The sequence below is a fragment of the Heloderma suspectum genome, chromosome 1, assembly GCF_057233095.1.
Source record: "Heloderma suspectum isolate Gila_16-S chromosome 1, 16-S_ref, whole genome shotgun sequence".
Taxonomy (NCBI): Eukaryota; Metazoa; Chordata; class Lepidosauria; order Squamata; family Helodermatidae; genus Heloderma; species Heloderma suspectum.
Window position 1 is genome coordinate 388,080,653 of NC_139458.1, and position 144,179 is coordinate 388,224,831.

The window sequence follows — 144,179 nt, forward strand, 5'->3', positions numbered from 1 at the left end:
TAAAATACTGGCTGAGGGATATTGGCTGGGAGATTATGCTGGCCTGGAGATGATGGGAGTTGTAGTGCCACATATCTGGAAGGTACCAGGTTGGGAAGGCTGTCATAAGGAAACATAGCAGCTACTGGATAAATTTCTGGAAGGACATTTGTCTCCAAAGATCACAGACTCCTCCTCCAGATGCCAATCTTTTGGTAGCAGCGAACAAGTTCATTCTCATGACTGATATCTTAACACCCATACCTTTCATCATTCCCAGGGAATAATATTTCATACTGGAGACAACACCTTAATAACAATAGCAGGCACATCCTCAAAAAAAGAAAAAGAAAATACAGCTACAGATAGGATTCTAAATAATGTCCCACAAAGCCCAGAATAAACTCAAGATAGTCAGTGTGGATTATGCTTCACAATACCTGTTATTATTTAGAGCCCTGCCATTGTGTTGGCTGCAAAGACGAAAATGATAGTGAGGGTTACAGTGCTTCTTATTGGGCCTACTTTGAATAACAAAGAATTCTTAAGAAGAGCACTCTCCCGATTTTTGGAGTGGGGCTGCCACCAGTACAGCTCCACTAAGGATAGCAACGATAAACATATTACGATAAAAGCACTATCCTGCGTGAAATGAATTTAATTTATCACTTTGCCATGCATTGCTTTTCTGAGGCACAGTACGGTTGATGAGGCTGAAAAATGTAAAAGCAGGTATGACCCTAGGGTGAATATATCACATTCCTCAGTTCAGCAGGCTGTGAAACCATCCTGCCATTGTACCTCTTCCATTCTTTCATGGAGATCCTCGTCCTCTTCCTTGCCATGTGAAATTTTACTGCGTCGTCTCTCCCAATGAGTGAAGGACGTTAACAAGCTACACCTTTATTGTCCAAGAGTGAGGAATGTTCCATTTTCATTTCAACAAAGGGGCTGCTTGTTATCCATGCAGTGTGGCTTATTTTCCCTGAACAGGTGACTTTCAGAACCCATGGTTTGTTGTTGGGTTGTTCAGGGTGGTTAACAAGCCACACTGCATGGTTAACAAGCCACCCCGTGGAAAATGTCCTGGGTTTGGACAAGACACTAACCCACAGTTCAACAAACAACCCACGGTTCAACAACAAGCCACACTCGACCACTGAGTGTGGGTTAGCATTTTGTATGAAAAGCCCCAATCCCTTTTTAAAGAGATGTTGTTGTGATGCTCAATAGACACAAAAGTTTTTGCTGAATTAGATGCAGCCTAAGATCCATAGCTGCAACAGGTAGACACCAAAGCGGCAATCCACTGATTAGGCATTTTGTGGTGGTGCCCACAGCAGTTTCTCAACTTCCCAAATGTGCCTATAGGTCCCAAAAGTTTGGGGATCCCTGAAGTAGACAACTCTTCCCCAGTCTGGTGCCTTCCAGACATGTTGGACTTCAGTTTCTATCAGCCCCAGCCAACATAACCAATTGTCAGAAATCCTAGGAGTTGTAGTCAAAATCATTAGGATGGGGAAGGCTGGAGAAGACAATCCTGGACTAGATGGACAGAAAGTCTGACCTGCTATATGGCAGCTTCTCACATTCTACTAGTCCATGTCAGGGTTCCCCTTATGACCTGGACCCCCTGAGCAACTCCTCAAGGATCTCTTGCCTTCTTAAGAGTTCCATCTTCCTTCTTTTAAACTTCCCTTTCCCAATAACATGGGGTTTAGGCTGTAGACGTAGGGTGATTAGCACTTTATACACTTGGGCTTTAACTGTAACAGTTTACTGGTGAATTTAAAGCAAGCAAATTACAACTAAAGGTATTTACAGAATAGAGCCGAGTGACACAAAAGGCATTAAGAGAAAATAAATGTTACAAAAACGCAAGTTCCTCTACCCTAGCTGCACATAGACCTCTCCAGGCTGCTGCTTCTTGCTCTCTCTTCAGCTCTGGTCTTCTGACTCTGCTCTTACTGGCTCTCTCACTGTTTTATCCCCTCCTTCCCCAAAACCCAAACTGCTGTTTCAAACCTAAAGAAATGAAACCTAACTCAGGAAAATGAAACTTAACTGAGGAAATGAAATTACCCCTCCCAACAAAAAAAACCCAAGTTTCTAGGCCTGACTTTTTTACCTTGCCTCTGTAGGCCTCAAGCCTTCACAGTCCATCTCGTCCCATATTGTTTACTTCACAATCCTAAACTCACCCACAATCACTACAAGCATTTAGAGTAATTTGCATACTCAAAGTTTTATATGAATTATTTTGAATGGGTCCTGCTGTTTAAAGGTATCTCCTGTTTTGAACTCGGGGTTTGGTTGAGTGTGGCCAAATCCTGATGGCTCTGCTGAAGGCAGTGTGATCTCTGGCCACTCAGCCCCTTTGGAAGTGTCGTGACCTGGATGGCACCCTGTCTGAATCACATGGAAACATGTTATTGCTCTGCCTCTCTGTGAGCATCTCTACATCAGCCTCAAATCCCACATTTAAAACAGGGTTTTCTGCTTCTGTTTAAATGCAGGATCACCACAAACTCCCTTTACACATGCTTCTCCCCACCCCTTTCTCCCTTATCTGAATCTTTGCTATGTTTCAATATATAGCCGCTAGACGGCACTGTGGTCTAGCTCCTCTTATTGTGGGTTTTCCTCTTTTCACAGGGAACTCAAGTGGAACTCAAGCACTGTAATTTGATAGATTATTATCTCTTGATCTTTTAAAAAATGGAATAAAGGTCATAAAGGAGGCAACCTGGAGGTTGACAATGTCATCTAAAGGACCCACAAACTTTCCTGAGTAACCAATCTCAATAGCTGGATAAAAGCTCCGTGTGAAGAAGCCCAATAACTCAGCACAGGAGCCAAGAAGGCAGGTGCAGATTTTATGGTAAGCAGCCTTGCAAGTTTGAGGAGACTTGAGTCAGGGAGGGGTGAGGTGGGGGGATGAGCCAGAAATCCCCCCTGAGTCCTGTTTGCTGTACAAATAGATGCTGCTTGCTGTGAAGCACCATCAGGCATGCCATGTTTATTTGAAGAATGGGAGAAAGAAAGAGAAGTCTTTGCCAGGAGCAAATGAAGTGGGCAGGCCTCTTAAAATAATTACCCCAGGTCTGATTACCTTTCCAAGTAATTAAGCCTTATGAAAGGTTATTAACGTGCTGATAATGGACAGCTTTGAAAATTGCCAGCACAGCGTGAGGGAACAGACAACTGCATGGCAGAGAACAGGTTTCCGTAGCCTTTCAAATGCCTCTGCTTGCCCATTGTCAAGCTGCTGCTACAGAGGGGGGGAATGGGTGGGGGACAGAGCAAATAAAGACCCGTTACTGTGAAACCAGAAGAGCCCATACAAGGCAAGTGAAGGGTGGGGGAGAGAAATGAGCATAAAAGCGGCATGGTGCTTTAAAATTGCATGGAGAAGGCAGGGAAGAGGAGGGAGGGATGTGTTCCATAAAACCAGAAAGCCTCACCCACAGAGCAATCTAAATTATGCCTCTCCAAAGCAACCTGGCTGATTGTGCTCGGGGCAGGCGAGCTCCAGCACAGGGCTAGCCAAGCAGGTGTTTAGCAGCGTTTTTAATTCCAGAGTAGGTGTGTTGGCTGGAGGCTGCCTCTGGGATCCACCGAGTCAGCACATTCACTGCCCCAGCCGTGCCAGTTCCTTGACATCGCCGTGCTCTTAAGGGCTGGCTCCGCTTCCCGCAAGCTTCCAGGCAGGGTAGCGGTGGCTCATTTCGTTCCACAACTTCTAGAATGAACTAAAATGTGATTTCCAGAAATAATATTTCCCTTGAAACTGGCCTCTGTTTTTCCGGCCAGCCACAAAGGGAATGAACCCGGACTTTCTTTGTAAAAAGTGCCTTCTGATGGCCACCTCCTCTGTCAGTAGGCCATGTAGGGTGGCCACTTAAGCACTGCAAAAAAAGAGAAATCACATTACCCAAAAAGGGGACAAAAGAGGACACCAATTTGTATAACATCTCTACACACAAATTTATACGTATAGGTGCAAACTTAGAAATAATAACTGTAATTTCAGTAGAAATACAAGACATCTCATCATAGTCAAGAAGACTGACGAAGAGATCTATGTGCCTACTGCTCGGTCCGCTACCCACATGCTGCTAATTTTTGATGAGCAACTCGAAGGCCCCTGCTGCTCTCCCTCCTCATGGTTCTTTGACTTCAAAACAGACTTGGACTGGAGAGCCCATCAAATGGAGGACACCTTCAAGTAGAGGACTGTCCTCTGACAGCTCCTCAAATAGATGACTGTTCTCTGTAAATTAGGATATCCTAAGGCCCTGGTTGACTTACCTGATGGTGGCTGGTAGCAGGCGCACTCTGAGCAGTGAGGATATCTAGCTAAGAATTTAATTTCCCATGATGCATCACAGCATAGCTACAAGGCATTGTGGGAAATTTAAAACGGTAGCTAGACCCAGCTGCTTAGTGGTGCTTAGAGCACTAGGCCTGATACTTTTTTAAAAGGGGGGGGGAATCCAAGGTAGGCATCAACAATGGGTCCTACCAGAGTGTTGCAGCCCAAGGATACCAGATTCTGACACCAGCCCTGGCAAAGGTAGACAGGATCCATGTACTTTTAACAGTTGTATAGAACAGGGAATTTGGCAACTTGTCATACAGAAGTGGGAAACGTTGCACCTGTGAAAAATTCCTTTTCTGCGCAACCATGAAAGGGTCAGGACTCGCAGGAGCCCTGATCTGCTTTGCACCTGGCCAACTTCGCTCTTGCTCTCTGTTCTTTTTCTTTTTTTAGAAAAAAAACACCAAACAATGAAAAAGAAAATGGAGACAGTTCCACTGGTTCAGCTCACTTTAGTTCAAGGGAAAAGCTACATGTGGCGCTGTGTTCAGAGGCTAGAGACTACCAGAGAGAGATAAGAATCTGAGTTCATACCAAGCATAGAAGACGTAGACTTTATTTTATTGTTCCTTCCTTGCTTGCATACAGCCCCAGGCAGGTTAGCACTTGTCTTGCCAGTCCTGTATAAATCCTGGGGGGAATGATCTGTACTTAGTCCAGGGCATTCTGAAATCCTGGCCTGGGCCAAAAAATGGATCTGCCACTAAGGGTAAAATCCAACTAAAATCCTACTTAGATTTTATGGGACTTATGGATGGGACATAAGTTAGTCATGACTAGCAAGTCCCATTCATGGGTCTATTCTAAGTAGGACTTTAGTCAGATTCTGCCCAAACATTCCAGGTGGATCCTGATCCACCACTGGAAGACCCCCTTTTGCTTGTGGGTGCCATGGTTTAACTGAGGACTGAATTGACTTTTCCAGATTCTTTCTCTGCGAAGGGAGGTAGAGGCAAAAAATCTTTCTGCTGCCACAGATACAAGAGCTTTTGGGGGTTTCCATTTCGAAACATTTAATGCAGATCCTTTGCTGCGATGGTTTCATACTTATAGACTCTTAATATATCGAGTGGTTGGATATATCTGGATGGTTGAAGTTTGCATCTTGCCTTTCCAGTTTACATGATATTTGAACAATGAATGACAGGCTTCTAGGCAAATCCATAACCTGTGAGTCTGACTGGTGCTTCACCAGCAACAACATAAATCTAAAACTCTTCAACTGCAGCCAGAATGGGTGAGAGCATAGATGTAATTTGAGAACAAATTGCAGAGCCATGAGAACAAGTGTCTCACACATCCAAGAAACTGTGCAGGTGTAGAAGCAGTGGGACTGAAGTAACCCGGAGTACATGAGGTTTAGCCTTTTGGGCCAAAGCAGGATCATCCACACAGGGCCAGATTGAGGGCAGGCAACTGAGGTGGCCACCTGGGATTCAGGGCATGCCTGTTACAGGCTATCTACTCAACAGCTGAAATAATCGTATCAACGGTTCATCTTCACTTGTAAAGCTAGCGCCATTGCTTGAATGTTTTCTTTAAATTAGCGGTGAAATTTTACAATATTATTGTCTGTTCAATAATATTGAACAGTAATAGTTCAATAATATTGAACAAGTGGTGTGTGTGAGTGATGATGCATGACTGTAACCACAGCCATGCCTGCAAATGTGTATCTTATACGACAAGGATAAACCATGCATGAAAATCATGCATCGAAGTTGTGAAATGGGCTACAAAGGCCACACAAAAACAAAGTATTCAAAAATGAACAAATGGAGGGAGCACCATTCAGCCTCACCCAGTCCTTCTCCAACACATCAGCCTCCCACAGTTTACCCTAGGTCATGGCGTGCAGGAGCAAATGTAACATGCAGCAGTTTTCAAATTGTGCTTTCTGAGGAACTCTGGGCTTCTTGGAAGCTCATGAGAAGCTTCTTAATGGGAAAATTAGTAATAATTGATGAGCTACCCTGAATGATGGGTTGCCCACTATTCCCAATTTGCAGACAGAAGGGACTGTTGTACATGTTCTAGGCTGTGCATTCTCAATTCCTGCAGGGCAACAATTTTAAGGCAAAATACACAAGAAAATCTTTCCTGCCTCAAAAGATTCATCAAATCCAAACCACAAAAGAGACTGCTATTGCTTTCTCAACAGGCTGAGTTGGTGAAAAGCACTCAGGAGTAGGGATGGGGGGGGGGGATGGCTTGGTTCAGATTTTAATGTGAACACACCTGATTCACACTTCTGAAACCAATACGCAAACTGAAATGCAGTTCTATTTTGATATGCACATTTTTACAAATTTTGCAATGCAGTTCTCCAATTAAAAAATGCACAAGATGCATATATCGGTGAATATAATGTTCATGAATGCATTATATTGGGGGAAATTGCTTGCAAAAATGCATATATGGCAACCTGTGTACAAAAATGCATATGCTGCGAAATTGTACAAAATGCATATATCAGGAGAAATGCACACAAAACTGTGGACAGGTTTTTGTGTGGACATTAAGAAAAAATTCACAAACTGATGTGGAAATGGGGCAAAACAAATGTAAGGTTGGAAAAATGAGACACTGGCCCAGTTCGTACAATCGCAGCTGGGGAAATAAGCTACAATGGCTTATTTCCCCTGCTGCACGTATTGTTACCATGGTGGGGGGGGATTACTGTAATTACCCTCGGCAGTGCGGCTTGTCATGTTGTGTGAACCTGGCCAGGGCAGCTTGTTCCCGTGGGTAATAAGCCACCCAGAACGCATAAGGGTAATTATTCTAATCCCATTAAGATGTGACCAGCATGCGCAGGGTGGTTAACCAAGCCACTGTGGCACATTAACCACCCTGCAATCATCCAAACTAGGTCTGGGTGTGAAACTGAAATTGACAGATTTGCCCATCCTTATTCAGGACTATAACCCTGTAACTCCAAGATTCACCTTCAGTAGGTTCACCTCATCCAATCCCTGAGTGCAGCCAAATGCTGATGCCCAAACCATAGGATACATGCAAATGTTGGAGACTGTTGCCCAAGCAGCTTCTTCCCTTCTAGGGTTTTTAATGTGGGGCATGCATTTCTAACCCTGGGGGAAGGTGAGTTGTTGGCGGGGGAGGGGGGAAGATGATTCGGAATGGGAATGCAGGTGATGGGGGAAATGCCTGCTCTTCCTTCCCCCATCCCCAGTCCTGATCATCCCCGTTGGAAATGTCCTTTCCTGCTCTAAACAGGTTGTTGGGCATTTCATGCAATGCACAATTTGTGCCTGAGTAAACTAGGCTGTATCCAGGTGATTGAGGTTTATTTGCAGACATTGTTGTCCACAAGATGGGAAAAACATGTTCTACTAAATAATAAAATTATGTATTTAATTCAGGTCTTGTTGTTGTTAAAACCCTGCTTTTCCCCTCCAAGAAAGGAGTCACTCAAAGCACTAATTCTGTTTCAGTGCTGTGGAAGCAGGACAAGCAGAGCACTTTATTGAAAAAGTGTGACAGCTGTTAGGCTCTAGTATGTCACCTTGCACGTGCTGATTCAGTGAAGTCAGATGGTTAGCAAAGGTGTTGCACTGATAATTGCAGAGACAGCTGGATAGAGCTACGCTATTTCAGCTGGATATGCCCTATTGTTCTCTGGATGATGAGGCCTCTTTCTGTATTCTGAACTCAAATCCTTCATGCAAATGAGACTGTTGTTACCCTTCAGTTCTAAACTTGCTCATACATACTTCTGGTTATCGTCTGCACATCCAAGTCAGACAGGTAATTGCCTGTTAATTCTTTGGCTTCTCTAGTAAATGAGCATCAGCCTATTCCACAGAGAAAGCTGAGTAATACATTATTAGTCTTCTCTATGAGAACTTCTGTAGAATACCTTACTCAACCACCTCATCAGAAGAACCAAACAAATGGTTGAGCCACAGGGATTGCTTTAAATGAGGGTGCTTTCCCCCTACTCATGCTTCGAGGAGATAATTCATACCCACCACACAGGCAACCAGTATTAATAATAACAATAAAAATAATTGTCATTAATAATTATAAAGGTTGGCCAATAACACCATTTTTTAAATGTAACAATAAAAAATATCAGTACCAGTTGCTGGGAAACTTGAGTGTGAGGGTGCTATTTTGTTCATGTCGTAGACTTTCTGGGAACAGAATGTGGGACTAGAAAGGCCTTTGGTCTGATCCAACAGGGCTCTTTCTATTTTCTTATGTTCTTACTATATCTTCCTTATTTACCCCTCTCTCCCAATCCAGCATAACCTATAAGAATTACAGTTCCTCCATTCCTGAAAACATCGGTAAGGAGGTGGGAAATAAATGGGAGAAAACATTCACAACAAAGCTATTTATCGAATCAGAATGGACAGATATGTCACAGAAAATTTGCATACCAATGTCTGGAGCATAGCAAGGATGTCCCATGTGCAAGACCTACATTTATATTTTATAAGATTGTTTTGTGTTATATTTTATCACATTTGTTGTTGGCTGCCTTGAGCGCCATTCTGTGAAAAGGTTGGATGAATAATAAAAATGATAATGAAATAATCTGACCATGCAGACAATGACCTAACCTAAATCCCAATACAAATAGCAGTGGATGTGGTAAATCTGTTCCTGGATGATACCACTTCAGACTGCAGATTGGGGATGACACTGCTGAAAAGTACTTATAAATACAAAAAGTGTATCACTCAGGCACAAGGCTAGGTAAGAACTTTTCACCCCTACATCGATTGATTTATTATTAAATTTATAGCCTGCCTTTCTGCCAAAAATGGCACTCAAGGCAGTTCACAATAATAATTTAATTCCTATGTGCTGGGATATATTGTTGTTGTTGTTAATATGGAGGTGCATTTAGCCACACAATCCCCTACCTGCAATCCAAGGTGGTGCCCTCCAGGAGCAGTTTCACCATCTCAGCTGCTGTGTGAAGTAAGCCATGTGAAAAGATGGCTTAAAAAAAGCTCACTTTTTTTTAACCTGTATATTTTTAGGTCAAATTCTATGGGAAGAATATTTTCCATTCCCACATAGGCACCTTCAAACATTTCCCCTTAAAATGATCTAGTGAATCTGTCTTACACATTTTACTTGTTCCTCTTTCGAGAATGATCCCAAGGGCTCTTACTCCAATAGTGTTTCGATCAGGCATCCTTTCACACCATTTTGGCTCTCAACTGGGTCTTGGCTATCTTTTAGCTACATTTTGGCAGAAGAATTCTGGAATGGCAAAGAGGAAAATATTGAGCTAGTATACCCGGAAACACAATACCTCTGTCGAAAACACAACTGAAAATATTATTCTTTTAAACTATTCTGCTTTTAAGAATCATTTTCAGATTGTTGCTGCCAAGGGCTCTGTTATACTAAAATCCCTCAGCTTTCTCTCCAGCTGTCTTTGTAAATGGACTTCTCAACTATTAATCAATATCACTTGCCAGAAGGGATAAGTTCTGTTTACCAGAGACACAGTCCCCTGGGTCTACATGTCAAATTCTCTTGTGTCAGAGAATCAGAACATGATAAAAAAAAAAAAAATAACAGTCCCTGCAAGAGGGATGTGCATGGACATGGACTCACCTTCCTTATTTCTGCTGTGAAATAAAATATAAAAATAAAAAAGATTCCTGTAGCCAAAAATTTGAAAAAATGACATTTCTTTTTATTGTAGCATGAGCTTTTGCATGCAAGAGCTTGCTGGAACAGATGCAAGAAGCAGTCAACAAAGGTCTGATATGTTATATTCACAGGGTGCTTCCAGGCGGAAGCACAGGGTGCTTCCAGGTTCCTGGTGCTCCCTATTAGAAAGTTTTGTGCAGCGATTCCATCCCATCCCCCCCCCCCGTTATTTGTATGTTACAAATAACTGAATAGAAAAGGCTGCAACCAAGCAAGACTATAATCTGTAAACAAGCTCAACAGGGACCATGTTGCCACTGTGTGCTGTACAGTACCTAGTTCACCACTGGTGCTAAATAAAATTAATATTAAGTAATAGGAGCAGGTCAGCCGAAAGCAATGCAGTTGGAATAACACTGCCTGTGGTTGACCTCGTACACAGGGCCATTTAGCTGGAAACTTTCTACTCCATTACTCAGTGTCCTTGGCAAACATTGCATTTACATTACCCACTTCTTGGAAGACCTTGCCAGTTGTGACCAGGGCCTTCCAGACCTAAGTAGAATGGGTGGAGTGTGAAAGCATCCCAAAGGAACACAGGAAGCTGCCTTATACTGGACTGGATAGGCCTTTGGTCTGATCCAGCACTGCTCTTCTTTTGTTAATGTATCATTTCAGCTTGCAGCTAAGGGACTGTTTGTTAGAATATTCCCTCCATCTAATCGAAGACATTGCTTGACAAGGCTGGCCCAAGACTTCTTGAAGCCTGAGGTGGAACAGCAAATAGCACCCTCATCCCTTGCACCCCACCCTCAAGGTGCAAGGGTACAATTCCCAAGGCTGGTCAAGGTATTTTGAGGCAGAAAATCCCACAAGCGCCTCTCCCTGGGAGCAAAGATACAACCATAATAAATTAAATAATCATTTATGGCCATTTCATGTCACCTAAAACCAGCTTCCCGAGGACACCACCACACTCTGCCTAATGGTAGGGCCAGCCCTGGGGGATGTCAGGGAGAGGCGTCTAACTTTGCCTTCTCCCCGACATGCTATTTTTCTATGACCAGAGAGAGGTGTGTTTAAACCAAAAATTGGAGGAGCATTCAACATGCAATCCCACCCCACTTGAAACTGCACAGTCCAGGAAAAACCTTACTATTTTGTTCTGCTGAATGTATGGGCTGACCCTTAATGTATAAATTAGCCAGAGATGTGTGACTGGATCATTACCCTGATTCTTCAACTGGGGGGCATAAAATGACAAAAAATAAAAATGAGGTATCCTCACATGCACCCATATTGCAAATGCCCCTTCATTCCATTAGGTGAAAACAGATTACCACTGGCCAAGAGATATGATAGCATACCTTCTCTAACCTGGCACCCTTCCAGTTGTGCTGGACTGTAACACCCATCATCCCCAGCCAACATGCCCAATGGCCTTGTTGGCTAGGGAATTATGGGGGTTGTAGTCTAACACATCTGGAAGACGCCAGGTTGGGGAAGCCAGTCATCTGCAGCGCAGACACATAGCCTCAAATTATATGGATTGGAGAGACAAGACTCCTAAAGGTACAGTGGTAGGCGCCATGTGAAACACCAAGGACCTAAATACAAGTAGTCAAAACTCACTACAGTTATTAGCGCTATTAAATAAATTTAATAACATTAATTTAATTTGAATAACATTGAAAAATAAATACCAGGTGTGAGTCATCCCAGTGCCTTGGCACCCGTTGGCCAGAATTCTGGAAGCCAGGGGCAGGTTCACTTCTTATTCAGCGATATATGTATGTATGTATGTATGTATGGTCTGCTTGTTTTTCTTTATATCTCTGTAATTAAGGCTGCAATCCTGCCCACACTTACTTGGAAGCATGTCCCATTAAACTCAATGGAACTCACTTCTGAGTCGATATGTATAGGATTGCACTGTAAAAGGCCTATAGAAAGTCCAACTGTAGGTGTGTGTTTTTAAAAAACTGAAATTCAGAGAAGGTCTTTGGTCTATTCCTGAAGTGACCACGCTCCCCCCTTAACGATGGTGTCTGTCCATTCCTGTGGTGAGAAGTTCACCACACCTCCTCTGCCAACTGGAAATATGGAGATGCTAGAATACAGTAAAACTCCAGTGACTGGCTCTCCATGTGGTTTTATGTGGACTTGGTAAACTGTCATATGCATTTGTCCAATCTTTCACTTCTGTCTGAGCAAGGCTAACAGTTAACACATAGCTTTTAGAAGAAAAATGCAAGAATAAAAACCAGAAATAGGATACTCAGTAGTCCTATAGAAGGACAATGAAATGCAAATGGAATATTAGTAACTCACTACTGGTATAATCCAAGGAGGTTATCATTCCTGAAAAAGAAAGGTAAGTGTAGACTAACCTACTGAGTATTCTCTACAACCTTGAGCCTTGTGTGGGCTTTCAGTTCTGTGCAAATGAGGTGTAATTAGGGTTGCCTCAGCCAGTTTTAAACCTGCCCAGCCTGCTTTTTTCTTTTGGATTAGCATGCATGTTAAGCTCATCCTTGATGCTCACAGGAAGATACAAATGTGTACAGCCTGCTATTCTCAGCCCAAAATGTAGGTTTCCTTGGTGCAGAATTTGCATGTTGTTTTGGACAGATGGACCGAGGCATAGGTAGAAGGGCTACTGCAAGTGTATAATATGCAAAATGTCACACACTTTCCCCCCTTTTTTGGCCCTGATATGAGAAAAAGGATCAGGCAGCCTACATGTGCAATGGTGAGCCAAGTCTATGTAGTCTATCTATATGATGCACCTGGTGTGTGCCAATACTGTACATGAGCTTGAAAACACATTTCCTACATGTACACATATTTGCTACATGGACACACTGCAACACATGGATGCACATCAAGTGGCTCTTATAGAGCTGTAGAAAATGTGATGTGTGAAGTGAATCAGCCTTAAGGAGGGAGAAAGAGAGAATGAGAACTAATATTGCTAAATAAAGCTGGCTGACTGGATGGCAACAAGGGAGTACGCCCTTTCAGTGTTGGCCCTCTGACCGTGGAAAGTTCTCCCCAGCGAGGCTTACCTAGCACCGACATTGTCATCTTTTTGTCACCACGTCAAGGCTTTCCTGTACTCCCAGGCATTTGAAAGCCTAGAATAGGCTTTCAATGCATGATTTGTTTTCATTAGTGTCCTTACTGATATTTTAGTTGTTTCAAGGCCATTCCTTGGAGGGACGGGGGGATGACCACCTTGGGTGGCGAATTCTGGGGGCAGCAAACAACCCCCTGAAGGTGGTGGCACCACGGCCAGCAGCAGCAGTCCAGGTCCTCCTAGCCAGTGCCGGGAGCAACAGCTGCATGCCTCTGTGCTGCCAGAAGACCATGCATGAAGCAGCGGGCCAGTGCCAATCTCTGAGGGGTTCTCAGAATGAGGCATCAGCCTGACTAGCGCTCCAGAGAGCTACGCCGGGGAGCTCTCTTGCTGGAGAGGGTTTGATCTGGATTCTCTCCCCACCCGCATGCCTGCAGTTTGCGTAGGGGGAGGAAGCCCCATTCACTTCTTTAGAGAGAGAATTTCCCTTTCTCCTCAGCGAAGAACGTTCATTTCTCTCCCGCCTCGCACTACCTTAATGATAGTAGCCAAAATACCCTGGTGAGTGAATGCACGCATGCTAATACCTGCCTGTTCCACAAGGCACAGTAGCAGGGCTCCTTCAGGCAGAAAATGTCCCTCCTGAGCCAGAGTGGTAGTCTAACCTGAGCACTAGACTTGCATGACAGTCTGAAAGGAAAACAGCAAGGGAGGTGGATGGAACTGTGGTTCCAATACATTGACAGGAGGAAGGCGTGTGTGGGGGAGGGGAGAGGAAGGAAAGAAGCAAAATATTTGCAGGATGTTGTTTGGAAATGAAAAACATGTGTTATGTTAGAACAGCCTTCCCCAACTGGTGCCCTCAAGATGTGTTGGACTACAACTCCAATCACCCCTAGCCAGCATGATGAAAGCTGTAGTCTGACACATCTGGAGGGCACTGGGTTGGGGATGCCAGTATTAGAATCTCACTGCTGCCTTCTGATGTTTTCATCACTTAGGGCCTAAACAGACATTACCTTAAATCTGTATGTTAGAGATCTAAATACAGATTTTTTTTTTTTACTCTAGAGTAGGCACAAACGCCCCCAATCCAGATCTTAAAAGCCCCACACCCCATAGGCTTCCAATCCAGATTGGGGGGGCCCTGCATCTACTCTAGAGTTGCTGCTAAATACAGAGTTAAAATCATGTCTGTTTGGGCCCTAAGAGCCAGAGATGTCCCATTCCAAGGTATCACACACTCACTGAGCTACACGTGACATGTGTGGAATGCAGCTTTGTATTTAACCTGCAGGTTTTTAAAAATGCAAATAGCATCAGCTGAAGGGGGACCTGATAACTAGTAGGATCACAGCCACCGATGAGGGGAAAATTAACCTTTTCTTCCCCTGCTGCAGTCCTGAGGAATATCCATCCCCTGAAGGTGGTATTTGGTTTTTGGGGGGGGGGGGAATCCTTCATTGGTGCTAACCACTGCTCTGTTCCCTCAAAACCAACGGCAAGACTAAGCTATACACATTACACAGCAAACATATAATTGGTGTTACACTGGTGTTTCCCACAGCAATATAGACAACATTCCTGCACACACACATATCTTGAGATACTTCAGTACCCAAACTGGGCTAGGATTTCAAGTTGAGTTTACACATTTGTTTAAAAATGTACGTACAGGTTGTCCACGTTTCTGCAGGATACACCGGTGTGCATGCAGCACCAGTGTTTAACACATAAACATAATGTGTGTAACTCACCCTGAAGGTAGGCCTGCTTCTGACAGTTTCTCTCCCCTCTCCCCCCTCCCCCAACTAGATCCTGCCTGAAAGTCAGGAACAGATCATCTGACTGGCTTACCACAAGCAGAATCTCCAAGTTGTGTACCGCCTATGCAATTGCAAGCCATGTTTAGAAGATTTGCAGTGGCGGGCAAAATTTCAGCCGCTTTTCTTGGTGAACCAGTCAGACAAGCTGTTTACCACAAAACAGGCAGGCAAGCAGGTGCCCCAGCTCAAATGGGAGGCATGCCTCATTCCAGACTTTCAAAGAGAAAGTGGGAGGGAGCTCTGGTCTCTTTTGGATGCAGCAGCCAAAATATAGGCTCAGTCTACAATCGCCACTTTCCCCGCTCAGTAGGGCTTCTGTGCTTTTAACAGCTGCAGGTTTTGGTTTGCCATGTTCATTTTTGTCTGCAAGGAAACGCAATAAAACAGTTCCGTTTTTACTGGAAAAACCCAGCTCATCTCTCACTGAACAACACAGAGCTGTTGCCCTGAAGCTCTACACTCACTGAATTAGCTGAGAACTAAAGCACTGTGGTTGCACAACTATACGTATGCCCATCCCGCCATGTGGTAGAACAGGGGTTGACCCTCTTTCAGCCCAGGGGCCAAATTTCATTTCGGAAAAGCGGGGGGGAGGGGGTCTCCATTCCAGTGGGTTGAAGGCAAAATGGGCAGGGCCAGAAATGTCAGCATATTTTAGTTTAAAGCTCTTACTGCTAGTAGCTAGGCCTTAGGAGAGGCATTTCAACCTTTCAGAATTGAGGTGGGGGTGGGGGGCTAATGATTGGTGGTCAGGTGAATGAGGATGGGACCAGGGAAATAGAATGTAGCCATCTAGGGAACTCTGGAGGGCCAGACACAGGCCGCACGTGGGCCAGATTTGGCCCACAAGCTTAAGGTTCTGCACCCCTGTGGTAGAATATATGAGTTTGGGGAAGCAGGTAGCCCTATTGGGCATAATAAGGCAGCATGGCCTCAGACTTCTGTCAGTAACCTGACAATCTTCATGCTTATGTAACACTTTTCCATCAGGGTCTCTAAAGGGACTCACAGCAAAGGCCTTGTAGAGGGACAATTAACAGATATCATTTTAATTTAATTAAAAACAATAATAATGCACATGTAATAATTTTACATGCATAACAATACATTTATCACCAAAAACAAAACAGAGCACAGAAAGCTTGATTTTTCCCAAAGCTTGATTTTTCTGCTGGCCAAGGAAAGAAAACAGCCTGTACTCAGTTCACTCCAGCTCCGCAGCAATCTTCTCAAAAATGGATCAGGATCCAGCAACACAGGAACAATGTAGACAGCCCTTTGTACAGTATGAAAGAACATAAATAAACAAGGCACTCATAGTATTTGAAGAACAAAAAAAGACTCTTAAAAAAAATTCTCAAGGGTTCAGGGCCTTACAGAGAAGAGAAAGCAAGCTTCTTCCAAACTGCATTTTGGTAACTGCCTAAAATGGTGGCCACTCTCCAGCTCACCCCTTTACTGAGCATGTGCAGGAATATTCCCACTCAGAATTCTTAAAGAAAAATATACCACTGGGCTACACTTGGATAACAACAATACTTTCTAGGATAGCCACCCACCACCAGGTTCCCCTGGAGTGAGCACACATTACTAGATCTTTTGAAAATGAACCAACCACATAATGCCTTAAAGTTTTCCCAACCTGAAGATGCATTAATTCTCCACCACTCTCCAGGCCCTAGAGAAAATGGTTCATTGTTGACTCTTCCTTATTCCAATCTTTCAGCTAATATAGTTGAACCAATGAAGTGTAGTGGTTAGAGTGTCAGACTAGGACCAGCGAGACTCAGGTTCAAACCCCGTCTCAGCCATTAAGATCACTTGGTAGCCTACCTCACATGGTTTTTGAGAGAGTACGATGGCCAGGGGGTGGGGTGGGCAGACCTTGTTTGCTGCTATCAGCTCTTTGGAAGGAAAGCAGGACTAAAATGTGATATAATAAAAGTAAACCTGTGCTCTGGCATAAATATTTACATTGACAAAGAGGATGTGTGTTTGTGTGTGAACATTTATGTTTGGGAATTTGGGAGTCCTACCAGCCTACTGGATTAGGCTGCAGGTCTTGAGCTCCAATAGCTCTGGGATCTCAAAATATGATGGCAGTGAGCACTAAAGAAAGTAAATATAACAAAAACAAAAAACCCTTGTTATGTCAAATTTACTCATTTCTAATATGAACCTGTGCCTTTGAGATTGCTTGAGGTTTTCTCATTTGGGCTTAGCCATTATTGGGACACCAATGATCACCCAGCTTGTTTGGAAGTCTCAGCTGAAGACAGATATGCCATCATTCTAACACACCCAGACTTGCTTTGTCTATTTATATCTCCACCTGTTCATACATTTACAAGAGAAATGTTAATTGCTGAACCTTTGGTGTAAATAGAACAACGGATTCCACCCCAAAAGCTGCAACATTTTGTTTGTCACATGAAATTGCACAAATGGCATCGCAGAAGTGTTGCCATATGTCCACCAGCAGTGTGGAGTCCACCAAGTTTGTGCGAATTATGTTGGGAGTCTGTAAATAAGCTGTGCAAATTAGGTATGGCCCTCTGGCTCACAATATGTTTTCAGCAAGTCTCTCTCGGTGTGCTGAACTAATTGGCCATTTCTGGTTTTACCTTTACAGTGGTTCTGTGCAGAGGTGTAGGGCTGTGTGTGTTAACTACAACCCACGTTTAATGTGTCAGTACACGCTTGTGGGTGAAGGCATAAAACTTTGTAGCACAAACTGGCACAAAACTTTGGCATAGATTTGGAGGGGATACCAGATTTTGGAGTTTCCAGTTAACACCATGTCAGAGATGATTCTTCATCACTTAATAAAAACCTAAAAAAAGTCCTAAGATTAAAAACTTTGTAATGTTTCTGAAAAATAAGGCCCATAATAAAAAAGCAAGACTTCTGTACTTCACTCTTACTTGCATCCTTAAATTTTAATTTTAACATTGTCTTTTTTAGCTAGTTGAAAGGGTTTTTATGTCACTGAGTTTTACTGTATTGATATTCAGGTTTTTATGCTGTTTTTATTGCACTGAATATTTGATTGTTTGGGTTTTTTTGTCTACCGCCCTTAAATCCCTTTTCAGGATGAAGGTGGAAGTCTATCAAATTTTACGATAAATAAATAATAAATTTTTAAAAACATGTGCAGAAATGGAACTCTGTGAAGTTCAAACCAGGTCAGGGATTTCCTTCATTGTCTTTGTGCATTGTAAGATTGCATCATTGCACAGTAATCTGGTGCTGACACATTGCCACCCTGGAAGGTATCATTGTCATCGGAGAGCATGGGAGTTTAGCTTCTGTTGGCATGACCAGCTCTGTGACTTTGCTCAAGTTTAAAAAGAGCCTGGCCCATCAATGACCTGAAGACCTCAGTACGTAAGAATGGGGATTCATTAAAGTGATGGTGTTACTTTAGTTATTTGCTCCATTCTGCAAACTACCCTGGAACACGCAGCACCAAAATTTCTCTCATTTGCCTGTCATGTTCCTCCCTTGCCCTGGAACGTAGGTCGGTCTTAACTTGTTTAATGCTCAGGCAAGACTGGACGTAGCAAGCACGCATGTTATCTCTTGCTTTTTGTGTGGTTTTTGTGTGTATGGAAACAGATGGTTTTATTGCTCAATGCAGGCAGCTCTGTCTGGGGCACTGTGAGTTGGGCTTGTTTAGAATGACTTTGGCCAAGTAATTTATTACAAAGAGACTTTATCACCACCAGATCTCAGATGTTACATGCAGCTGATTATTTTCTCATGGGATTACCTGGCTGCTGCGTGTTGTGTGTGTACATGTGAGCAAGGGAGCATCAGTCACTGGGAAAGCCCAGTTCTGCTCTTACTTCAAAAGCAGCTGAACCCAATGGAATTTTTCAAGGGTGGTACCAGTGTAAGTGATCATAGAGTCACTCCCTAAAGCCATACCAGCTGTGTGTGTGTGTGAGGGAGCAGGGGCTGCCAGGTTCAGAAAGGGCCTTCACTTTTGAGTGCTCTTTTGTAGTGGCAAATTTTGAATTGCAGGTGTTCTTCATGACAGTCCCCATAGCTACACCCCCAAGGAGAGTCCAAAAATGCAGGCAGCTGTGTTGATTTATATCACCAAACCAGTTCTAGCAGTTTTCATCTCTACCAGAAGCAGGTCTTTTATAAAGCTATGGGATCTTAACTGCCCATTCAAGACCAGCCCACCCCCAAATGCTTTGGATTATATAACAGGGAAGAATATATTGTTGCTGGAAACATCCTCCCCCCGCTACTATGGGGATTGCAGCTAAGTGCTCCGTGGGAACTAGGGATGTACAAAAGTCACTTACCTTTTGCGGATTATGTTGATGGTGGGGGGGAGGCGTTCCGTCCTTCCCCCTGGAATCTTTGACGGGGGGGAGGCGCTTCGTTCCTCCCCCCCGGAATCCTCCGCCGCCAGCTGTGTTCCGCGGCAGCTCCGCGGAGCAACCGGCTAGGCCCAGCCAGGCCAGAGCTGTCCGCAGCCGGATTTCCGGCCGCGGAGGGCTCTGGGTAAAAAAAACACAAAACCGCATACACAAATGGCAGCGGCTACGGCCGCTGCCATTTGCGTTCCTTATTTTTGCCGTCTTAATCTGCGTAAATATTTACGTAGACTAAGACGGCGAAAATAAGGGGAATGCAAATAGCATAGCGGACGCTATTGCATTCCCCTTATTTTCACCGTCTTAGTCTACGTAAATATTTACGTAGACTAAGACGGCCCAAAATAAGGAACGCAAATGGCGGTGGCCATAGCTGCCGCCATTTGCGTATGCTTTTTTTTTTTACCCAGTTGCAAAAAAAAACGCATACGCAAATGGCGGCGGCCATAGCCACCGCCATTTGCGTATGCCTTTTTTTTTTTAACCCAGACTTTTTAGGCTACGTAAAAACTTACGTAGCCTATCACATGTGGGTAAAAAAAAACCAATTGCAAATGGCAGCGGTGGCAGCCAGTCGGAAGACCAGCCGCCGCCGCCGAAGCTGCCGCCGGAGCTGCCGCTGCCCGGAAGATCCGCCCCAGGTAAGTCTCATCCCGGGGGGGATCCGCAGGGGGGCGGGGGGGTGGCAGGCCGTTCCGCCACAGATTTCGGGGGGCCGAATGCACTGGCATTCAGCCTTACCGAGATCCGTGGCGGAATTCTCTGCCATCCTTAGTGGGAACAGGAAGTTCTGAAAGAGGTGGCAGATGACATGCATGTCCTTGCTAATGAAAAATGCTGACACCACGTCCCTGTGAGCCTTGGTTCCACTACACCATTGCTCTTTTGAAAACCTGGTTAACACATTTCTTGGTAGTCACCAGCATTTCTAGCATCAATTTTTGCTCACGTGCCAACCGGCAAGGTAGTAACAAGAGAGTTCATCCCACTGACACAGCCTAAGGACTGCTCTTTGAATGGTAATTTCTCTACAGATACACATTTTCTATGTAGGGAAGGTAGGGTGGCCACTCGCGCATTGCCAAAGAAGAGGAAAAGCATTGCCAAAAAAAGAGGCTAAAAGTAGAGACAGAATTGCATAAAATATGCATGTGTTAACTAGGGATGTCTGTCACTGGGGAACCTGGCTCTTTTTTGACTCAACAGAGTTCCGCAGCATGTACGACTTGATTTGTGTTTGTGAGCAGAACTGCAGGCTTTTCCTCAAATTCTGGGAACTTTTTTTGCACATTTCTCCACACCACCACCACCGGTTCCACAATTTGTGCAAATTTCTGAGCAACTTGAACAAATTACAGCCGAATTTGTGCAAATTGCTCTAAAATTTGCACAAAATGTGGAACCTGTGGGGAGGAATGCCCAAAATGCCCAAACTGGCCCAACTTGCTGCAGATTGATTTGGGCACTGCAGCAGGAACTGAAATGAAGTCCAGGGGCTGAACCTAGGAAACCCCGTCAAACTCCACCCTACAAATGGATTTCTCCGACATCTCTAGTGCTAAATTATATGTATTTAGGTTTATATGTATAGAAGCACACTTAGAAATAATTACCATAGAGGAGAAGACTTTCAACAGGTGACCTATGTGCCTGCTCAGTCAGCTCTCCAGCTGCTATCTGTTGATGGGCAACTTCAAGGCCCCTGTTCTCCCTTCTTATGATTCTTTATCTTTAAACTGGACTTGGACTGGACTGCCCTTCAAATAGAGGGCACCTTCGAATTGAATCCTCTGACAGCCCTTCAAACAACAGACTCTTTAAAGTAGTCTAAAGTAGAATGCACTACTCTTTAAAGTAGTGCATTCCTAAGGGGAAGGCATGCACTGTCACATATGATGAATGCATACACCTGCTTATATAAATACATGTGTGTTTGCTATACAGGATGGCGTACAATTGTGACTAAGCCACTTGAGATCTTACTAATGATAAACAACAACCATCCAGCAAACATTACATAGGATAAGAATCAGCCTTTTAATACCTTTTACAATGCATTCCACACATGTAATATTCCGCCCTTCAGCTCCAAAGAGTTCCCAGAGTGGCATTACAAAAGTGAAAGCAATTAATAAAAACAACAGAAAGCATAGAACTGACAGCAAAACAGCAGAGCAATAACATTTCAGCAATATTAACAAGCAGAACTAGAAGTGTAAAAGATGAAAAGGCAAAAAACGAGACGCCAGACTTCCCCAGGGAGAGCATTCCAGAGATGGGACGTCATAACTAAAAAGGCCCCATCCCCAGTGTCTACCCACCCCCATTCTGAGAGCAAGGGCACCTGTTGAAGGTCCTCAGCAGAAAGTTGCAAGAGTTGGGCAGGTGCAGATGTCCCAATCCATGTAGGGTGTTAAAGGCTAAAGCCAGCAGGTTCAAATGGTGCTCTGAAATGGGCCGTCAGCCAGTGAAGTCATTTTAAAATTGGCAAGCTATCTTCTGCCCAGCTAATGCCAATCAATAGTTAAGCAGCTACATTTTGTATTAGTTAACATTTTCGAGTCAACTTCAAAGGCAACCCAATTTACAACAAATCACAACAGCCTAAACTGAATGTTACCAAAGCTTGAATAACGGTGGCTAGGATCTCTCTCTCCAAGAGACATTACTGGCACACTGGACTTAGCTGGTAAATGGTGCTTCATTCCACAGATGCCACCTTTTCTTAAGAAAGGCTCTGACTGCTACACGGTCCTGTGCGTCTCCTGAGAATAGCACATGATGGTGTGTGTATATCCCCGGGGGGGGGGGGGAGAGAAATGATAGGAAGCCACAATTTTGCTGCAACAGCAGAACCAAGGGACTATCCCATAACATTAGAAATGCTTTGAGTGGTACATAGCTCTGAACATCCATTTCCCAGTTGAAAGCTGCCATTTGCAGAACAGAAGCACAATGTAGATGGGAGAGCTAGTCTACCTCCATGTCTCTGCAGAGCTGTACCCTATTTGCCTGGCACTGGTTTGTCCATAACTTAGTGGCATTCAATTTGTGACCAGGGGTGCTTCCAAACAGAGGGGTCCTAGTGCAAACAATCAGAAGGCACTCTGGAGCCATTCCATCTTTTCTTACTTAACAGATTTTCCAAGGTAAGAAAAAAGATGGAAGAAGTGATGGAAAATACTGGAAGGTCGCAGACAGCATTGCTTGGACCCCCATAAAGTTCCATCAATGAGGCAGGGCAATAAAAGCAGAGTTAAACTACGTACACAGTTAAACTATGGAATTTGCTACCACAAGATGTCATGATGGCCACCAATATGGATGGCTTTAAAGGGGGATTAGACAAGTTCATGGAGGAGAAGGCTATCAATGACTATTAGTCCTGATGCCTATATGCTACCTCCAGTATCAGAGGCAGTATGCCTATGTACATCAGTTGCTGGGACCATGGGTGGGAAGGTGCTGTTGCACTCATGTCCTCTTTGTGGGCTTCCCAGAGGTAGTTGGTTGGCTACTGTGTGAACAGAGCTGGACTGGATGGACCTTTGGTCTGATCCAGCAGGGCTCTTCTTATGTAAAAGCCTCATCTGGAAGCACCCCAGCCTTCAGCACGGAAACCAAATGATGTGCGCTCTCTCTCTATCAATCTGTTTGTCACACACACACACTGGGCTATCACTGTGCAGCATCATATTCTTCCATTGGGAGGAATTTTATTTTACCTACAATGCCAAAATCACCATGGTAATTGTCAGGAGCGCCCTAGCTGCCTCTTAAAGTCCCCTCCAGTAGCCCAAACAAGACGCAGACAAAAGGGATTCTCTCCAAGGCTTTATTCCTTTACAACTTAATGTAAAGGAATAAAGGTTGGACAGTAAATAATGTAAAGGAATAATGTAATTATTACATAATTTACATTCCTTAATGTAAAGGAATAGAGGCTGGACAGCCATCTGTCAGGGATGCTCTGACTTGGATTCCTGCATTGAGCAGGGGGTTGGACTCGATGGCCTTGTAGGCCCCTTCCAACCCTACTATTCTATGATTCTATGACTCTTTCAGATGCTAATTGGCAGCGACTCAGCAAGGAACTGCAAAGAGTATCCTAACAGGGTAACCTAAGCTCCATCTACGCAGTTGGTCCCTGTTTTGAGGAGAAGAGTGGGAAAGCTCTGAAACTTATGGGCTAGGAGGGGAGGCTCCCCCCTTACCCGTGGGGCATCAGGGCGCAGCCATTGCCATAGCGCCAAGCAGGCTGAGCACCTCTTCTCGGCGCCCTCCACCTCACACCTCTCCCTGTGCCAGTGCCTTGCGTCTAGCAACAACCAATCTCCCGCTCTTTCGCTACCAGGGTCACCATCTCTCTTAGGAATGCAAGCAGGGGGGCCTCTCCCTGCAGCTGCACCTCTGAGAGACGATCGGGCTCCTCTCCCACGGGTTGTAGCTCTTCCTCAGAATCAGAGCTGCTTTGGGGCTCTATGGGCTCAGTTCCAACCCTGACATCAATTTTCTGGTGCTAAGACAGGAGTGGGGAATATGTGACCCTCCAGATGTTGCTGGACTGATGGGACTTGCAAACCAACATCTGGAGGGCCACACATTCCCCACCCCTGCGCTAGAACCCTCCATTAAAAACCCTGTCCAATTCTAAGAGGGATTTTGAAACATTGGGTTATGTCCCATGTTAGTCCTACTTTGAGTAGACCCACTGAAATGAATGGGGCTTAAGTTAGACTAACATTGGTAACAACCCACTGATGCACTAGCCCCAGTCCAAGGGCTTCTTCACACAGAGCTTTTATCCCTCTACTGAGATTGAGGATTCACAGAAGTTTGTGGGCCCTTTAGATGATGCCGTGAACCTCCAGGGCATCTCCCGCACTCAGTGATCTTTATTCCATTTTAAAATAGATTGGAGATAATGAGGTATCAAATTACCCTGCTTCTGTTCTGCTTGAGTTCCCTCCATGAAAAAGGAAAAGCCCCAAGAAGAGGAGCTAGATCAATGAAACATATGGAAGACTCAGATAAGGGGGGTGGGGAAAGGGGGAGAAGGAGAGGGGGGAAAGGAAGCATGTGTAAAAGGAGCCCGTTGTGATCCAGCCCCGTTTTAAATGTAGGATTTTAGGCTGGTGTAGAGATCCTCCAAGAGTAAATTGGCAATCTCCTTCTAACTGTGGCAGCTTTTTATTCAGCTCAAAAATGGAACTGACACCTGAAGACAGGAGATAAAACCAAAGCAAGAATAATTTGCAGAGGAGGTTACTTTTACTTCTTCCAAGCACCCTGTGAGCACTGTGGATCAATTCCTTTTACATACTGGGAAATTCTCTTTCCACTAGGACAGATGATGCACACTCGGCTCTTGTTTCTTTGATCTACAGGCCAAAGGGAAAACGTCACTGTTTCACTGTGCCCATTAGAGCAGTCCTTTCCCCCACTGCCTAAATATAACACAAATGGGTTGCAGCAAATGGTCTATTTTTATCGCCCTAACCACACCTCCCCTAAAGATAGGCACTACATGAAACAGGTCATCTAATTTTGGACTGGGGCTTTTTTTTTTTTTAATTCCTCAATGGCCTGGAAAACAAAGCATTTCCCAAGCAAACAGTATCAGCAGGATTTCTGCTCACGAATGCCTGGCTCATCAGGTGCTAAAAGGTTTCAGCTTGATGTGCTGTTTCTTACCAGCCTTCCAGAAATGAGCTGGGATAATTTCTGAGGTGATCTCCCAAAACAGAAATCAACAAGAAAACGACCTCGCTTTCTTCCACAGCAAACTTAGGGGGAAAATAATACTACAGCTTGAAGAGGACAGCCTAATGGGTTTGATCACTGGAATTTAAACTTTTCTCAATTTGCACAGCAGTTAGACTCTAACTGTTAGAGGAACGTGCTAAGTGCTAACTGGATTCTCTAGGGGAAGACTAAGAAACATACACATCCCATCTTAATAGCCCATTTTAATAATCTCTAAAGTAGCAATACTGCTATATTTCCATTTGTGAATTCCAAATGTATTTGTTCCCCTAGATGACTATCTTTTATTTTCATTTTACCCAAGACATTAGAATTCTTGTTAAGGGGCCTGGGGTCTGGTTTTAACATTTCTCATCTGTATTCTGTACAGAAAAACACAGCTGGACTGTTCATAACTGGTGCTGCTTAACACACGTAGGTTAATGTAGATACAGTGCTACACTTGAATCAGAGTTTCACCTACACACCTATTTTTAAGGGGACCAGGTAAGATATAAAAACATAGGAACATAGGAAGCTGCCTTGTACTGAGTCAGACCTTTGGTCCATCTAGCCCAGTTTTGTCAGCACTGACTGGCAGCAGGTCTCCAGGGTTTCAGGCAGGATTCTTTCCTCACCATACCTGGAGAAGCCGGGGATCGAACCTGGGACCTTCTGCATGCAAAGCACGTGCTCTGTCACACTGAGCTATGGCCCCTCCACATGATACCTCTCGAGCAGCATTCCCTAACCTAGCACCCTCCAGATCTTTGGGACTACAACACCCAGCATTCCTGACAATTGGCCATGCTGGCTAAGGCTGATGAGAATTGAAGTCTAAAACATCTGGAGCTCGCCAGTTTGGGGAAGGCTGATTCTGAGCATTGAGATATTACAATGGACCTTGAGGTAAAATCTGACTTAAGTCCTACTTAGAGTAGACCTAGTGAAATGAGTGGGATTTAAGTTGGTCATTACTAACTTAAGTCCTATTCCCTTCAATGGGTCTACTCTAAGTAGGACTTAGGTTGGATTTTACTCTTAGTGTGCACGTTTCTGCTTGAGGCTCCAATGTCACCGTAACTCCATTTCCCAGTCCCCTTTTAAGGAAGCTGAGGGTGGGGTGGGGGAAATATATGCAAAATACACTGAAATACCATATCTGCAGCGCTCCCTCCCAAATAGTGTGATTTTCTAGTTATTTACAGTCAACTAATATAAACATCTGTGACTGACATTCAACAGAATGAATAGTTCTTCTTGGCTTATATCCTGGAATTTGCAGGGATAGCCGAAGCAGTTAAACATTGTGTTTCAAATGAAATTAAACAGAGTACACACAGCAATTATAAGAGGAAAGGCCATTTTAAACAATTGATTATTGTTATTGTCCACTCAAGTCTTCAGCTCAGGGGAAAACAGACAAAAGAAAAATGATAGGAGACCACAACACACATTAATGTCCCAATAGGAGAGACCCTAATATTGTGTAAAATGGAGGGCAGATTCATGGATACCTGATGGATGATATTTTGGGATAAGGCATAGGGCATGCAGTATACAACCTGGTGCCCTCCAGATGTGTTGGACTACAACTCCCATCATGCAGTGTACTAGCCTTCCCCAACATGGCACTTTCCCAGGTGTGTTAGACTACAACTGGGGATGGTGGATGCTGTAGTCTAACACATCCGGGGAAGTGTCATGTTGGGAAATGCTGATATACTGTATAGTATTCCATATGCTGGGATTCTAGCTCCTTGCTCAGTGAAGACACTGCCTGGGAGAGGGCAGGGAGATACCAAGGTTATCCAGGCAAACCTACTCATGACACCTAGCATGGCTGTATCTAACACCATCATCCACTGGTGATGACAGTGCTTACAGAAGGAAGAGATACTAACTAACGTGGGTCAGTGCTGTCTAGCACTGATTTGGACTGCAACACCCTTTGGGAGTAGCAATGATTAGCATGGGGTTTGGCAAAGTGTCTGCCTATGTGGCTTGTGGATGCAAGGTCTATAGGATGCACTTGCCAGCCCCCGTCTAGCAGCATCCTAATGCTTCTGAGAATTGCTGCTCTATACACTGGAGCACACTTTTTCTAACCAGCCAGTTGCTACAAAGCTGGCACCAGGCAAGGTTGTCTGCAGAACGTTTGTTCAACTAGCTAACAAGACTAGAACCTCATATCCATTATATATATATAGCTGCTCTTACTAGATGCCCATGCATTTACGTCTGTAAAACAGCAAAGCTCCTGAAAAGAAGGACCGAATATCAAAAGGTATCTAACTTTTGTTATTCAGTAATTGCTTTGTTCAAAAAACATTTCTCTAAAATGCCCCTTTCCATTGAATTTGTTTATTTATTACATTTCTATACCGTCCAACAGCCAAAGTTCTCTGGGAGGTTCACAATTAAAACCATAAAATACAACATGACAAAATACAATTTAAAAGTTGAAAACTACAGTATAAAATAAAAATGTTCCCCAAATAGAACTTAGCAGCAGTGCAAAGATTTAAAAAACAGCAAGGGAGCAATCCTATGCATGTTTAGACAGAAAAAAATGTCCTACAGTTCCCAGCATGTCACAGCCAGCATACCTGGCTGGAGGGATGCTGGGAATTGCAGGACTTTTTTCTGTGTAGAATGTATAGGATTGCATCCTAACGGATTTAAAACAGAAGCTGAAAGACTAAAATGCCTGAGAAAATAAGGTCTTCACCTGGTGCCAAAAAGAGCACAATGTAGATGCCAGGTGAACCTCTTTGGAAAGCTCATTCCACAACCAGGGTGCCACAACAGAAAAGGCCCTCTTCTTTGTCGCTACCCACCTCACTGCCTTTGGCAGGGGCTCCAGGAGAAGGACCACAGAAGGCCATCTTAGGATCCGGGCAGGTATATATGGGAGGAGGCGATCCTTCTGAATGTAGATGCTACTGGCAGATTGCTGGAAGAGTGTTGCTTAATTTACAAGCTATAGCCAGGACCTCAGGCCTGTGTGCCAAGTCTGGCCTTCTTGGATTCCCCAGATGGCAGTGCCCCCTTCCCCTGGCCCCACCTTGTCCCTCACACGTTTGGTGGTTTCTGGGCTTCTGTGAGTCCCGCCTCCCTTCTAAAAGATTGAAATGCTTCACCTAAGGTTTAGTCACTAGCAGGAAGGGCCTTAAGCTAAACCATGTTGGTACTTTTGGTACCCTTCACCTTTAGCACCGCCCCATCTTGCCTTTGGCCTATGCCCACCACTGGAATGCAGCCCCGACAGCTTCTCCACAACTGGATTCAGCCCTTGGGCTGAAAGACATTCAATACCCCTGCTATTGATATTCTTTCTTTATTTTTAACACTGCCCCCCTGGGGTGTGGGTGGAATATCAGGACGAAAATGGCGGGGGAACTTAAATCTCCCTTCCTGGAGCACTGTGGTTCCAATTCAAATCGGGGCCAAGCATGCTTACGCTGAAGTCAACGCTGAAGTTAAATCCTCTCCCTGCCCCCGCCGCCCCTGAAGTCTCACACTCACAATACGAATCATTTCTTGAAATATGAATTTAAAGAACTTTTAGTTGGCCCTTAGTCTCTGCCAGCTGTGGCTCCCAGGTACCCATTTCAGCACCAGCATAGACTTGAAGGTTGGGGAAAGAGGGTTGCCATAATCTGTAGGATCTCCCTCTCTAGGCTTCATGTGTGTTTGTGTGCCAGTCTTGAGTATTTGTATCTTCTGTTGGGCACTCAAGACAGATTAAGGATTGTGTTCTGCCCACCCCACTGCACACAGTCTGTGGGATAACTCTGAGGTGTGCAGAAGTATAGAACAAGTCTTTAGGGAAAAAATCTATTGGGGGGGGGGGGGATCACAGTGGAGGCTGGTGGCTCCAGTGTCAGTGGGGCGGTAAATTGGCTCTGGATTTCAGTCAGAACTCTAAAGGAGCTATCCAAGGTGCTTGGATACTTTCTTTAGAGTTCTGACTGGTTCTGAATGAAACCTGGGGCCAATTCACCACCCCACTGACATCAGAGCCACCAGCCTCCGCTGCAAGACCCCTTGAAACGGCCAAATGAAGACTGAGCATGCTCAGTGCTTGTGGAATATTGACTGGGCACTGAGAAGAAGAAAAATCTGAAAACCAGGTGGGAGGGGGAATGGAATGGAGTGGAGTGGCTAGAAAAGGAAGCCAGAGGAAGACACGTTCACATGTTCACTCACTCTTCCGCCAGCCAGCACCCACCCATTCACTCAATCTGGTCAGCTTTGAGAATATGGAGCTTTGAAGGCTCCCCGTCTGATTACATGTGAAATGTTGTTGCAGGGCCCTGCTTATACATTACTAAACTCACTGAGGAACCTCTGAGAAGCTTCCAAGAAATCCCAGGGTTTCCTATGAATAAAATTTGAAAACCATTGTCTTAGGAAAATAACCCATTGTCTTAGGATAACAAGCTAGGACTGCTCTGTGCTAATGTGACTGCATATGGATGGTTCTGTTTTGTTTCCCGTCCCAGTCAAATTTAAAAATTATCCACCAGACAGAACATGTCGGATGGTCCTTTATCACAAGACAATCAATGGCTTTGTTTCCCACCATGGGGGAAATTCAGTAGATAATCGCTTACAGGTCAGTCAGGCCCAGGACAACAATGTGCTGCCGTGCACTCCTTCCCCACTATTTGATTACATTCTGGGGAAATCAAACCATGTTGTTTTGGAAAACTGAAGCACATGAAAGGCAGGAATGTTTCCGAGGTCACATTGATAATGTTCTGGCCAGCCATTCCTGGCCAATTCTTTCTTTCCTTAGGGAAACGGATGGAGAATTGTTCATGGTCTCCTAGTGCAAAAATATTGCAGGAATGTGAAACCTATCACAGCCCTGGGAAGATGACTCATCCCTCCTCCTCCAACAGAAGGCTGCCCTATCATTAGGCAGAGTGAGACAGCCACCTCAAACAGCTGATTTGGGCTGTCATGGAAGGGGAACAAATAGTAATTTCATTCATTATTGTGTTTTTTTTCTGCCTTGTCTGCCTCAGGTGCTAAAATAACAGATCTCTCCAAACTGGGAGAATGGGCATCAAAATGGCAAATGCAGTTCAATGTAAGCAAATACAAAGTGATGCACGTAGGGGGGGAAATCCCATCTTCAAGCATAAGCTGATGGGATCTGAGCTCGCGGTGACTGACCAGGAAAGAGATCTTGGGGTTGTGGTGGACAGCTCAATGAAAATGTCAACCCAGTGTGCAGCTGCTGTGAAAAAAGCAAACCCCATGTTAGGCATAATTAGGAAAGGAATTGAGAATAAAACTGCCAATATCATACTGCCCTCATACAAATCTATGGTGCAGCCACACTTAGAATAATGTGTACAGTTGTGGTCACTGCACCTAAAAAAAAAGATACTGTAGAGTTGGAAAAAATGCAGAAATGGGCAACTAAAATGATCAAGGGGCTGGACCAACTCCCTTATGAGGAAAGGTTACAACAGCTGGGATTGTTTAGCTTGGAAAAAAGGAGGCCAAGGGGAGACATGATAGAGGTCTACAAAATTATGCATGGTATGGAGAATGTGGATAGGGAGACCTTTTTCTCTATTTCTCATAATACTAGAACCTGGGGTAATCCCGTGAAGCTGATTGGTGGGAGATTCAGGACAGATAAAAGGAAGTACTTCTTCACACAGCGGCAGCGCATAGTTAAACTATGGAAGTCCCCATTTAGAACACAGTGGGGCTCACTTCTGAGTAAACATGCATAGCGTTTCACTGTAAAAGAGCTTAGGCCTGGATTGCGTGTTGGTTGCCAAAGGGATATTTATTGACTTATTTATTTCTTCAGGAAACATACTCTGCCCTTCCAGTGCATTTGCATTGCTCAAGGCGGCTTGCAATAATTAAAAACAAAATGATTCCATAAAAGAAATAAAACAAGAGCAGAAAAATAGCAATGCTCCTGGCAGAATAAAAATGTTCTAAAAAGAGAATCTACCATATAAAAACCATCTGCCTGGCAAGACAAATGTTTACTGGAACAGGAAATTTTTTTAACCTATCAGCAAAAAATGTTTAACCAGTCAGATATGGCTGGGGGCAGTTGGTGAAGAGATTTCTATTTCAGCACATTTTTGCCTCTGTATTTTTTTTTTGCCTCTGTTTTCACTGTATTTCTTACCAGCCATATAGTTTTATATTGTATTGTGGCTTTAAATTATTATAAGCATCTGAGTGGTGCGCAGGCACTAGAATTGCGGGATGTATTTAGGAACATATGACACTATCTTATATGGAGTCAGACTATTGGTCCATCTAGCCCAGTATTGTCGACACTGACTGGCAGCAGCTGTCCATGGTTTTAGACAGGATTCTTCCCTAGTCTTACCTGGAGTAGCCAGGGATTGAACCTGGAACCTTCTGCATGCAAAACATGTGCTGTACCACTGAGCCGCAGCCCACCCAATTTCTATACCAACCCGGTTCCTTCTGGATTTGTTGACTACAACTCCCATCATCCCCAGCCAGGGTGATGGGTGAGGTGATGGGAGCTGTATTCCAACATACCTGGAAGACACCATGTTGGGGAAGGCCCAAATACATTAAAGAACTTGCTGCAGGAACACTGATTCCAATAGCAGCCATATTGTATCGGCCATTCCTAATCTAATCAAAGATTAAGGGTGCTTCCAGATGAGGTTTTTATTGTACAATCACCCTTCCTCATTCACGGAATTTTTCAGGGGTCCAAATGTTGGCGTCTTTCACTTATATGAAATAGCTGTCCAATATTTTTTGACTGGTAGCGCTAGGAGCCCTCCATCTGGAAGCAGCACCCTGAGTGCGGTTGAGTATGCTCCCGAATTCACACACAATTGTTAAAAGGTATGCAATATGCATACAAACATTCTCTCTCTCTCTCTCTCCATACCCCATCCCCGGCCCATCTCCATTCCCAGTTTTCATAGATTGTAACATTCTGAAGACTTCAACAGCCAGTTTTTTTATAACCTGTTAGGAAAACATTCCTCCTCAGCAGAAACGCATGTACTCAATGCACACCATGTCACATGCAGGAAGCTGTGGGATTTAGTCACATCTCAAGATAATAGGGTCACAAGTGTTTCTATATTTACTATCCAAACTGCAAAGGGAAATGCTGATTTTTCAGGTTCCTATTCAGACCACATGCTGAAGTGACCTGTATTTGCCAACTCTAACAAATAGCTGGTGTCTATTGAGAGGAACCTTGTAATTGTTGCTGTGAAAGAGAGTTTATTAAAATACTTAAGATGAGAGGCGTGTAATTAACAACACAGCTTTGTGCTCTAATAGGTCCCTTTGCTCAGAGCTCTTTAAAAAATTAATTAAGTGGCACTCCACCTCCATGTGGCGATATAGATACATTAATCTTGCAGAAGGGTAACCCCAGGCATAGAGGACTCTGTGACTTGCCCAAAGAGAGACAACAGCATTGAATTCCCATTCCCAGGTTCCCATCCCCAAATCCTCTCCCTATAAAACAGGAACTAATTTAATCCATCAGATTCTAAGCTTACAGAATCCCATGCAAACAACTTATTAGTTATTTATTTAAGTGAACTTGTGCTGTAGGCCTGGGTGGTTTACAGACTCTTCAAATGATATAGACAATATATCAATAAAACTCTACTTAATCCTGGCTTTTAATAACACCTATCAAGATGAAAAACTGCTTGCATTGCTTCAGAAATGGTTTGGGCTTTGGAGATTTCTGGGCAAGGAGTAGTGCTACCGCAGATATTTATTTATTATTACATTTATATCCCACCTTTTTTTGCTCTTGCGTGGAACCCAGGGTGTGAATTACATGGTCCTCTTCCTCTCCATTTTATCTTCACAACAACCCTGTGAGGTAGGTTAGGTTGAGAGTCAGTGACTGGCCCAAAGTCACCCAGTGAGCTTCATGGATGAGTGGGGACTAGAAGAACCCAGATCTCCCAAGCCCCAGTCCAATGCTTTAACCACTACACCACACTGGCTCTCACTGCAGCAACTGAAAACAATTTTCTATGCCCCTGGTTTTACTGAACGACTACTTTAAGAAGGTATAACGGTGAGCTATGGAGCCAATCACTGTCCTTCCAAAGTGGCTGATCGTGAATCTCATTTCTGCAGCTGCTACTCCTTTTTCATTTCTGGTTTGGCAACTAGGGGCCAGCTGTGGGGTTCCATTTTGGGCCACGGGCACTTAGGTACTTATCACTATTCTATGCACTTTCTCCATTCCTATTTAACACATGACAGCCACTATCAGGAGGTCACCATTCACCATTGTAGGTTGTAATCAGGTGTATGCTTGCATGTGAACAAGTCCCCATGAACTTAGTTGGGGGTTGGACTTGATGGTCTTGTAGGTCCCTTCCAGCCCTACTATTCTACTGTTCCATGAGTGTGCCTGGATGTGCCCAGGCTTTGAAACTCCCTCCCAAAGGAGCTGTGTCTTGCCTTCTCTCTAATGGCCTTCCATAGGATCAGGAAGGTTAAAACCTTTCTTTTTAGGAAAGCTTTTGGGTGATGTAGTTTTAAACTGCCTAGGTAAATTATTAGTACAGCTGTTTTTACTTTTAAAATTCTTTTCTGTTTACAGAGCAATGCTATACATGTTTACTTAGAAGTCATGTTCAATGGGGCTTATTCCCAGGTGTGTGTATTTGTAGCTTTAGTGTATTTGTAGTTTTTGTTTTTATACATTGTTTGAAAATTCTACATCATTTTGCCTCATTTTGAGCTCATTGAGGAAAGGTGTGATTTTTTTTTTAAATTAAAGTATTTCTTGGCTGCCTTCCAGGGCAAAAATGTTTAAATCAATTAAATTACATCTTGGAGGGAGCAATCCTATGGCTGCTAGACAACCATAGGATATGTGGTTTCCGGAGAACCGACCTCCCCCCACTTACGCGCTGACAGCCCTGTGTTCCGCGTTCGCAAGAGGAGCGTGGAGCAGCCAAAAAGGGGCATTCCTGGAGGGCATTCTGGGGTGGGGAGGGCAGGAATGCCTGTATGACACATCCAATGTGTTGTACAGCAGCCTCCTCCCCGACTCTGCCCTCCTGCGGCTAAACAGCTGCAATCGGCTGTCTAGCCGAAAATGCAGGGCAGAAGAAGCACGGAAGGAACGATCCCCTCTGTGCTTCTCCTGCCCTGCTTTGGATAGGCGGTCACGTCCGAGTTCAGAGGCGGCTGCCTATCTGAATAGGATTGCACCATAAATAACTCAGTGGGACTTAATCTAAGTAAACAGGTAGAGAAGTGGGCTTCTAGGCATGGAATGGCTGCTTGCTTGGAACACAGAGCAACTGCTTCAGAGCTAGCATCTGAGTGGCATACTGCTTGCTCCCTTCCTTCCTTCCTTCCTTCCTTCCACCTCAAAATGACAGCAGAAGGGAGAACCCAAGCTATGCATTCAACACAAGACATCTTGGGGTGAGTGCAGGTGAAAGTTCTGTCTTCCACTTGAGGCTAGGAAAAGTAGAGCCATGCTCAGTTCCACAGGCAACCACCTTCTAACTAAATATCTGCAAAGCTAGGCTCGTTAAGAAAAACACACTGGGATGCAATAGAGCAGGAAGTCTGAAACCACACAAGCCATATATAGGAAGATGCCTTATGCCAAGTCTGGCCATTGATCTATCTTGTACAGTATTGTCTCCACCAGGGGTGGGCAGAAGGTAGATCAGGATCTACCAGTAGCTCTCTGGGTGATCTGCAATAGATATCGGCAAAGATTGCTAACTCCCAATTCTTCAGCAACAGCAACATGACTCTCCCACCGCCATATTACACCACTGTAATGAAGAAAGCTTGGGGTAACCAGGGCAGATTTTTGTGTAGAAGGGCTTTGAGTGACAGTACTCAAAATGGGCTCAGAAATTTTAAATTCTAAGTGTATGTCTTTTGCACCGGGCTCTGGTGGATTGTGGAATTCCAGTAAAACAAAATAAATTCCACAGGCCTGAAGTCTGCCTACCCCTGGGCTACACTGACTGGCAGCAGCTCTCCAGGGTTTAGACATGAGACTTTTTCAGCACTACCTGAAGATGCCAAGGATTGAACCTAGAACCTCTTGCATGCAAAGCATGTGTTCTACCACTGAGTTACAGCCTTGTCTGTAACACACAGCCTCCAATCCAACAGTTTTCCCAGACTTCCATGATGGGAAAACTAGAACAATTCAAATTAAACCCTGACAAGCCTAAACTGTACTTCACTCCTAACCTTGTTCTGCCATATGCAAAACCTGCCCAGTGCCCACTCAAGAATTCAACTGGGCAAGCCACAGCCAAGTGGGAGGGGCTGTAGCTCAATGGCAGAGCACATATTTTACATGCCAAAGGTTCCAAGTTCAATCCCGACATCTCCAGGTAGGGCTGGACAGCCGCTGCCAGTCAGTGTCAACAATACTGGGCTAGACAGACCAATGGTTTAACAGTATAAGGCAGCCTCCTATATTCCTAAGCTACTTTCTCCCATCCTGCATTCCTCATATATAAAATGGGAATGAGAACGACCTGCTTTGCAAGGTTGCTGTGATGATTAATGAAAGACCACACTGTAAATCAAAAGTGCTACAAAATTGTTAATAATCATTGTAGGCATGTAGTCCTACCGCTTCCATTATCCCTACACTTTCCATGAGCTTGTTTTGAAGTCTCCATAATTTGGGCCTGCTTCACACAAAGGCTGTGGGGATGTTATCACCGTATAGCAAACTAACCATCACTATGCTTTGTAGTAATGCAGTCAGTGAACCCCACATATTCACTAACTGTAGAACTTTGCCAGAAAGGAGTATCCAGCACATCAGTGACAATGAAATCAAGAGAACAGTAGCGATTATGGGCATGACCCAGCTCACTGATCACGTTTAAAGAACTCCAACAGAAATCAATGGGTCTTAGAAGAGCTCTACTTTGGATGGCTTGTACCCTACATCTTGTGTACTTTACTTTAAAAATGTGCATTAATGCCACTTCACACTTTGTGACAATTAGGTTTTATTTTATTTACAACATGCTCAATGTCTAAACAAATTCCAGAGCAGTGACCAATAAAAGATAAAAATAATAAAATACAATATTAAACATTAAAAAAAAAAACCCACACAAAATACTAATAAAAACCATGGCTGGTCAATCAAGGAAGACTTCTTAAAATAAAGATGTTTTCAGAAGGCACCGAAAACAACACAATGTTGGTGCCTGCCTGACCTCCAGAGGCAGGAAGTTCAACAGAAAGGGAGCCGCCACACTGAAGGCTCTTCTCCATATGGATTCTAATTGGGCCATATGTCCATGTGGAACCACCTGGAGCATCCATCTGATGTCCTCAGTGATGGGGCAGGTTGATAAGGGAGAAGGCACTATCTCTGCAAGCAGCTCTTGTTTAAGCCACAGTGGCTTGTTTTGATTGTGTGTACCAGGTCAGTATAAGAGAGTGTCCTCTGTTCCCCACAAGTCTAGATTCTGAAGTCCAATACCAAAGTCCCTGGCAAAAGCTGGTTTGAAACTCAACATTAAAAAAACGAAGATCATGGCATCTGGCCCCATCACTTCCTGGCATACAGAATGGGATGAAATGGAAGCAGTGACGGATTTTACTTTCTTGGGCTCCAAGATCACCGCAGACGGTGACTGTAGCCATGAAATTAAAAGACGCTTGCTCCTTAGGAGGAAAGCTATGGCAAACCTAGACAGCATAGTAAGAAGCAGAGACATCACCTTGCTGACAAAGGTCCGTATAATCAAAGCTATGGTTTTCCCAGTAGTAATGTATGGCTGTGAGAGCTGGACTATAAGGAAGGCTGAGCGCCAAAGAATTGATGCTTTCGAACTGTGGTGCTGGAGAAGACTCTTACGAGTCCCCTGGACTGCAAAGAGGTCAAGTCAGTCAATCCTAAAGGAAATCAACCCTGAGTGCTCATTGGAAGGACAGATCCTGAAGCTGAAGCTCCAATATTTTGGCCACCTAATGCGAAAAGTCACTGGAAAAGACCCTGATGCTGGGAAAGATTGAAGGCAAAAGGAGAAGGGGACAGCAGAGGATGAGATGGCTAGATAGCATCACCGATGCAATGAATATGAATTTGAGCACACTCCGGGAGAGAGCGCAGGACAGGAAGGCCTGGCGTGCTATGGTCCATGGGGTCACGAAGAGTCGGACATGACTTAACGACTGAACAACAACAACCTTACAGATAAACTGCTTGTGTAGCTAACCTTGTTAGCTAGCAAATTTTGGAGAGCCAGGGTTGTGTCATGGTTACAGTATCAGACTAGGTCATGGGAGACTCAAGTTAGCCATGAAGCCCTGAGCTGCTCACTGTCTCTTAGTCTAGCCTACCTCAAAAGGTTGTTGTGAGGAAAAAATGGGGAGGAGATCATGCACACACCCTGAGCTCCTTGGAAGGCAAGTGGGATAAGAATGTAATAATTGCATCTCTAAAGTCATGCCGTGATTGACCACAGCTCCCTTGTAGATGCCCACCAAGTATATGAAATTGCTTGTCTCCCTTTCGCCCTTTACACATTTACTGCAACAAGCACAACAGTGTGCTGCAGTAGCAAACATAACTGCTGTGTAAAGTAACCCTTACATCTTTTCTTATGTGGCAATGGTGCACTGATGTCATCTCCTAAGCACATTTACTGACTCAGCAAGCATTAGGCTTAGATGCCATAAACACACTGATGTGGAACAATGGGTCCCTTTGAGAAATCCAGCACATGATACCATATATGGAATCAATTATCACTGAAGGGTGGAGTCTGTTACAATCTTCGTCCTGGATATTTCCTGCTCTTTACACTCCGTTTCCAAGTTCATTTTGTTCAATGGCTTGTACCATTGGGCATAGTGAGGAAAACCCGTCAATCCAATCAATGTTATATTCTTCGAAATACACACATGCACCTTGCTGTGACACCTTAAAGCCTCACACTGATTGCAGCACAAGCTTTTGTCGACTAGAGCCCACATGATCAAGGAAAGTTGAATAAATCTGGTCTAAGGTGAAGAGGAAGGGGAAGAAATGGGGAAGAAATGGAAGCAGTGACAGATTTTACTTTCTTGGGCTCCAAGATCACCGCAGACGGTGACTGTAGCCATGAAATTAAAAGACGCTTGCTCCTTGGGAGGAAAGCTATGGCAAACCTAGACAGCATAGTAGGAAGCAGAGACATCACCTTGCCGACAAAGGTCCGTCTAATCAAAGCTATGGTTTTCCCAGTAGTAATGTATGGCTGTGAGAGCTGGACTATAAGGAAGGCTGAGCGCCGAAGAATTGATGCTTTTGAACTGTGGTGCTGGAGAAGACTCTTGCGAGTCCCCTGGACTGCAAGGAGGTCAAATCAGTCCATCCTAAAGGAAATCAACCCTGACTGCACATTGGAAGGACAGATACTGAAGCTGAAGCTCCAATATTTTGGCCACCTAATGCGAAGAGAAAACTCCCTGGAAAAGACCCTGATGCTGGGAAAGACTGAAGGCAAAAGGAGAAGGGGACGGCAGAGGATGAGATGGCTAGATAGCATCACGGATGCAATGAATATGAACTTGAGCACGCTCCAGGAGAGAGCGCAGGACAGGAAGGCCTGGCGTGCTATGGTCCATGGGGTCACGAAGAGTCGGACACGACTGAACAACAACAACAAAGGTGAAGAGATGCTTTTCACGTGTTTGCTTCTAATAGCCTTCACCTCTGACACTTGTCACCATGGAAGTACCTTTAGAGAATAACAGGAGGTCCGTTATTTTAGGAAATACAGGGATTTCAGGATTCATCAGGTTCTTGCACAACTTGTCGGTCAGTGTGCTACTCTCTCTCTCTCTCTCTCTCACGTTTCCTCCTAACTAGCCTGAAGCTCTGTTGAGAAGACCTTTAGTAATGAAAACTCAATTTCCATATATACAACGGCAGCAGTTTTGCACCTAATTTCCTTGAGCGGCTTTTTCAAAAACAAAATCTCCGGGCAGACGTAACGCTCAGTAGGAAATTCCATCTCCCGCCGCCCCCTCCTCCTCCTCCGCCGCCTTTCTTCCTCCTCCTCGCTTCCCCCCTCCCCGTCCAGGCCTTGACTGATCTTTGCCCCCTCGTTGCATTTCCTGCCCGCTCGTCTCCCCGGCGCTGCCCCCGTCACCACACCACCGCTACGCCCTCTGGCTCCGCGGCGGGCGCTGCTAACGCAACGGGTTGCACGGTTGCATCAACGGCCGTCCCAGATTCCACAGGAACTCCTTGATCTCTGGGGGCTAGCCAGCAGCCACGTAACTTTACTGGAAGACACCCGAGCCCAGCAAGGAACGCCGTCCGTGCGTGCAAAGCAGCACAGATCAGCCGCCAGCCGCTCCTCCCACAGGCGAGGCTGGGCATTACTGGAAGGGGCGGGGCGCTTGCCCCGACGGGAGAGGGAACAGCGTGTGTCTTTCTCGCTGGAGCCAATGCTGGCACCGGCCTAGCAGCCGCGCGGGGCAGGAGCGGCCCGGTATACTGTTACGGCGGGCTGGTGTCGGCCGCACCGCGAAAGTAGCCCCCTCGACGCCTTGGCCCCGCTTTTTCTCCTCCTGCAATGGTTTGCGCCGCTTGAGGAGGCTTTGGCAGTGGCTACTGCAAACCAGCTCTGTAGCTCCGTGCTCAGGGCTGGCGAAAGGCGGCTGCAATCAGGCCGGAGGCGAAGGCGGGTCATGTTATTACCGTTCCTCCTACCCCTTCCACACGCCTCTTGCACCTGCCTGTTGTTATTGTCCGGGGCGTTGTTTTCTTGGGCTCTTGCAGCCCGATCCTGTGCTGTTGACTCAGTAGTAAGGCCTACTGGGTTCGATGGGACTTCTTCCCAGGTAAGTAAATAGGGTTGCAGCCTAATCCTACGCCTGCTGCCCAGGAAATGCCGCTTTAGGATTGCAGCTGATACGGTGCAATCCTAAATATGTTTATTCCCCGAAGTAGGGCCCCCTGATTTCCCTGCGACTATGTAAGTCCGCCTAGTAGGATTGCGGTCTAAGCGTCTCTAACGTTAGCAGAATTATTCATTATTATTCAGCGTGCTGGGAATTTAGACTTGTGAACAAACAGACACGGAATTCTTCCGGGTTCCTTTGCAAGGGGGCGATTTCTGTCCCTCCATCTATAGCGTGAAGACCCAGGACAGCCTCGAGAAAAAGGCTACACGAAAAGAACGAATGGCGGGGCTGTCGGGATGCCTGGGGCGAGGGCTTCTTCCCAAGGGTGACAGGAATGCGTGTTCGATACGTGAATGACCCGCGAGCCTGGATGAGAATCTGGCACGCTCTTAAAATAGACGAGGCATCAACTCGGGAAGTTAATTACGAGGTCAGATGATCACACTACAGCAGAAGCATCGGATATGGTTAATTAACGTTTTATGGCTAGCAAGAATAGAAAAGCAGATGGGGGCGGGAATGCAAATCGACGCGGGACGCAGCGTCGGCCAGGCTACGTGTAAACCTCCCTCTTCCTCCCTTCGCCGACACTCCTAGATGCTACCTGTGCGACGGGACCTGCAAAAGCCACCGTCCTTCCATCCCCGCCGAATCAGTCACACAAAGCCAGCCCTGGGAGTGAATACGCTCCCTCGGCCCGACGCTGCGGACGGGGCCGCGGCCTCCCCTAGTCCTCCGGCCTCCCCTTCCTGGATCGCCATGTAAAACCGGCCCTCGCATTCTGCGCATAACACGAGCAGCCTCCGGAAGATCCATGAATAACGACAACAATAAACAGGAGACCGAGTGTCCGCTTTTCGCCGTCGCCCCCTTTTGCGCTCCCCTCGCCCAAGCGAAGTTCGAGCTGTTGCAGCAGGCGAGCAGGGAATCCCTCTCGCGAACGCGTCATTCTAACCAAGGAAACCCGCGCTCGCGTAGTGCAACGCAAATGACCATCTTTGGCAACGGCGACCTGCGACAATGGAACAGACTAAACCTAGAAGCGGGACGGGGGGGGGTGACAGAGGAAGGTCTAGTCGAAGCACTCGGACGCCCTGGCCGGGCTGTACCTTCGCGGCAACGGCGAACGAGCGGGAGAACGGCTTCGGTGCCGTCTGCCTAGGCTTGGCTAGGTCGGATTTAATGGAGAGGGTGATACTGCCCTCCTCTTTCTCCTCCTCCGCCAAGTGGGAGGCTCCGCGGGGCGGGGCGGGGCGGGGCCGGGAGGCAAGCTTGACGTTTGCGAATCCACATGGTATAGAACTTAAGAGGCAGGGAGATGGCATAATAAGACTGGATTTGAACAAATGCCATTGCACTGACTCATCCAGGGAGAGTAAAGGAGCTCAGAGAACAAGGATACTAGAGAGACGCTCGAGAGAGGGGAGAAGAGGGAGGGGGGCCTTGAAACAAGGGGGGAAGAGATCGCCTTCATGGCACAGAAGGGCAGCAGCAACTGCTAAAAGATCAATAATTCAGAGGAGTCTTTTAAACAAATAAATAAAGAGCCTCGGGTCCCGCGCTGACTCGTCCAGTTCGAGCAGGAAGCTGGCACTTTTATGAAAGGCTTAATTACACAGGAGGAAAGATTCTCCTGACTTAAAAACTACAGGCTACTGGCTTTGAAACCAGTAGAAAGGGATCGACAGGAAGTTGGAAGGAAGGGAAACAAGACACATCCAGTTTTCTGTAGAAATAAAAGCCGTATTTGGAAAGAGAACTTTTTTTTATTATTGTATGTTATTGTGATTGTTTTGATGTTTATATGAGACTCAATGACTTGGCTCTAGATTATATATATATATATATATATATATATGTTCAACGCGAGAATTTTTGGATTCTTTTTTATTCCCACATTCCTGTCACAAGGGAAAAAAAGAACACCAGGAAAGGACTTATTTTTCATTGTTTAAAACGGAGAAAAGGAAAGAAAAAAATAGCACCCGGTGCCAAACGCAACAGTCTCCATTGAGTGCATTTGGAAAATACTAAGGCAGCCAATAAAAGATCGGAAGCGAGCAAGACAGGAAGGGACAGAGCAAGGGAGCGTGCGCTGGTTAGCTGTGTGCGTGTTGTTGGCTGTTTTTTTTTTTTTAATTTAATTTCTCTCCTGCTTGCACCACGGACAATGTACCAAGACTTCCCAGGACACTTTGACACGTCCTCCCGGGGCAGCAGCGGTTCTCCGGGCCATCCGGAAACTTACTCCGGCATCACAAGTCAACAGGTAGGTAGGGGCGATCACAAGCACCTTTTCCAGGGAGCTGCTAGGACCGAGGTTTTGGAGCGGTCTTTTCCTTTCATTCTCTTTTCAACGCAGCCCTCCCTATTTGGTCCTTTGAGAGCCGTCTGCGTAGAACTACAGGCAGTGTAAGCAGATCTCATTGTATTCTGTGATTTGGGGGAGAGACGTGATTTTGCTCCGGTCGTTTTGATATTATTATTAGTAATAATAATAATAATCCCCCCTAATGTTTCAGGAGCACTTTCCCTTCTCCTTGCAATAGGGAGCGAGCAGCGCCACCGCTCCCGCCCTCCTCCGCTCCTCGCAGCAACTCCTTCATCAAATAGTAAAGTTCACTAACCACACCCAGTCCACCTCTCGAGAGCGCGGAGTGCGCTCCGACCGACCGCTCCCTCAGTCGGAGATTAGGGGGGGAATAAGAGGCGGCGGCGCGTCTCCTTTGGCCTCGAGTCCAACAGCCGCCTGCTGCCTTTCAACGCTTACACCTTAAAAGGAGGCGGAAACGGCTGCTCCTGCCGCCGCGGCCGCTTTGCGAGAGTTTGGGCGGTCTCTGGGGCGAGCGCAACAACAACACCTTGAAGTCGCAGGAGCCTTGGCACCATAGTCTGGGGACGCGCCGGAGCGGAGCGCCGGGCCGACTGCGCGACGTCGAGCCAGCGACAGGGCGGCACGGCGAAGTAAGCGGGGCTGGGCGGGCGTGTGTTTCTACCCTTTCCCCTCTCCGGAAGGATCTGCTGTTTGCCTGCCTGTCTCCTGCAGCATCCTGCTGTCTGTGCTTGAACTCTTGGGCTCAGAAAACACCCTGGGTGCTCGTGCGACTATGGCTGGCTGGCTTTCCTCGCCTTTGCGACTGGTGCTGGCCTCTGGTGGAGTGAAATGGAGACCGAGCGGTCACATCTCTGTGTGTTAACAAGCGCGGCCGGGGTGGGAGAGTCTCTAATAATTTCCTCCAGATGTTTTAGACTTCAACTCCCATCATCCCCAGCCAGCATGGTCAGTGATCAGGAATGCTGGGAGTTTTAGTCCCAAACATCAAGAGGGCACCAGGTTGGGGAAGGCTGGGCATAAGGTGGCTCTGGGTTTCTCTTTAGTTCTGGACCTACATCTAGGCGTGTCTCTGGACAAGGTCCAGTTCACGTTTGCCCCAGTGGCAGTTCTATGTAATGTCCCGGAATATTTGCTCACTTGTAATTTTGAGCATCTCAGGGGAATTGGAGGTAAAGGGACACCCGGCAATAGTTTGAGGATTCAGAGTGAACTGTGTGTGTGTGTGTGTGTGTGTGTGTGTGCGCGCACGCGCACGCGCACAGGTCTTTCCAAAGAGAAATAATGACTGTCCTTCTCAAATGTAGCATGCTGCATGTTCACTGCTTAGAGACTCTGGGGGTGGGATAGCCACAATGTTTTTCTCAGTATGAAATGTCTATTGGGGGGCAAAACAAGGGAAACCATGAGTAGTACTCCAAAACTGTGGTACAGACATTTAGTTGTTGATGCGGAGGTTTCCGCTGGAGTGTAAACAGTATAAAAGGGGATATGTTGGCCTGGCCCTTCAGTCGTTACTCTGTGAAGGAAAACCAAAACGTCTGGTGGGCATGCTGAGGAGGGCTGGGGGAAATAATGCAGTTTGTTCAAGTGACTTCTAAGGTCAGAAACCTAAAAGTAGCTATACTGCAACCCTCAACGCATTTTTTTCCTTTTTAAGTCAATGGGATGCCAAAAGAAGCAATTGGCTTTTGAATTGTAGCTTAACTGTAGTTCAGAATTAACTGTAGTGTTTGTTTGGGTTTACTTCTTATTCTGTCACAAAAACTGAAGCTGTATAACAGTGCATTTCACTTTATAAATGACATTGCTGAAGGCTGTGGGTTCGGATTCCATGGAGCATTGTGTGGGAACCCACATCTGCGTTTTGTCCTGATTATTGAGTTTGCAATCCATTGGGCTTGGGACACGGCAAGCCACTGACCTGTTGGTTCTTGAATATCACATGGACGTTGGAGTCCCTTATCCATAACATCTAAATGGGCTAGGTGGTGTATGATAGTAGTTCTGGGATCAGAAACTGGAACCCTAGTGCATCATCATAGTCACACTCTCCCTGGCCTTTGGTTATAAAAGCAGGCTGCAGAGGCAAAGAGTGGACGAATTCTGTGGCACCTCGTGGCTTTGTGGGTGAATTTGCTTCCTTACATGGATTTGAAATATTTCATGTTGCCCCAAACATGTTGCTCTTTCCCCTACCTAAATTTCTTATCTCCTTATTTAAGATATGCAGATTTAAGGTATCTCATTATTTAAGATATAGGAAGGGGCAAATGGCATGGTGAAAAGAATATCCAAAATGCTTTGGACACAGTCCTGGATACACATGCAGTTACGTGTGTTCCCAGGAAGAAAATGCGTTGAGCCAGCTCTTTGGACTCCACACTTCCATTAACTCAAATGAATTGGGGTTTGGTTTTTAATGATATTTTGCGGGGATGATGGAAGATCTAGCGTATGAAATTAGGGATGCCTGCAGGAGATTTGACTGCCAAAGAAGCAGGACTATCCACAAAGCCACCAGGCCAGAGTAAAATCCACTTTCTTTCAGTTGAATAGGGTTGTAAATTAAGCTGTAATGTTTATTAAAGGCCTCTACAAACCTAGAGAAATAGAATATAATGTGTGGTTGAGTTTGGTTCCACAAAATCCCAGAAAGCTACAGTGTGTTTTCGTTCTATTTGGCTCTTACGAAGGGACCTGGAAAGTGGTGTGTGGGGAAAATCAGAAATCAAACTCTCTCCAGATGCTGCAGATTACAGATTAGATATGTTTGTATAAGATGACTGAATTTGCTGATTTCGGTTTTCAAAACTAGGGATAGTGTGCTTTGTAGTGGTGGTGTGTTGGGTCTAAGCTGATTTTGTGAATAGAAAGAAAAGGGGGGGTGGGGCACTTGCCGCTGTGACAGATACATATGGAACAAGGACCAGGATACCATGTGAGAGGTCTTCTTAGGTCTATAGCAAAGGTGGAGCACAGAAAAACATTGCATCTCTCCACCCACCTCCCACGTCTCTGGAAATCAGATGTGGTCCTTTGCAAATAATTGTCTTCAACTTTCTGATATAAGTGGAAGTTTTGCATTTCTGAAACATTTTAAAATAGTTACATATTAGTGTTGGCCGGTGTGTGTGGCGGGGGGAGTAGTGAGGAATTTAAAAGACAATTTTAAAAAATGAACCATACAAATCCTTGGAGGTAAGTACATTTGCAGTGAACTCTGCCAGTGTCCTAAGACTGCAGGGCTGCTGAAATCTTTTCTTCTGATCTCCAAAGAATCACAGTCAGATAGATTTCTTTTGGTTTCTGAATCTTTAGTAGTAACTTTCTGTGTTTGCAAATCTCTCCCCCTACCCCACCCACACACAATTATCATTAGAGCTAAAAATGTGTGCATGTAAAAAAACAACAACCCCCAACCCTAATATTTTCAGGATCTGAAGAGGCTGCAAGATTTTAGGCTAGAAATTGCACAAAGTATAATCCTTACTACTTTAGTGTAGGTTTCACTGGAATCAATGGACATATTTACAAGAAATGGGTTTAGGATTAGTGTGTGCGTTAGCTTGATTCGTAATTCACCTTGACTCAAGTTCTCAGACTAGATAACAGTATTTTATACAGAAAGTAGGATGGATTTGGAACTTGGAAACTATATTTAAAGTTTGCTATCAGGCTTTCTAATTTTGTATAGTAATGAAAGCAAACTGGTACATGTTTTTTATAATCCCAGGTATAAATTTGACCCTTATGGCCAAAGTAAGTTTGCCAATTCACTGAAATAGCAATTATTGCAAAGGATTGTAAACAACAATTCCTTAAATTAGAAGTATGTTTAGAACAGTGAAAAAAAATGAGGTTAAAACAAGGGGGAAAAGATCCGCACACATTTATTTATGTATTTATTTCATTTTTATACCGTCTAATAGTCGAAGCTCTCTGGGCAGTTCACAAAAATTAAAACCAACAAGCACACAGTAAAACAATCTAAAATACAAAAACATTAAAACCACAATATAACAATACAACCAGAATAAAACCAGCGTAAAACCTAGCAGCAACGCATAGGTCAGAAGACTATTCTCGACTGAGCACAACTTTACCATTGGCCAATTCTGAGCATGCTGCAGCACAATAATTTTGCAATGGATAAGTCTTGCTGTGTTTTCCTGTGACTGCCATTAGTTCATAGCTGCCATGCAAGCCCGTGACATCTGCCAGGTAAATCTACTTTTTAAAGAAACAACATTTTTTCTTAAATCCTCTCTTTGCTCAGTCCTGCTTGTTACCCACCCTTTCTGTTCTAGCCTGAATCTCTCCCCCCGCCCTTCAAATGAAATGCTCTTTCAAGAACTGTGTCAAACTACCATTAGCTCTCTCTGCTATAATTCTGTTTAAGTGCTGCAACCATCTCCAAATGGACAAAAGCAACAACGAGTCTTCCATACGTACACAATATCCTTTTAAAGTAGCTATTTCCATTCGGGTTTTTTAAACTGGGTCTGTTCGGGAAGGAGCTGGAATGTATTTTTGTATCATCTCCATCTTCAAGCAGGGAGTGATATTGTAGCTTTCCTTGGGTGTTCAGACATTCCGGGGCTGACCAAATGGAGCTTGTTGGTATTTATTGTTGATTGGGTTTTGACCTTCAGAATGCAAGTTCTTACAGGGTCTGAGCAATTTGGCTACATTTTTGGGATAGCTCTCTTGGTTGGCGTCTAGTCTCAAATGATGTTGGAACTCGAAGAATGAGAAATATTTCCTGTTGAAACTGAAAATCTATGAAATCCAGAAGGATAGTTTTCCTCTTCTCCCCCCTCCCCCCAATTTTCTCTCAATCCACATTTTTTCTTGGGCTTTTTCCTTTTTTTTAAAGTGGCTTCATCATAGACAAACCTCATGGCTTTTGTAAAAGGCATTGCACAATCGCATCAGTTACACAAACCTATGATATTTCATAATGTGTTTACACCAGCTGGCTATGCTTTTCTTCCCCCAGGATGGCTTTCTTACCACTTGTGTAATGTGTATAAACCTACCAGCACAGTGAGGCATAGGGCTCCCCCCCGCCCCCGTTTCACATCTAGCTGTAGGTCTTTTGGGTGTTGTTTTTTCTTAACTATCCTATATAAAACTTCCCAAGTGGTGCCAGTCTGTGACATTCCACACATCAAAGACCTTTTTAAAAAAAACCCAGAAATGACTCTTTCACTGTCTCTGAGTCCATGCCAAAAATATCTCTTTGGTGCCCTCTATAGGCTGCTCCACATCGGAAAGTTTCCTGAGATTATACATAATGGAAAGGAGTTATTTGCTCACTTACAGTAAATGTGGAGAATGTTCCTGGGGTATGAATAGAGTGAGTAGCTTGTCTTGCATCATCTGTAACATGTGGCCCAAATGACTTTATTTAAAAAAAAAAAATAGCAAGAGTTTCTATTAAATACGTTTCTTTCTCTGATTCAACGATTTCCCAATATTTATATGCCAAGCTTTCTTTCAAATTTCACCTCTGTAAGCCCTCCCTGCTGCTACCCAGGGGTTAAATCCACCACTACACACTACTGTAAATTCTTCTCTATAGGACTGGATCTGCTCTTAAGTGGCTGCATCTCACCTCCCTGTGAGGAATGGAATACTTACTGGTCAGGCAATTGACCAACTATGTTATTTTTCTCATCTGCCCAACTGTGTTTTAGTAACTGGATTGGATCCAGATTTAGTCATTCTTGGAGTTGATCCACTGAAATCAGTTGGACTTCAGTTAGCCCTGACTAACTTATAAGTCCCGTTGATTTCAAGTATGATCAAATCTGGATGGAACCTACTGTGTTTCCATCCTTATTCTTTCAGCCGTGTTCAGAGATGCTGCAGGGAAGTCATTCTGCTCTAACTCCCCATATATGCCCTCACTTGCACCCTTATTTCCTATCCCCTTTCAGCTGCAGGGTCAGCAACACTACTGACTGCTTAACTGCTAAGATAGAATTCAAATGTGCCTGGACATCATACCCCCAATATGTTCTGGGTGCTTATGCCAGCTCCTTGGTGAGAGAAAGGCACTCTGCACATGCTCCAAGGCATGTTTCTGTTGTGCCATTTATTCCAGGTTGAGCTCATAATGTCATAATGGAGCTGTGCTTGGTTTTATTGGCAATCCCACTGTTCTATAAGAGTCTAGAAGATTTCTTCATTGACTTTTCCCTTGATACCTAGAGATGGTGTAGGTTATGAGCAAGCACAAAACTTATATGCAGCCCAAGAATTCATGTTTCATGAATTCCTTACTGTGCTTATCAGCTGAATCCTGTCAGCAGAGTCTCTTCAGTTCATCTGCCCCCCCGCCCCCGTCTTAATCATTTCTTCTCTCTGCCTTCAAAAAGAGACAACATTTGTCTGTTAGAGTAGAACGTGTCTTTCTGCAGCTCAAACGTAAATGCCTTTTAATTGCTGTAACCCGTAACCCTCCTGCTGCTGCTGCTACTACAGCATTGTCTTTTAGGGGTATAGCAGTTAAAAGGCATTGGTCTGGGGGCTCCAAAAGACAGTTAATAGTAAGTTCTGTGAAAAGTTTTATCACAAACGGGCAGTACAAATAAACACTGGATTTAATCAGGGGGATGTACTTTGTTGTCTCACACTGGGACTGATGAGATTACTTATCTTGAAAACGTCCTGCAAGATTAAGGCTAGAGGAGCACTTGAGTCAGAAGGGGCTGGGCTCTAAGTTCTGTCGAACCCATTTTTTTTCTAGCCACTCTGCAAGTGGTAAAGTTATTTCTGGGATGGATAGTTATTCCTGCTTTGGCTCAGAAAACAATAGGTAAAGTGAGATTTGTTCTATAAATCATTAGCCATTTCTGCTGGGGACAGGGAGAGCTTTTCAGCAAATAAAAAGGGTACCTAAAAGAGAGGTTGTTGTGATGCAGCGTGGAAAGTGTTGGATTTGGATTTTGAAGGCCTTCTTTCATCATGAGGCTGATAGGGTAGCCTTGGACGAGTCACTCTTTTTCTGGCTAACCTCACAGTGTTGTTGTGATAGTAAATAAGATAATGATAAAGCTCTCTGTGTGCTGAAAAGTGCTTAGAAATTAATAACAACATTTGTGTAACGAGTAGGAACCATAAGGCCTTTCTGGTTCCTCTAATAAAGGGCAGTTGCTCCATATTCACACTGATCATAGATGGCCCTTTTCCACACTTCTACAGAACACAATGGATGTTCCTTGCTTTGGGTATAACAGCTGCATGGTAATGTTCACTTTTGCAATCTTGATCTGATGACTCTAGATTCTTTGTATTCTTCTGAGTGAAAAGCTTTTCTTGACTTCAGAGATTAACTGGTTTTGAAGTTTTTCCACAGCTGGGTTTCATAGGGAAGGTGTTACTTAATGAAACATATCTATGCCTTAAGGTTGCTTCACATACAACATTGTACTTACAGAGGTATAGGAGAAAAATGCATGCACCCAGCAACACCAACATAAAGATTGTATTCATGAGTATTTTGCTAAATCTGCACGTGTTGGGAGCCACAGTGCATACATGCCATGAAACAGACACGTTATACGCAGTCGTCATTCGTGAACGATTTCACATGTAGATATAATGCCATGGTGTGTGAAGTAGCCCTTAAGAAAACTAAAGTACGGTAAGCAGTCTTGGAAAAGATCCTGTCTCATAATCTATTTGCATGGTTGTGGGGTCTACTCTTAACTAGTGGAGTCATCTTTGTAAGCAGAAAAGCGGGGTGTGCACATGCGTGTATTTTATTTATTTATTACATTGATATCCCTTCTTTCTTCCAATGAGTTCAAGACCGAATACATAGTTCTCCCCCCTTTTATCCACACAACAACCCTGTGAGGGAGGTTAGGCTCAGAGATAGTGACTGGCAGTAAGCTTCATGGCCGTATACAGATTTGAACCTGGCTTTCCCGAGTTATAAAGAATATTGTAGCCTTTTTGTTGATACCTGGGCTGACCTTCAACTCCCAGTTGTTTGGGAGAAGTTTGTTTCTGACTCCTCATCTAGGTATATAGGAGGTCATTATAATTTATATGACCTGTCAGATATGAACTCCCTGGTTATTAGTCACTAGATGTTAGGATAGACATCACACTGGAAATGTAACTTTGCTCCAGTGTGTACTCTTAACTCCTAGGTCATCGTCTAAAGCCTACATACAAAGGTTATAAAACAGCTTGAATGCATTTCTTTACCTCACCACCACAATAGCGAGGACCTATCCTCCAGTATCTGACAGGATAGGTCTCCTTGTCAAGGACCTTATAGTAAAACACTGAACTGTTTGCCAGCATTTACTTGTTAAATAGGTTCAGTTGGAGGATATGACGAATGCAATTACTATTTTACTGAGGGATTTTTGTTTGTTTTTTACAAGAAAGCTATCTGTTCTGAGAATGTAATAAGTCTTTGACACACTGGTGAAAACAAATTGCTGTTTTCCGTGCGTACGTTGCATTACTTGGGCCAACAAATTTTTGTTCACTGGGCTTTTACCCTCCTTTGATCCAGATACCATAATAATTTAGTGTTTTGTCATCACCAAACATCACTTGCACACACATCGTGCCAGCCAATCACCAGAATATTAGGGTGCTTCCAGATGAGGCTTTTAGTGGGCCCGTTCCCACAATCACTGTCAGCTAAACAAGCCACAGTTTATGCTGGGTGCAATGTGCATAATCACTTGCCTGGGCACGGCTTGTCATGTCTTCTGAACCCCGGAGGCATGGCTTGTTTAGGGGAAAACAACCCTCAAATAACCCAGCAACAGCTAATGGGCTATTTGAGGGTTGTTTCCCCCTCAAACAAGCTATGCCACCTGGGTTCAGACCATATGGCAAGCCACAGCTGGGCAGGTGATAATGCAAATTGTGCCTGGCACACACAGTGGCTTAAACAAGCCACCGTGGCTTGTTTAGTTGACAACGATCATCCGAACCAGGTGCATGTGCAACTGCCCTGCCTCATTCACAGAATTTTACAAGGGGTCCAGACATCGTCATCCACTTGCAAGCCTCGGATGTTTTCCCACTGCTTCGTCCATCTTTTTTCTTACCATGGAAGATCTGTTAAGAAAGAAAAGGGGGAATAGCTGTACAATCCGTTCTGATAGTTAGTGCTAGATATCCTCTGTCTGGAAACACCCTTATACTATTGTCAGGGAATCAAGACTAAAAGATTATTGTGGTTGCAGAGGAGAGGCAAAATTAGGTGCAAATGTTCACATTATGAACATTATATACATACTGAAAAATGACCCAGAAGTTTGATTTGTCTCTGTGGAAATAAAATTTATAATTTTGTGCTCTCATTATCTCATGGAAGATATCTCGCAATAACCATGAACATAGCCTCCATGTTCAGAGGTCATTCACACTTGCTCAATTCAGGGGACCTATCGCAAGCAGATGGCTGGCTCCATTGTGCCTTGCTTGTGAACTTCCCAATACCTGGCTGTCTGCTTTAGGGGACCAAGGAGTTGTAGCCCTGATAGACGTTGGTTTTGATCCAGCCCCGCTTTATGGGGGTTTCCTCTTCCTCCTCCTTTTGCATCATTCATTAGCCAAAGGAGTCTGGATGATTTTCAAGGACTGTAAACCACTTTTAGTTAATAGGTTTTAAAAACGCCAGTGCTGGGACATGATAGGCCTGTAAGACTAATCCAACATTTGTATGTCTCCTGAATGGCTCCCTTGTTAGACAAAAGCATTCTTTCTCATATTTTTCCCTTCAGGGACTGCCTATTGTTTTGTTTTGTTTTTCTTCCATTCCCCTAGCATTTTAGTGCCAGCGTACTATCCAGATGGATTTACCTCATTCTGGAAACAAGGTGTACTCGTATTCTTTATTTTGCAGAAGATTACCCAGTGTCTTTTAAAAGGCTGCTGCTTTGTTTTGTCTAGACAGAGCAAAGAGCTGCAGGGAATTTTTCTGATCTGAATCCCAAATCACATTTTATAGGGTATTATTAAAATATAGGCATGTAAACCTGCTGCAGCTGGAGGCATCTTTATATTCTACTTTTAAAACCATCCTTACGTGTGGCCCCAGAATGGGGATGTTGAACAGCTGTGCTTTTGACTGGTGCCTTAGCTGAAAATCCAGTGTCATGCTGGTGGAACAGGCACCAGTAAAGAGTTCCTCATCTTTCTGTTTAAAATGGATGTATCAGCCATTCAGACCACAGTGAGTAAAGCAGTAGGTAGCAAAACTCAGGTAAAAACCTGGTAAATAGCAGCATCAGATCCTTTTAAAAGCAGTGACTCTTAAGTTATTTCTAAAAGACGTTAAAGAGGTTTGTGTGTTGCTGACTATGGTGCATATTATTACTACCAGTATTGCTATTAAAGGTTCGCGCAGGTTAACAGTGTACTGGGCATACTGAGGTATATGTGTGTTCATGTTTGATATGTAAAAGAGATTGCTTAAGCTGGGTCACCTCTCCTTTTGCCTCCAAATAGCTGTGGCCACATGTTTGGGGATAAGGGTCAGGGATATTCCTTGCCTGCTGCCAGTGTCTTCTCAAAGGCTGGTGTGGCTTTTGCTGCTTCCATGAGTCAGTTCCTCATTTTGAATTTCCACATTGCATTCTGGGAATTTGAATAACTGAGTGGGGTAATGCCAGGCTGACTGCTGGGATATTGAGAGGGAATGAATGGAAGACGTCCAAAGAAGAATCTTAGGCAGCCATCAACCCTGTGTGAGTTATTTCCTGTTACCTCACCTTTTTTCTTTCCTTTTCACTTATTTCTCAGCTGTTTAACACATTATGCGGAAGGAAATGGTAGACTGAGTTGGTAGAATCCTGGACTATACCACTTCAGACTGAAGGGTGGACACTCAATTTTTTTTAATGTTCCTACACATAAAAAACAACACCCTGCATGTTGTAAAGGACTGTATCAGTGTGAGAGATTCAGGTTGCAATCCTATGCACACTTACCTGGAAGATGTGCAGATTTTTCCCCATCCTAAAAGGTTGAAATGCCTCTACTAAGGCTTAATTGCTGGCAGCAAGAATTTTAAGGGCCCAACCCTATGCATGTTTAGACAGAAAAAAAGTCCTACAACTCCCAGCATTCCCCAGCCAGCATGGTTGGACCCTAAACTAAGATATACTGGTTTTTAGGACCAGCCCCTTTTGCCTTCAGCCCCGCCTACAACTAGAATGCAGCCCCCAACAGCTTCTCCAAAATGGAATTTGGCCCTCAGGTTGAAAGAGGTTCAACACCCCTGATGTATAGGTTTGTGCTGTGAGTGGATTATGTCTCCAAGAGGCTTTTACTGCAATATATTTGCTGTGATAGCATGTTCAAGGATGAAATTTGCTTTCCACAAATAGTCAGATGATTTATGTAATTTTGAAATATCTCAAAATGGCTAATACAGTGGAGGAACAGAAGAAAAAATCTCCATTTAAACTGATAGCCTTGGATGCTGGACTTTTGGAAAACCACTGAAAGTTCTCATCTGTAAACGGGCATCAAAAGTTGGCAGGGACTTCGAATTCTATGGTATATCAATTCCCTTGCAGATGAAGATCTCTAGGATTAAATGGACCTGCGTAGCTACCACTCTGCACTATCCAAGAAGGGTGAAATTGCATCTTGACCAATTAAGATGTTGCTCTTGTTTGTCCAAGTATACCTCATGCCTGTCATTGACTCATTCTTGCTATGGAGCATGTAGGATGGAGAAGGGAGAACTGTGCATGATTCATCTTCTTTTCAGGGAATCAGGGAGACCATAACTGAGCTTCAATCTAACATCACAAAGAGATTGCTATAGAGCAGGGGCAAGCAACCAGATACCCTCCAGATGTTTCAAACAACCCCCACAGTCCCCAACCATTGGCACTGCTTGCTGGGGCTGATGGGATTTGTAGTCCCAAACATCTGGAGGAAGTCAGGTTGTCTCTCTCTAGTATAGTTTTTTCCAGTTTTCCTCAGAATGAGATACAGCAGAAGCTAGCATTCTATTGGAGTAGCTTTCGTTGGTGAAATAACATGCAGATATTGACACTTCAGACTTTTTTCAGATAGTTTAATTGCTAATGCAAATATCTTTATCACTTCAGCCAGGGGTGTATGTGTGTGTGTATGCTGAAATTTTTATATCACACACACGCGTGCATAAAAATTACACAAAGGTTCAAATTTGCACCAAAATTCAAGAAATAATCCCCCTCCTCTCTAGCTACTGAGGCTCGAAAGATTATGGGATGCGTGACTATAACTACAGGAGAGCTGAAGATAGAGACATGTCCAGTTTCAGATTATAAGAGCCTTTTCTCCCCATGTGTGTTTCCTCTGGAAACAGTGTCACTGTGATGATGGGAAATGCTACCAGCCATATCTTTGATGACCTGGTTCAGATCTAGGGGTGCACAAAAGTCACTTACCTGGTCTCGCAGCTTTTCGCGGTGGGGGGGAGGTGCTTCGCTGCTCCCCCCGCGAAGTTCAGGCCGGGGGGGGAGGCTTCCCACCTCGCCCGGCCGAAATTCAGGCCGGGGGGGAGGCTTCCCGCCTCGCCCGGCCGAAATTCAGGCCGGGGAGGAGGCGCCTCGCCCGGCCGCGAACTCCAAAGTTTTTTTAAAAAAAACAAACGCCCCCGTGATAGGCTACGTGACGATTAACGTAGCCTATCACGGCTAGATCTGCAAAGTCAGCCGTGATAGGCTACGTAAATCGTCACGTAGCCTATCACGGGTGACTTTAAAAAAAAAAAACGCGTACGCAAATGGCGGCCCCCATAGGGAGCCGCCATTCGCGTTCCTTATTTGGTTGCTGTAGTCTACGTAAATCTTTACGTAGACTACGGCGAAAATAAGGGCAACGCAATTGGCGCTCGGCCCCCCGAAGTTTCAGGGAGAAATTCTCCGCCATCCCTAGATCCCAGTTCAGATAGCATGCTTGCTGGGCAAGAACATGCTCAAGGAATTTGGGGGCTGCTCACTTCCAGAAAGACCATATTGTGTGAACTGGCACTCAGTCTAAAGAGTTTAGAGCTTTAATTTCTTTCAGTGGTGCGCAGCTTCAAATACATTCGGTCCCAGATTCAATCCTGGCATTTCTAGTTCAACTATCTTAACATTGAAAGAGACCTCTAATTCTGTACCTGCCAGTCGGAATAGACAGCGATGAACTAGATGTACAATAAGTCTCACTTGGTAAAAGGCATGCTGGTGTCCTTTGATTACCACCTTGTTTATATTGCAATAACATTGGTGTTCTGGTTCTACTGATCTCTCTCTCTCTCTGTCTCCTAGAAATTCCGGGTAGATATGCCAGGATCGAGCAGCACTTTTATTCCTACTCTGAACGCCATTACCACCAGCCAAGACCTGCAGTGGATGGTTCAGCCCACTGTGATCACCTCCATGCCAAGTGCCTACTCTCGCTCTCATCCGTACAGCCATGCGCTGCCAAATCTGTCATCAGTTACTGGACACACAGCCCTTCAGAGACCTGGTGTTATTAAAACCATTGGGACCACAGTGGGCAGGAGGAGAAGAGATGAGCAGGTAGCTACATTGGTTGAAACGACTGCTCATGATCCCCTACTTGAGTGGACTGGGAACTGAATGCAACATTTCCAAGATGATAACTTCATGCGCCAATCGTTGTTGGAGACCAAATCCTTCTTTGCAGGTTCATGGGTTGCATGAGGCTAACTTGGAGAGTGCTGAGTTGGGCAGGCACTTTTATTTATGGAGGCCCATACAAATCATGGCAAGGAGCCATTAGCACATCAGCAGAGCACATGCTTTGCATATATGAGGCCTTGCTTTGGTCCTTGACATCTCTGATGAAGAAATCTTGGGTAGCAAGTATTGAGGAGCTGTAGAGTTAAGATAGAGATTTGCCACTGGTCAGGACCGATAGCACTGAGCAGATAAACCATTGGCCTGACTTGATATAATGCCTCTTGTTAGGTCTCCATGTTCATTAAGTCTTCAGTGGCATTTCCCCCAGTGTCAGTTCTACTGAATGAGTGGATTCCAGCTGTATTATTAAAGATCCTCTGTCTTTCACATTTCACCTGAATACTTTATTTTTAAAATGTATAAACTGCTGCCTCCTCCCAAAAAGGATTTCAGGATGGATTTCGAGATTTGGATCCTAACCATGACCCATACCTATGGTAAATCAGAGAACAAAAAGCCATTCAGAAGCTCTGAAGGCTCAGGCTGTGGCCCAGTGGGCTTCTATGCAGCCCCAATAACTTCAGAAATGAGGAGCATCTGACAGTCTTGCTGTTTTGTTGTATTAGTAGTTACAAGGGTGCCTGACCAGAACATATACTTGGAAGCAGCTAAATGGCTTCCTGAAGCGATGGGCTTGTGTTTGGCTTACTAGTGAATGTTAATGGAGCAGAGCTGGCTTTTAAACATCTTCCTACTTTGCCAGTCCTGGTGACACATGACTGAGAACTGAAGGACTAGGGAGATGGGAGCTCAACATGACGCTTGCCGGTTAAGGTGGCCGCCCTTTGTTTTTTCTAATATGTGTTTCCATCTGAAGACCATAGGAGGAGCTCTTCTGGATCAGACCAATCCATCCTAATCCATCCAGCACCCTGTTTCCCATAGTGGCCATTCTAATGCCTCTGGGAAGATCCCAAGCAGGTCATGGGGGCAATAGCCCTCTCTTGCTGTTGTTCTCCAGCATTTGGTAATTCAGAGACATGCTGCCTCTGAACCTGGAGGTAGCATATAGCCATCATGACTAAGCTATTGATAGCCTTATCCTTTGTTGAGTTTGTCTAATCCCCTTTTAAAACCATCTAAGCTAGTGGCCTTCACCACACCTAGTGCCAATAAGTTCCATAGAACATCCTAAAACATTGTTGGCTTTAAATAAATTGAATCAAAGAAGAGGAGATAAGACTGCTTCCCTCCACTGAAGTGTCCCAGTCTTCCTTTTATTCTGAGCCATCCTTCTCCACTTTATTGTATGCCCTCTTCAGATTTTTCCAGTTCCGTCCAGTAGGCTAGCCAGAATGCTCCTGTTTCAGTCTGTTTCCTCATAAGCACATGCCTGTAAATAAATAGTAAATAAATAATAGCAAATAGGCTTTTCTGTAGAAAAGATCTTCAGGGCAAGACAAGATTAGCTGCAGCTACCAGTGAGTGTTACAGGTGTCCTTGTTATAACTCCGCCACCATGATGGGTGTCTTTATAGTAATCTCAGGTAAAGATTTTGTCAGCTAAACTCCATTGACTCCTAGCTTTGGCTCCATTTGCATGAAAAAAGACATTTGCATGAACTCAGGAGGCTTCTGTTACTTCAGTGATGGCATGTAAGCAAATGATGCCTTGTTTGGAACTTGGTGGCAGCCTGGTTTTTTTTTTTAATAGAATGGGATCTGTGAGTTATTCACCTGATCTGAGGGGGGATTAATCCATCAGTGTTGCTTGTGGTGTTTTGAATTCATAGAGATTTTCAGGGATACCACCAGAGTTGAAAATTCTCATATTGATAAAGTACAAGTATGGATCAATGCCTGGGTGGATCTCAGTTGGTTTGCCCATGCTTAAATCTTCATTATAGGGCACTGTGTTTGTATACAATAGGGAGGCATATGCTATTGATCATCAAAACACTTAATTCTAGATTAGTGCTACTATGAGCATCTTCTGCCAAGGTTTTTTTTGTGTGTGGCAGGGTGTGTGGGGGGCTCATTGAATCAGAGAGACCATTCTGAAATAACTGGCCATAGACAAAGAAAATGGTGATTAAAATGTGAACATCCCGATCCTATATACGTGCTTTAACCTCTCAAGAGCTCTGTCTTTGGCAGTACAACCCCCACAAAACACATAGATGGACTTCCTTTTCCCAAAACGCTGATGTTTGTGGCCCAAGGGTGGCTGACCGGGATGGTGTGTATGAGAGCCAATTACAGACAAGGGTTTTATTGCCACATCCCCCTGCCTCAGTCACAGAGTTTTACTGGGGTGGGGTGGCGGTGGTGGTGTCCTGACCAATGTTGTCTTCCACTCATAGCCCTCCCATGTTTTCCCACCATGTTTTCCATGTTTTTCTTACCATAGAAAATCTGTTAAGGAGAAAATTATGGAATCGCTGCGCAATGCCTTCTAACGGGTAACGTTGGGGATGCTTCCAGATGGAGCTCCTAGCGTTTCCCTTGCCCACACCAGTACCTGTACGCCAAAAACTGTACAGGGGAAAGGCACTGGTGAAATAACACTGCTACTGGGGATAGGACGGGTCCCATCTCAGGTGCAAAGACACCGGTTGAGTCTTTTACCCTGAAATTGAGCTCCTTACTTCCAGTCATATGTTCACGTCTAAAGAGTAGATTGTAGGATAAAGACACTTGGCTGCAGTAAGAGCACCTTTAGCTGAAATTGGATATTTTCCCCCTTCCCTTTCTCTGCAGAGCAGGAAGCTGTAGCAATGGTGTGATAGCTGCTAGCTGAGCTCTGGCAGTCTTGTTTTCCGTGGCAGGGGGATGTTATTTAGCTTATTTATTATTAACATCTACATACCACCTTATTTGCTAAAAAGCCATCAAAGTGGTGAACAGCAATTTAAAACAATAAAACTTTAACACAATAGAATAAGAAAAACTTTAAAAGCAGTAAAACATTGAAACAAGAGGGCATACAATAATTTAAACGGCTAAAGTTGCTACAAGACACCGATTTTTCTAAAAACAACAGAACAAAATACAGAGCATTAATGGCCTGTGCCCTGCTCCACTATATCCACGATATTCTTTTGGCCTCTGTGTGTGTTCCTGTTTCACACCAGTCAGGTTTCCTTTGGCTCCTTCATTACATTTATCTTCTCTCACTGGAGGGTTGCTGATGATTCAGGAAGTGTAGTGTATTATTATGCAAAATCAGGGGGGTGGGGAGAAGAAAGTAGTTCTTAAAGCTGATGTCAAACAAGGCCGCTCTTTCTGAGGGCTCCTCCCATTTTATACTGCCCATCCCCTCCCCCTCCCCACCTGGGACCTCCGTGCCTGACCTTCAAGTTAACAACTGTTTGCGTATGGGAAGACGCAGATAGTTTGTTTCAAGAAAGAGATGTTTGCGACATCTTCCTATGCTTTTACCTCACAAGCCACCCAAGTTGTGAAACAACGGGGAGGATCTGCCGTGTGTTTGGCCTTGATCTGCAGATTCAGTGTTCTGTTTCCCAATCGTCCTCTTGTTTCTCCACTCCCTTGCTCCTCCACCACCTTACCAGTTCTCTTCCTCTCTGGCCTAGGCTGTAGTGCGAGGGTAGGCAACTTGTGGCCCTCCAGAGGTTTTGGCCTACAGATCCCATCATCCATCACCATCGGCTATGCTGGCTAGGGCTGACAGGAGTTTGAAGCCAAAACATCTGGAGGGCCACAAGTTGCTTACCCCCATTCTAGTGTTATATCAAATCCCTAAAATTCCCTTGAAGTTATTTTGGTGTCATGGTGGGTACCTGACTGAAAAGTCTGCAGGTTCATGGCTGCCAGCCTCATGTTTGGTTACTGGAACCTGGTTCTGTGTTTCAGATGGTGGCAACGGTGGCCACAGACTCAGCTGGCTCATCCTCCTCTATCTCCGAGCTTTGGCTGTCATTCAAAGCTGGGAGCATGACTCTAGTGGTTCTTTCTGGAGAGGCTATTTTGCAGTAGGTGAAACATATTCTGTGGGAATATGCCCTGAGAGTTCAACAGTGCTGTGAGCTCACCAGATGAGCCTCCTTTCTCCCTGCGGTTTATCTATCGTCTGGTTAAGCTGCTTCCCTCTCTTGCCAGCTGGAACTGATATTTTTGTTCCTTTGTTTGGCCACAGTTGTCACCTGAGGAAGAAGAGAAGCGAAGGATTAGGAGAGAGAGAAACAAGCTAGCAGCTGCTAAGTGCCGTAACAGACGTCGAGAGCTGACAGAGAAACTCCAGGCAGTACGTATTCCACACAAGTCTCCTCCTTTCTGGTCTTCCCCACTTCAGGTCATCTGGAGTTGATCTTTGTCAAGTTTGTATACAATATTTTGAAGATGGCCTCTCTTTCGGTGGGGCTTACTTTGTAAGGATTTGGGGGCAGCATGACAGAGGTTGATCTAGTTCAGCAGAATAGAATATGAATGATGAGGCAGATGTGCCCAGCTCTTTCCTGCTTCACTTAGGCAGAATGCTACTGCAGCTGTTGTGGAGCAAGCACTAAAGCTGTACCATATTACCTGGAGCATAGAAAAAGCAAATATTACTACTTCCCCATGCTCTTCTCCTTCATGCTGGTCCAGTCGACCTTTGGTCAGAAAGGAGACTGGAGCATTCTTTATATATATAGAATATATATATATATATATATATATATATATATATATAAAGAATGCTCCAGTCTCCTTTCTGACCAAACATGGAAGACAATGGCTGGGTTCAGATGACACGCTAACCCACCATGGCTCGCTTCCAAATGTGACCCATGGTGGGTTAGTGTGTTGTGCAAGGAGCATTTTTCCCATCCTCTGCAGAGTGGCTACAAAGTGCTGGGGTGGCTTACCCTATCATCTGTTGGGCGCTCCGTAAATGAATCATGGCGACCAGTGAGACAGCCACCTAGAGCGCCCAGAGGTGCTGGTAATGCTCTAGCCTGCTCAGCCGAACTCGATGGTTGCGGCCATGTAGCGACGGCTGGAGCAGCTGGCGTGACCCATTTCTGCTGCAGTGGCCACTGGGATACGTGGTAGCAGCGGCAGGAGGACAGCTACAGAACCACGGAGCGGGGATGGGTAAGGGAACCACGATGCCCTGAGTGGTCCCGCTATCATGTGGGGAGCGTGCTTGTCATGGTTTCCCTACCCCTGCCCGCAGCGTGCTTCTGCTACCCATCCCCCATGATCATGTGAATGTGCCCAATGTCTGGGTTTGCACAACATGCTAACTCATGCTCAGTGGTTGAACGTGGGTTATTGTTGAACCGTGGATTGTTTGTTGAACCGTGGGTTAGTGTGTTGTCTGAACCCAGAATATTTTCTGCAGGCTGGCTTGATAACCATGTAGTGTGGTTTATTTTTCTTAAACAAGACACCTTGAGAACCCATGGTTTGTTGTTGAATTGTTCAAGGTGGTTAACAAGCCACAGTGTATGGTTAACAAGACACCCTGTGGAAAATGTCCTTGGTTCAGACAACACATGGTTCAACAAACAACCCATGGTTCAGCAACAACCCACAGTCAACCATTGAGTGTGGATTAGTGTGTTGTGTAAACAGCCCCGTTAAGGCATTGTTCCTGGAAGATGCCTACGGTAATGAGATAGTGAGGTGCAATCTCCAGAGTTGCTGAGTATTCTGTATTTTGCTGTAAAGAAAACCCAAGATATCCCTGTGAGATTTTAGATACTTGAATAATGGGAGTACCCATTTTTAAAAAGGGGGGTTTGGGCAGCAGAGATTCAATGTTTCATCAAATGTATTTATTATTTATTTCTAAAACATATATCCCACCTTTCAATGGCCAATCAGCATTCCCAGGGCAGCGAACTTAGAATCATGTGAGTGGGAGGGGACCTCAAAAGTTATGTAGTCTAATCACAGAAATACACTGCTACCATCCCCAAGGAGTGATATTATACCCCAAGGATGGGCAACTTGTGGCCATCCAGATGTTTTGGCTTACAGCTCCCATCATCTCTCACTATTGACTATTGTGGCTAGGGCTGATGGGAGTTCTAGGCCAAAACATCTGGAGGGCCACATATTGGCCAAACCTCCTATACCCCCATCTGTTTAGGTGAGCTTATCTTAGTACTTTTTTTCTCAGACTTGTTGCTTCTGCTGCCCCCACTGACGACCTGTTTCTCTTGGAACTGCAGGAAACGGAGGAGCTGGAGGAGGAGAAGTCTGTGTTGCAGAAGGAGATTGCTGATCTGGAGAAAGAGAAGGAGAAGCTGAAGTTCATGCTGATGGCTCACAGCCCCATGTGCAAGATTAGTCCTGAGGAGCGTCGAACCCCACCACCGCACAGCCTCCAGACCATCCGGCCGGGAATAAGTGGTGCCGTGGTGGTGAAGCAGGAGCCCATGGAGGAAGAGATCCCCTCGTCTTCTTCTGACCTCGAAAAAGGGCAGAGATCTGTCATCAAACCTATCAGCATTGTAGGGGGGTTTTATGGGGAAGAGCCACTCAATACTCCCATTGTGGTGACCTCGACACCTGCCATCACCCCTGGAACATCCAACTTGGTCTTCACCTACCCCAGCGTGCTGGACCAAGAGTCGCCACTTTCCCCTTCAGAGTCATGTTCCAAAGCTCACCGGAGGAGCAGCAGCAGCGGTGACCAGTCCTCCGATTCCTTGAACTCACCAACTCTGCTGGCTCTGTAACCCTTTGGCCACCACCCCACCCAGTTATACTGGGGGAACCCCCCCCCCCTTGAGCTCAAAGACCAGCACAATGACATTCAAGCACAAGGGCAGCAAGAGCAAGAAGAGGAAATGACATTGCTCCAGGTACTTCCTGAGGCAGGAAGAACCAGAACAAATGCAAGAACCAGAACAAATGCAAGGAGTAGGGTGGGGGTGCAGAAGTGGCATGATGGGGACCCAAGTGCTTAGACTGCACAGTGGTGGAGAAACCCCTCACGCACAGTTGAGTGCAAGTGGATGTGAGCTTCAGTGATTTGCTAGCCATTCCCCTGTTACGCTGATGAATGGACTGGTCTGACCAGGTTCCCTTCTGTGCTAAGTAGTACATTCCAATTAATTGATCTCATTTTGGGCCTTAACCTTTTGATTTTCTGTTGGATACCATGACATTTTGAAAACTCTAAAGGCTTGTGGCAATTGTCATTAAACCACTGATGATGTTGGGATCTGCCTATGGGGAACTCCTGCTGTGGTAGGGTGATTTTGGACTTGTGGTGGTGGAGCCAAGATGAATCAATAATGAGTCCAAATGGTTCTTTTAAAAATTACACGCCCAGCACCTTCATGGGAAAGTAGCAGTGTGGAAGCAAGCAAGCTGAAAGTGCTGGATATTCTTTTGGGATGGGGGGTGGGGCAGTAAGAAAGGCAAAGTCTCCTTGGAGATGGAGATAGGTGCGTTAATTTCTTGGTGTGTTGCAAAAGCCTCCATTAGTGGGCCAGCAGTAGTGCCAAGGGAGCTGGGGAGATGCCAGCGTGAGTCTCCACTAAGCCTTTGTCTCTGGCATGGTTTCTTCTGTAATTAGTGTTTGTCAAAATCTGTTGCTGGACCCTACATTTCCTCTCCCTTTGGCTGCCAGCCACCTTGGGTGTGATGCACCCTCCTCTGAGGCGCGCCTGACTCAGATGCTGGTGCCGTTTCTTGAACAAAGCCACTGGCTCCTGGATCTATGGACGAGCGTTGCAGCAGTGCTGCCATTCTTCTCTTGTGACTGGTCCGGGAAAGGGATTTGATGAGGGTGAAAAGCGCAGGAAGCTAGCTGGGAGCCCCCTTAGTGAATTCCTCCTTCCTGGTTTTTTGGGGGTTGTGTTTCACTCATCAGTTCAGGGCCAAAGGGGTGCATGCATGTGTGCATGTATGTTGCTGTTTGATGGCTTCGGGCTTAGTTGTTCCTTTGCCCCTTTTCTGGTCCTGGAGATAACCAGAGGAAAACAGTTCTACACCTGATCTTGGTCTTCTGCTGCATTCATTCGGTCCCTGCAACTGCCAGCTGGATATGGCTGCTTAAAAAACGGTGCTCACTACTGAAATGGGCAGCGCGCATTGCTTCGTGCATCTCTTATGGTGCCGGGGCAAAATCCTGTTCGAGACAATTGCACTTAGACAGCGTGCAGCTGCTTGGTTTTGTGGAGAGGCATAGAGATGAATCGGAGAGAGTTTTGTTGAGTTCCCATCTGGTAACTGATGGCTTCATTTCAAAACCATTATATGCAGAACAACTCATTTAGCCCGAGCTAACTAGGGTTCCTATGGCAAGCATATTTATGTTTGCAGTTTTCCATTGTCATTTTGCTCAATTAGATGGCTGGGTGTATTAGGGCTGATTGGCTGAGGGATTCATTTCCTGATCTTGTTGGGCTGTTTCGGGACCAGCTTTATAAACATCATCAAGCCATGTTAGTTCCATGGTGAGCATCTCCATCTCCCTAGAAGCTTTGCCGTAACAGCCGGGGAACTCAATCTTGAGTCTTTGTCAAGCGTTCCCAGTTAATTCAGTGACCAAACTCCCATTGATTTTGATTTTGTTTTTTAATGCATCTGGATTACAGCCATAGTTTCAGGTCAGCTGCTTATATGTTCAAGTGTGAAAAGGATATAATTCTAGGCTATTTGTATGATCAGAGCTTCTTGCTAATAACAAAAAATAGATAAGATTATTTTTCACAACAAGAAAAGCCAAATTCTGTGACTTGAATAAATTGTGCAAATTTTGAGTCTAGTTGCTAAATTTGCATTTATTTTTTGCCTATGCTGGCCATAGGGAGGAGAAAGGAATAAGGGACAGCACTGAAACCCTACCTCTGGCCACTGGCAATTGTGCTCGGTGCACCGTTGGCCTCTAAAACGTCACCAGGCATTTCCTATGCATTTTCAAGCTTCTCTTCACAGCAGTAAATGCACCAAAAAATTATAGAAGAGAGAAAGCGCACGTATAAACTGAGATTTTGCTGGATATTACCCCTGATACCAAACTCTGCTCTTCAATCATGCAGTCTCTTAAACGCAGAATAAACATTTCCGTCTGTAACTCTTGCTTTTTCGTTTTTAAATGCAAAATCTTCCAAGTAAAACATTTTCTTCAAGATACTTTCGGCCTTCTTTTTCTTTTCACATTTCCCATCTTAGACTATGCTGTTGCTAGAGATTCCTTTCTAAGTATCTCTCAATTTATTATCTCTGTATGTTCATAACAGGATAGACAGAGAACCTCCATCTTCCTGTTAAAACAATTTAAAAAATAGCACAAGACCCCTTTGGCTGAAGACACAGATGTGCTTTGTGAAATGCTTCTCTGCCTTGGTGGGCCAAAAATAAATATAAAAATCCACATGTTCTCAGCCCATATAACTTCACACTGGGCCAATTTGGCCCAAGCTGCATGTTGTTCTTAGACATACATTGAAACGTAGACATTGAATGTAACTGAGGCACCTGCTCTGCTAGGCTTGTAAATTTAAAAAAAAAACTAGAAGAGGACAGAAGAGGAAAGTGTTCTCTGAAACCCCTGGTAGTGTCCAAATGTGTCTATGGCAGTGGCTATATGTAGGTAATATGTTGGTAAGTGGCTATATGTAGAATAGCTTTCCCCAACCTGGTGTCCTCCATGGCTGGCTGGGAAATGCTGGGAGTTGTAATCCCCGGGAGGGCACCAGGCTGTAAACCTCTGGAGGGCACCAGGTTGGAGAAGGCTGATCTAAGGCTAACATTTGCTGGCTGCTGTAATGCTGCCACCATTTTGTAGATCACTTGGGTTGAAGGGCACACGCTGGCCACAGACCTGTTCCATAAAACCTGGAGGAGAGGACTGGAGAAAATATATGAATGGGCAACCCTTTGGTTCCAGCTGGTTTCCTCAGTGACAACAAAGGCCAAAAATAGTGAGAGGCAGGATTTAGAACTCATTTGTATTGAGGCAAGTAGGATAGGTAGTGGGCCAACTCTGTGGAAGAGCTCCCTTTAAAGCACAATTTGTAGATTGCCTGGAGAAAAATCTGGGATTGCTACTAGAAGCAATTATAGAATATGTCTCTGGACATCCAGTCTTTTGTAACTGCTTCGAGTCGTAATCTTCAGATATCTCTTCAGGCAATTTTGGCTGAAGTGTTAGTTGTTTTATACCAATTGGCTTTATGTGTTCCATTTGAATGAAGGTTCCCTCCCTGGGCCTAGCAGCAGTAACTTGCCTTTGCTTCTTTTGTTGGTCAGAAATGTGACCTGCTTTTCCTTACTGCTTCAAATGGATTGAAGTGTATCAAGCTTCTCCCCAAGGTAACTTACTGGAGTGCCTTAATGGCAGATATTCTTGTTCATCTAAGTCTTACAATTGGTTCAACACATTCAGATTCGGTGCAATAACTTGTTCTGCCATGTGAATCCGCCATTAGCACCAGAGTCTGCTTTTCTTCCAGTCTTCTTTTCTTAGTACGTAAACTTATACATCTGAAAAGCGTGTATTGTACTCCTTTCCTCATGCTGCATGGATGGAACCCGAGTGGAATCTTTGCATGGCGTGAGCTACAGCTTTGGTCTCCTGGACACCTCTGGTGGTTTAATGCTTCCTCTCGCTCTTGGTTGTGTAGGATGATAGAAGGGATCTGGATTTTAGAGTTGGCACGACTGCCTGCACATGGCATCTGGGAGGAATGAATTTAGCCCCTTAGTTGGGAGCACTACGGAAGAACATCCAGGGGGATGACATCTGAGCTATGACATGGTGATGGCTAACATACCAGCGACAGTTTTCAATGACAAGACATCGTTAGTCCCGATGAAAGCTTTAGTCAGTGGCGCAAAGCCCAAGCTCATTATAAATCTATGGGGTTTATACCAAATGTGCAGTGGTATTGATTTATACCAAGCCTGCAGTGGACCTCTGATCCTGCAGTCATTTGCCCACGTACTTTAAAGTTAAACCCACATGAACGTGTCTTGGTAAATAGGGATGTCTTTACTCATTAATTTGCAATATTTTTGATAAAAACTAACAACTTTTTTAAAAGGGAAAAACCAAAGGGAAAAATTAACAGTAATATTAATTCTCCCTCTCTCTCTCTTTTAAAATATTTGCTTCCCATCATCCATTCCAGCTTCTAATGTTTGTACTTGACTGTTTCTTTCTATTTAGTTTTGAACACAATCCAACTATTGCTTTGTGACCTCTGTTCATTTCAAAATATTTTACTCTAGCCCTGATGACACAAATAGAGGACTGTGCAGCTACAGTGTTTTAATGGATTGTGTTCTTTAAGTCTGCAATGTGGTTGTGATATGACAGGACCAGCGGCCATCATGTTGGTATCAATAGGGTTCCCCCCCCACTTAAACTATTTTTATTTAATTGATTTACTAAGTTCATTTGAACCTAGCAATGTGCTGCTTTTATATTCCACCTGGCCTTAATCCTAAAAACACTCACTGGTTTCTTATTTATTGGCAGGCGAACATTTTGTGTATCTGCTCCAGCAAATCTGTCCACCATTAATTTAACATCCCTCAAACTTGTGTTCCTGTTTCTTAATGCCAAAATGAAATTCTGCAACATTAACAAAAACAAAAAACACTTCCCAAAGTATTTTCATTCATTAGAGTGGGTCAAACATTGTAAGAGAAGGTGCAAATGATCCCATGTTCGTTATGTTATTTATATCTATATCTATATATAATGTTTACATCTTTTTCTCTGTCTCAGATCTGGATTTGAAAAAGACCTTTTTTCCTGCTGATTTTTTTTTAAATGCTGATTTTTCATTTCTTTTATAAAATAATGATGTATCGGTTTGGGTTTATGGATCCCCCCCAACCTTGCTTTGTGTAATTTTCTCGTGGTTTGGCTCTGCCCTGCATTTGCTCCGCCTGTCTTCCAAATTTACGAGGGGAATTTCTATTATTAATTTCATAAAATTGTGCACATGAAATTTACTTGTCCCAGCTTTCTGTTCCTTTCATTCATGGGAATGATTTTTTGTTTAAATAAGCCATAATGCACACCAGTGGTGTGCATTAAAGCACTGTGAAAGTTTGCAGGGGGAGGGCTGTAGACCCGACTGAAAGCCTGGAGAGCTGCGGCCAGTCATTTTGGCATTGGCCAGACTGGCTGAGGATGATGCGAATTGTAGCCCCTCACATCTGGGGAGCACCAGATTGGGCATATCTGGTGTTAACAATACTGAGCTAGATGGACCAGCGGTCTGACTTGATGTAAAGCATGTTCCAATGTTTTTCCCCCCAGCATGCAGTGGTGTGCATGATCACATCAACATTCCATTTAGGCGACAGTTTGCATGTTAGTGCAAATCCTAGTGCATGTCCCCAAAGTGCATTTGCAGGCAGAAGGATCCAAAAACTGTGGATTTTGTTAGTAGGGCAATAGTTAATTTCCACCATGATTACAGAAATCAATCCCTTTCATTACACCCAGGGCATGTTGGTTTCACTAATATGTGAACCAATGAGTCAGGACTCTCCCATTAAATCTAAAGAAAGTTGATGCGATCATGCATATCTGTATGCTGAGAAAAAAGAACCCCACACAATTTTCTGGTGTTTTAATGTTCATCGATGCTTGTGCACATGGCTTACTTAAGAGCAAACCATGCATGTGCATGAGTCTTTACAAGTTCTGGAAATCAAAGGCAGAAGAATGGAAGAAAGCAAATGCATTTGTGCTTCTTTGCAAGCAGGACAAGAGAAATTGGAACCACTAAACCTTGGGGAAAATTCACAGGGAGAAAAATTCAGAAGCATTTTTCCCTGTGTTCGTGGGGGGTTTTCTGTATAAAATGTATAAAGAGAGAACTTGTTTCTAAAGATGCATTATCAGTCGTCTGCAAATAGCGGATGGTGCCAGAAGAACTCTCCCTCTCTCTCTCTCTCTCTCTCTGTATAAGAGATTAATCAAAACTTTTTTCCTGCCCTATGAAATGATTCTCCTTTCTTCCCACTCTATGTACAATTAAAAGGTTGCTCCACTTTCTTCTTTGTGGCTGTTTGATGTGGAAAAAAACATGAAATTATGTGTAGAAAATAGGCATTGGTCAGATCTGTCTTTGCTCAGTGAGCGGATAAAAGTGTTGTGTGTATATATAGAGGTTCTACTGTGTAGTCCCAAGTAACCTTGGTAAGAGATAGTGCATCTTTATTAGCACAATAGTTTAATAGTGTAAAAAGGAAGAATGCTTTAAGATTCCTGAAGATAAAAAGGCCTGACTTTCATTCTGTTTGCGTGACATTGCAGTCACATTAGATGTTTGTAAACCAATGATAACACTGGCAGAGGAAATGGTCTCCGTGATCTGATTTGTGCCACAACATTTTGTGCAAATCCGTAGAGATCATTATGTTTCTACCACACACAAGGTTTTTTAAGTCCTTTGCTTAACCTGGGGTGAAATGACTCCTTTCAAAAGTTATTTTAAAATGACTGAATTGGAACCCGTTTTCTTATTTTTTGTGTAGATCTTCCTATGGCAGAGAAGTTTGGCTGAGTTGTCATCTTCTCGTTCCTTTCCTTGTGATACAGGCCTATGATATTTGCACTAAAAACAATGATGACAAAAACAATTCTGTGGAAGCTGGTTAGAGAATGCTTGCTGCTATGAAAGAAAGAACATAGTAAAATAATGGCCGTGCTTTTACAGTTTTAGTGGAATACTACCATTTTGTAAAATAAAATCAATCTAGATTGAAAAGAATGAAGGTGTGTGTGTGTGTGTGTATATATATATATATATATACACACCATGTATAAAATTATAATTTGTTATTTTCTACTTTCTCTCACCCTTCATTTCCTCATCCCATCTGGTACCATTCCATGCTCTTGTCATTCCTCATTTTGTGATGGTTGAATATGTTCACTCCCCCTCCCCCAAATCCCCAAGTTCGAACACTTGTAAATTGCGCTTTCATGGCACTGCGGACACCTTTTTTTTTTTGTATAGTGAGAGCTACCTGGAATTCTTCTCTCTCTTCAGTTGAAGTCATTAAAAGATTCTCTTTGTTTTGACAAACTAAAATCTTGCATTTTCCTTCTGTGTAAACAAACATCAGTAGCCCTGCCAGGTGCTTCCCTGCATGGCATGCACGGGAGACATCAGAAGCAGGTGTTGCTTAAACATCTTCTGAGAAATGGGAATAAATGGTCCGTCAAGGAGAGATTGAATGAAGGAGCTGCTATAAAGGGCAGGCCTTTCACCAAAACCACTTCCTTACCTTGGGGAAGAATCATGGGGGAGTTGTTATAAGAAAGGAAGGTGGCACAATAATGATTAACTTCTGAACGAAGGAACTCCAAGCCTCTAAGATTATAAAAGTGAGTTCTAAACAAATGTTCTTCGTTCCATAAATAGTGACAATGATGACAATAACATGATGCACTCTAATTATACTCAACTCTGTTTGCATAGTTGAGATTCTTTCCTGCATAGACAGCTTTATGTGCTTAATGGCTCCATGACAGGGAGACAGCAACAGGTTCAGCTTTTCTTGCCACTTGTTGAATTTTTGTCATGCAGCTGTTAAAGGCACTGGAGCTCTTGCCAGGAAAGGACTTTAATTTTTATTTTTTAATTCCAAGGCCTGCAACTTTAGGCTTCCATCCTTTTATTTATTTGTTCAACTAAAAAAAAGGTAGGATCCAACAGTGTTGAAGTGCTGGTGCTAATGATATTGCGTTAGCGTAAATCAACACTAGTGCAACATCATTAGTTCTTGGTAGTGCGAAAGGAAAAAGCAGCAATTTGCTGAAATACAGCAGCAAATTGACAGTTTCCCCGTTTGTGCTAATGACGTTGAGCTAGAGTTGGTTTGTGCTAGTGCAGCATTATTACTGCTAGTGCTGTGACACCATTGGATCCTACCCATAGCCCTAGGTGAGAAATGCTTGAAAGCATGCAAGAAGGGTTTCCTGAAAAGCCTGGGGGGTGTTTCCACCAGTGATTTACTCTGAGCTGGCTGCGTGTTGAGGTTGTTAGGGATACATGACGTCATGGCCATTCAACAGCACCCCAGAGCTTATCAGGGAAAAACCAGATTTCCTGAGACTGCTTAAAGTCCGATTCTTTTCCTTAAGTCGGGTTCTCCTCAGTATAGTTGCTGTGTGCCCCAACACCCACATTTACGTTGGGTATACTAGCCCTGCCCAGCGGTGTGCCTTTCACTGTGACCCTGGTCAAGGGGTGTTTCCTGTGAGTTTCCCATCCCTGCACAAACCAATTATTGTCTCAGAAGTAATTCCCATTGTGCTGAATGAGGCTTGCCCTCTGAATGCCCACATCAGAACTTACAGAGATCCCCCTCAATTGACATGGCACAGTTTAAAGCTCAATTCCCTAAGTGCAGTAAAGCACGATCTCGAGGCTTTGATTCCCCTGTTTGGTTTATTGCCTTAGGAAGTAACTAATTCGACCATTCCTTATAGAGATCCTGCAGGTTAAAATGGGGGCTGGTTTCCTGTCTTTGTGTTCTCCCCCCACTTTCTCAGCACAAGCATATGTGTGTCTACTTGGAAGCAACTCCCATTGTGCTCAATGAGGCTTGCTCCTGAAATGCAGGTACATCTGGACTTTCAGGGGACAGGAGAAAAGGGGGAGGGGGGAAGCCTCTCGTATTGGTTGAGCAGCCCCTGCCCATCCGATGATGTTCACTCCAACCCCCACCAGGAAGTATGTTCTGTGAACTGATTTTTACTGATGCGGAGCACTCCCTCGTGGATCCCTGCATGGACCAAAAAACAACAAAGCTGATCCCTTTTTAAAAAATCCAGTATTCCTCCATTCGCCTCTCCTTCCACTGTCATAGAAGCATGACCCTGGACAGCTAAGAACAGGGATTTGAACTGACCCCCAAAGGACAGCAGAGCCTGTTCTGTGTCTTTGAGCTTTTCTACACGAGGCTGTTAACCTACTGTATCGTCAGTTTTGTCACAGAATTGAGATTTTAGCTCTACATAAAGAGTTTTTCCGCTACATAACCTCAAGGAGGTGCTACGCTATAGTGGAATGGCACAAATACACAAGTAGGAAACTACCTTTTCTTTTGCTTTCAGAAGTAATACACCATTTCCCCTCTCTAAAATAAACCAGGAAAGTGCTCTTAAAAAACAGAAGCGAAACTGAAGGATCGTGACGCTGTCTAAAGAACCCGTAAACAACCATGAGTAAGGGATCACAAGTGCACAAATGTCACATGTAGAAAAGCTCTTGACTTCAGAGCATGATTTGAAGAAATCAGCAGGTGAGGCTTTTTACAATAAAGAGAGAAACTTGATTGTTGCAAAGCATGTTTTTAAAACAGGAGATATGATACAACACAGCATAGTGGGCACTTAATTCTCTACTAAAATACTTTTGAAAAATTAACAGCTGTCTGTGCTGACTGGCAGACAGCTTTCATATCACCTGCAACCTGATATGTTTTTAAACTGAAGATGCCAGAGGTTGAAGCTGGGACCTTCTGCATGCAAAGCATGTGCTCCACCACTGTGCTATGGTTGCTTCCCTCTGGCGGACCTGTTTGGAGATGACACCAAACTGAATAAAAGTTTAAATGCAATTTTGTGTGTGTGTTTTTTAAACACCTCTTCAAGTTCTCTAGGTCTTATACAGTTATCAAAATGGCACTTTCCACTGCTACTATAAATAAATGCTCACCAGTTGTTTCTGGGATTCATTGTACACCATGTGCTGCACTTAGACCCCATTTGTCCACAGTGTGCTTCACAAGTTCAGTCCCAACTACTTTTCTCTAAAGACTGTAAACATTCTTTCTGCAATTCCAGGCTAGATTGTCTTCCGGGCTCAACATGCAGCCCACAGACTGTGGAATCTCTGTGCAGCTACTATAATTTGAACCTGAAGGATGAAATTATATGGCAGTGCAAACCTCATGACTGTTTCAATCCCCTTTCTGTGGGAAGCTAAGTTAAGCTACACTTTTTCTTCCCACAGGAGTTCTGTTCTTTTGCCTCCTTCCTTTCTTCCTGTTTTTAATACTCTGACTTTGTGTGAGAAAAGCATCCTCCATCACCTTTTTGCTCCTTGGAATTGGACCCTTAACTTTGCGTTGCTGGCCAGCACAGTTAGGATGTCTCCATTAAGGATCAAATAATTCTAGGAAGTTCCTGCTTGGAGACTTAGGATATTTCTACATCAGCCTAAAAACCTGCATTTAAAAAGGGGCTTTCTGCTTCCGTTTTAAATGCAGGATCACCACTGACTCCCTTTACATGCGCTTCCTCCCCCTATCTGAGTCTTCCATTATCTTTCATTGATCTCACTCCTCTTCTTGCCGCTTTAACTCTTTTCACGGAGGAAACTGAAGTGGAACACAATGGGGTAATTTGATAGCTCAAAACGGAACAAAGGGCATTTAGTGCAGGAGGGTCACTGCAGCGTCACAGCATCATGCAAAGAGCCTGCAAACTTCTGTGAAGAAGTAATCTCAATTGCAGGATAAAAGCTCCGTGTGATGAAGCCCTTATTCTCCTTTCAATATAGGGAGCCTGTGGTTTCTTGATTTCGGCTTGGGTGAAGAAAAAGCAAATGAACTTATCTTTCAAATGGTGCACATAAAGACGTCAGTTCAACAGGGATTCCTGCCTTTCCCTAGCAGAGTCATGGCTTAGAGAGAGCCTGTTGTGATAAAACCAATAAAAGGTATGTTATTAAGACCAACCTGTGTTTACAGTGCAGCAACCAAGCTTTCGAGAGGCACTGATTTCCCCCCCTCAGGCTAACTATTCAATAAACATTTTTAAAAGTTAAAATTTTTTGAAACAAGGTATGATCTTGGCTTCTCCTTGTATGCAACACTTTTGAGCTGTAACATGAAGGTGGAGGAAACACTTGCAGATTTACAGTGCAATCCTATACAGGTTTACTTGGAAACGAGCCCCACTGTGTTCAGTAGCTTCCAATCATACTGTGTAGTAAGGCCTCAGGTTATGAAGAAGTATGTTGGCCTGAAGAAGCAATGCAGAGTTCCCTTCAACAATATAAAAACTGCTGTGTTCCAGTTTTGGAACTAGATACGTATTAACAACTTCATCCCCACATTATTTTACAGCTCATGGATACCACAAACTCACTAAATGGTTAGCATGGGGCAGTGTTTGGTGGCCACCTGTATTTGACCCCATTGGTTAAAAAAAATCAATGTGTGATTAGAGAAAAATAACATTGCGACATGAGGCAACCCCAGGTTGAGCGTGCCTTGGCGTGGTGCAGCGGCCATCATATGTACAACCAGCTTTTGGGAGTCGGTAGTGTGTCATCCCTCCCTGGCTATACACACATGCAAGAACCATGTTTTGCTACTGCAGCACCAGGCCGGGTGAACTGCAACTGTAGTGAAGATGGCATTCCCTTAGCCCCACAAGCCTTGGCCGGCCCAGCCCTATACCTTGCTCATGGTCAGACAATGTAGTAGATCCAGCTGAAGCAAGGCTTCAGTCCCAAGGGGCAGACCTGGTGGGGTGCTACAGCCCCTGACAGACCTCATGTCTTTACTGGGCCACAGCTAGGAGGGAGGAATAGGCTGGCCGCCAAGTTGCCAGGGTGTGTCAGTACAACAAGCCCTGGCTAATAAGTACTGGCAGCCCAGTAAGGCTGTAGGGACCCTATCTCTGGGATGTCCTCTTCCCACATGGGCTAAGTTTGCAGGGGGAACTGATGTATATGGAGACATACTGTATATGCCTTAACACATTGGATAATATCCAACATAAGTCCTCCTTGGAGTAGGCCCATTGAAATGAATGGGAGTTAACTTAGTTATGCCTAACTTAATTCCAATTCATTTTACTCTAAGTAAGTAGGACGTATGTTGGATTTTACCCATGATATATGTGTGTGTGGGGGTAGAGTGTGTGTGTATGGGGATATACATATGGGGAGTGTATGTGTGTGGGGGGTAGAGTGTGTGATTCTGTAGGTGTGTGCCTGCACATGTGTGCAGGCCGCAGCCTTGCATCCCACACTGGATGTGGCCCTTGGGACAAAAAGGTTGTGCACCTCTAACAGCATTTTTGCCCTTCATTTGTACAATTCAACTTCCAAATAATTCCCCGGGTGAAGTGCCTCCTGTTTGTTTGATGCAGCTTGTCAAAGGAATATGATCGTCTCCTTCTGGGTCGGGGAATGGGGGAGATTGTATGAACCTTGAAGTGCAGCCAACGTCCCTATCAACATTTAGTGCGAAGTGAAGGTACTCCAAACTATCAAGAAATCATCTCGGGCCCTTGAGACAAGTGTATGTACATCACACCAGAGAAAGAACTGGGTTTGTGCACAATATTTTATCTAATTTCTCAATGAAGAAATGAAGACGGTTCTTGAAGGGAAGAGCTCAGAGGAGCATGCTGGACTGTCACACTACACAACCAGGCAAAGATGATTCATGACTGCAAATTTATGGCACTGATGTTTGTGCATACACACCCATAATGTTTGTACATTATGTTTCAACCAATGATTCTCAAATCGTTGAGAATATAAGATCTTGTCCTCGAGGTTTTTTCCCCTCTCCTATGTATTTATACTACAGACATACTTTGTTTTTATACCACTTTAGTTGCCAAAGTCTTCTGAGAGTGGTAGTTTTATGTGGTGCTGAGAATCTACTAAAGCATCTACTAAAAAACTGAGATCTACTAAAGATCAGTGCTTCCCACCACCCCATTCTGGTCAAACTACAACTCCCAGAGTTCTCAGTGAAAAGAAAATAACTGTTAAATTAAACCAGTTTCAATCTACAGTGTACATATGGCCTACCATTTACTTCCTTAAACAGTTGTATGGCTTATTGCACCATTTGATTGCCATAGCTGAACTGAACATTTGAAGGAGTTTTCAAACCTTGTCAGAAAGAGTTATTGCTACAGAATACTAGGTGGAGATTCAAATTCTACAACCTAGAGTCAAAAAGAATGGAGGTGATTGTGCTCTGTTAGCTGCAGGTAGAGAGTATAGGCAGACCAGCCTTCCACCAACTGGGCGCCCTCAAAATGTGTTGGACTACAACTCCCATTATCCCCAGCCAGGCCTGGGATGATGGGAACTGTAGTACATTTCTGGGGGTGGACACCAAGTTGGGGAAGGCTGCAGCAGAGTTTTCTAAACAGGATCACTCTGAACTGTGGTTTTCACCCTTGGAAATAGGCCACCAAAGGCAAGGAAGGGGCTGTGCCCATCTGGCCTAATTTCCTGTTTTCGAAGTTACCCTAGTCTCCTCCCACAAAGTGGAGATACAGAAAGGCTATAATTGCTGCCTTCCCTCCCTCGCAATCCTGTCATAACATGTCAGTCAGAGAAGATTAATGAAACTATGCAATGTAATCCTGACGTCTCCTTGTTCAGCTGTGTGTATTTACTCTCCGCTGACGCTCCACGGAGACTTTGGTCTTTACATTAAAGCTGTACCTCAAATAAGTTACCTGAATAAAGTCACCACCACCCTTGGCTCGAGAGAACAGTGGCTAGTATTTTATCACTCTCCCTGTTAGGAGCTGTGGACTGGCAGAAATGCTCTGGGAAGGACCAAAACACTGTTCAGACAATCGTTTTACTTGTGTGAGTTGCCTTGGCCATCTCTGAATGAGCAGTTGTGGTAGTCTGAAACATACACCTCTAGGATTGCAGAAGCTGACAAGAAGAACTTGCACAAGGGGTAAAACAAAAACATTGTCTAAAAAGCAGCCATTAAAGAATAAACTCGTTGACTGTGCTGGTTTCCTTAGTTATTCAAGGGAGGCAAAGACTTGAGAATGATGGGTGACCGTGTCTATTATTCTTTTCTTATTACTTCTATACCCTGCCTTTACTCCAAAGCACTTAGGGCAGTGTATATAGTTCCTCCTCCTGCCACTATATTGTCACAAATATCCTGTTGGGTAGATTAGGCCAGTGGAAGCTGGTGACTCTGATTTAGGTGGGGCTGTGGATCCATTCTGGGCTTCAGTCAGAGCCAGTCAGAACTCTAATGGAGCTATCCAAGATGCTGGTCCTATTTGGGGGATAGGGTTTAGCATCTCAGATAGCTCCTTTAGAGTTCTGACTGGTTCTGACTGAAACCCAGAATGGAATCACAGCCACATCGAAATTGGAGCTACCAGCTTCCACTGGGTTAGGCTGAGAAAGGGTGACTGGCTGAAGGTTACCCAATGAGCTTCTCAGCTGAATATATATTTGAACTTGCCCAGCTTTAGTCTGATGTGGTAACTACAGCAGAGTGCTGGCTCTCCAGTGAGTGTTGTCCTCACTGTCACATAGACAATGTGTGGCAAGTGATAACATACCCTGATTGTTACACCAGGAAGTCGACAGTTGGGGTTGAAGTAGTAAAAATAAAACCAAAACAGCCAACTTCTGGAGGTATATCTATGGCATTCCTTGGTGGTTCCTCACTGTTGCATTGGAAGGTTCTTATCTCTGGAAGACACCAGGTATTGCACTTCTAACCAGCAATTTCACAGCCCTGAAATAGGTGAGCATCACTCTCTCTCATGACCTTAACTCACAGGCATGGGGAACCTATGGCCATTGGCCAAATACGGCCTATGGGGGTTCTGCACCTGGCCCACCAGACCTCTTCTCCAGGCCCCACCCTTTCTCCTGCCCTTGTAGATTGGAGAACAGCCATTTTCCCTGCCCCAGCACTGAGAGAGGCTCCTCTCTCAGCACTGGGGCAGAGAAAATGCCTCCCCTCAGCTGTTCTGCATGGATCAGCTGAGGAAAGGGGGCTGGGAAGTGTGTGTGCGCTTCACTCTGTATAGGGGGGAGGGGTTGAAAATGTGGGAAGGGTCATTCCAGCAGTGGCTCCACCCACTGCTGACCTGTAGCCCCAAAAGTCCAGGGCCGGGGCCAATTCAACCTCAGTCAAAAATGGTTCCCTACCTCTGACCAATTGCATCACAACCTGAAGATCATGGCTGAATGAGATGGACAGCAGCTAAGACTAAGCTGGAAGTGCTCTCCATGGGAAAGAAGAATATCTTTATTTATTTATTTATTTATTAGATTTGTCTCCTTCCTCTCCTCCTAAGAGCTCAGAGTGGCATGCAAGGTTTTCTCCCCCCCCCTCCGCATTTTACTGTGACAACAAACCTGGGAGGCAGGTTAGGCCAAGCCAGAGTGATTGGCCAAAGGTCACCCAGGCAGCCAGCATCATGGCTGAATGTGGATTTGAACCTGGGTCTCCAGGACAGGAAGGCCTGGCGTGCTATGGTCCATGGGGTCACGAAGAGTCCGACACGACTGAACGACTGAACAACAACAACAACTCCCTAGTCCAGCGCTCTAACTACTACACCATGCTGACTGAGCCTGAAGATGCATTCTCACAGTTCATGTTCCATTCCTCAGCTTTTTACCTCAACAGGGAAAGAAGGTTTCTGCTGACGCCTAATCAGTGATTTTTAGGAGCACAATTCTTTCATGACCGGCCTAAGGTCATTTCCGTGGCATTCACAATTTCCCATTTAATCTGATTCAAATCCTAATCTGATACAATACACTTGGTAATTAGGCCTCGAGGGTCACCTTTATTTTTATGGGTTGAAGGTCTTGGAGAAATGCATGCCTGAAGGACACAGAAGAGGAGTAGTGAGTGATGGACAGCTCCAGTGACATCACCCCCAGCTCCTCACCCAGATCTTCAGGGTGGTTTCCAGACAGCCTCTAAAGAAGGGATGGCTACCACCATCTACTTGTTGCCTCCCTCAGCAGTGGTTGATGCAGTGCTCATCTGTAACTCAGTGCTATGATATTGCAAGAATGTATCGCTGCTGGGATCAGCTCAAGTACAGGTCAGAAGAGGAGGACAGACAGACATAATTATGGGAGTTGCAGTCGAACACATCTGGAGGGCACCAGGTTGGGGAAGGCTCAGTAAGTTAGAGCCTGAAACCTTTTGCCTCCATAGAAGCTGGTGGAATCCACAGCAGCAGAAAACTTTTAAAAGCCCACTGGAATAAAAGTGTTGGGAGTTGCAGTCTTAACATATCTGGAGGGCATCAGGTTGGGGAAGGCTGCTCTAATGACTGCTCAGCCTCCTCCCATATGAACCTGCCTGTAGGCTGAGATAATCTTTGGAGGCCCTGTTATATCTCCCACCACCAAAAGAGGTTTGGTTGGTGGGAACAAGAGACAGGGCCTTTTAGGTGGTAGCACCCTGGTTATGGATTTCCTCCCAAGGGAAGCGAGACTAGCCCCATCTCTCATGGTATTTAGGTGGGCAGCAAGAAGATTCTTATTCTGCTTGGTTTTTAAAGGTTTTAAATATATGATCGAAGGCCTTGTTTAAACTCTGCTCCTTGTGATTTTAAGTTTTAATTTTAATCTTTGGATGGGGGTTGGTTTGCTTTGATTCTGTTATGTGAACCGCACTGGGTGCCCTTGTTAGGGTCAAAAAGCGGTATAAAAATGCTTTCATAAATAAACAAGTAAATAAATTTCTCTGCCTGAACTACATTTTTAATGTACCGTCTCATTCTTATTGTGGTTGCTCTTTTTGCAGTCATTTCTACTGTTGCACCCATTTCTGTCTAGTCTCTCTTGTGTGTGTGTGTGTGTGTGTGTGTGTGTGTGTATATATATATATATATAATCTTTGACAATGGGGTATGCTCTGCAGCGTCCCTACATCATATTCTGGCAGAGAGGAAGGAATTAATTCAGTGGTGATCTCATGGCACTGCCCAGAGGAGGAGGGAGACCTCTTTACAAATCACATTGACATTTCACCTGCTTTGCCTGTCTGGCAGGATCTTTTATGGAGTCACCTCACCCCTTTTCAGGTCAACTTGCAGAGCTCAGGAGGAAAGGAAGGGCCCAGTCAGCCTGAGAACGATGCTGACTAATGTAGATATTTATAGCTCTTCTTCCTAGTTTGTGTTCCTCTTGGAAGTCCCTATGGCATCCTTCACCAACCTGCTGTCCTCCAGATGGCATTTGGCCATGCTGGCTGGAGTGCCCCAGGATGGGGCAGGCTGAACTAGCTGATGGGGGCCAATGAATTACTGATGGCCAATTTGTGACAGCAAAAGTTCCTTGGTCCCAAGCCACTGGCAAGTCCATGGAAATTCACACCCATCCTGAAGGGGTGGGGACTGAAAGCAATTGCCTGATCTAACTGGGAATTGGTAAAGGAATGGCTAAGAAACAAACCAGGAGAGAGGGTGTGAAGGGGGATTTGGATTTTCCCATTCCGAGAGCTGGTTGGGTTTGCATAGACTTGACATGGTGTTCCTTGGGAATTAGCACTGAGTGTTCTTACTGCCTAAACTCTGCCAAACCTGCTGAACATGTACATTTGCAAACAAAGAGATTACACGTTTGGAATCGAAGCTGCATATCTGTCTTAATGTATGGTGTCATTTTAGCCCTGAACCAAGCCTGTATAACTCTGGTAAGTGCTCCAGCATCATGTCCCCCTGTCCACACACAATCTTGCAAGTTCAGAAATAAGTGGCAGATTACAATGTCTCCATAAGTCTTCAGTGTTCTCTTCCCCGAAGGAAATTGGTTCTGTCAAGGCTGTCCAGGAATCCCTGCCACTCGGGAAGAGGAAAATGGTATTATTTGGAAAACAGATAGCCATAGATATAAGTGCTATGATGCCATGCCTGCCTGGAAGTCACACCCTCTGGACAGATACTCTGTATAGTGGGAGAGGGAGACTGTGGCAATTCAGTGGTGAGGGTAATATGCATATGCTCAGAGACACTGTCCCTTTCACTATTCCATATGCTCAAGACATATGAAAATTAATGAGTCTGCAAAGATTCTGGTAGCAACTTAAAGCAACCTTCCCCAATCGGATGCTCTCCAGATGTGTTGGACTACAACTCCCAGCATTATGCTTCTTAATGGCTTCTAGTCTGGTCAGAAAACACACACAGAAGAACTGTGGGAAAACATGGAAGAGTACAAAGGGAAGATGAGGTTGTCTGGACCCACCTTGAGAGGGTTCCAAGTCTTAAAGGCACCTAGAAATAATTTCAGACAGACAGACAGGCCCCCCACAAAATTCCATGAATGAGGCCATGTGATTTCACAATAAAAGCCTCATCTGGAAGCAGCCAAAGATTTGCTGTGGAATAAGCTTTCATGCCGTGCCATATTGCATCTTGGAGGTGCTGCAAAGACTCTTTGTTGTTTTTGTTGCAACAGGCTAAATGACTACGACTATCCTTCTGGAAGTTCTTCCCATGTGTCTTAAGACAGAGTCACACACACCTACATTAAAAAAAAAATTAAAATAGGAAGCAGCTATAATGTGTTGCAGTTGAGACTGGCTCTTTGTGCATGGGGAAAAAACCTTCTCCCTCCACCACGCAAAGTCTCCTACAAGCCTTCCTGTGCAAAAGTTGATGCTGGCAAAATATGTAAGGGAGGGGGGGGCTGTGTTGTCAATCTAAAGGCATGTTAATCATGTGGTTCCTCGCTTTTGATATTAAACAATGAAATACATCCCCCCCAATCTTTCTTAATAGCCTGTTTACTCGAGTTCTTAGAGTTGCCCAAGGGCACACAGTTTCCAGATCCATAAGGAAATCCTTCAGCTTGAAACCCAAACAAAAAACAGCATTCCCATAACTCCTGCCTTTGTGGCTACCTCATGGGGAGCCTCTTGCAGGCCAGTACAATGTGGTTGGCATAACTTTTTTTAAAAAAAGAGGATGTCCCGAATACAGGCAAGTTCTCCCTCCATTAAGACCTGCATTGCACAAACAACAGGGTGTGTTTAAATACACATGGGACAAAGCCGGAGGATGGAAATATAATAAAAGCAGCACTGGAACAGCAGGAAGTGTTGCAATTTGGGACTAAACACAATGAATTGGCTGCTCTGCTTGATGCAGGGAGAAGGCAAGGGTGGTACATCAACTGGTGTTGCAATTTGGGGCTGAGATTTATTGGTTCAGGTATTGCATGCAAATTATGAAGACACACCACTTGACTGCAGCCATCTCTTCTCTCTTTGCAAGCAGCAGGGGCTAAGTTACCTGCACCCACATCCACGCCCACGCGACACAGATATGCCTAGGTTAGAGCTCAGGAGCATAGCTCAGAGGTGCCAACCAGCCTGATTTTGCCCTTTCCAGAATTAGAGGATGCAAAGCCAGAAAGCTTTCCAGCTGAGCCAGTTTTTCTTGTCAGTGTGCATGCACAGCCGTGGGCAGTCACAGCACACATGCATGCACATGAAGGCGTCGCATAGGGGAAAGAGTGGCTGCGTTTTTATTGTATTACACCAGCTTGTTTATAGCCACCTGGAGAGGGTCTGCCATTCGGCCTTCCAGAAATATTCTAGGAAGTCTATTTGAGACCTGAGTAATGTTTCACAAGGCAGCTGTCTGCGCAACTGTTATTTGCCATCTCCAGGGTTCTGGATTAGAACATAAGAAGAGCCCTGCTGTACCCAGCATCCTATTTCCTACAGTGGCCAAAAAGATGCCCCTGAGAAGCCCATGACAAGAACATGAGAGCAATGGCTGTAGTTCCCCAGCAGCAACTGGTAGATTCAGAGCCCCTCAAACATGGAGCCAGCTATGCTGGATGGGGAATGCTGGGAGTTGTGGGGCTTTTTTCTGTCTCAACATGCATAGGATTGCACCATTAATGTAATAAAATCTCTAAGCGGTTAGTTGGTCTAATCCCCTTTTAAACCAATTAAGCTAGTGCATCCTTCCCCACCCTGGTGCCCTCCAGATGTGTTGGACTACAGCTTCCACCAGTCTGGCCTAGCTGGGGAGGATGGGAGTTATAGTCCTGGATGGTGCCAGGTTGGGGAAGGCTGAACTAGTGGCTCTCATCACATCCTGTGGCTAGAAATTCCACAAGTTAACTCTGCACTGTGTGATTAAATCCTTCCTTTTGTCAGCCCCGAATCCCCTTCCAATCAGCTTCAGTAGATGACCCCAGGTGCTAGGGTTACAAGAAATTGAGAAAATGTTTCTCTATCCACTTTCTCCATTCCATGCATAATTTTATAAACCTTGATCACAGGGTCTCTGTGAATTGTTTTCTGTTCTTCCCCCATCCCCTATAAAAAGAATTATTTGCTTTATAGCATTTTTAGCCCACCCTTTAGCCAAAAAAAAGGCTCCCAATATGGTTTACAAAGATATTTCTTAAGAAACTCCTTGCCCACAGGCTTACAATCTAAAAAACACAACAGAAAAGGAAAGGGGAATGGGAGGACAGAGGCAAAAAGCAAATTCAGGCACTGCCTTCTTAATTGCAAAGTTCAGCAGGTCACAGACAAAACAGAGGGCTTCTGTTTTCTCTCCCTCTGATGGCCTCAGCAGCATTTTTTAGACCACCTTAACCAGGGTGGGCAACTTGTGGCCCTCCAGATTTTTGGCCTACGACTCCCATCATCTCTCATCATTGGCTAGGCTAGCTAGAGCTGATTGGAGTTGTAAGACAAAGCATCTGGAGGACTACAAGTTGCTTACCCCTAACCTAGGCTTTCTTCACACCTGGCTTTTATCCTGCAATTGAGATTGCTCCTTCACTGAAGTTTGCAGGCGCTTTAGATGACATTGTGACCCTCCAAGGCGTCTCTTGCACTAAATGCCCTTTGTTCCGTTTTTAATTAGATCACAGATAATAAGCTTTCAAATTATCCTGTTGTGTTCTGCTTGAGTTTCCTCCGTGAAAAGAGGAAAAGCGGCAAGAAGAAGAGTGAGATCAATGAAAGATATGGAAGACTCAGATAAGGGGGAGAAGGAGGGGGAAAGGGAAAGGGGAGGGGGGAAAGGGGGTGGGAGGAAAAGGGAGTTATTGTGATCCTGCATTAAAATGGAAGCAGAAAGCTCCGTTTTAAATACAGGATTTTAGGCTGATGTACAGATGCCCTTAAACTGATGAAGAGTTCTGGAGAACCTGAAAACTTGCACAGTCTTTTGTGGCATTTTGGTTGTTTTGGTATTGCCTAACTAAGGATTTTGGATTTTTTTTCCTCATGAACCAGGCAGCTATCTTTGTTTTCTTATGTCTCAAAAGTATGCATTCTTAATGGCAGCCCTGCTTCTTAACTGAATGCAGCCAGATAGGAGTGATACTATTTTTAAAAAGTGCATCCTCAGATGGAAAAGCACACTGCACATGCTCAGAAGCAACCATTCATAGGTACACCCAGATTGCTTTCTTTGGTGAGGAAGATACTCTAGACATGCTCAATTATATTTTGTCCTTTGGTCAATTTTTAAAAAATTAATAGTACAATCCTATACATGGCTACCCTGAAGGAAGCTCCACTGAGTTCAATGGGACTTAATCTGAGGTAAGTGCCCATAGAATTGAAGGCTAAATGTAAACCATTTTTACTCCATCTTTCAGTGAAGGACTTCCAAGGTGAACATTTAGTTCCCTTTGACAAGGTACTCTGCACATGTTCAGTGGCTCTCACTCAGGTCCCTGGCAGCTCTTTCCTTCTGCTTGATGGATGGTGCATATGGCTGCCTCGCTCACAGGGACCGCTTATTTTCTGAGCCCATGGCAGCCACCTGTTTGTGGTGAGTGGGTTGTCTGACTCATCTGTCATAAGCAGAAGCTAAACTTTGCATCCCACCACAAGATTCCTCAATGTGGGTTGCAAAACATCAGCTTCTTCTCATGGCGAATGGCTTAGCCTGAAAACAACCAGTTTGCTGAAGCTGCCGCATGCATGGCGGGGGGAGCGGGGGGGAGCAGCTGCAACAAGCAGTGTGGCAATCGGCATTAGCTTTCACAAAAGTCTGAGGGAGGTTTGGGATGGTACTACCGTCTAAGTGTATTTATTTATTATTTGATTTATACCCCACCCATCCACCAGTTCCCAGAGTGGCTTACAAAAACGTTAACATTGCACTAAAATAAATTAAAACAAAAGACATTAAAAGAACATCAATGCACCACAACAGAAAAGAGCCGCATAAAAGCAGCCAGTAGAATTAGAAACAAACACCCAGCAGCATAAAAGAAACAGACATAGGATTAAAAAGACTGGGGAAATAAAAAAAGTCTTTGCCTGGCACTGATATGACATCAAGGTAGATGCCAAGCAATAGGGTGGCCATGAACCCCACCTCACAGAGTAAAGGTGTCCTCTGTTTGAAGGGCTATCCAGCCCAAGTCCAATTTAAACATAAAGAACCATGAGGACCAGGGCCTTGAAGTTGCCCATCAAGAGTTAGCACCTGGACCAGGTGCTCAGCTCACCTGGTCACAGTCTTCCCCATTATGCTGAAATGTGTTGCATTTCAACTTCAGTTATAATACTTATTTCTAAATTTGCATCTATACATATAAATGGGCACATGCAAATGTTATGCAAATCTGCACCCTCTTTTGTCCTCCTGTTTTATGAATCGTAAGTGGCCACCCCATCAGCCAAGCCTCCCTGGGCTTTCCATGTCAGGATGCATTCCATGTCCCAGGGCCGCCACTGAGCAGGCCCTTTCCCCTGTGGGCACCTGCCACACCTGAGGTATCTGGGGCATCTGCTTAAGTAAAGTAATATTAACATTTAGCATTATTTAGTCTTTAAAATATCTCACGAACATTGTCTCAATCATCCTTGCAGCAATCATGCAAAGCTGGGCCAGTATTATTAGTAGATAGTAGCTTAAGGCCATTCAGAAGGGGCTGAAATGGAGACATTAAGTGGCAAACCTAGATCTGAGAGTTTGGAATGCAGCTGAATAATATCTAAACCAACCCCAGTTTAGACCCGACCCCAGTTCATTTTCCCCTCAGCTGTGGGGGTGGGGGTGGGGAAATGGCCGTGGGGAGGGAAGCAACTGTGGGAGGGGATTACAGGGAGAATGTGGTGCCAGAAGATCAGTTAAGTACTTTCTCCCCATACACTGCTGTAAGGATAAATGGGGGGAGAACCATGTATGTGGCCTTAAACTCTTTTAGGGCACAACCCTATGCATGTTTAGACAGAAAAAGTCCCACAACTCCCAGCAGGGAATTGTAGCACTTTTTTCTGTCTCAACATTCATAGGATTGTGAACTTAACGTTGTTCAAATATTATGGGCAGAATCCAACAGGGCGGTTACAGCCTCGCCGATTCTCTTATGCCCCCCCCATTCGGTTGTGCAAGCGTCCCCCACTGCTTGTGCAATGGCAATGTAGTGCTTCTGGGGCAACTCGAAATGAGCGGAAATGCTTGTTTCTGGAAGGAGGCAGGTCGGTGGCGCTCGCATAAGGGGGCTCCGCCAACCTGCCTCGTTCCAGAAATGAGTGTTTCCACTTGTTTTGGGGCTTCCCCTAGGAAGTGCTAAATCTCCCTTGTCGCAGCAGTGGGTCCTGCTTGTGCAACAGAATTGGCAGGACCCACTGCTTGCAGAAGGGAATCAGTGGGGCAAAAAGGAATTGGTGGAGGTGTAAGCACACTGTTGGATTCTGTCCTTTATCTATGAGATCTGTATTTGATTTATTTGTATAATATTAGTATTGTAGGTATATTCTCACAATATTGATATTTATCTACTAATATTTTGAGTGTGTTATAGTTTAACTGGAGATGTAGAATGATTTTAATAAGTTATTATAATTCTTTGTAATTTACTATTGGAAAAAAGGGGAGGGGAATAACTCTTTGGAGGAAAGATGGGTTATAACGGTAATAAATGAAATGTTTGAAGGCACAAGTCTGCTGCTGTCACTGCAGTTCCACCCTTAAAGGGACAGACCAGGGCTGGCCCAAAACGTTTTGCTGCCTGAGGCCACAGACAAAATGCCCCCCAACCCATTTCCACATACAGATGCTGACTGGACTAGCAGTTGAATCTTACTTCAACATTGCAACTTGAGGGCAGCATGCTGCATGGCACACACAGCTCTGCCCTCTGACACCTTGCACTGCTTTCTGCCTTCCAGTGACTACCGCCTGAGGCAGCTGCCTCATTCTGCCTCATGGTAGGGCCAGTCCTGGGTCACACATCCTGCCCCTTTTGGAATATCCACCCCTAAGTTTCTTTGAAGGCAAAACAGACAGCCCAGGACAACTTTTGAGAACCCTCTCCGCTTACAAAATATTTAGAAGTTTTGAGATGCTTCCTTGCTCTCCTCTCCTCTTCCGGTAGCACTTTTCTAGCACCCCCTTGCAAAGTATTCAAGGAGATGGGTAGGAAAAGCAGATGCACTACCCAAAGGATTATTAAAAGGCAGGAAAGGTGCAAGGATGTGGCCCTTCAGATGCTTTGGCCTATAACTCCCATCATCCCCCACCATTGGTTTTGCTGGCTAGGGCTGATGGAAGTTGTAGGCTAAAACATCTGGAGGGCCACACATTGCCCATCCCTGCTTTTGCCCATCGCTGCTTTATAGTTCAGTTCTTAGTAAGCAGGTTCACTCAGAAGTAAGTCCTGCTGAGTTAAATGGGGTTTATACCCTAGTAAAAGTGTATAGGGCTGCAATGTTACACTGTTTTCACAACTGACACATGCACCTTTTTAAGGTATTTCCTGTATCTGTAATGTAACTGTTAAATCTACACCGACTAGAATGTACATTCTACTAAAAGCTCAGCCTCTCCCAAGCACCACCCGGGTGGCTATGCAGGTCTCGCAGCTTGCTATCCCATATTAAACTGTGTCCACAAGTGAGCCATTCCAGACTAAAAGGTATTCACATAGCTCAATCCTATGCATGTTTACTCAGACATACATTTCACAGTGTTCTATGCAACTTACACCCAGGTAAATGTGAATATAATTGCAACCTAACAGTGCAATCCTGTACATGTCTGCTCAGAAGTAAGTCCCACTGATTTCAGTGGGGCTTGCTTCCAGTAAGTGGGTATAGAATTGCAGCCTTAAATGTCACTTATAAAAATGCCCTTGGCTTCATGTAGCAGCTTTGGGGAACAGGAGGTTCCAGGAAAATGGCAGGGAGGGAAAGGGTTAACCACTCCCCCAACACTGCAGCCCCAGTCCAGTTCAGGGTGCTGGTGAGACTGCTGTTGGGGCGGGGGCGGGGGCGGGGGTTGTTTTTGTTTTAAAGACAAAAATAACTGCAAGCACTGGATTCAAAGACATGTTTAACATCAAGTCTTGTTTGACTCTTTTGTTTTAAAGCTTTTTTATATAGCTCCCTTGGTACTATTTATGTCACTGGCTGATAAATGCAGAAGAGAAAGCAAATCATCCTATTGTTTATATCAGTGGAGACTGGTGGCTCTGATGTCAGTGGGGCAGTGAATCCGCTCCAGGTTTCAGTCAGAACCAGTCAGAGCTCTAAAGGAGCTGCAGAGCACCTTGGATAGCTCCTTTAGAATTCTGATTGGTTCTGACTGAAACCCAGAGCGGATTGGCTGCCCCACTGACATTGGAGCCACCAGCCTCCACTGGTTGATATGGGGTTGAGGTTGGTCTCTTTGAGGGTTCTCTTATAGCCCCATACCTCTGATGCCAAACAGATGAAGGATTTTAGTGGGAAGCTGCCCCCCTCCCCACCCCCCTAAGGAATCTGATGTGGCCAGATCTGCCTCCAACATGTCTCTGAGGGTTAACTGAATGGAAGAACTCATCCTTTTGTCCTATTAGGCTAAGGAAAGGGTGCTAGTCCTAATCTTTCATTTTAAGCACTTAGTACTGGCAGTGGGTCTCAAAATAAAGGTAAAGTGCTGACTTTGCTCTCTGTAGGAAATCCTATGGTGCTATGGGTTCCTATAGAAATCTGATGGGGAACAGGAATCCATCGGGGTGTTAATGTTGCAAACTCCTTTCTCACACTCACCCTTTATGTGTAAATAAACCTTGTATCACAGAAATGGCATCAGTTTCCAGGGACTTGATTCTAAGGAAACCCACTCTGAGTAAAGAAGAACTGAACCCCTTGGGTTCTCCACCGCTCAGAGAATTGGGGTGCAGAGGAGCATAACAATATATACTAATTGCAAGTTCAGTTCTCCGAGTGCCAGTCAATGGGATGGATCCAGACTTAGTCACACTTAGAGTAGACCAATTGAAATCAATGGAATGAAGTATCATAGAGGAGGGCATAGCTGACTGGGACGGTGAATGGAAGCACGCCACACTGCCACACTTTGTAGCAGGTCCCATGTATACTGTCACTAATGTAAAGACCACTTCACATGTTGGCCATTGATTATGCATATGGAAGGACCTGGGAGTGAACCACCCTCCCATGCCATGCAAATAACTAGTAATGAGAAATGGGCTATACATGTGATTGGGGGGGTGGAGGTAGAGATTAAGATTTGCTCTTGTGTTCCATGTTGTGGATAATGTTGAATGGGGTACGGCTACCCTTGAAAGACCAGGTCCGCAGCCTGGGGGTCATTTTGGACTCCCAGCTGTCCATGGAGGCTCAGGTGTCAGCTGTGAGCCGGACAGCGCTGTATCAACTCCATCTGATACGGCGGCTGCGCCCCTTCCTTCCCGACCATCTGCTCCCATCGGTAGTACATGCCCTGGTCTCCTCTCGTTTAGACTACTGTAATGCGCTCTACGTGGGGTTACCCTTGAAGACGGTTCGGAAGCTGCAGCTGGTACAGAACGCGGCAGCTCGCCTGATTAAAGGCAGCCGCCGGCAAGATCACATCACTCCAGTGCTGAAGGAGTTGCACTGGTTACCAGTTGTTTTCCGGGCCAAATTCAAGGTGTTGGTTTTGACCTTTAAAACCCTATATGGTTCCGGCCCAGCCTATCTTAAGGAGCGCCTCCAGCAACACCAGACAGGCCGCTTCACAAGATCAGCCTCGGATGGCCTTCTCTCTGTCCCATCAGCCAGGACAGCTAGACTGGTGGGGACGAGGGAGAGGGCCTTTTCTGTGGTGGCCCCCACTCTGTGGAACTCCCTCCCTAGGGAACTCCGTCATGCCCCCTCTTTAATGAGCTTCCATCGTGCATTAAAAACGTGGTTGTTCAGGCAGGCATTTGGGGTGGGTTAGGGTATTTTAAAAAAATGTTTATGGTAAAATGTTATTGTTTTAAATTGTTTTATGGTGGGTTGTACATCGCCCAGAGTGGCTGGGTGACCAGTCAGATGGGCGATTAATAAATTTAATAAATAAATAAATAGCTGTGCCTGGGCCATGTGTGAAACTGTCCTAGGTCAGGGGTGGGCAGATCTCTGGCTTGTGGGATCTATTTTGCTTTTACTAGAATGCTGAGGCCCACCAACCAGAGCCAGACACAAAATGGTGGCTCAAGGCTGGTGTTAATTATCTACTGCACCTCCTTGAACTACACACTGGGATGTATACAAATCTGCATGTGAGTTACCAGACATCTAACACAGCACTCTATGACCTGGTTTACACGATTGTTGTTGTTGTTCAGTCATTCAGTCGTGTCCGACTCTTCGTGACCCCATGGACCATAGCACGCCAGGCCTTCCTGTCCTGCGCTCTCTCCGTGCGTGCTCAAGTCCATATTCATTGCATCGGTGATGCTATCTAGCCATCTCATCCTCTGCCGTCCCCTTCTCCTTTTGCCTTCAGACTAGTTACCTCCTAGTCTTTCCCATTCTATTGTTTTCCTCCATTTCTTTGCATTGTTAATTTAAGAAGGCCTTCTTGTCTCTCCTTGCTATTCTCTGGAACTCTGCATTCAGTTGGGTATATCTTCCTCTTTCTCCCTTGCTTTTCGCTTCCCTTCTTTCCTCAGCTACTTGTAAAGCCTCATCAGACAGCCACTTGGCTTTCTTGCATTTTTTTTCTTTGGGATGGATTTAGTTGCTGCCTCCTGAACAATGTTACGGACCTCCGTCCATAGTTCCTCAGGCACTCTGTCTATCAGGTCTAATCCCTGAAATCTATTCCTCACCTCCACTGTATATTCGTAAACAATATTGTTCTTTACAGCATCGGATTTTCTTTTCACCACCAGACACATCCACAGCTGAGTGTCCTTTCGGCTTTGGCCCAGCCGCTTCACTCTTTCTGGCGCTACTTGGAAATACCCCAGTAGTATATTGGACACCATCCGACCTGAGGGGCTCATCTTCCGGTGTCATATGTTTTAGCCTTGTGATACGTTCCATGGGGTTTTCTTGGCAAGAATACTGGACTGGGTTGCCATTTCCTTCTCCAGTGGACCACATTTTGTCAGAACTCTCTGCCATGACCTGTCCGTCTTGGGTGGCCCTGCACGGCATAGCTTATGGCTTCACTGAGTTATGCAAGCCCCTTCGCCACAACAAGGCAATGATCCATGAAGGGGGTTTACACGATACAACAGTCCATTTGTTTTAGGGTTATACGAGGGTTGTTTAACCCTCAAATAACCCCTGCCAGCCAGGTTCACAAGACACGGCAACCCCTGGCAACCCCCAGTCAGGGCTTGCATCTTCATCATGGCAGCCGGCACGTGCCATGGCTCCTTGAGGGTAAATTAACCCACAATCGGCTGTCATGTTGTGTGAACTGGCTCTAAAACTGGCTAGCAAGTAGCAACGCTGAACAAAGGCGTGGTCAAAAGCAACCAGATTGTACTTCTATTTTACAGATGAGGAACACTGAGTCTGAGAAAGAAACCATTAGCACAAAGTAGAGATATTTTTTTTCTTGTAATTTTCCTTGCTTCTGTTACAGTATTGGGAGTTAGAAACCCTTGGAAATCTACTGCAAATTTACCTTCTGCTGGCACCTGCCCTAGGTTTTATCTTCACAACGTAGACCGAATTAAGGAAAAGCCACTGCTTTTCACTTCCTTGGCGTTACAAATAAGCAATGTTTTTGTAACTTTGATGTTTGGCTAGCTGTGACCAAATAATTAAAATCTGCAGCCAAATATGCCATGTCTTGACAAAGAGCTGAGGGAGGGAGTCGAAATGGAGTTACTCTGTTTGCTAGGCTGGAGCTCCTCAACTTAACTTCATTAATCAGCCTGTAATTGTCTGATTGTTCCAAAATTCAAGGAAACACATCTTGTCTCTGTACTCCATGTTCCTGTTTAGCAAGGAGATAAATCAGGGCGGGTGCCCTCATTCTGAAAAGAGTGACACACCTAGGGGAGTAGTTAGGAACTAGCCTGAAGATTGAGTATAATTATTAACAACCTAGACTGCCCCGCATTGCACAATAAACTCAGGCCCCAATGCAATTTTACTTTTTTAAAAAAATATATCCTGTAATACAAACAGAAAGCAACATGTGTTTTTAATGTATATGTTCTAACATTGGTTGTTGACCTTAGCCCTGTTTGGGCATTCTGACCCCCTGGGTGATCAGAACTGGGGGCAAGGGCACTAGCTTCACCCACGCTGACTGTTGCCATCCTCAGTGTGGTTGCCATTGCTCTCTGCACATTGGGGGCAGAACGTCTGAGGTGGAGAGCCTGCTCTACCCATGTGGACTCCTGGTGGGATTTAGAACCCAGGCAAATGAGGGTTCTAAATTGCACAGAGAACCTTCATGAGCAGTGCAGTGTCAGGGTGGACACTGAGCCCATAGAATCCCAGAGTAGTTCTGATTCTGAGGAAGAGAAGTCGCTCCTGGGAGAGGAGCGCGCTCCTCTTTCCCAGGGCCAACAGCTGACGGAGATTCCTCCCACCAGCATTCCTAGCTTAGATAGCAGTCCTGGGAGTGACAGAGCGCGGGAAGCAGACTTGATGGACGTGCGACGCCGACGCAGAGAGCGGCGCCAAATGGGGGGCGTAGAAAGGAGGCGTAGTGCCCGGTTGGCGCGCAAACAACGGCTGCGCCCAGAGGATCCAAGGGAAAAGGGGAGGGACTCTCCCTAGTCCTTAAGTTCAGGGGTCTGCCAGTAATTCCCTTTCAAATGGGGACCAACTGTTCCAACTTAAGGCATAGGTACTCTGCTGCTCATATCTAGTTGCTAACAGTAGAGTTGTTAAGTTGTAAAAGAGGAATAAAGCTTTGAAAAGAATCCATTTGTCTGTGTCTGGACTTCGCTACTGGATTAGACTGAGAGAGGCCTCCAAGGAGCCTTTGACATGCAGGTTCACAGATTCATCAAGTTGGAGGAGACCTTAGAGGTCATCTAGCCAAACCCCCTTAATGCAGGTTGTACAATGCAGGATGCAGCTACAGCTACAGCATCCCTGAGAGATGGATAGAATTCCCTGATGCAGACATTTGCTCTGCAGAACATGGAGCTTGAGGAGTGGAGCTAGAATGCCCAAATAGGGCAAAAGAAAGGCTAGAACCAGGATTTTTACAACCGACCCTAAGAACATAAGAAGAGCCATGCTGGATCAGACCAAGGGTCAATCAAGTCTAGCATTTTGTTCACACAGTGTCCAACCAGCTGCCCACAGGAAACTTACAAGCAGGACATGAGTGCAACAGCATCCTCCCACCCATGTTCCCCAGCAACTGGTGAGTATAAGCCTACTGCCTCTACTACTGGAGGTTACATATAGCCATCAGGAGTAGTAGCTATTGATAGCCTTCTCCTCCAGGAAATTGTCTAACCCCCTTTTAAAGCCATCCAAATTGGTGGCCATCACCACTGCAGCCTTCTCCAAACTGGTATGGTCCAGATGTGTTGGAACCCAATTCCCATCACCCACAAATAGGAGCTGGGTTCCGACACATCTGGACAGCACCAGGTTGAGGAAGGCTGGCAAACAAAAAGACAGCTGAACCAATGTTTATGATTCCCGGCACATTTTAAGGATCTCTCTTTATCATGGGCAATTCTTATGACATTCATAACTTCCAAATAATACTTAGAATTCATTGCTTCTAACTCAATCATGGAAGGTCCATTTTTTAAAAATCCTGTTTGTTGTTGTTGGGGGTGGTTGCCCTAGAGTATGGGGCAATTTGCAAAATTAACTAGCAACAACACATTGTACTACTGTTGTCCCCGGCTCCTCCATTCTACCTGTCTGTAATTTTTATTTTTGTCACATCCACTTGGGCAGTTTATATTTGCATATATTTACATAGGTAATAATATGCAAATGGGCAGGCCACTCCCCCACTACATAATTCTAGCTACTCAGCTGTGGTAAACAAACACTTCAACCGGGCCAGAGCTGGCTGTTTCCTGTTTCCTTTAAGATGACGTGGAATGCGCTTGAGGCAAATTTTCAATGCAAAGAGGCCTTTGGGGGCTATTAAGAAGGCACATTTCACAACTTTTTAAAGGCAGATTGCTATTCCTATGACACAACTAGATGAGGACTTGGAAGGGGTGCCCAAAGCCTATGGAATGTAAAATTATGTAGGAGTGTGTATATGTAGATTATAGATTTAGATATATTTCTATGTTGTTGATGAATGCAAAATATGATTTCATTCACATCCAGCCTCCAACCATTTCAAAGACAAAATTAAACCAAAGCTGTTATGGTTGCATGGTCTGAGGCTGAGGTCCCCAACATGGTACCCGTGGGCAGGGGTGGCCCATTCATACAGACGAACAAGGCAGTCGCCTAGGGCGTCAAGTTAAGTGGGGCGCCAAATTTGAGGGAAAACATACATTACAAAATACAGATAAAATAACGAAGAGGTCATTATTTCAATTCCCGTGAGCATACAGAGGGAATATGACCGAAGCTGTGGAGGTGAGTGAGGGACCAACTGCAGATGCTGGGGCTAAGCCAGGCCACCTGCCTGCCTGCCTTCAGGACCCAGCCCTCCCTCAGGTGACGTGGGATATCCTCCTGCTCTGCTGCTGCTCCCAGTTGGAGGCAGGGAGTGAGAATCCCCCGCCCCCCAGAGCAGCCGCTTCCTTTGCCTCGGAGGGCTGAGCCAGGGGCTGGCCGGCTGTGCCTTGTTGGCCCTGCCGCCTCGAAGTTACAACAAGGATCCTTCTCCCAGGGCTGTGCTTGTCTCCTTCGTTGTTTTTATCAGACTCTCTGTGCTGATACAGTGCTTAGTTTTTTGTTTTGTTTTTTAAAAAGGGGGCGTGTTTTATGATAAATAATAGTATTTCTGCTTCCAAAGATGGGGGGTGGGTGCCTCTTCATTAAATGAAAAATAGGGGCAAAATGTTTCTCAGTTTATCAAAAAACCTCACCCTAGATCTGCTCTTGGGGTTTGGGGGTGGGGGCGCCAATTGCATGGTTCACCTAGGGCATCAGTTTCTGGCAGCTAGTCTAGGGCTGCCTCTGCCTGTGAGACACCCACAGACACCTCCCATGGTGACCTCCAGATTCCCTGCACCTCATGGGGTTGTGTGCGTGCGTGCGTGCGTGATGTTAGCTGGCTTGTTTGCTTGCTTTAGTGTGGTGCATGTTTTGCCTGGTTTTGTGTGTGTGTGTGCATGTTTCTCTGAGCATCACCAATTTGCCTTCTGTTAAATGGGTATTTTGTTGTGCTTTGTGGGGGCAAATATTTAATTTGGAATTTGGGGCTCCGACTCCACCTCTGCCCTGTACTCCGTTTCTAGGCCAAGATTTTTGTCTCTGAGCCTGATCCATTTGCCTTATGTGAAATGGGCACTGGAGCAGGAAATGGTGGGTTCAGAAGAAGGGCTTTGTATTTTGTAGTTCAGAGCACATGTCTGCCTTGTACTTAGATTCATCAGCATGTAATTTTTCTTTTAGCCTCACGAGTTTGTCTCTGAGAAATGGGTGTTTTGTTGTGACGAAGGGGCTTGCGTAACCCAGTGAAGCCATAAGCTATGCCGTGCAGGGCCACCCAAGACGGACAGGTCATGGCAGAGAGTTCTGACAAAATGTGGCCCACTGGAGAAGGAAATGGCAACCCAGTCCAGTATTCTTGCCAAGAAAACCCCATGGAACGTATCACAAGGCTAAAAGAGATGACGCCGGAAGATGAGCCCCTCAGGTCGGAAGGTGTCCAATATGCTACTGGGGAAGAGCAGAGGGTATTTCCAAGTAGCACCAGAAAGAGTGAAGCGGCTGGGCCAAACCCGAAAGGACACTCAGCTGTGGATGTGTCTGGTGGTGAAAAGAAAATCCGATGCTGTAAAGAACAATATTGTTTAGGAACCTGGAATGTCAGATCAATGAATCAAGGCAAGCTGGAGGTGGTCAAACATGAGATGGCACGATTGAACATCGACATCTTGGGAATCAGCGAACTAAAATGGACAGGCATGGGCGAATTTAATTCAGGTGACCATTATATCTACTACTGTGGGCAAGAATCCCTTAGAAGAAATGGAGTAGCACTCATAATCAATAAAAGGGTGGGGAAAGCAGTACTGGGGTACAATCTCAAAAACGATAGAATGATCTCAGTATGAATCCAAGGCAAACCACTCAACATCACAGTAATTCAAGTCTATGCCCCAACTACTGAGGCCGAAGAAGCTGAGGTTGATCGGTTCTATGAAGACCTACAACACCTTCTAGAACTTAACACCAAAAAAATATGTCCTCTTCATCATAGGGGATTGGAATGCTAAAGTAGGAAGTCAAGAAATCACCGGGATAACAGGCAAGCATGGCCTTGGTGTACAAAATGAAGCAGGACAAAGGCTAATAGAGTTTTGCCAAGAGAACACGCTGATCATAGCAAACACTCTTTTCCAACAGCGCAAGAGGTGATTCTACACATGGACATCAACAGATGGTCAATATCGAAATCAGATTGATTATGTCCTTTGCAGCCAAAGATGGAGAAGCTCTATACATTCAGTAAAAACAAGACCTGGAGCTGACTGTGGCTCAGATCATGAGCTTCTTATTGCAAAATTTTGGCTTAAATTGAAGAACGTAGGGAAAACCACTAAACCATTCAGGTATGACCTAAATCATATCCCTTATAAATATACAGTGGAGGTGATGAATAGATTTAAGGGATTAGACCTGATAGACAGAGTGCCTGAGGAACTATGGACAGAGGTCCGTAACATTGTTCAGGAGGCAGCAACGAAATCCGTCCCAAAGAAAAAGAAATGCAAGAAAGCCAAGTGGCTGTCTGATGAGGCTTTACAAGTAGCTGAGGAAAGAAGGGAAGTGAAAAGCAAGGGAGAAAGGGGAAGATATACCCAACTGAATGCAGAGTTCCAGAGAATAGCAAGGAGAGACAAGAAGGCCTTCTTAAATGAACAATGCAAAGAAATGGAGGAAAACAATAGAATGGGAAAGACTAGAGACCTCTTCAAGAAAACCGGAGATCTCAAGGGAACGTTTTGTGCAAAGATGGGCATGATAAAGGACCAAGAAGGCAGGGACCTAACGGAAGCAGATGATATTCAGAAGAGGTAGAAAGAATACACAGAACAACTATACAGGGAAGATCTGAATGTCCCTGATAGCCATGATAGTGCGATCACTGAACCTGAGCCAGACATCCTAGAGAGTGAAGTCAAGTGGGCCTTAGGAAGCATTACTAACAACAAAGCTAGCGGAGATGACAGTATTCCAGCTGAGCTATTTAAGATCCTAAAAGATGATGCTGTTAAAGTGCTGCACTCAATATGCCAACAAATTTGGAACACTCAACAATGGCCACAAGACTGGAAAAGGTCAGTTTACATTCCAATTCCAAAGAAAGGCAGTGCCAAAGAGTGTTCAAACTACCTTACAATTGCGCTCATTTCACATGCCAGCAAGGTTATGCTCAAAATCCTACAAGCTAGGCTTCAGCGGTACGTGAACCAAGAACTACCGGAAGTACAAGCGGGGTTTCGAAGAGGCAGAGAAACTAGAGATCAAATCGCCAACATTCGCTGCATCATGGAGAAAGCAGGAGAATTCCAGAAAAACGTCTATTTCTATTTCATTGACTATGCTAAAGCCTTTGATTGTGTGGATCACAACAAACTGTGGCAAATTCTTAAAGAGATGGGAGTACCAGACCACCTTACCTGTCTCCTGAGAAACCTGTACGAGGGTCAAGAAGCAACAGTAAGAACTGGACATGGAACAACCGATTGGTTCAAAATTGGGAAAGGAGTACGACAAGGCTGCATATTGTTGCCCTGCTTTTTTAATTTATATGCAGAGTACATCATGAGAAACGCCGGGTTGGATGAATCACAGGTCGGAATTAAGATTGCTGGGGGAATTATCAACAACCTCAGATACGCAGAAGATACCACCCTAATGGCAGAAAGCGAAGAGGATCTAAAGAGCCTCTTGTTGAGAGTGAAAGTGGAGAGTGCAAAAGCTGGTTTGAAACTCAACATTAAAAAAACTCAGATCATGGCATCTGGCCCCATCACTTCCTGGCATATGGAAGGGGAAGAAATGGAAGCAGTGACAGATTCTATTTTCTTGGGCTCCAAGATCACTGCAGACGGTGACTGTAGCCATGAAATTAAAAGACGCTTGCTCCTTAGGAGGAAAGCTATGGCAAACCTAGACAGCATAGTAAGAAGCAGAGACATCACCTTGCCGACAAAGGTTCGTATAATCAAAGCTATGGTTTTCCCAGTAGTAATGTATGGCTGTGAGAGCTGGACTATAAGGAAGGCTGAGCGCCAAAGAATCGATGCTTTCGAACTGTGGTGCTGGAGAAGACTCTTACGAGTCCCCTGGACTGCAAGGAGGTCAAATCAGTCCATCCTAAAGGAAATCAACCCTGAGTGCTCATTGGAAGGACAGATCCTGAAGCTGAAGCTCAAATATTTTGGCCACCTAATGCGAAGGGAAAACTCACTGGAAAAGACCCTGATGCTGGGAAAGATTGAAGGCAAAAGGAGAAGGGGATGGCAGAGGATGAGATGGCTAGATAGCATCACTGATGCAATGAATACGGACTCGAGCACACTCCGGGAGAGAGCGGAGGACAGGAAGGCTTGGCGTGCTATGGTCCATGGGGTCACAAAGGGTTGGACACGACTGAACGACTGAAGAACAATGCCTACCATGGTGTCCATTTTGTGAATGGACAGGCGCCTTATAGCAGCCATTTTGTGAGCACACTCACAGTACTCTCTCAACATTCCAAATGTGCTCACTGGCTCAAAAAGATTGGAGAGCCCTAGTCTGAGCTCTGACTTGACAGTGTACAATGCCCTCATCCTTTTCCAGCGATTGCGACTCAGTTTCATTGTTAGTAACTTTGGCAGCCTGGTAAAAGCACCCCGGCTGATCTCCAAAGGCTTATCCATTTGATCAACCAAAGGGTTTCCCGCCCTTGTTTAACTCATTCTGCAATTCCAATGGAACTACACTCCCATTGAAAGCAATCTTTCTGTCGTGATAGTAGCCTGGTTCAGATGATCCCCTTTATAAACCATAGTTTACAATGTGGAATGAGACTGTGGGGCCATCTACACGGCACCGCTTTCAACGTTCCCTCTATCGTAACTGCGCAGCATTGCGAATTAGCTTCTGCTGCGGTACAGGCACAATTTACTGCAGATTTCTCCAACAGAAAAATCCACTGTGCCCTGACACATGGCTGTTAAAGTGAAGTAAACTGCAGCGGTCATGCTGCTCTTTTTTTTTACCGTTATATTTAAAAGCGCAGCTGCGCAGCCACGCGAGGGTGGGGGTGCGACACTTCAGGTTTTAGTGGCTGTTTTGTATTTGGGGGGTTCTTTTGTGTCTGTCCATTCCTCTTTGGTAAGATGTGGGTAGTCTGTTCCTTCGTTACCATGCCAACTGTTTGGCATGGTAACTCTTGTGATGGTTCGCACATGCAAAGGGGCATGCCCACATGAGAGGTACATGCCTACTCATCATTCCAAAATGGATACCTCTCTGTTACCGCACAGATGCAAAGGAACAGGGAGGAATGGGGAGGAGTGAAAAGGCATCACAGAGTGACGCAATCACTAAGTATGCCTACCCCACACCCACCGCAAACTGCTTAGTCAGTTCAAGGAATGGACAGATGGGACAGACAGCTCAGCAACCGCAGTAAACCTGCAGCAAGCTAAAAAAAAGTCGCAGCAAAACGCCTCTGCGGAAATCTGCATTTTCCCTGTGAAAACCACAGCTAGGCTGCGAAGTGGTAACTGCGTCATATGTCCCGAAGGTCCTTGGATTGCACAGCCCTGGAGTAAATGGCTCATGTAGATGGGGCCTGTGTGAGTCGTGGGTTCATGAGCTTCCCCTCCCCTCCTCCTTTGTACATGAGAGGAGGAGAGTGAAAGCTTCTGTTTTCACTTTAGAATAAATTACAGTTCCGTGTTACATCCTAATCCAAGGAAGTGTGGTTTGTTCTAATCAATGTTAGATTAAAAAAAAATCAAGATCTGAAACCATGGTATGATCTGGTTTTTTTAAACTAACTTTGGATAGCACAAACCACGGTTCCTCAAGTTCAGGTGTAAAATGAAAATGTATTTTGTTCTAAAGTGAAAGTGGAAGCTTCTGCTCTCCTCAGGTGTGAAGGAGAAAGAGAGGGGAGAGGGAGTGTGCAAACCAGAGGCTTGCCACAGCTCATTCCCAATACTCTAGACCACACTAGTATGTTAACTTCTCTGCACCTGATATATTATGTCTTTTAAAGAGGCAAGCCAGAAGGACCAGCATGAGCATGCCATAGGAATGAATTGGAAGAAACAATTTCACTTTTGCAGCAGAATCCTATGAGTGGTTGGGCCTGCATAGACTCAGGGCCAGAAAATCCTGAGCCTAGGTAGACCAGTAACCAGAGACAATTCTCATTTAAGTTGTATTTGTTCCCTCCACTCCTCCAAAAACAGTTTTTCTGCCCCGGGTTTTCCCAGTGTGTTGTAATAATAAATGAGTTTTTGTAAGAGGTCTGCTGTTTTCACATATACAATAGCACCAGCATAATCGAAGCGCAATAACACTGCAATGCTACACATGTCTACTCAGAAGTAAGCACCACTGCGTTGAACGGAACTTACTCCCAAGAAAGGGAATAAAGCCTAAGCCTGCAATCCTAGGCACACTTACCATGGACTAGATCCCATTGAATTCAATGGGGTAACTCCTGAGTAAACATGTATAGGATTGCACTGTGAATTATTTCTTCTAGAAGTGCCTTGCTTAGTGATGGTGTCACTAAGGTATGCACTGATATATGCAGTAAGGATACATTAAGGATACACTAATGTATGCAGTAAGGAGAGGGCCTTTTCTGCAGTGGCACCCCAACTCTGGCATGCCCTCCCCAAAGAGGTATGATGGGTGGCAGCATTACAATCATTCCAGCAGCACATTAAGTCTTTTCTATTTCCCCTGGCATTTTAAACGGTGAAGTCATCTCAGTCTATTTGTAGTTTTTACTGTCTTTTGCTGCCTTTTAGTGTGCAAATGTTATGAAATACATTGTTTTACTGTATTTAAATTTTTTAACATAATTTTTATGTCTATTATACACCATCCTGGAATCCAGTACACGAAGGGCAATTTAGAAATATTTTAGATAATAGATATAGACAGACAGACAGTATACCCTTTCTACCACCTCCACCTCTGGCAAATCAATGAGGTGTACTTTTAAATCTTTAAGTTGGTACATACATGGAAGTGTTTTACCAAGATGTTGCGCAGCCCAGGAGTGGGCAAAGATTTCTGACTTTCAATAGTTTAACAATAGCAGCAATTAAAAATCTCTCTCTGTCTGGCTGCTGAAACAAAGGACATTTTGTGGAGCGAGGAGAGCAAGAACTGGATTATTGTGTGAAAAATCTGTGATTGCAATTCTGGGAATGAAAACAAATTACTAGGCTACTTATCATGGGCTCAGAGTACCTTTTACCCTTCTTTAATTCTAAGTGAATGTCTGCCCCACTGAGCCACTATGTAAACACTTGGCCCCAGTTGATGGACATTGGGGATCTAGTAATCTCCGGAAGAGAGCACAGGACAGGAAGGCCTGGCATGCTATGGTCCATGGGGTCACGAAGAGTCGGACATGACTGAATGACTGAACAACAACAACAATCTCCCCCCACCCCCAACAAAATAGAGTCCATGAGCTGTCCACCCCTGAGGTAGCATAGTATTCAGAAAGAAATACAGAATCGGGGCTGAGCCCTTGGAAAATGCACACGGATACCTCATTGCCTTAAATATTGAGGGCACAGAAGCATGTCCAAGCAGTATCTAGTTAGTAAACTGCTTGAGCACATGACCATGCAACTCTGAATAAAATATTGTGAATGCATGAGGAAGCATGGAGAGGGGACTAGCAGAGAGTTGGGCTGGTGTTTAAAACTGCACGATGTGTCCTAAATGGAGTAGTCTCGAGGCTAAACTACATGCTCCATTAAATACATAGTGTGCAGCTGATCCTCACTCTTTTATTTACTTTTAAGTCTGTGGGCCCCTGATCCTGAACGGGACCACCGCATGTGAGTAGAGGAGGTTAAACTTTCCACCCAGCTACTTTTTTTTCTTTAAATTCCCCCTTCCAGACATGGGGACTAAAAAAAGGGGGGAGAATCAATCAATGCCATCGAAGCACATCTAAGTGATGCTGGGATGATGGTGCCATGGTATATAAATGCTCAAGCATCCAAGCTCACAACCTTGTATCAAATATGGACATCTCAGAAAGATGGAAGAGTGAGAGAGCACTCTAACTTCTGAACAAGTTTAAATTAAAAAAAAGTCTTAACATGCAGATTATCTGTCTGAGCAAGTAACAGAATATGGTTAAACCAGGGGGAGTTGTGGCATGATTCTACATCATGAACGGTGTCACAAACCATGCCCCCCAAATACTAGTAATATTTGTGCAACCTTGATCCACACTACCATTACGAAGACTAAAATTTCTCAGAGACACAGGACAGCACTTTAACTGTCTGGAAAATACCATTTTCCCACACTGAGTGTTTTGCCTTGCAAAAGGCACACTCGGGTTGTGCACTCAGAAATACCGCCAAGTATTTTTCTCCTGCCTCCTATTTGAGATCATAGCTTATGGATGCCCACTTCCTAGAGGAAATCACTCATTTTATTGCCTTTATGTTATGATGGTGCAAACACTCTATTGATACAGATAGCTACACAAAGGGAGCATAGGAACATGGGGAATTATGTAATGAATAAAGTTTGGGTGAGAAATTATTTTTGTCACCATCAAAATGGGAAACAAATGTACATTAGCATAATAATAATAATGTAATGATGATGGTGGTGATGGTGATAAAAGACTGTAAAGTCCCGGTTCTTCATTTGAGCAGTTTAATACCATGACACAGTGCTCCGTCCCTGTTCTTCATTTGAGCAGTTTAATACCATGACACAGTGCTCCGTCCAAGCAGCGTAAGGGAAGAAGCTATGGAGTAGGAGGCCCACATGCAATCCCTTATCCGCAGGAAGGAGTCCTGCCTACTAATGTATTGAGGGGATACAATGTAGACTGGCCCACTGGAAGGTAATTTGCCAAGGGCCTCCTCCAGCTTGCAGCAGGCCCTGCCAGGGCTGCCTCAAGACATTTTGCTGCCTGAGCGGAAGGACAGTATGGTGCCCCCTCCCATTCCGTGTAAACTCGACAGGCAGACAAATTTGTCTTTGACACTGGCAGTGGGACAGCATCCTCCACCACACCTGAAGGAGCAGGATAACTTTGGGAGTGCAGGCCAGGCCATGCGGCCCACAGATCTCTCCTCTGCTATGCCTCCTTTGCTATGCCTCCCAGCTTTTGCCACTTGAGGCAGATGCCTCACTCTGCCTAATGGTAGGGCTGCCCCTGGACCCTGGTGCTGCTTGCTGTGAGCTTGGTGGTGCAGCTTCAGTCCTCCCTTGTCCACGTAGCTCCCTCCTCTTTCCTCTGCAAAATACTGGTTTCCTTCACAGAGTTAGCAAAATAAATGCCAAATTATGGACATGGTCTTTATGGAGGCATTGTTTCCACAGCAGGGCTCAAGCTCCTTCCTGAGGAGGCTCTGGGTTCTTCAAACAGGCTTCCTACACACAGAGCTATGGTGTCTTGTGGATTGGGAGGGGCTGTGGTCTCTTTCCAGCTGTCTGCTGCCCATGAGGAGTGGAGGGTGTGGACATACTGGGTTGAATGACATCATGAGGTGGTTCAGCCATCACCGTGTGTTGACTGGAGACTTCCGTGCATGGCTACGTGGCGGGCGGGGGGGGGGGTTGTCAGTGAGTATGCTGTGATTTGTGCATGATGGTGGTGTTTCCGGGGATGCTTTGGGAGTGGCTGACAGTGTTGTTATGTTAGTGCTTGTTTCTACAACAATTACTTAATTTTATTCTTTGTTTCCAGCAGCACATAGGACAGTGACTATGTTTTTCTGGCCTGTGTTGTAGCGGAGCCAGGGCATGCAGGGTCAAAGTGCCAGGACCTTCGATGAGCAAGGATGATGACACAATTTACTGCCCCCTCCTCCTCAAGCTTCCCTGGTCCCTCTGAGCTTAGCTGCAGTCTTCACAATACCTGGGGCAGTAGGGCGGGGAGAGGATGGATTTCCCAACAACAGTATGTTGTTGTGACTTATTCCTCTTGCAATGCAAAGTATTTTGAGGTGGCTTGCTCTTGAATGGGCAATTAAGACCAGGGATGGCACAGCCATGGGCTCTAAGCTCGGTGATTTCTCACCGGCTCAGGCCCCTGGACACCAGTCCATGGATCCCTTCGCCTGCCTGACTTGGTGGGCTCCTAGTTGGGCAAGCGTGCAGGCCACCATTTTTTGTAACAACGGTGGCTTGGCCTTTTTCGTAAATAACCTTTTATGTAAATGATGGCCATAAAGTGGCCATCTACACAACATTGGACCATTTATGCCTGTAATGTTTCATAATTGGCCCCTTTATGGCCATCATTTGTGTAAATATTTATGAAAAATGCTGAGCCAGCATTTTTACGCAAAATGGCAGCTTGGTGAGGGAGCAGGTGGCTGGGCACTAGGCACCCGGCACCCATGGACTGCCCAGGAGCTCACCCCGTGTGGCGAGCAGGGTCTGCAGGGGTCTGCTGAGCAGCACAAGGGGCGAGCTTTGGTGAGTTCACCCATCCCTAATTAAGACCCATTAGTTTACAAAAGACCTGCTCGAGGTGTGTAGGTGAAAACTGCTGCAACTAGTTTTGGGTTTGTTTGTTTTTTTAATGCCCACATTTTTGGACACTCCTTGCCTGGGGGACCAGTGGAGGCTGGTGGCTCCTATGTTAGTGGGGCAATACATTCGCTGGTTTCAGTCAGAACTGGTCAGAACTCTAAAGGGGCTATCCAAAGTACTGAACCCAATCCCCCAAATGGGTTCAGCACCTTGGATAGCCCCGTTAGAGTTCTGACAGAAACCCAGAGGGGATTAGCTGCTCCACTGACATAGGGGCCACGAGCGCCTGCTCCTCAGAATTTACCACTACACCCCTGTGGTCAGCATTAGTTGTGCTGCAGTGGGACTTTAAGATTGCCCTGTTAAGCTTCTTGTGCCTCAGTTTCTCACTTTATCAATAGGAGGAAGTACTATCCCTGATGAGAGATTTTTAGTCATATATCTGCAAAACCCTTCACATCCCTCAACTAATAGCTATTGTACGAGGGCAACGTATTAATCTATACGGCACAGTCAAAATAATGTAATGAATTTCGAAGCAATGGGAGGAATGGAGGCAGGTGGGATGTCTCCCCTGTCTCTTGGCACACTCAAATGTGCATGCCCATCCTTTCTATGAACCCTGATCTGTGGACAAATGAACTCATTCACCCCTCTTTGCAGCAGACTGCAGATGACGTACGAATGGCATGACTCACCCATTCCACATCAGTCGCCTTTCCAGAAGTATGAGCAACAAGGAGATAAAATTCCACCCAAAAAGGGAAGTGTCAAAGGCAAGTTGAGATGTGCAGACCCCTTTATTGCTGCTGCTGATATTGCAATGCAGTGCTTGATGTATGATAACATATAGGGAAGTAGCTTATCTGCCCTTAGAGGTACGTGCCCAGGGGCAGGGAAGAGCTCACAAAGGGTTTTGTGGTGGAAACAAGTTCACAACTGATAGTGTATGGAGCTAGAAGGTAGGGATGTCACACATACGTGTTGATCTGTGAAATTTAACAGCCAGTCTGATCTCTCTCTCTCTCTCTCTCTCTTCCCCTCTCTCTCACACACAGACAGTGACAGTCTATCTCTCGCACCCTCTACAGTAGCCTCTCTCATACTCTCATGCACACTCAGATTTCAACATCCTCTCTCTATCTCTCTCTCACACACACACACACTGCTGGCCTGGGTAGACATACTCAGTGATCACTCTCACTCACAACTTAAGGGGCAGATAAGATGTGACATGTAAGATCGGTAAGGCAAATAGCAACTTTGGGTGAGGATTAGAATCAGAAAAATGGTGGACTTCCATCCAGATTGCAGCTTTCTGCAATTACCTTCGGTAAAAACAAGCCAACGAAACAGCCTTCAGAAAACAGTCATTCGAGCATCACATGTAGTTTGACCCTGAGAATCAGGCCTAAGATAGTGTCATTACTTGATAAGCATTGCCTAGAAGTAGCCTTGCCAAGGGGCTGTGGCTGGCTGCACTAAGTGCAGCTGACTCCAGCCCCCACCAGACCTCAGGTTGTGTGTGTGTGTGTGTGTGTGTGTGTGTAGGAAATTGGTCAACTTCACCATTATTTGTCGGCAAACCTCAGAGGTGCCTACCAATGGCAGGGATTCTATCATGCCCAAACTGACTCAAAAAATAACTTCCTTAACTATCTATACAGATGAATACAGTTGTCAATATGCATTAAGTTTTGCTGAAAGTTTTGATTTAGTGGTAAACATTTTCTCAGCACAACCCTTAAAAATTCACATTCCTATTACGGTCCTGTTATCTGTACTTCTATATATAACTCAGTGGTTAAGGTACATTAATTTTGGACTTTGCACACATGCACACACTTGTGTGTGCATGTACACACACACACAAATATGATTTTATATAATTGGTATTTTTGTAAGTCCAAACTTTGGAGTATCCAAACATTTCCGAAAGCCATTTGAGGAAGTGCATTTGAGCTGAGCATATTTAAATTTAGACACATGCTCACATCCCATTGGTTTTAGCAGGCTTGATTCTGAAACGTGCTGAAGGGCTTTGCTGGGATGTGAGTGCATTCTTAAGCGCTTTGCTGAATGGCCCCCACACACAAATGTCAGGCAAGTTACAAGCTTAACATCCCTAGGGGACAGAGGCCTCCCTGTCTTTATAGATCAATATAAGGGTGTAGCAGATATGCCACCATCCTCATTTTTGAACACTGATCAAAGTTTGAATTTGGACAACATCTCCCCCCACCCCCACCCCCATGATCCTTTGCTGTATTGTGGAAATCATCCTCTGGAATTTAGTTCAAGCAGGAAAATGTGTGTGTATGCATATTCCTGTGTACCATGCGTGATGTTACATCTGGTTGACCATCCATGACCTGACAGCACAGTGTCAAGCTGTCATTGTGTGTCATGTCAGATTAGCAACAGGCTCTCAACAATTATTCAGCCATGTGAGGGATTTCTTCCCCCACCCCTTGCTACATAAATGTGGAAGTTACACTAAGATGAAACCAAATGTCAAGCCAACAACGTTGATGTTAGTATCCCACACCAGCTGTAACTAGTACAAGACCTAGGGCTGTCACCAAGGATGTCTTTCAGAGCAGAAGAAAAGGGCATCTCACTTCACCTGAGTCCCTTTCCCTGCAGTAGTTTCCCTATACACACTTCATTCCCAGTTCCCACTTCCTCCTTCAGTCCAGCTTCTCATATTGTCACATTCTGAAAGATGGATTTAAACATTTCAATTTTTTCTGATTTTTAAATCTTCCTGTGCTTGTGCAAATATAACCAATATATGCAGTAAACACATAATACGAGGGAGGTGTCAACAGGCTTGGGGGAAGGACAAGGTTTGCAGGGGAACAAAAAGCTTAAGAGAAAAAAAAAATCTTTAGAAGCCCCCAAAACCAGAAACAGACCAAGGAGGGCTCAGAGGCCATAGAATACTGATGGAGAGGGGGAAAACCTGACAAAAGGGTGGGAGGGAGAGTGGAATGGAGTGGCTGGAGGACTATGGAGGAAGAGACACATAGATATAAAAAAAAAAGGTACAGAGAAAACCATCTCATTGTCTGGATATGTCATGTGCCGGTTCACACGTACTGCCTGCCAATCACAGAGGTTGATGCTGCACAGCCCTATCCGCTTCTGTGTCTGAAGAGGGCTCCGAGGCCTAAGCATATATGGTACGTCATTAGGCTAAGTCTCACCCTCAGACTCAAAGGTTCCTGGTTGAAATCCAGAATTCTCTGACAGGTGTGAGGAACACTGAAATAACAAGAGCCCAAACTCCCCAGAAACAATATGTTCACAGAAATTTTTGCCAACCACGGTTGGGGAATGGCAGGGCTTTCCTCATGGCTACAAGGTTATGTACTAGGCAGGGAATCAATCAGCCCATGGTGATGATGATTTTTTTCCTTTCCCTTTCTCTCTGTGATACCTATTATTTCTCCCCTGCCATTCTACCAGCAAGCATGATCTCTTACAACAGTCTTCCCCAACCTGGCACCCTCCAGATGGTTTGGACTGCAAGTTCTGTCATTTGTTGTAGTCCAACACATCTGGAAGGTGCCAGATTGGGCAAGGCTGCCTTACAACAAATCAGCTTTCCACAGATTCACTCACATAATTTAGTGCAAGTTGCACCACAAGTGAACAGGAAGTCTGAATAAGGTCTTGCACAACACGGTCTTGCAGTGCAGATATTTCTTGGTGACTTAGCAAGGAAGGCAAGCTAGAAGCTGCAGGGAAGACAAAAATCCTCTGGGATTTTTCATTCATTCACTCCAGTCAGCAGGGAATCAATCATACGGTGGAGTCATTTGGGAAGAAGAAACAGCCAGCCCAGCTCCACTGCAACTGCTGCCATTGGGGTATGACAGAATAGTCAAGGTTCTGCTCTGCCTCACACAACATGCTAACCCACACTCAGTGGTTTAGTGTGAATGTTGAACCGTGGGGCAGGGTGTTGTCTGAACCCTGGACATTTTCCACATGGTGGCTTGATAACCATGCAGTGTGGCTTGTTAACCATCCTGAACATCAAACCATGACTTCTCAAGGTGGCTTGTTTGAGAAAAATAAGCCATACTGAATAGTTAACAAGTCACCCTGCAGAAAATGTCCTGGGTACAGACAACATGCTAACCCACATTTCAACAAACAACCTACGCTCAACCACTGAGTGTGGGCTAGCATGTTGTGCAAACCCAGATGCCCTCCTGCTCCCATGGCCACAAGTACTGACTGAGGAAAAACAAACACAAATTTTGCCCATGCCCATTCACTGAGACCATGACTATGGCAAGATTCAAGTATCGTCCAACTCCAACAAGCTCAACTGCACAGAAAGGGCAAGACAGAAAGGAGGAACTAGTATTGCCATGCTATCCCTCTCTCATCCACTGCAGGACAAAGGCACTTGCACTCCATCTATGGGCTCAGGTGACAACTTAGAGGATCAGTTCCAGGATTGGGGGATGACCATGCAGCTGTTGGTGGGCCTCCCATGTAAGCAGTCCCTGCTACCATGGAGGAGAAGGCTATCAGTGGGTACTAGTCCTGATGGCTATTTGCTACCTCCACTATCAGAGGCAGTATGCCTATGTACACCAGTTGCTGGGGAACATGGGCAGGAGGGTGCTGTTGCACTCATGTCCTGCTTGTGGGTTTCCCCTGGGCAGCTGGTTGGCCACTGTGTGAACAGAATGCTAAACTAGATGGACCCTTGGTCTGATCCAGCAGGGCTCTTCTGATGTTCTTATGACATACTGGGCACAGGGTATGGACAGCCGCAGTGGCAGTGGAGCTGAGAGATGGCTGCACTGAGCAAGCTGCCTTTATATTCCCCCCTGATGTATCATCATAACAGATGATACACTCTGGGCAGCGAGGAGGGGGGGAAATGACTCACCCACTCAGGGCCAGACTTAACATTTGGGGAAGCACACACAGTGAAGCTATGCATGCTAGCTTTTCCTGCTCTCCTGTAAGCATGCACAGCTCCAATTTAGATCAGAACTGCAGCACTCCCAGGGCTTTAAACCTCCCCGCCTCGCTCATGTTTTCATGAATCCCCCCCCCCCCCACAAGGTGTTGAAAAAAAGGGAAAAAGCCTCAATTGACTCTTCTGGAGACTTTTAACAAAAATTACACCCACCCACCGACCCCCAGTGGAGTGGTTGACAGGGAGAGAAGGGGAGAGGGAGACAGAGAGAGAAGGGGATAAAGAGAAAGGAGAGATATGGTGAGAAAAAGAAGGGGGGAAAGAGAAGGGAGGAGAAAGAGATTGGGGCGGGGGAAACAGAGATAGGGAGAAGGGGGGAGGGGGAAGAGAGAGAGGGCTCCTTCACACTGAGCTTTTATCCTGCGATTGAGATTGGGAAGTTTGTGGGCCTTTTACATGACACCTTTACAAGGCGTCTCCTGCACTAAATGCCCTTTGTTCTGTTTTGAAATAGATCGCAGATAATGAGCTATCAAATTACCCCCTGGTGTTCTGCTTCGGTTTCCTCCATGAAAAGAGGAAAAGCGACAAGAAGAGGAGCGAGAGCAATGAAAGATAATGGGAGACTCCGATATGGGGAGAAGAAGGGGGAAGGGGGTGGGGGAGAAGGAAGCACGTGAAAAAGGGAGTCGTCGTGATCCTGCATTTAAAACGGAAGCAGAAAGCCCAGTTTTAAATGCAAGATTTTAGGCTGGTGTAGAGATGCCCAGTGAGAGAGGGGGGAGGGGAAGAGAGAAAGAGAGAAACAGAAGAGGGAGGGGAATGGACAGCAGAAAGAGACAAAGACACAAAAGGAGAGGAAGAGGGGGGAAGAAGGAAGGGGAAGATATATAAAAAGCGAGAAATATAAAGAGAAGGGGGAGAGGGAAAGGTGTGTAAGAGAAGGAGGGAGAACAGTAACACAGAGAGAAATAGGGTAGCAGAAAGAAAATGGGGGAGGCACTGTCTGTCAGCTCTGCATTTGATCTGGTCCGCCCCTGGCATGCAGCCCGCAAGACATTTCTCCCAAGAAAACACAGCCCTCAACATAAAAATGTTTTCCCCCCTTAGACTGCTGACCTCAGGCACCTGATGCCAGGGGCTAGCTGGAAGCTGGAGCCTAAAGTGCAGCAAGTGGACTGTGCACTCTAGTTCTGGATCTGGGGGCTGCTGCTGCTGCTGCCCACAGCCATGGCCTGGCACTGACAATTTCCACATAATCATGCCATCAGGGGTGAGCACAATAAGTCACCATGGGTGAGAATGAGCCCCGATGACAAATGTGGGATGTGAATCAGCCCCTAAGATCCTCTTTGGAGAACACCAGTTTCATCCATTTTGAGAGCTGCTATTTGGCCACAGTAGAAAGCAATGTTTGGAAATAGATTAATAGAATACAGCAATCAGCAATTATCTGGTGACCTCTAGTGGAAACATGCTATATTTGAAAGCTACAATAGGTGTACTAATTCTGTTGACTTTTTAAAGAAAACTTCTGTTAAAATCAAAGTTATTGTGATGCATGAGGATGAAATCCTACCGCCTGGAGTACTGACAGATCATACAGACTATTGGTGACCTCTTGTTGAAAGCAAGCTGAGATGAAGTGAGTGTTCTGCAAGCTTAGAGAATCCTTACATTGGTTTCTCTCCCTCTCCCTTCTCTCATACATGTCCCCAGGGCTCGCCCAAGACATTTTGCTGCCTAAGGCAAAGGACAAGATGACACCCATCCCCTGACATGCAGTTGACATGGATAAGCTGACTGGGCTGGCAGCTGATTTTACTTCGACAGTTGTGATGGGGCAGTGTCCTCCACTGCAGCTGAGAGCAGAAGACTAGCTTAGGTGGCACAGGACAGACTGTGGCACACACAGATTTGTTCCCCAACTGATCACTGCCATTTCCTGTCCCACAGCATTTGCTGCCTGAAGCAGCTGCCTCACTCTGCCTCATAGTAGGGCCGGCACAAAATTAGGATTTACAAATAGAGAGCTACAAAGTGTTTCTTAGACTTAATCTTGGTAACGAAAAGCTACTGAAATCCCAGAAACCAAGTACAAGCCTTAACATAGCTACTTCTCCTTTTCTTGTTCCCTTGCCTTTATTGTCTGCCTATTTCTAATATAAACACATTTGTTATGGCCTGGTCGATAAATGCTCCAGAACTGCTGGTAAAACCCTAAGGTGGACTGTATCATTCAGACTGCAGGTGGGGGATAAATGTAAGGAACTCCTTGAAAATGAAACACAAACACACACACACACACACACACACACACACAATATCAGGGGGAGAAGGTACTGTCCCATCCTGCTCCCTGTTGTGCTAGTTTTCTACTTCAACAGATTTTAAAAACAAAAACAAAGGTGAATGTTTATCCCCTTCCCCACCTGCAGCCTGAAGTGGTACAATCCATTCAACCACCTCAGGACTCTGTCACCTCAGGATTCAGTATGCTACTGTTCCAGGACTACCATCTCTGGACCCCAGGGGGAATGTCCAAACTGTCTTTAAAGGTAGCCCCTTTAAAGCCCCGTGTAGATTCTGCTAACTCATTCTGCTGAACATGTGCAGAACCAGACTTACAATGCCACCAGGAGGTGGTTAAATTAGAACACTTAGGGTGCAGTCCTATGGGAATAGGTGGTTGCCTCCGAACTTGGAGGCCTATCCAATGCACGGCAGGAGAAGCATGGAGGGGATCATTCCCTCCCTGTTTCTGCTGCCCTGCATTTGTGGCTAGACAGCCGATTTAAGCTGTCTAACCGCACGGAGCGGGGGAGGAGGCTGCCAGACATAGGATGTGTCGCCTTCCCCGCCCCGGAACGCCCCCTGGAGTGCCCCGTTTTGGCTGCTCCATGCTCCTTTTCTGAGTGCAGAGCACAGGGCAGTTCAGTGCTGCCTGCGAGGCAGCGTGGAAGGGGGGGGGGAAGATCAGTTCCCGGAAACCCACATATCCTATGGATGTCTAGCAGCTAACTAGCGGCCATTAGATTGCTCCCCCCAAGACGGAGCTAGGCTTTGAGGTCTAGGTCAAATTACATCTATAATGTAATAGGTGTAAGAGTGCAAAAGCTTTTATATTGCAAAGAGTTTCAAATACATTGCTCCTTTGGGGCCCTATCAACCTTAAACTGGTCTAGCAATACTGGCTGCAGCCTAAGCCCCTTCCTTGAGATATTTTGGGCACAGTGTATAGAAAGTGGTTGTGTGAATAGAGCTGGGTGTCATAATGCCCCTATTTTCACCTGTACCATTTGGTTGACTTTTGTTTGATGTTATTTGTAAAATAAATTATTTGGGAGCTATAGGAGAGAATGAGAGAGAGAGAGAGAGAGAGAGAGAGAGAGAGAGAGAATGTCATCAGCAGTACAGTCTCTCTCTGTTTTATCCCAGACTATTGCTATGTGCTTAGTAGCACTGGGAAGCATTTTTATTTTTTGAGGTGCATAGAATTTTCTCTTTGTGTCCAACAGATGGCAGAAGTGTTCTTGGGATGCACACTTCTGGTCTGTTACTGGAGGAAGTTTTTCTTTGCAGATCAAATGAAAATATTCTGTAGAGATCCCTAAAAATACGGTGCCATAAATATGAAGTCTTAGGTTTGGACCTTTCCAAATTAATATATGGAAGGATACATTGGGATGTAGTTTGTATCCAGCAGGCCGTATAAGTAAAGTCAACATTGTATAACAGAGAGCCAATGTGCTGTAGTGTGATGGGCATTACTGGGGAGACCCAGTTCAAATCCCATTACACTCATTGGGTAGTTGAGGCCTAACCTATTTCACAGGGTTGTTGTGAGGATAAAATGAGGGAGCAACCAAGTATGCTGACCTGAGCTTCTTGGGAAAAGGGTGGAATCAAAATGTGCTAAATAAGCAAATACTGATCAGAACTGAATCTGGTGTGCTTAAACCAGGAGAAATGCTTCACATGTAACAGAAATTTCACCCTTCTGTTATGTATAGAAAAAGTGGCTTCCCACCCCAACATACATGTGGTAAAATATTTTTATTTTTATTCTTAATTATAAATCATACAGCTTAAAATCCCAGATCATTTTGGTTGCCCTTTTCCACACCTTTTCCAGCATTACAGTATCGTTTTTAAGATGCAGCAACTTGATCAGTACATGCCATTTCAAATGTGGCAGCCCCATAGATTTGTATACAGCCATTATAATACTGGCAAGAAAATAATCAGGTATGCAGAGGTGCTCAGTGTACTATATTACATACAACTCCTTATAGGGGATAGAAAGTGAATGGTGAGAAAGGGGATCTATGATGTCTAGTGACTGAGATATCCCATACTATTAATTTCAACTCTAGGCATTGCCCTGCTACCAAGAAAGTGCTTATAATGGAATCCAACATGTAGTTTATCTAGACATCAGTCCTATTGAAATCGGTTTCTTCTGAGTAAACATAGTTAGGATGGGGTTCTCATGTCTACATTTAGTTACCACAAAACTGTGTATTTTGCAGTGTGGTCTGACAAAGCTAGCACCCAAATTCTACATTTTTAAAAATTCCAGAACTTATGACAGGGGCGGGCAGAAAGTTTATTTCCAGTTATTTTGGACTTCAACTTTCAGCATTGGCCATGCTGGCAGAGGCTTGGAAGTTGAAGTCCAAAACATCTGGAGAGCTACCTTTTGCCTCCTCCCCGCCCCCCGTGTTATGATATTGTACCAGCCAGGACTGTAAGAACAACCTGCCCATGTTTTTATTGTTTTAAGTTTTGTTTCCACAGGAGCTTGACATGAGTCAGGAGGGAAGTGGTTTCAAAAACAAAACCCAAAAGAACACATGCAATTAAAATACACCATGGCGACCTATGCTTAGCAAATGGGACAGAGCATTCTAGCTCTGTTCTACCTACTTGACATGCAAATTCCTTTTTTTTTTAAAGTGAGAGAACTAAAATGGCACTAATAATCTCAGATTGTACGTTTGCAAGCAGCCTTCACAATATTGGCAGTGTGAGGTTTCAGGCACTTAAATCCCTTCTCATCCCTCTCACTGCCACACTGTTGTACTGTAGTTAAGGTGAAGGCAATTCCTGCCCAATAACTATGCATTACGGACAAACACACACAGAGTTTGACAGAATTCATCAGTAAAAGCTGTCAAGGTGTTTTAAAAATGCCACAAGTCTGAATTAAGTGATCAGAAGCTTCTAACATTTACTCATTTATATATAATCCAGTCTGAGTTTATTATATTTCAGCCCTTAAGTATGTTTAGAGTAACTTGGTGTTCAGTCACTGGAACTCTAATTTTATAGTAGACCTTGTGCTTTGAAATATTACTTTGCCAGTCTGTTTCCTGCCTTATTGTTCTAGTTTCTTGCTCATGATGCTCCCCAGAAGCAAGCAATAGAACAGGAAGTGAAGGAACAGTGGTTGTGACATCACCCTTATGTTACAAGACTCTTGCTACTTCCTCTCTTCTTCTTCATTTGACTTTGCCAATTGCATGATGGAAAGGATACAGATCTCAGGAGGGTGTTAAGGGGAACAAGCTGTTCTTAAGTATTAACTGGTAAGGAAATGTTTTAATTTGGTGGGTAAGTCTGTGGGCTGGCATAGGTGTTGTCCAGAGGCGAAGGGAAGGCCTACCTATGGGAGAATGTGTTACTTTGACATACATACATACACACACACACACACTCATTCTCTCTTACAGTCTCTCTCAGACATACGCTAAGGCTTTCTTCACACCTGGCATTTTATCCCACTACAAACCGGTCCTTTTGATTCCGGATCCTTCCCAGGATCTGGACTGGCCCTGTATACAGGCATCTCCCATAGCGCTTCCCTCCGCTCTATACCTTTGCATGGCTGGGCGGAGCTGCATGGAAAAATCAGGACAGAAGGGGGCTGCTGGCCCCTTGCCCCCTCCCCTCCACTGATCATGATGTTACGGGAACCAATTGATGGCTCTGCCCATCCCTCCACTCCTCTGCAGCAGGAGGGAAGTCGGAAGCCCTTCTAGTGACTGGGATAATGGGCTATGGGAACTGGTCCCCTGTGCCTCTCCTTCCTCCAACTTTGTGGCAAGGGAGAGAGAGTCTTCTCGGTGGCTTACCCCTGCGCTATTGTTGCTCTTCCCTCTTATTCTGGTTTCCCAGTGACCCTATAAGGTGGACTAGAAGAAGAGATAGTGGCTGGCTCCTCCCCGCAACACACTGTTGTTGCTCTTCCCCTTTATTGTGGCTTCCCAACGACCCTGTAAGGTGGACTAGAAGAAGAGATAGTGGCTGGCTGGCTTCCCAATCATACAGATGTTTTCACAGGCAAGAGTGCAAGACCATTCAATGGCTGTATTCATGTACATGCCAACCCTGTGCAGATGTCTGCCCCACCTTCTTCCATGCCGTCCTAGATGGTTTCCACTCAGAAGACCTTGTGGCGGTAATTGTGGTGGTTTGCTGTAGGTGGGAGGGAGCACTATGGAAAACCACCTCAGCATTATTACCTGATCTAAAACAACTCCACACACAAAAAAGAAACCATTAAAATGACCATTCCAAGCTCTGCATGATGAATTTATTCAGGGGAGGAGAAAAGGCACTTTTAATACCCACTGAAATTCTAACTGTCAAGCCTTTCTCCTGCATGGTTGAGAAGGGAGACTCCCCCATCCACCCTGTGAAGAAAAAAGCCCATTAAACTGGTGAGCAAAAGGGAGAAGAAGCAGTCAGTGAAGTCAATGGGAGGGGGAGGTTCCAAGTAAATGCACTGAAGGGGATGGGAGACCTTAAGACTGCTACTCTAAGTAGACTTACAATACACTCCTATGCATGCCTACTCAGAAGGAAGCCACATAGGTTTCAATGGCACCTACTCCCAGGAAAAGAAAGGGTTGGGAGTATTTATGAAGCCACAACCTGAGTTCCAGTTCACAATACAATCTACAAGTCAGTTCAGCAGAACTCCATCTTTTAATGTAGATTTTCTTCCTGTTGCAGTTAGAACTGCCACTGGCCTCTAAACAGTTTGAGGACCGTAGCAGTAAAGGGCAAGGTTTGTGGAGAAAGAGAAGATATCCCTGTGCCCTTGAAATAAACAAGTACAGCCTTACAGCCAATGTGTTTACTCAGAAGTAAACATTGCTGTGTTCAGGGGGATCTGAAGCATTTGGGATGGTTAACCACTTTACAGTTCAAGTCTGAGGATGTCTACTCAAAAATAACCCCTACTGATGTCAATGAGACTTAACCGTCACTGGAACCGTGGTCAGTGACCTACCCCCACCCTCCCACGGATTTGTTGTCATGACAATGTTATTCAACACCGCCCAGCAACACCCCCCTAGCACACGCCCACACAAAGTGGGACAAAGTGCTAAAGCAGAAATATACAGGGAGGAAATGGCGATTTCAATCGGAAGCACAGAAAATGCCGGGTTTTCCCCATTCTCAGATAACATGGGAAGAGGGAGGGGAAGTCATGAGATAGCAGCAGGAGAGCAGTGGCATCATTTAAAGCTCCCGGGAAAACCAGTGATTAAAGAAGAATGATCGTGCTAAAAAACCAAGGTGTGAAGGCGGCCTAAGGCAGCCTCCCCCAAACTGGTTCCCTCCAGATGTTTTGAACTTCAACTCCCATCAGCCCCAGCCAGCATGGCCATTGGCCAGGAATTCTGAGAGTTGTAGTCTAAAACATCTGGAGGGCATGAGGCTGGGGAAGTTTGCACTAAGGCGATCAGATAACAGTTGGTATTCCTTCAGCAGGATCAAGAGCCTGGCTGCCAAGTGGGACTAAGGCTTAGGTTCATGGGAGTTGAGGATGAACCTCAAAGTAAGGAAGGGAGCACCAAAAAAGGATTAGAGTTGGGAGTAAGGAAGACTGGTCAGACAGAAGGAGCGGAGCAGTACTGGCATCCTAGCCATAATTTCCAATAGAATGTTCAGGACTATAGGGCTTGATGTACAGCTTGGGACTGACGTACTGTTTGGGAGTGGGCTGATTCCCTTGTATGAACCTGTTTTCTGATAATTCAGTCCTCTATGAGGGGTGTCCAGGCTGGACTACTGTAACATGCTGTACATGGGGTTACCTTGAAAGACAGTTCAGAAACTTCAGCTGGTGCAAAAAAATGGCCACCATGGGGTTAGGTCATTGGTTCATGTGACACCCATATTGCACCAGCTGCATTGGTTGCCAGTGCATTTCTGAGTCCAATTAAAGTCCTGGTTTTAACCTTTAAGCCTTACGCAGTTTGGGGGCCACATTACTTGAAGGACCACCTTCACCCATACCAGCCTGCCCACACTTTAAGATCAGCACTAAAGGCCTTTCTCACTTGCTCGCTTCTAAGAGCAGTCAGGTTGGTGGGAATAAAGAAGAGATTTTTTTTGTAGTGGCCCCTCGTCTCTGGAATGCATTACCAACTGAAGTCCATCAAGCCCCATCATTACAGGCCTTCAGGAAAACCTTCAAGATAGGGCTGTGCATGGACCCCCCGATCTGACTCAGAAGCCACTTCGGGGCTTCTGAGGTGGGCCCGATTCTGCTCGGGCTGATTTGGGGGGCCCCAATCCGCCTCGGCCTACAAAGCCGAAGCAGGATTCAGACATCCAAATCCCACTTCGGCCCCTCCAACACACTGCCCAGCCCCCAGCTCCCTACCTGGGCCTTTGTTCCACCGGGGGGGGGGGATGCCGCTGCCAGGGGAACTGCGGCTACCACTGCTGCTGGTGCTACTGGGGAAACCACTGGCTGTCGCAGCCTGCCAACCACTGACAGGCATGAGGGCAGGAGTCGCCCTCCAACTGCGCTCTCTCCCTTCCTTGGAAGGAGGAGAGGGCACCTGGTTGGGGGCTGACTCCTGCCAATGAGGATGAGCTGCTGCTGCTGCCAGCTCCTAGGCCCTCTGGATGCATGCCTGCAGCTGTCTTGTTCCAGGGAATGGGGGGAGCAATTTTCCCCTGTTTTTGAGCTGTGGTTGTGCCTGCAAGTCACAGATCCATGGTTTTTCTGGTTCAATCTGTGGAGGCAGATATGCTCTGTGATATGTTGGTGGTTTGGTGGATTTGGTCTGTAAAAATCATATGACATCAAGGGATCTCTTTTTCATTTATGGATCCTCATTTTACCCAGTCCCCATAGCACGCGCTTTTTTCTCATCTTTGTTCTGCCAAAGAAGAGTGGGAAGGGTTAAGGCTTCCTCTGCCACGCCTGGCAGAGACTAGGGCAGTTGCCTCCAGTGGCTACGACTGGAGCAGAGAGAGAAATGCTATGGAGCTTCCCTCTCAGCTACCGTCACATCCTGTTGCTGCCACCACTGCCACCACCATCAGGCTGACTCACAGCAAAGCTCCCTCCCTCCTCCTCTTCCTCCTCCTCCCTCTCCTCTCCCCTTCCCCCGCCTCTCCTGGTGGCTGGATCTCTCTCAAATTGATACATTTGGCGTGTCTGCGACCTCTCGCCCTCTCGCCTTCCCCCCTCCCTCCTCCTCCTCCTCCTGTCCCTCCCTGTGGTCTTTCAGAAGTTGATACATTTTGGAGACAGCCTGTCTAGGCTTCTCAGAAGGCATAAGAAGAGCTCCAAATATATGAGGTGGACAAGGCGCTTTGTGGAGAAGCCACTTTACTTCGGAGTGCCTCGGTGCTTGTCTGATCCGCTTCGTATCATGACAAGGCACCTCCGAATCAGCCTGCTTTGCCTCATTATTCAGGAGTCATACTGAAGCAATGCACAGCCCTATTTCAAGACTCAGTTATTTTCTATGACCTTCTCTTGAGTTGTATTTTTACAGGACTGCTGATGTTTTTGACTGCAATGGTTTTTTGGTTTTAGTATTTTGGGCTGGGGGATCTGCTTTACTCTTGTCACTAGCTTTTATTAATTCTGATGTTTATTCTTATATTGTTTTTATCTTGTGAGTGTCCTTGAGAGAATTGTGCCCTCAAGGGTGGCCTAAAGTATTTAAAGAAAATAAATAATAAGTGAATGATCACCCTCCAAGTCACCTCTAAGTGAAGTCAACCTGTTTTCCCCTTGCCTCCCCAAGTTAAAAAGTGTAGCATAAACGAGCACTTGATGCATAGAGGAGAGATCTTTGCGCTATCCAGCACATACAGGAAACAGTGACCGCAGTGCTATCAGATTTAACATAGATTTAAGTGGAAAATTACCCCGGAAATCCAACACAGTCACACTTGACTTCAAAAGAGGAAACTTCTCTAAAATGAGGGAACTGGTGAAAAGGAAGTTAAAAGGGGGAGTCAAGAGGATTAAATCCTTTCAAAATGCTCGGAGATTACTCAAAACCACAATAATAGAAGCCCAGCTAAAATGTATACCACAGGTTAGGAAAGGTAGCACCAAGTCCAAGAGGTTGCCAGCATGGTTAATGAACAGTGTTAAGGACGCTATTAGAGAAAAGAGAGCTTCCTTCAGAAAATGGAAGTCTTGCTCAAGTGAGGAAAACAAAAGGGAGCACAAGCTTGCACAAAGGCAATGCAAACAGACAATAGGAGATGCAATAAGGCATTTTGAAGAGCATATCGCTAACAACATCAAGGCCAACAATAAAGAATTCTTTAAATATATCAGAAGCAGAAAAACAACTAGGGAGGCAGTTGGACCATTGGATGACAATTGAGTTAAAGGAGTACTGAAGGAGGAAAAGGAGATTGCCGAGAAGCTGAATAAATTCTTTTCATCTGTCTTCACTGCAGAAGATATAGGACAGATACCTGTGCCTGAACTGATGTTTTCAGGAAGGGAGTCTGAGGAACTAAGGCAAATAGTGGTGACAAAAGATGATGTTCTCAACCTTACTGATAAGCTGAAAGCAAATAACTCACCAGGCCCAGATGCTATCCATCCTAGAGTTCTCAAAGAACTCAGATATGACACTGCTGATCTTCTGACCTAAATATGCAACATGTCCCTATGATAAATCTCTATACCAGAGGACTGGAAGATAGCCAATGTACACTAATTTTCAAAAAAGGATCCAGGGGGACCCAGGAAATTACAAGCCAGTTAGCTTAACATATGTTCCTAGTAAATTGGTTGAAGGCATTATTAAAGATAAAATTAGTAAGCATATAGAAGGACAAGCCCTGCTGAAAAAGAATCAACATGGCTTCCACAAAGGTAAGTCTTGTCTCACTAACCTTTTAGAGTTCTTTGAGAGTATCAATAAACATGTAGACAGGGGTGATCCAGCAGACATTGTCAAAAGCCTTTTGGAAGTCCAAGTAAACAAAAAACCTCACCAAAGACTTCTGAGCAAACTTAGCAGTCATGGAATAAGAGGACAGATCCACTTATAGATCAGTAACTGGTTAAAGAACAGGAAGCAGGGAGTAAGAATAAATGGTAAATTCTCCCAATGGAGGGAAGTAAATAGTGGGGTCCCACAGGGATCTGTATTAGGACCAATGCTTTTCAACCTGTTCATAAATGATCTGGAATTAGGAGTGAGCAGTGAAGTGGCCAAGTTTGCGGACGACACCAAATTATTTAGGGTGGTTAAAACAAAAAGAGATTGTGAAGAGCTCCAAAAGGATTTCTCCAAACTAGGAGAATGGGCATCTAAAAGGTAAATGAGGTTCAATGTAAGCAAGTGTAAAGTGATGCACATTGGGGCAAAGAATACCAACTTTAAATATAACCTGATGGGATCTGAGCTACCAGTGACTGACCAAGACAGAGATCTTGGGGTTGTGGTGGACAGCTTGATGAAAATGTCAACCCAGTGTGTGACCACTGTAAAAAAGGCAAACACCATGTTAGGCATAATTAGAAAAGGAATTGAGAGTAAAACTCCCAATATCATACTGCCCCTATACAAATCTATGGTGTGACCACACTTGGAATACTGTGTACAGTTCTGGTCACCACACCCCAAAAAATATATCATAGAGCTGGAAAATGTGCAGAAAAGGGCAACTAAAATGATCAAGGGGCTGGAGCATCTCCCCTATGAGGGAAGGTTACAAGGACAGCTGGGATTCTTTAGCTTGGGAAAAAAGGAGGCTAAGGGGAGACATGACAGAGGTCTACAAGATTATGCATGGTGTGGAGAATATGGATAGGGAGACATTTTTCTGCCTCTCACATAATGAACCTGGGGTCATCCCATGAAGCTGATTGGTGGGAGATTCAGGTCAGATAAAAGGAAGAACTTCTTCACACAGCGCATAGTTAAGCTGGAATTCACTACCACAGAATGTAGTGATGGGCACCAATTTGGATGGCTTTAAAAGGGGATTAAATAAATTCCTGGAGGAAAAGGCTATCAATGGCTACTAGTCTTGATGGCTATGTGCTACCTCCAGAACCAGAGGCTGTGAGCTTATGTACACCAGTTGCTGGGGAACATGGGTGGGAGGGTGCTGTTGCGCTCATGTCCTGCTTGTGGGATCCTGGTTGACAGCTGGGTGGCTGCTGTGTGAACAGAATGCTGGACTAGATGGACCCTTGGTCTTATCCAGCATGGCTCATCTTAGGTTCTTATGCAAACCCCAGATTCCAATTTAGAAGTGTTATTTATATTATGGATAAGGAAAGAAGGAAAAATCAGGTAAGTAGCATAATAAAGGCAATAAAACAAGTTACTCTCTACATCAGCCTTCCCCAATCTGGTGCCCTTGAGATATTTTGGACTAGAACTCCCATCATCCCCAATTATTGGTGACATTGGCTGGAGCTGATGGGAGTTGTAGTACAAAACTATGGAGGGCGCCAGGTTGGGGAAGGCAATTCTAAATAACCTACACCAGGCAGTCTTACAGGAAAACAGTAAACTTACTTGCAGGTGCAAGAGTCGTGATTGTTCATGTTGACAAAAGGCTGACAATAGATGACAGGTGACAAAATACAAAGAAGAACAGCCCTATCTTTGTGCCTGGAGACCCAAGGACGGGGTTTGACAAGGGGAAGAGAATCCACTATTCAAGTGTGGCCATTTTGTTCTGAAGGTTGTCCTCCTCCTGCCCCGCTGCCCCCCAGTACTCTCGGGAACATGGCATTTTAGCACATACAAAGAGGGAGATGGAGATGTTCCTAGGCAGGAACCATTATGGGGAATGTTAGCTTGTGAATCTGGAAGATACTGGAGATGTGACAGCACAGCTTTTCTCTAGTAGAGAGCTGTCATTGGGCCTGAGAGAGGGGAGTTTTGAACAGGCAGTTTTACTGTCAAGCTTTATCTACACTCCCCTTCCTGCCTTTTTGAGTGGGGGCTATTTGAAATCACTGATGCCTGTTAAACCCAGTGGTTGGGCACACCCTTGGTCAACCTCTCTCTGGAGAAACGTACATGTCCTATTCTTGCAAAGAGGGTTCCCCTGCCAGATGGCAAACCGCACACAGGGACTGGCTGCAGCTGCGTGTACAGATGTGAAGCATCGGATGTGGCCCCCAGTCTCACTATATGGTGAGGATTGGGGTGCATATGTCCATCTTGGTTTCAGTGTGGAAGGATATTATGCACTCTTGCCAACCAGTCTTTCATGTGGCAGAGTTTTGGCTATTGGGTGGTATAGAAACAAACAAACAAACAAATATGCACTACCATACCTGGACTTGGGTCAGGGTGTGTCAAGCTACTATTATGGAACTATCCAGCACCAGTGGAGGCGGGTGGCTCCAATTTCAGTAGGGCTGTAAATCCATTCTGGGTTGCAGGCAGAATCAGCCAGAACATTAAAGGAGCTATCCAAGGTGCTTAACCCATTTGGGGATAGAGTTCAGAACCTTGAATAGCTCTTTTAATGTTCTGGCTGGATCTGACTGTAACCCAGAATGGATCTACAGCCCTACTGAAATCGGAGCCACCAGCCTCCACTGTCAAGCACCTAGGGCTGATTTTAGGGCCAAGGGGAGATTTTCATATGGCTTGGAGCATAAGATTCTCAGTACATTTTAAAGGAGTATTCAAGATTAAGGCTGCAGTCCTATACCTCATCTTTCCCCAAACTGGTGCCCGTGGGGATTCTGCGAGTTGTAGTTCAACACATCTGGAGAGCACCAGGTTGGAGCAGGCTGCTACACCTACTTACTTGGGAGTAAGCCCCATTGAACTCAATGGCACTTATCTTTGAGTAGACATGCAGAGGATTGTGCTGGAAATGTAATATGTAAAGTATTTTAAGAAAAATTATTGTGGCTGCTTTAAAAAAAGGAATTATAGCAATGCTATAGTCAAACTTTTTATTACACAGGGCATCTCTACACCAGCCTAAAATCCTGCATTTAAAATGGGGCTTTCTGCTTCTGTTTTAAATGCAGGATCACAACAACTCCCTTTTTCATGTGCTTCCTTTCCCCCCTCCTTTTCCCTGTATCTGAGTCTTTCATTATCTTTCATTAATTTCGCTCCTCTTCTTGCCGCTTTTACTCTTTTCACAGAGGAAACCGAAGCAGAACACAACGGCGTAATTTGATAGCTCATTATCTGCGATCTATTTAAAAACGGAACAAAGGGCATTTAGTGCAGGATACTCCTTGAATGATCACGATGTCATGTAAAGAGCCCGCAAACTTCCGTGAAGGAACAATCTTAACTGCAGGATAAAAGCTCAGTGTGAAGGAGCCCACAAAAGGCTTTGGGGGTTTGGTATGCATTCCCACTACACAGGCTCATGCAATTATTTAGAGCAGGGCTAGGCAACGCGGTGCCCTCGGATGTTTTGAGCTGGAATTCCCATATCCTCTGAACATTGGCCATGCTGGCTGGGGCTGATGGGAGTTGTAGTGAATAACATATGGAGAGAACCAGGTTCCCTACCCTGATTTAGAGCAATAATCACTCAGTGCATAGAACCAGCAAGTGGTTGAGAAATACAGGTGCTTCTGAAGAAAAATCACATGCACCCCAAATATGGGTTGGGTGCAGAACAGATCCCTCCTGCCAGTCTCCCTAAATAGTGCCCCTGACAGGATGTACTTCTCATAGAGTCATAGAATCATAGAATAGTAGGGTTGGAAGGGGCCTACAAGGCCATCGAGTCCAACCCCCTCCTCAGTGCAGGAATCCAAGTCAGAGCATCCCTGACAGATGGCTGTGCAGCCTCGTCTTGAATGCCTCCAGTGTGGGAGAGCCCACCACCTCCCTAGGTAATTGGTTCCATTGTCGTATTGCTCTAAAAGTCAGGAAGTTTTTCCTGATGTTCAGCCGGAATCTGGTTTCCTGTAACTTGAGCCCATTATTCCATGATAGACATCGAAGACCATGTGCTTCATAGTCTGGCTTTCTTCCTACATGTGTCTGAAGACTATTATTGGGCGCTGTCAGAGCTGTTCTCTCCGTTGCAGTGCATGCGCCTATGTCCATTGTTACCCCCAACATTACATCTTCTTTTCCTGTAGGATTCAGTGTAAAGCCCTCCTGATGAAGTTCTTCATGCTGTGGCCAAACACATTCTTCCCATCCTTTGTGAGGTGCAACCCGTCCCTTGCCAACAGCCCATCATCCAGGAAGTATAGCCCATGGTCCCAGAATCCAAATCTCTCTCATCGGCACCACCTTTGTAGCCAGTCATTCACCCGGAGTATTTTTCGTTCCCTTTCTATCCCTCTTCTAACTACTGGAAGGATGGATGAGAAAACTATCTGGGCCCCAAAGTTCTTGAGTTTCCTTCCCAGAGCTTCAAAGTCTGACGTGATTTCTTTGTACCTCCGCTTGGCGGTATCATTTGTTCCCACATGGATGAGAAGAAAGGGATACCTGTCAGTGGGCTTTATGAGTGCAGGCAACCTTTCAGTCATGTCTCTAATCTGTCCTCCTGGGAGACAACATACCTGGCGAGTCCACAGGTCTTCGCGACATACTTGGGTCTCGATCCCACGTAGTAAGGAGTCTCCCACTACTACCACTCTTCTCTTCTTGTTGTTGTAGGCCTGGGTTTCATCGCCTCTGTTTGACTGACCTTCAGCCTCTTGCTCACTCTCATGTAGGTTCCCCTGTGATTCTTCCTCTGCAGGCTGTCCTCCAGTCTCATCCGCAAGTACCTGGAATCGGTTCCACAGTTCCACTGCTTCCACTGGTGCAGATTCTCCTATGCTATCTGCAAGTTGCATTTGTTCTCTAGTATTTGGTGGAAGAACTTCTGTATACATTCCTGTAAGCTGCCCCTCAGTATTGTCTGGCCCGAGACATTTTGCTGCCTGAGGCACAGCATGCCAAATGGTTGCCCCAAAGTCCAAAGCTTATACTACTCAAGGCCAGCCAAGTTATTTTGGCACCTAAGGCATAAAATCCCAATTCATTAACAATCTGCTACCCTTTCATGACACTTGAGGTAGCTGGCTCTCTCTCCCTCAAGGCAGGGCTGGCCCAGTGCTTCAATTACTCTACTTCTTACTCTTAACATTATTCCAAAGCCCTTATTCCTCTGCATAATATTGCTCTTCCTTGACTATTTGTTTTTGTTTGCTCTATAAAGCACTTTAAGACCCAGGTTTGTATGAAAGTGCCAAGAGAAAATGAAAACAGACTGAGAATTATCCTGAGGCACTTGGTTTAAGATGCATAATTTCCCCCACCCACCCCCAATTCAAAGCTTTTATTAAATCTAGAGGAGCACACAGTTATCGTAGAAAAATCCCTTCTTCCCCCCACCCCATCCCCCGAGATGTTATATTTTGTGCCGAAAATTTCTCCCACATTTTTTTTCAACCATTCTCATTCAGTTTGATAGAAGAGAAATTTCTTTCAAAAAGAAATTCAATACTAAAAAATGTCGAGAACTTCTCAAGGGTTGGGTTTGGGTTTCTTGGGCTTACCTTACTTAGGAGGTGGCCGAGGTATGAACACAAGGGTCCTGTCTTTGAACTGCCTTTTCACACTCTGAAAAACTGGAGCTGCTATTGCAGAGGAGACCTTATAAGAGTGCTGTTCCTCTGCATAATTAAAATAAACAATGTAAACTTTGCAAGAGTTTAGCTATAAGTCAATTATAGTAGACTTGGTTTGTGAACTCTAATCTGAATTGATTTATAGTTAAATTCTTGCAATGTTTGCATTGCTCATCTTAGGGCACAATCCTGTGGGGATAGGTGGCCGCCTCCGAACTCAGAGGCAACCGCCTATCCAATGTAGGGCAGGAGAAGCACGGAGGGGATCGTTCCCTCTGCGCTTCAGCCTCCCTGCATTTGCGGCTAGACAGTTGATTTCAGCTGTCTAGCCACAGGAAGGTGGAGCAGGGGAGGAGGCTGCTGGACGACACATAGGATGTGTTGTACCGGCATTTCCGCCTTCCCCGCCCCAGAACACCCCGTTTTCGCCACTCTGTGCTCCTCTTCCGAGCGCAGAGTGCGGGGCCATTCTGAGCTGCCTGCAAGGCAGCATGGGAGTGGGGGATGGTCAGTTCCCAGAAACCCATATATCCTATGGCGGTCTAGCCGCTGACTAGCGGCCATAGGATTGCCCCCTCCACTGCGTAGAGGAACAGAGCTCTTTCAAGGTCTCCTTTGCATAGCAGGTCCAGTCATGCAAAGTGTGTCCTGCTTCTCTTTCTTTGCGTATATAAATACTGCATAGTTTTTCTCTTTCTTTTAACTTCAGATGAGACATTGAATATAAAACAGCTTGGCATTATAAAGCAGAAGTTTGCAAACATAGGTGACCAGAGGAATAGCGTGTTTGTTTAAATTTGATGGCCACAGAAAAGAGATGTTCCATTATACCAATAATGGATACTTGCAAAGCAGGTTCTGTGTCTGTATTTAAAGGGCAAATTATCTTCCTGTTTTTTACCCTTTCCTTGGGGAACTAATGATGTGTAAAGTACATGACACTTGTCTTTTTAAGCAATGGCGCTGAAAGGTTAATATTTTATCATTTCACTTCTAAAGGCTGCTTTTTCAAAGGCGAAAAGGCCAATAAAATTTATGACAGCTGAGTTATCTGCTCACTAAAGTATAAAAAGCAGTCGAAAGAAGAGATGATTTCTTGACCACGCATAGGTCACAGTCAAAGAAAACTAACTACTTTCCAGGAGAGTTCATTCATAAAGGAACAAAGCATGAAGAAGCTGCTGATCTCCCTCTGGCTATCCTTTTTCTTAGGTAAGGCCCTTGTCCCTGTAAACTTTCCAGATATGCCCTGAAGCAGAGCTTTGTGCTTGAGTGATCCAATCTGAAAAGACAGGACAAATAGCAAAGTCTCTGGGAGTAGGAAGATTAATGGTATTAAATAGTGAAGAACTAGAGCTCCAAGAAAGGTGTATGTGTGAGTCTGTGCATTGTGTTGGGTAGAAGAGCAGGAAAATGGTGGTGGCAGTAATACTGGGGGAACAGGTTGCTGATAGTTGCTTTGCCCCATGAGGATTTTTGACAGACAGTTAACCCTGATGGTAAAATGCAGAGATACTCAAACCGTATAGCACTATGCCCACTAAATAATCTCATCTCCATACTTGACAACATTAAAGAGGGGACTAGCTTTCACTTTTTCATAAAACAGTGTGAGCGCTTAATGCTCATTGAGTTCTACTACTGCAACACCCTATGGGTTGGACCCAGATTTACACTGGATCAACTGCGGTGACGGAAGTGGACTTCTCTGCCCCCACCTTCCCATGGCAGTCCCTCCAGCCCCTGCAAATGCTACACAGGGAGTCAGGAGACCCTGCTGGTTGGGGAGAGCTGCGATGGGAGGGGATTCCCAAAAACTGGGCAGAGGGACCTTCCATGAGAGGAGCCCTTCCTCTCGCAAATGGTCCCTTCCTCTTGCAGAAGGCAAATCTTGGATCCAATCCTGCATCTATATTACTAATATGTCACTTTAACTGTCTTGGCTTTGCCTCAGAGAATCCTGGGAATTTTAGTTTGATGAAGTGCTGAGGATTAGAGATTTCTAGTCCCTCCCTCACAGAGCTGTAATTCCTATCATTCCCTGGGGTGAAAGAATGATGGTTAAACCAGTTTAAGTCTATAGCCTGGCTATATCTTAAGGGTCACACTGTTTTTTAAATTAAAAGCTCCAGAACAGATTTGCAAGATAATAGAATTCTAATGTTTTGTTGTAGACAAGTCACTCTCTCTACATTGTTTTTCCAAGTTTGCTGCCCACAAAATTCCAATAAAAGCTCCATTAAAAATTTCGAATACTTGGTTGCAGTTAGTGTGGCCACATTCCACTTTACAGAGAGCAATTCTTTACTTGAAGTCTGGTTTAAAGACAAAGAACCATAAGAAGGGAGAACAGGACCCTTGAAGTTACCCATCAACATTTAGCACTGGACAGCAGACTGAGCAGGCACACAGATCACTTGGTCACAGTCTTTCCCACTATGGTGACATTATTGTATTTCTATGCAAATTATAGTCATTATTTCTAAATATGCTTCTATACATATAAATCAGCATATGTAAATTTTATGCAAATCAGTGCCCTCTTCTGACCTCTTTTGGTGATGCAGTTCCTTTGTTTGTGTGATGCATAAATAGCTACCCTATTTACAATACAATTCTATAAGTGTCTATAGGGTCTTAATCATCTCTCTCCTACTGGAAGCATGGTTAAAAATCCGCAGACTGTTCTTTGGCTGGTGTATTTGTGCAAGCATGCCCTCTTGTTTGTATTCTGCAACTCAAACCACCTCTGACCTTACTATAATGGACATTTAAATCTACAAATATAAAGTAGCCATATGAATCAATAACCATATTTAGTTTTATTTATTAAATTTATTAATTGCCCATCTGGCTGGTCACCATAGATCACAAGGATGAAGGGGAAAAAGCAAGAAAATGAAGGAAAACATTTTTTCCCTTAAAGGCACTGCAGCTCATGCTCTGACAGCCAAGGGCAATATGAAGGACGAAACTGAACGGAAGGTAAGTATCTATTTCTGCCCATTGTAGGAGTGAAAGGGGTGGACTGGCATTTCTCAGACATTTTGAGCTTGGGCCCCTTTTAAAATTGATGTACCATTTGGGGGCCAAAACCCAACCCTCAACTGAATACAACGTGAATACATAGAGATCCTTTACCTGCAGTTCCATGCACACAGCCTAATTCTGTTGTCTGGGGCATGCTGGAGGTTGTAGGACTTTTTTATGTCTAAACATGGATAGGATCGTGCCCTAAACTTCTTCAGAGCTACAGTGCCAAGCCTCCTCTGCTCAAGGGAAGGGGAAACCTCCACAAGATCCTCTTCTCCTTAGAACTTCATGTGCCTCCAGAATCTCATGCTGGCACTGTCTTGCCTCTTCCTTGGGAGCTATGATGGCTTCACAGGGCTAGCCTACGACATTTTGCTGCCTCAGACAAAGGATAAGATGGGGGAGGGAGCCCCCATTCCACATACAGAAGCTGAGCAGACTGGCAGTTGGATCTTATTTCCATGCTGATGGCATGATGGCATCCTCCACCACACCTGAGGGCAGCAGGCTACCTTAGGGGGTGCAGGGCAGGTCACATGGCACACACAGCTCTGTCTTTCAACACCTCACTGCTATTCCCCAGCACACAGTATCTGCTGCATGTAATACTGTCTCACTCTGCCTAATGGTAGGGCCAGCTCTGTAGCTGCCGTGCCAGAGCTTGAGTGCTGGGAAATGTTCCATCTTCAGGATTCTCTGTCCCTGGAATGTCATCCCCAAAGTTTAGGTGTCCCAGAACCCACAGGGAGGTCTAGCCCACAGTTTGGGAACCTGGGGGTTAGAGAGTTCTCCAGGCTTCTGATTTTCTTCTCTCACTTTTGAATGGAGTCTCTGAGACCATATAACTCTTCTAATGGGTGGGTAAATTAGACATAGGCCTTGTGGGAGACAGATCGCTGGCAAGGGCAAACCTTAGATTGAGAGGAAAGAGCGAGGGGGTGCCTTTAATACGTCATGTCTTGGGTGGGGGGAAGTAACAGCAATATTTGAAATATAGGGTGTGGACAGCCATTTTGCTGGCTTTTACTTTGCAAAACAATATTGTATGTTTTGGAGGTGTGTCTATTGGGAAATGTTTTCTAGGAAGAGTGAGTGGACTTGCACTTTCAGCGTTCTCAGACATATCATCCAGATCCATTCTTGTTACTTCTCTGCATCTTGTTACTTCAAGCATCCTAATTTTTTTTCTTTTAAAATTGCTGTTTCTTCTTCTTTCAGCCTCTGAAGGGGTTTCATTATCCCTGCATGTTGCAGCATTCCTCTCTCCAGGCCTCATCTTCAGGTATTTGTATGTATTTGAAATACATATTTAGAGGAAAAGAAGAGAGAAAAGAATACATTCACTGGTGTAAAATTTGGAAGCCAGGCTTACTTATGTACTCCAAGTCTCAGACAAACCATTAGAGAAACAATTATACAATGTACATCTGACAGACCATATGAAACTGATGGGATTTTCTTATTTCTCAGCAATGGGGGGGGGGATTCACTATTATAAAATATCTCAGTTAAAAACCCAGGGCTAAACAACTCAGAGGTAACCCAACAGTTGCCCATGATTTGTTTTTGTGACTGTAGGTTGTTTAGCCCATACACAGCCCAGGGTTTCCAGATTCACATGTCATGAAACAACCCAGGAATGGGATGTTCCTGGGTTGTTAATTGAAGTGAAAACAATGAGTGCATGAGAGTGCATGGCTGGGGATGGCTGCATCCATCGCCAACAATTCCTGGGTTAAGCAACTCAAGAATTGCAGCATGATGTGGAAACTGGGTCACACACACTTTTTGAGAAATGTAAGTGAACAGAAAATGCAATGTTAACCATCTTATAATTTTGTGAAAAAACTTTCAGAACAAACCAGTACAATTGCCAAATAGTAATTATAGCTTCTTCCCCATCACCTTTATTTTGATTAATGCAAATGAACTTTTGAACAACTGCCATCTTTCTAACCTGGAGCCCATTTTTTATCTCTACAGTTCATGCCTTGAGACCCTCAGACATTAAAGCAATTGCTGCTATAGGAAGTTTGGGAAATGTGAGTACAACGATGAGTGCTATTGAAAACGGGATTGTGCAATTAAAGGTTCAATGCTCTTCAACCGACCAGCAAAGCTGCCAGCGCTTTGAATGGTTTAGACTGGAGTATGAGGTTATATTTTAGTTTTAAAATGTGGACAAGAAGAAAAGAGTGTGTCCTATGTTCTGTGGGTGCTTTGCTCCATCTCTATCCCCAACAGTAGGGTTGCCAGCTTTTGAACTGGCTCCTATAGCTGTGCCTATAACAGCTGTTTGGTCTGCAACAATCTTCATCTCTGCATCTCTAATTTTTTATATTTCTTTTTGGATGCTTCAACAGCATCTGAAACTCATTAGGTCTAAGACTAGATAAGCCCTTCTTTCCTTGTACACTCTTCTTATTGACAATATCGTGATTCAACCTGTTGAATGGGCTCAAAGCCTTGGATTTATCTTTGACTCCTTTCTCTCCTTCGTTCCCCATATTCAATCCATCACCAAACTCTTAGCTTCTTCCTCGACATTGCAAAATACGTCCCTTACTCTCTGCCCCGTCATCCCCTTTTAGGCCACTGTCTACTTTATCTCACTTTCTTTCACCCTCCTAGCACTCCTGCCTTTCCTCCTCCACATAGCACACAACCCGTCCTCCTAAATTTAAGCACTGTAGAGTTTCTTCAGAATCAACTCCTGTCTTCCCTATTCTTTTCCTTAAACCTCCTCATTCTCAACCTATCTTTCTCTCAGTTCCTCTTAGTGCACTGCCAATGCTGCATTGTTCCTTCAGCTTCCTTGCCTCTGGACACCCAGTCCCTTAGTTTCACTACATTCCAAGACCTCTTCTGATTTTTCGGCCTCCTGCTGTGTGAGGTTTTAATCACAGCCAAACTGACAGTTTTCTCTTTCCTCACAGAAACTAGACTGCAAACAGCTTAAAATTCCAAGCCACCACACCAACTCAGACAACCAGTGTCAAAAGTTTCACCTCTAGAAGCACAATACAATCTAGATCAATGAACTGTAGATGTGCCCATGTTTGTCTATTTGGTAGTAGGTTTTTGCCACACAATAGACAGTAGCACATCTTGCAGAATTAAAGGCAGTGCAGGAAACTTTATATAACTTCACCTATCCTTGCACTAGATCTTAAAATTCCCGAGGCTTGGCAGTCCTTCCTGTTTAGCCTTGTGATTTCTCAGGTAACACCATGTATTTTCCCGCCTTTCCCTAATCATACAGTTGCACTAAGTTCCCCTCTTGGTGCTGTAGATGAAGAGCAGGAAAGGTTTACAGGGAAAGATGCAAAGTTATGTTTTGGCCATTCACATTTCACTGTGTGTTCCTCAGACACTGACGATACTAGCTGTATTTGTGGTATTACTGACATATTTATGATTCTGTATTTATTTAAAGATTGCTGATTCCAGACTGGACCAGGCAGACCCACTCCAAAGGTATCACTTTTCATCATTCTCATAATACATGTTTTAAATGTGGAAAATGCGCATTTAAATTTATTTATTTATTTATTAAATTTCTCATTCACCCATCTGGCCAGTCACCCAGCCACTCTGGGTGATGTACATCACTACAAACAGTTTTAAAACAATAAAATTTTACATTAAAACATCATATTTTTAAAAATACCCTTGTTGTTGTTTATTCGGTCAGTCGCTTCCGACTCTTTGTGACTTCATGGACCAGCTCACGCCAGAGCTTCCTGTCGGCCGTCGCCACCCCCAGCTCCTCCAAGGTCGAGTCCGTCACCTCCAGAATATCATCCATCCACCTTGCCCTTGGTCGGCCCCTCTTCCTTTTGCCTTCCACTTTCCCTAGCATCAGCATCTTCTCCAGGGGATCCTGTCTTCCCATTATGTGGCCAAAGTACTTCAGTTTTGCCTTTAATATCATTCCCTCAAGTGAGCAGTCTGGCTTGATTTCCTGGAGGATGGACTGGTTTGATCTTCTTGCAGTCCAAGGCACTCAGAATTTTCCTCCAGCACCATAGTTCAAAAGCATCTATCTTCCTTCGCTCAGCCTTCCTTATGGTCCAGCTCTCACAGCCATAGGTTACTACGGGGAATACAGTTGCTTTAACTATGCAGACCTTTGTTGTCAGTGTGATGTCTCTGCTCTTCACTATTTTATCCAGATTTGTCATTTCTCTCCTCCCAAGAAGTAAACATCTTCTGATTTCCTGGCTGCAGTCAGCGTCTGCAGTAATCTTTGCGCCTAGAAATATGAAGTCTGTCACTGCCTCCACGTTTTCTCCCTCTATTTGCCAGTTATCAATCAAGCTGGTTGCCATAATCTTGTTTTTTTTGAGGTTTAACTGCAACCCAGCTTTTGCACTTTCTTCTTTCACCTTTGTCATGAGGTTCCTCAGCTCCTCCTCACTTTCAGCCATCAAAGTGGTATCATCTGGATATCTGAGACTGTTAATGTTTCTTCCAGCGATTTTAACTCCAGCCTTGGCTTCATCAAGCCCAGCACGTCACATGATGTGTTCTGCATACAGGTTGAATAGGTAGGTGAGAGTATACAACCCTGCCGTACTACTTTCCCAATCTTAAACCAGTCCGTTGTTCCGTGGTCTGTTCTTACCGTTGCTACTTGGTCATTATACAGATTCCTCAGGAGGCAGACAAGATGACTTGGTATCCTCATACCACCAAGAACTTGCCACAATTTGTTATGATCCACACAGTCAAAGGCTTTAGAATAGTCAATAAAACAGAAATAGGTGTTTTTCTGAAACTCCCTGGCTTTCTCCATTATCCAGCAGACATTGGCAATTTGGTCTCTAGTTCCTCTGCCTTTTCGAAACCCAGCTTGTACATCTGGCAATTCTCGTTCCATGAATTGCTGGAGTCTACCTTGCAAGATCTTGAGCATTACCTTACTGGCATGTGAAATAAGTGCCACTGTTCGATAGTTTGAACATTCTTTGGTGCTTCCCTTTTTTGGTATAGGGATATAGGTTGATATTTTCCAATCTGTTGGCCATTCTTGTGTTTTCCAGATTTGCTGGCATATGGCATGCATCACCTTGACAGGATCATCTTGCAAGATTTTAAACAGTTCAGCTGGGATACCATCATCTCCCGCTGCCTTGTTATTAGCAATGCTTCTTAAGGCCCATTCAACCTCACTCTTTAGGATGTCTGGCTCTAACTCACTGACCACACCGTCAAATCTATCCCTGATGTTATCCTTCCTATACAGATCTTCTGTATATTCTTGCCACCTTTTCTTGATCTCTTCTGCTTCTGTTAAGTCCTTGCCATCTTTGTTTTTGATCATACCCATTTTTGCCTGGAATTTACCTCCGATGTTTCTAATTTTCTGGAAGAGGTCCCTTGCCCTTCCTATTCTGTTATCTTCTTCCACTTCCGCGCATTGCTTGTTTAAAAATAATTCCTTATCTCTTCTGGCTAACCTCTGGAATTTTACATTTAATTGGGCATATCTCCCCCTATCACCGTTGCCTTTTGCTTTCCTTCTTTCTTGGGCTGCTTCCAGTGTCTCAGCAGACAGCCATCTTGCCTTCTTGGTTTTCTTTTTCTTCTTTGTTTTTGATCCTAATACCCTAACCCACCCCAAAAGCCTGCCTGAACAACCACATTTTTAATGCGTGGCAGAAGCTCATTAAAAAGGGGGCATGGCGGAGTTCCCTAGGGAGGGAGTTCCACAGAGTGGGGGCCACCACAGAGAAGGCCCTCCCCCTTGTCCTCCCCAGCCTAGCTGTCCTGGCTGATGGAACAGAGAGAAGGCCATCCGAGGCTGATCTTGTTAAGCGACCTGTCTGGTGCTGCTTTAAACCCCGTGACGGTGGGGATGGGGAGCCTTATGGGGGCTATTTGGATCTGGGGATTAACAGGTGGGGAAAGGACTACTTCTCCAGTCCCAGTGGCTCCTACTGGAAGTGATTTTTGCTCATCTCAGTGGGTCATTGGGTCGCCAAATGGGGCACTGGGCTATCATTCTACACATTTGCATGTAACCTTTAGTTTGGCTCTCATTCTCACACTGAATCATACAGCAGTGTTAGCAGCCAACAGAAAGAAAAAGTACATTGCTATTAAGACTAAAAAGGAATCCCTTCTATTTTGTAATGAAAGAACTCCATGATCCAAAAAAGCATGTGGGCCAGATCCAGGGTGACTTTCTTTCCCTACCTAGACCAGCAGCTCCTTTGCTGATGCCACATTGCAAGCTTGTGCCGTTCTGAAACGCAGGGCTACTTTCAAAAGTAGCTTGTAGTGTGGCATTAAGTGGGGTGGGGTGAAGAGGGAGCCAAAGAAGAAACAAGGTCTGATACGCACATATCTTTCACTGGGCTCCATGAATATTTTGCATATAAAAAGAATGATTAATTAATATTTCTGCTTATAGCACGGAGCAGGATCCTGTCCAGGCAAGCATGAAAACACTAACAGGTGTGTCTTATAGTATAAACCCTTGAAAAAAGGCTATCATATGGCTCAGTGGCCAGATATTCCAAAAAGTGGTGTTGCTCTCAGTTTTGCTTAGCCCTGTGTAAACAGAATCAGGGAGTTGGAGGAAGTCTTGTAGGCTGTCTAGTCCATCCCACTGCTTTCTGTAGGAGCAACCCTAACAGATGGCTGTCCTCCCACATAGAAGATACCACCTTCTCCTTAGGTAATTGGTTGCATTAACAAACTGCTCTTACCATGAAGAAGTTTATCCTGGGGTAGTATCCAATGTTAGTCCTGCATATACTAGACCCACTGAAATGAATGGGGCTTAAGTTAGTTGTGACTAACTTGTCTCATTCATTTCAGTCAGTCTACTCTACATAGAACTAACATTGGATACTACCCCCGGTCTTCAACTAAAATATACCATCTGGTAGCTAAAGCCCATTAAATCTAGTCCTGCCTCTGGGGCAGCAGAGAACAAGTCTTTCCCCTCTTCTGTGTGACACCCCTTTTGGCATTTGAAGAGTGCTATCATGTCCCCACTCAGTCTTCTCTTCTCCAGGCTAAACCTACCCACTCCCAATTACCCATTGGATTCAATATCATGTTTACACAAGCAAATCCAGAGCCTATGAATTTACTGAATGGAATGTACCTCTTTCAGCTCTTGTTAGCAGATTTAATCCTTCCGTGCAGTATTACTCTTCTCTTGAAAACAACAGGACTGCATCAAGAAGTGGAACTATGTAAGTTCTTTTTAAAATTTGCTTAGCTGTTCCTTGTTCACCTGGAAGTCATCATTTCAGTGATGAAAGACATCGCAGATAAAAATGTCCTAAGGATACACAAACCAGGAATTTAAGGAAAATGTTATAAGATCAGACCAATGACCTAATGATGTCATAGACGAAATGTCTACTCTGCTGCCTTCTGTTCAATACATGCCAATTCCATATTCTGCAGTGGAGAATAGGCCTCTAGCCTGGGCATATTCTGCGTGAAACAACCTTCTGCCAAAGGTACCTAAATTGTACCTAAAGGAAAGCAGAATTCCATTTTGTATATATTGTCCAAATTTGAATGTTTAATGTTTGCTTATTTTGGATAATTTATTTCGTTTTGGCTGGTCGTGAACACCAGCAAAAGGCTCTGCAGAAAACTGAATTCCTGCCCCTGAACACTGGAAGACTTCTGATCTCCTTTCCCCTTCTGAGATTCCAAAATCACATTTCAGCAAACGACTATAGTGAAGCTTGGTCACAATGCAAACAATGAGGGACAGCGGGTTGTTATGGATTTTAATGTAGCTACAGTTGCATGTGTGTGCAGCGGAGGCTGGTGGCTCCTATGTCAGCAGAGCGGTGAATTTATTTTATTTTGTTTATTTATTAAATTTATTAATCGCCCATCTGGCTGGTCACCCAGCCACTCTGGGCGATGTACAGCATACAATAAAACAGTTTTAAACAATAAAATTCTACAGAAAAAACATTTTCTAAAATACCCTAACCCACCCCAAATGCCTGCCTGAACAACCACGTTTTTAATGCACGACGGAAGCTCATTAAAGAGGGGGCATGGTGGAGTTCCCTAGGGAGGGAATTCCACAGAGTGGGGGCCACCACAGAAAAGGCTCTCTCCTGGAATCCGCTCCAGGTTTCAGTGAGAATCAGTCAGAACTTTAAGGGAGCTATTGAAGGTTCTGACTGAAACCCGGACTGGATTTACCACCCCACTGACATCGGAGCCACCAGCCTGCGCTGTGCATGTGTGCCTATGAGGAAAGAAGACTGGCCCACTTGACAATTTTCCTTTCCTGTTTGTTTTGCAGAGATCTTTTTGATCAATCTAAAGAAATTGTGAAGACTATGAAAGAGAACAAGGTATATGTATAAACACTATAGAGCTGTGAGCTGTTATGGCCTGCAAAGGTTTATGTTTGTAATAGCCTCTTGAATATTAAGCTGCTTTCGTGCTGGCTAAAGACATTTTGCTACCTGTAGTGGAGCTCAAATGGTGCTGGCCCCTGCAAAGGCCATCACTTTAAGAAGTGTTGCTGTGCCATTCAGACACCCATTCCTGCTTTTTTCTGTGTCCCCTCTTCCAAATGAGGGACACATTTATATCCCACCTTTCTTCCATTGTGGAGCTCCAGGTGGCTACATGTGATTCCTGGGTTGTCTCCCCTACAAGCACTGACCAAACCCAGACCTGCTTAGCTTCAGCAAGGTGGCTGCCTCCTGTGCCTTCAGACTATGCCGTGGAACCTTCAGGCTATGCCATGGTGCTGCCTGAAGCATCTCACTTCACTTTACTTCATGGAAGGACTGGCCCAGAGTTGTTTGAATTGTGACTTCATGTCACAACTCACTTCATGGGTGACTTCATGTTAAAAAAAAGTTACATAAATTGAGCCTCAGGTAACTACACTGCTTTAGGGCCCACAATTAACCACAAATAATGGTTAGTGCAATCCTGAATACATGTCCCACTGAGTGGGGGATTTGAGGCCTGGAGCAAAACAGAGAATGGTACAATAGGAAGCTTATTTGCTTTAACTCTGACACAAATGATATGGCATCTACATCTCTCACAACAAGGTTGGTCTAGTCAGTATTAACACTGCTGCCACAGTTAATGTAGGCTTGCTAACTTTACCGTCAATTGTCTTTGCAAAAAAATAATCAGATGTCACTAGGCTACTGCCAGGTCAGTAGGATTTCTGGGTTATTAGGAAAAATGGCACAACCCAAAACTGCTTGAGACAAATTTTAATGTCTGGCAAGTCTAAAAGACTAAGGACTGATGAAATGAGTAAGCCTGAATTTTATTCCCTCATTAATTTGCAATGTAACAGCTATTTTTCCTTGTGTTCTTTCCCCCCAGGGGATAGATTACCAAACTGATTGGAAGCTAATCACAGTTTTTCAGCCATGCCCTTTCCAGGCCTCCATCTCTCAGGTAAGAGGCTCGTGTTTGACTTGGCAAATGGACCAAAGAATTGGGTCCCAAAACATGGATTAAGTTGTGGGACCTTAATGTTATCATGGATTATAACATTATCATTTTTTTCTAGGATGTACATTTTTTTCTAGGATGTACAAGACATTAAAAACATCTAGCCTCCTTTCCTTATTTCTTCCCATTAATAGCTTTTAAACAGTGTACCTCGGTTCAGTTCTCATTGTGTCATGTCAGCTAGGATAGGATACAAAAACATATATTGACCAAGTTCAGGCTGATGGCTATTATAGCAGCTTTCCCCAACCTGGCGCCTTCCGGGTGTGTTGGACTACAACTCCCAGCATTCTTCACCTGCCTTTGAACTTGGAGACTTCAGCTGGTGCAGATTTTGATCAGTGCCAAGTGAGGAAATCATGGGACAGGACAGCAACCCTCAAATAACCCAACAGCCCATGGGTTATTTGAGGGTTGCTGCCCCCTCAGTTTGGACGACATGGCAAGCCGCACCAGAGAGGGTAACTGGGGAAATCTGGCTAGCACACGCAGTGGGGGAAATAAGCCATGGTGGCTTATTTCCCTCGCTGTGATCATGCAAACCAGTCCTTTGTCTGTATTCTTCAGGCATTTTAAGATTTTTTTTTCCAATTGGCCTTTGATTTTACTGCAGTTCAGATTATGATGTTTTCTAGTTCTGGATCTCTTGGTTTGTTTTTGTGGGATTTTCTACTCTTGATGTGTTGTTCTTTTGTTATATTTATTGCATGTTAATGATTGATTATTATCAGCATCATCGTATGCTTTTGTTTGCCACTTCAAGCATCTCCACTTGGAGTGGAAAATGGGGTTTATACATTTTAATATAAATAAATAAAAAGATCATAGACCATGTTAAAAGGGTTGTGGGTGAATCCACACTTAGATGGCTGCATTTGTATATTGACCTTCAGGTTTGCTTTTGATGTCCCTGCATGTTTTTCTTTGCCCTGCTGCACTGAGCAATTAAGGGTGCAATCCTATGGGGATAGGCGGCCGCCTCCGAACTTGGAGGCAACTGCCTATCCAATGCAGGGCAGGTGGAGCACAGAGGGGATCGTCCTTCCACGCTTCAGCCACCCTGCATTTGCAGCTAGACAGCCGTTTTCGGCTGTCTAGCCACGGGAAGGCGGAGCGGGGGAGGAGGCTGCCGGACGACACAGAGGATGTGTCGTACCATCCAAGGATCTTGGAATTGTTGTCGATCACAAGCTGAATATGAGCCAACAATGTGATGTGGCTGCAAAAAAGGCCAATGCCATTTTGGGCTGCATTAATAGAAGCATAGCTTCCAAATCCTGGGAAGTACTAGTTCCCCTCTATTCAGCACTGGTTAGGCCTCATCTGGAGTACTGTGTCCAGTTCTGGGCACCACACTTTAAGAAGGATGCAGACCAACTGGAGAGGGTTCAGAGGAGGGCAACAAAGATGATCAGGGGACTGGAAACAAAGCCCTATGAAGAGAGACTGAAAGAACTGGGCATGTTTAGCCTTGAGAAGAGAAGACTGAGGGGAGATAGGATAGCGCTCTTCAAGTCCTTGAAAGGTTGTCACAGAGAGGAAGGCCAGGATCTCTTCTCGATCATTCCAGAGTACAGGACACGGAATAATGGGCTCAAGTTATAGGAAGCAGATTCCTGACTGTTAGAGCAATACGACAATGGAACCAATTACCTAGGGAGGTGGTGGGCTCTCTCACACTGAAGGCATTCATGACGAGGCTGGACAGCCATCTGTCGGGGATGCTATGACTGGATTTCTGCATTGAGCAGGGGGTTGGACTTGATGGCCTTGTAGGCCCCTTCTAACCCTACTATTCTATGATTCTACCAGCATTTCCACCTTCCCCACCCTGGAACACCCCCTGGAATGCCCCGTTTTGGCTGCTCCGCGCTCCTCTTCCAAGCACAGAGTGCAAGGCCATTTTGCACTGCCTCCAAGGCAGTGCGGAAGGGGGGAAGGTTGGTTCTCTGGGAACCTACCTCGGAGCACGGGCTCCGAGGTCGGTTCCCGGAAACCCACATATTGTATGGCCGTCTAGCCGCTGACTAGCAGCCATAGGATTGCTCCCTAAAGCATTTGGAGGAAATTTGTTTGCATTGCACTCAATGTTTTAAACATTTCTGCTTTTTCCTCACTGTTAATCAACCTCAAACATGCATAGTTTGAACATAATTCAAACCAACTGAAGGTATGCAGTTTCTCTTGCCTCTGGTCTAATTCTTTTCTCTGTCAATTTAATACCTGGCCCATAAAAAGCCTTCCAAAGAACAGTGTTTTTTAAAATTATTATTATTACTTTGCCTTTGGTGTGCATATTGCACCAAATTGTCCTTTTTTCTTTTTCTTTTTATGAAATGTCCCTAAATGGTAAGCTCTGCAACATCCTCTCCTCAAGTCTTTAATCAACTCTCTGCAAATTACTTTGTTTGAAGTCTGCAGAGGTGATAACAGTATTGTTGTTTATTTGGTCAGTCGCTTCCGACTCTTCGTGACTTCATGGACCAGCCCACGCCAGAGCTTCCTGTCGGCTGTCGCCACCCCCAGCTCCCCCAAGGTCGAGTCCGTCACCTCCAGACGGATAACAGTATATGAATACTTTAAAGGCAATAGTTACCTCCCTGCCCCGCCCCCCTCTAAAATACCCAAGAATGCAATCCTCAGATGACTTGCTATGGAAAAGTCCTTTTTGGCTTCTGGAGTAAGCCAAACAAAAAGATATATTTTTTTGTAGTTACAATGAAATGATCCAGTAAAAGAGGACCAAAGAAGTAGATACACCAAAGGTCCTTTCCTGCCTTTACTTTTCCAGATTTACATTTCTAGTCTAGCCCAACTTAATCAAGGGCAAGCGGCGTCCCTCTAGGGGTCAGTAATGACCCGGTGCTTGCACAGGAGGAACCTTTCCTTTTCCAGGATTGGTAAAGATACTTGCAGCACAATTCTATCCATCTCTGTCCCTTTGAGTTCAGTTGGACTTACTCCCAGGTAGGTGTGCATAGGATAGCAGTCCACAAAGACATATATAAAATCTGCATTACAATTAGAACATTGCATAAAGCTATGAAAACTAAACAGAAACTGGGCTGAGAGCAATCCTACAGGCGATTTGGGTGGTATCAGATCCAACTCTGCAGCAAGAGCCTTGATTACTCAGAACAGCAAGGAAGCCTGACCTGGAAGCCTTTATAAAGGACAGTGAGTATCAGCTGATGTGGTCTGGCCAATTGGCTGGTGTGGCTAGTGTAGCTAATTTCCCTGCAGTTGTTGGATGGTGACATGGAAGATCTGTGGCTTAGTGTGATAGAGCACATGCTTTCCATGCAGGAGGTCCCTGGTTCAATCCCCACATCTCCAGTTAGGGCTGGAAAAATTCCAGCCTAAAACCCTGGAGAGCTGCTGCCACTTTAGTGTTGACGATACTGAGCTAGATGGTTCAATGGTCTGACTCAGTATAAGGCAGCTCTCTATGTTCCTGTAACATATAGGCTAAATCGCTGGCTACTGTCTCTCAGGTCATCATTTCAAAATCTGCTGTAGTTTTGATTCCTGCCACATAGGTACTTGGCAAACAAAATACAGTGATCTGGTGATTAATTTGGTTTGGGGAAAAACCTAAATGAAATGTAATGGTCTGATCACCACTTGATTGCTACCTCTCAAAGTGTTGGAAGAATACGGACCACGATGTTGCCTCTAGGCTCTCTCATTTGGACAAGTCTAGGGATCATTTAATGATGTATAAAAGTATCAGATTCTCACATCAGAGTGGAGTGATATCTTTCAGTTCTATGTAAGACCAACCTCTGTTCTCTCATCCTTAAATGGCCTAATCCTGTCTCCCACGCTAGCTGTTTAGTCTGGAGCTGCCATCCTTAATTTATTCACTTTTTACAGAGAATCCAGACCTCATTATTGCCAACCAGTTGGGTTCCAGTGTTTTCTGTTTTATCTTCCATCTTTTTCTAGAACGTAGTTTGTGGCAATCTTTATCACCTACAGCACCAGCATGTCCAGTATAGACAGGCAAAGCACCTAAAAGAGTCCATGGGTTCTGGGTGGCTTGTCAACACCCCAGCACATCACCCTCACCGGGTTCACATGTAATGAGATGCCACAGTGGCAGAGGATTGGATTGCCAACTTGGCTCCTGTGAGCACCACAACAACCCACTGTGGCAAATAAGCCCTGGGGGGCTGCATTGATAATGCAAATCCAGTGTCCATGTTGCATTTTCAGGGGGTTGAGGGACTGCCATGGGAAGGAGCAGGTGAGGAAGTCCACTTCCACCAGCGCAGTTAATCTAGTATAAATCTGTATCCAATCCCCTGTTAGTTTTGTGTGAGAACAAATAAAGTGGTGGGGCTTGGGGGAGGATTATTTTGAACCACTTTATCTGGAATAAAAAGGAATAATCACATCCTCATCCATTATCTCACATACATTCTTTCACTTTCAACAGGAGACTTCCCACCTTGACAGCATCAAAAAACTGGAAGGAGTCTTGGATTTTTTACGCGAAGAAGTAAGAACTATTTGTGTCAGATTTTAAAACATCTGTAATACTTGGTTCAAACATATTAGCTGGGTTGTTTGTTTGTTTAAGACATTTAGATACCTTCAAGGGGTTTGACAAAAGTGGGGCACTAACCATTCAGGAAGTACAGCCAGTGGCATACACACACACCCATTGCTGGTGGCTCATAAGTAATGGAACGAATGGCTGACAAGCAGCTACATGGCCAGGCATGTCCTGTTTCCTGGGTGTTACATTTGCATTTGGTAGCTGTTCACTGGAACTCCCAGCATGAGGTCCAAAGAGGTGTCCATGTGAATGAAAGAGGCCATCACTGGGCTGAGGAAACAAAATAAACCCATCAGAGAGGTAGCAAAAACATTGGGAGTGGCCAACACAACAGTTTGGAACATCCTGAAAAAGAAGGAATTAACTGGCAAGCTCAGCAACAGCAAAAGGCCTAGCAGACTATGAAAGACAACTAAAGTGGATGACCACAGAATTCTGCTCATAGTGAAGAGGAACCCTTTCACAACATCTAGCCAGGTCAAGAA

General features: G+C 44.8%; 2 protein-coding genes and 2 long non-coding RNA genes across 14 annotated transcripts in view; 2 read left to right on the forward strand and 2 right to left on the reverse strand.

Moving 5' to 3' along the window:
* Positions 1-1,743: 1,743 nt before the first annotated feature.
* On the reverse strand, positions 1,744-14,884 carry LOC146359980 (uncharacterized). Its single transcript, XR_014787443.1, has 3 exons — positions 14,837-14,884; positions 9,464-9,601; positions 1,744-3,887 (listed from the first exon to the last, which is right to left on the reverse strand). It is a non-coding gene; the product is annotated as an uncharacterized LOC146359980 (long non-coding RNA).
* Positions 14,885-15,928: 1,044 nt separating this feature from the next.
* LOC146359981 (uncharacterized) lies at positions 15,929-41,204 on the reverse strand. The gene is made up of 3 exons (XR_014786903.1): positions 41,082-41,204; positions 32,846-32,922; positions 15,929-16,181 (listed from the first exon to the last, which is right to left on the reverse strand). It is a non-coding gene; the product is annotated as an uncharacterized LOC146359981 (long non-coding RNA).
* An 811-nt stretch (positions 41,205-42,015) lies between these two features.
* Positions 42,016-67,900, forward strand: FOSL2 (FOS like 2, AP-1 transcription factor subunit). 5 transcript variants are annotated; one of them, XM_084828583.1, is made up of 4 exons: positions 42,016-42,241; positions 55,606-55,860; positions 60,143-60,250; positions 62,166-67,900. In XM_084828583.1, the coding sequence occupies exons 1-4, from the start codon at positions 42,143-42,145 to the stop codon at positions 62,673-62,675; spliced, it is 972 nt and encodes a 323-aa protein (XP_084684709.1). In that variant the 5' UTR covers positions 42,016-42,142; the 3' UTR covers positions 62,676-67,900. The 5 variants fall into 5 exon arrangements, with proteins under 5 accessions (XP_084684709.1, XP_084684708.1, XP_084684706.1 ...); XM_084828582.1 differs by lacking the exon at positions 42,016-42,241 and adding an exon at positions 42,619-42,936; XM_084828580.1 differs by lacking the exon at positions 42,016-42,241 and adding an exon at positions 43,792-43,906.
* A 47,340-nt stretch (positions 67,901-115,240) lies between these two features.
* Positions 115,241-144,179, forward strand: part of PLB1 (phospholipase B1) — a 171,572-nt gene continuing 142,633 nt past the window's right edge. For 2 of the 7 annotated variants that reach the window (XM_084828585.1, XM_084828591.1), the window contains exons 1-10: positions 127,700-127,826; positions 129,541-129,599; positions 130,866-130,929; positions 131,631-131,689; positions 133,084-133,124; positions 136,066-136,109; positions 136,777-136,858; positions 137,944-137,995; positions 138,999-139,073; positions 143,572-143,634. In XM_084828585.1, the coding sequence (XP_084684711.1) occupies positions 127,784-127,826; positions 129,541-129,599; positions 130,866-130,929; positions 131,631-131,689; positions 133,084-133,124; positions 136,066-136,109; positions 136,777-136,858; positions 137,944-137,995; positions 138,999-139,073; positions 143,572-143,634 (582 nt within the window). In that variant the 5' untranslated portion in view covers positions 127,700-127,783. Of the gene's footprint in view, positions 115,336-127,699; positions 127,827-129,481; positions 129,600-130,865; positions 130,930-131,630; positions 131,690-133,083; positions 133,125-136,065; positions 136,110-136,776; positions 136,859-137,943; positions 137,996-138,998; positions 139,074-143,571; positions 143,635-144,179 lie in introns of those variants that run through there. The other 5 variants (XM_084828588.1, XM_084828586.1, XM_084828587.1 and 2 more) reach the window with 5 other exon arrangements.

What these genes read in the sequence shown, in the direction of transcription:
- FOSL2 (XM_084828583.1), top strand. Translation starts at nt 42,143, where the DNA reads ATGTACCAAGACTTCCCAGGACACTTTGACACGTCCTCCCGGGGCAGC. An exon ending in CCGGCATCACAAGTCAACAG is followed by an intron (nt 42,242 to 55,605) that starts GTAGGTAGGGGC and finishes TCTGTCTCCTAG; the next exon opens with AAATTCCGGGTAGATATGCC. An exon ending in TGACAGAGAAACTCCAGGCA is followed by an intron (nt 60,251 to 62,165) that starts GTACGTATTCCA and finishes TTGGAACTGCAG; the next exon opens with GAAACGGAGGAGCTGGAGGA.